This window comes from Podarcis filfolensis (assembly GCF_964270895.1).
Source record: "Podarcis filfolensis genome assembly, chromosome: 14".
NCBI lineage: Eukaryota > Metazoa > Chordata > Lepidosauria > Squamata > Lacertidae > Podarcis > Podarcis filfolensis.
In genome coordinates, this window is record NC_139616.1 from 28,431,011 (window position 1) to 28,547,088 (window position 116,078).

Here is a 116,078-nt window from a genome sequence, read left to right on the forward strand (position 1 = left end):
GATCCCAGGAACTAGGAGAGGCCGCCTGCTCCAGACAGCTGGATCCGGTCTGTGCAGGCCACCGCCTGGCTCAGGCTGTCCGTCAGAAAGGGGCCAGCCTGATGGACCAGCCCAGGAGGAGGAATGTCCACAGCCAGCCCATCCCACCTGGTCGCCAGAGCACATGGCAAGGCTGCCCTCAAGAGAGGATGCTGTGCCAGGCAAGCAAGGACTAAGCCTCACAATCGTTGGCTCTCCTAAGCCAGGCTCCTCCCCATTTCCCAGCCTGTTTTCGCAAGTTGCAGAAAACGGCACCCAAACGCCACATGCACAAAACTGACACCTGCCGCAAGGTGGGCTAGGGGGAGGAGAGGGTGCAGTCCAAGCCTCACGTTGCTCTCCTGCCTGCTCCACTCATGCTGTGCCCTGAGCCTGGAGAAGAACACCGCTCACCCCCTACACTGCCAGGTTTTTATTTTTTTGTTACAGAGCCAGAAAGAGGGCCCTTGAAACAGGCAAGCCCCATCAGCTCACCTGCTTGCATAACCCACCTGACCAGGCCAGAGTTAACCCCAGACTTGGAGGGGAAGGAACATTTTAGGTGCAAGCTTCACTAGGCTGCACCAATTACAAGCAGATGCAAGTTTTGAATTTGACAAGAGCTCTGGTGGCTAAAGAATTATGTGTGAAATGCAAAAGCCTGTCTGGCTCCTAGAAAAGTCGAGTAAAGAAACTGTGTTGCTTTCTCTTCTTGCTGGTTCTTGTGAGTTCAGAGGTTTTGCTGGTTGGAAGGTCACTTAGTCCTCATTAAGGATTTCCATTAGATCAGGCAAAAAGCTCCCATTTGGTGAAGTATCTGCTTTTTGCAGTGATCAGCCAGATGCCCCAACCAGAAGTCCCAAAGCTAGAGATGAAGGCAAAAGCCTTCTCTCAATCTGCTGCCTCTCATGGGGAAGGGAGTATCAAGCCATTGTAACTGGTAGCTTTCGGCCATAGACAAGGATGGCTACCGAGTTGGGTGGCTTCACACGGGAATGAAACAAATTCATGGACTTGAGTGCTATCGGAACACCTGCTAGTCGTGATGCCTACATATTGCTTTGTGGGTCGCAAGAATCATTGCCTCTGAATACCAGTGGCTGGAAAGCCCAGGTAGAGAGAGTGTCATGGGTCAGGAGTCAGCTTCACCTGTTGAACAGCAGCCTGAAGGGGGTGAAGGCAAAGTGACTCCACCTGCACCTGATCAGCCTTCAGGGTCACAGAGCAGAAGGCACCAATGAGAACCAGCTGGCTCTGGGCTTCTTAAACAGAGCTCTCAGCAGCAGTCAGGTTCAGAAACAATGCCTATGGTTCCTGGCCCTACCTTGCTACTTCCTGCTCTCCATCTTGACCCTTGGGCTCTGTGATCGTCTGGATTCCCTGACCTTTGAACTGTCTGACTTCATATGTGTATTCTGCTCTCTGGCAAGTGTTCCTCATAGACTCCTAGCCCTTGCTTGCTCGGCAACGAGACTTCGATGGGGCTACGACATAGAGTCCCTGTTGTGCTCAGGTCCAGCTTGGCGGCTTCTTCCCTTTGGGGCATCTGGCAGAAACAGGACTACGACAGGCCCTCTTTTTTATCTGATCTAGCTGAAGCCAGACTCTCCTGATGTTCTCAGCCATCCTGGCTGCCCTATGTTCAGTTGAGGTAAGAACAAATTAGGGCTTTTTAGAACCGGTGACTGGATTTTCCCAGGAAGGAACAAGAGCATCGCATCCAAATTCCAAGAAAGGAGCCTGGGCCTCTCACAAGGCAGGCAGCGTTAATCTCATTACAGCAACCCACAGAACTGGTTCCCTGGCCTAGCAGGCGCACCACAGACAGGTCCCTTCAGGAGGAGCCTCTACCTGCTGCATGAGGACACCCTTGAACAAGAGGTGCTTGATGCCTGGCAGGTATCGTGCCCCATCATGCCAGAGCCGGCACAGATTAGCAGGCCTGTCCCTTCTGCAGCACAAGACAGGAGCAGTGCCCCAGCCATGCCTGGGTATTAAGAAATGCGATTATGGAGCAGGCACTGCTTGAAGGGATTAGAGGGGGCAGTCTGATGCCAGTTGCTCCCTTGCCCAATTTTAATCCAGCCCCATTTATGGTCTGCCACACCTCTCGGCCTTACCCCTAGCCAGCCCAGCACACCTTTGGCTGGCTGCCAGCAATGGCATAGCATGGGGGAGCCACAGGGGCAGTTGCCCCCGGAGCAAAATTGTTAGGGGCACAAAATTTCAACACCCAGTGCTGCTCAATACAGCTGCACACTTCCATTGCTGGGATCCACTGAAAACAGCTTCTCCTTGCGAACCAGGAAGTGACCTCTCCAGATAATGGAACAACTCATCTTATTTCTACGGCTGTGATCTCATGGGTGATGCGGAAGCCGTTAGACACTTGAATGTGCATGCGTACTCCGTCCGTTTCCCTCCAACCCCACCACGCGGTCCCGGGTACTGGCAACTCATGCTACGTCACTGATTGTCAGATTTGCTGCAGTATTTGGATTCCACCTGAGGAAATGTTTGTTGGAACTCCCCATTCCTTCAACTCATTTCTGCCTGTTCTGGAGCTTCCAGGTACAGACATCCCCCCACATACACACACTTGTGCATGACCACGTAAACACATGGCACCAGGAAATAATTAAATGGTTGAATTCATACCCAGAAATGGAGGGAGAGAGCTGGCTCATGAGAAGCACCTCCCCAGAGCCCAAAAAGGGCTTCCGTGAGGGTGGAGATGAGGCTGGAGGCGCAACGGGGCTGTTTAGGCTGCTCAACTTCCCCTGCAGCAGCAGCTTTTCCATGCAGCCTCCAGCCAGTCCCCGAGTTTCAATTCCAGTCATGGATATTTTTGGTACTGTGGTTTTTTAAATCTGGATTGGAGAGGGAGCGGTGGATAGGGCATTTAAAGGGTGTTTAGAGACTGTTCCCCACTTACGTGATTTTTTGGGGTGGCAGAACGTAACCCCTGTGTAAGTTGGGAGTGGTCTGAAGTTGAAACCAGAACAGCAGCTGGGTACTGGTTGAGGAGCCTTGCCCCTTCACCCTCCCACCCACTTGGTCTGATTCCAGCAACCATTCTCCCAGATCTGATCAGCATGGTGATGGGTTCCTCCACCCCAAATACAGGTGACAGCACTGTTTGCATATGTTCAAGGTCTCCCCAATCTCCGAAGAAGCCTCCTTGGGGAACAGCTGCCTCTTTTAAGAAATTTATTGAGCGACTTACAGATAAACCCTCTCCCTCGCAAGTGCCCACATCTCTTCTGTGCTTCGACAGCATTCCTCCACCTGGGAAGGAGTCCGTCCGTCCTGCTGCAAGGAGTTCTGAGTCTCCACGCACCTCGGATGTTTCCGCATCCAAGTGCCAGTCTAGAATTCTGAACTTTGTGCTAGGAGCAATCAAGGAGTTTAGTAGTCCAGGCCCCTCATGGCTGCGATGCTGGTGGCCAAGCGACGGGGAAAGCTTTTGGCTGTCTGCTTGTAGTCCTCAGGCTTGGTCTTCAGGAGAGCCACCATGTTCTGCAGAGCCTTGGAAGGCTGGAGGCCCAAAGCATCCATCACGTTGGCCAGGTAATCTGCAAGGCCAAATGCCAGTCAGAGGGAAAAGAAAGAGGCCGGGCAGCCCCCTCCCCAACCCTGACAGCCAGGCGTGAGATCTGTCAGGACCAGACATCAGCCTGATTCAAAGCCCTGATTTGTCCAAAGCAGCTGACAGCTGCACCCAGAGAAAGGGATGAGTCCCAACAAGGTGGCGCCCAAATCCTTGTCCTGGTGGAGATTCCCAGGGGATCTTCACTGACATGCAGTGTTGTATAGTGGTTAGAGTGTTGGGCTAGGAACTGGAAGGCCAGGGTTCAAATCCCTGCTCAGCCATGAAACTGACTGGGTGACTTTGGGCCAATCAGTGTCTCTCAGCCTGACCTAAGATAACCATGTATCCCACCTTGGAAGAATGGGATGGGATGTAAATAATGAAATGGAGGTTGCGAGGACAACCTCTTGGATCCTAGCCAGAGCGAAAGCACCAGCTCCCTTCTGCGAAGAGAGGCAACCGCCCTTACCGATATCCGTGGCCAGCTGCTTGGTGGAGTGTGGGGTGAGCTCGGGGATCTGGAGAATGACCTCACAGTACGTCTGCATCGTGGCTCTGGCGAGGGAGCCCAGCCAGTAGTCGGCCATGTTGTCCAACTCGGGGAGGTCATCACCTGGGGGCGACAGGGTGGGGGGAGAGAGAGAGAAGCATGTCAATTGGAAGTCACCAGAACTGAGTTCCGGCACCTCTCAAGTGGGCGTCATTGCCATTCTAAGAGAATAAGGGAGGTGTTCATGGTGAGTGAAGTGTTCTATGGCCTGAAGGAGAGTGGCAGCCCTAGTCTCTAAGGAGAACACCAGCTGTCCCCAGCACCAGTTCCTGCGCCCCTGCACTATCCTGCCTAGGAAGATTTGCAGCAGGGCCACCTCGGACTAGGGCTCCCCAGCTGGTCCTGTGAGGTGAAGGAGTCATAGCCCATGGGAAGAGCACCCATGCTTTGCACAAAGAAAGTCCCAGGTCCCAACCCCAATGGCATCTCCAAGTGGGGCTGAGAATGTCCCCTCTCCGAAGGAAACCCTGGATAACTGCTGCTCATGCAGATGACCTGATCTAGAAAGACCAACAGCATGATGGTTCCTCAGTTCCAGCATTTGCTCAGCTGAAGGCAATGTAAGGAAGAGGAAGAGGAGGAGAGACACCCACTCCTGGCCTGCTGGGGCACCACCGAGCAGGCTGCCAGCTTTCAATCCACACACCCCATACCACAAGCAACCTGCAGGTTTTTAACTTTTGCCCAACCCTTCTTTCCTCTCTCGCTCTTTCCAAAGGGCTAGCAGAGTGCGGCTCTGGAGAAGACCTCCAGCGGGAGGGAGGGAAATCACTAAGAACAAGTTACAGAGAGAGTCCATAAAGGCAATGCTTGGCATCCAGAAGGACCTGGACAGGATTTTGGAATCCAAACAGCAGCCTAAATTATACCTAGAAGTCTAGTGCCAGGGCAGACTGCCTTACACTGAATCAGAAAACTGGCCCATCTAGCTCAGTATTGTTGACACTGATTGGCAGCAATGGCTCGCCGGGGTATCAGGCAAGGGACATTCCCTGGACCTGGGCAGTTTTGCATGCAAATCTGATGTTCTGCCACTGTGTTACTACAGCCTTCCCCAAAAGGGAAGATCCTGGGGCACCAGCAGCCCATTTGGCTTCAGGGAACATCTCAGGGACGGCTTCCAACCCTTCACACCTTTAAGCCAGACCACAGTTCTCCCACAGATCTGGTCCACGGCGACTGCATGCCCTGAGACACACAGACAGCTGCCTTTGTACAAGGGGCTGAGCGCCAAGAGGGAATTAGAACATGGTGACCTGGGCCATGGCCAACACTCCCCCCTTTCCAGCCCATGGGTAACAAAGGCAAGATTAGTCATGCTCTGCTAATGTTTCCCCGGCAGAGACTCCTGGGCTGAGCCGTGCGGTGGGTGCCCCACTCCCTTCTCATCATCCCAGCACCCAATGCTCAAGAAGAAGTGAGGGGTGAAGAGGGGACCCTCGAGGCAAGGATATCTCCCAAAGGAAGGCAAATCCTGATCCTGACCAGGGTGGGGGAGTGATGTAGGATGGCCCAGCTCCAGGCACAGCTGTCCAGCTCCATACTAGAATAAGCCTGGAGAAGAGGAGAACTGAGAGGTGATGGGACAGCCACCTTCAAATATCCAAAGGGAATATCTGCAGGGAAGATGGAGCCAGCTTGTTTTCTGCTACGGCTTCAAATGGCAAAGAAGGATATTCCTACTAAAAATTAGGAAGAACTTGTAACAAAGGAATGGATGACCTCAGAAAGTGGCAGGATCTCCTTTGTTGGAGGTTTTTTAACAGAGGTTGGGTGGCCACCTGTCAGGGATTCTTGAGCTGCAATTCCTGTCTTGCAGGGGGCTGACCTGGATGGCCTTTGGGTTCCCTTCCAAAAATGCAGTTCTATGAATTTATCCCTGCCTGGCCTGCCTCGGGAGCAACACAGTCGACAACAGGATTCGTGGAGAGGTAATCCTGGACCATTCAAGCAAAGGAAAGAGCAGCACAGGCAGCTGTGGGAAATCCTGAGAGCTGCTCCCTTTCAAAACTTCGCCTTTCCCCACCTTGCTCTGGAGGAAAGGGCAGCTTCCCAGCATGCAATGCCAGCTCCAGAGCTGAGTCTTCCTGGGTCACAAACGGTTCCAGGTGGAGAGGCAGAGACATGATGTACTGGCCAATCTAGGAAGAAACAGAGGGTGCTCCATCGTCACACATTCATTTATTTAAGAAGTTTACATACCACTCTTTGTCAAAAAGGCTGGTTTACAACATAACAGCATAACAAACAACACAGGGTACATACATACCATAATATCCGTAAAGTACACACACAAATTAGAAACACCTGCAAAATGCAAGTCTAAGAACTGAAGACAAATTATCTGCGCATTTCAGGTACAATTATAAAGCACAATACATATTTAACAACAGATGTAGTTGGGTTTTTTTTAAGTATTTCTGAATCAGGCCAGAGGGGGCATCCAGTTCAGCCTCCTGCTCCCACAGTGGTCAACCAGACACCCCAACAGGAAGAAGCCTACAAGCAGGGCTCAAATGAAACAGCAGCACTCTGCATGCCTGCAATTCCCAGCAATGGGTTACATAGAGGCATCTTGCCTCTGATGCTAAATGTAGTAAGAACGGAAGATGAGCTGCTGGATCAGGCCAATGGCCCATCTAGTCTAGCCTCCTGGGCCAAACAGATGCTTGTGGAAAACCCACAGGCAGGATTCAAGCACAAGAGCACTCTCTCTGCTTCTGTGGTTTCCAGGAAATGGTTTTCAGAAACACTGCTGCCTCTGGCTGTGGAGACAGAACACAGCCATTGTGTCTAGCAGCCATCAATAGCCTTCTCCTCCTTCATGAATTTGTCTAATCCTCTTTTAAAGTTGGTGGCCATCACTGCCGCATGTGGGAGGGAGTTCCATAGTTCAACTATGTGCTGTGTGAAAAAGGACTTTCTTTTGTCTGTCCTGAATCTTCCAACATTCACTAGAAATCCATAGATCTCTAGTGTTAGGAGAAAAGCTTTTCTCTATGCCATACATGATTTTATAAACTTCCACCCTGTTGCCTCTTACATGCCTTTTCTCCAAACTAAATGCCCCAGGCACTGCAATCTTTCTTTATGGGGGAATGGCCCCATCATCCCCTTGATCATTTTGGTTGTGCTTTCCCTGAGCCTTCTCCAATTCTACAGTATTCTTTCTGAGGTGACACAACCAGCATCAGGGCAGGTCTTGTGTTTTCCTGCCTGTCTGTCTGTCTCCCATGCACACATGCACGCACACACAAATGATCTTACGTTGCTGATGTATTCCAGGGGTGTGAGGCTGAAGTTGGGCAGCTCATCTGTCAGCATCTCCCCAGTGCCACTGGTGCTCCAGCTCTGGCAGGCAACAAAGCAGAGAAAAAGGCAGCTGAAGCCACGCAGGCACCAAGAACAGCACCGGCATGATGGCTGGAGGGGGAGCCCATTGAGCAGGGAGGTTCTCCCCGAGATGCAGCAACATTCTTGGAAAGATTGCCCCCCCCTCCTCATCGCAGGAATCCCCACCCACCCTAAACCTAGAGGCACCCATTGGAGTTTCCCTCGCAAGGTGCCGCTCACCTCCATCTTGGAAACCAACAAGAGCTGCTGCTTGATGCGAAGAAAGACGGAGTCGAAGGCCAGCTGGTGGGCCTGCTGGTTGAGGCGCATGAGGGCCGAGCGCGAGGCTGACAGCAGGTTGTGGCTGGTCCCTTTCTCCTAGGGTGGGGAGTCAGGGAGTCAAGGCCGGAGGACACAGGACACACTCAGCCCTACCAACGCCACCCAATTTTTTCTGTGAGTCTTGTGCACCCTGAGGACTGGGGACCACTGGTCCATCTAGCTCAGTAACGTCAACACAGCAGCTCTCTGGGGTTTCAGGAAAGTCAACCCCCCCCAAAAAAAACCCAACCTGGAGATGCCAGTGACCAGGGTCCTTCTACAAGGAAGGCAGGTCCTTTAGCCACTGAGCTACAGTGGTCCATCCTTGAGCCAACACTGAGCATCTGCTTTGCCTACGGAGCCTGAGCTCTGGAGCCCATAGTACAATGAAGCATCTTCAGGAGGATTCTTGGTTCTCAGGCTTGCGGGGAGGGGTGGAGGGGGCTTGTTTGGGCAAAGGACAAGATGGTGCCCTCCCTCAAGGCACTTACAGAAGCCAACTGGATTGACAGTTAAATTGGACTCCAATATGAGAGAAAGGATAGTGCCTTCCACTGCACCTGAGGGCGGCTGGCTAGCATGGGTGGTACTGGGAAGGTGGCATGGCGCCTGGATGCTCACACCTCCGCATCTGCTGCTTAAGGCGGCTGCCTCACTCTGTCCCATCACAGGGCCGGCCCTGACCCCTCCCCTCCTTCCTGACACCATGGAGAGCTGCTGGGAGCCAAGCAGGAGATGCTTGGCCAGGTGTGACTTGCTCAAAAGGCCCCACACTGTGTGGCTTGAGGCAGCCTCTTTTGCAGCTGCACTGAGAAGGGCCCTTTTGGGGGCCACCTGATGCTCCCTCCCTCACCACCACCCGTCATCAGTTCATGCAACCATCCTGGCTTCTCTCCATGTCCCGCGGGAAGAGTGCCCTGCCCTTTCCAAAGAAACAACTGAACAGCAAAAGAGAGGTCAACTGGGGCCAGCCAGGGCACGGCAGTCCCAGAAAGCAGAGCCGGCACACGGGGCTCTCGACACCCAGCAGGCACGTGGCGGGGAGAGTGACCTCAGCAGGGGCGTGCCCTGAGCGGCAAGAGATCCCAAACCCCTGTGAGAAAATAAGCAAGGGGGCAGGAGCGCCGCAAAGAGGCCCCCGGAAAAGCAAACAGGCTGCTGCAGGGAAGGAGCTGTAACCAGAGCTGCTTGCGTCCCCTCCCCTGGGACAAGTTGGGAATAGGCAGAGACCAAGGGCAGCCTGGGAAAACACCGGCAGGAAAGGAAGCCTCAAGGGTTCAGGGCTGCAGGCGCACCATGTATTTAAAGCACATCCTCCCCTTCCAAAAACAGAACCCTTGGGAGCTGTAGCTTGCTCCTTACATAAGAAGAGCCCTGCTAGGTCAGGTCAATGACCCAGCTAGCCCAGCCTCCTGTTCTCATAGCGGCCAGCCAGATGCCTGTGGGAAGTAGCACCCAAACACAAGAGCACACACACACTCCTCCTGTGATCTTCAGCAACTGGGATTCAGAAGCATTGCTGCCTCCAACTGTGGAGGCAGGGCACAGCCATCCTGGATAGTAGCCATCGATAGCCCTCTCCTCCATTAATGTGTCCAGTCCTCTTTTAAGGCCGCCTGGGTCACTGCCATCACTTCCTCCTGTGGCAGCGAGTTCCACAGTTTAACTCACAGAAGTACGGTTCCCAAAATAAGTGCCCTGAAAAGCTACAGTTCCCAGGAATTTTTTTTTGGGGGGGTGGAAATGTGCTTCAAATGCACTTTCAATGTATGGTGTGCGCGCACCCCCTGGTTCCAGACGGCACATTCTCTCTCTCTTTCTCTCTGCATCTCCCCATCCACCCAAGTGGGGGGGACAGCTCCGAGCCAGGAGGAGCCCAGTCTGCCCCCTAAGTACAGAGCTCTGCCAGTAGCCAGCCAGAAGCCCCACCTTGAGCGTGTAGAGGGTCTCCAGCAGGGCAGCATACTCAGCAGGGCTCTCTTGCTGCAGGTAGTTGTGCTCCTGCCAGGGGTTCTTGAGGGGGCTCTGCTTCTCTGTGCTGGGGTCTTGGAGGCCGCTCAGGCTGCAGGGGCTGTAGGAGTCCGAGAGGTACTTCCCCGCGGCAGATAGGATCCTGCAAACGGCAGGAGGGAAATGGAGCTGAAGCCCTCCATGGGGAAAGATCCTTCCGCCTCCCCAAGCCAAACACCACCACCCCCAACAGGTCAAGGCCCACCCAGACCTCCAGATCTTACATCCTGCACAGAATCTGTTGCACAACAGACAACCGACAGCTGTCACAAGGCGACTGGCACCCCCGCTCCCCCTGAAGCCCACCCAAACTTTGCACAGAAGACATCACCTGTTTGCCAGCTGTTGCTCAAAGTCTCCACACTGGCGCAAGAGCTCCCCACAGGTGGCGATGATCCTGGGGGAGAGAAAAGCACCTGTGACATCACAGCATTCGTAAGCCGCCACCAGGCCCAATGGCAGGAGAGAGCAGACATCGTCAAAGCATCTGGTTGACCACTGTGAGAACAGGATGCTGGGCCAGGCGATTCCCATCATGCAAACATCAGAAGACCCTGCATGGCCCATCTGTATCCTGTTCTCAAAGTGGCCGAAAGAGTGGACACACTGTTTTCTTCTCAAGCTGTATCTGAGAGCAGAGAACCCAGCCATTGTGGCCGGCAGCAGCTGTTTATATCTGTACCTCTCACTAACCTTTTAAAAGCCCCCAAGAATCAGTGGATGGATTTTTTATTAAGTTCTGCCCAGTTATGGGGCTTGGAACGACTTTCCCTTTCCTCAGCAACATCTGCCTTGGCTCACAACCTTGAGCAACCTGTAGCCATCAGCTCCACAAATGCAGCAGTGTAGCTAGCCGCTTTGGTGCCCAGTGCAGCGTGCGCGTCCTGCAGCCGGGGACGAGGCGTGCTGCGTGGAGCCTTTTTGCTGCCTCCCCAGGGGGCCGAGGGAGAGGCAGTGGGCAGACACAAGCCCCATGCTGCCGTTTCACTGCAGCATGGGGTGCAGGGCACACTGCAGGCCCTGAGGTAAGTGCTGGCCCCTGCGGTGTGGCGCCCAGTGTCAGCAGCATTTCGTTACGTTGTTGACTAAACTAAAAAGTTTCGTGAGCCCAATTTATTATTTTTATTATTTTTTAACCTCATTTTTTGTCATTTTGCCTCCCCATCAGTGATGACACCCAGGGCTGCCCACACACCCCTCCTCCACCACTGCACAAATGCCTTCTGCAATGCACCTGGCTCTCTCCATGTGGCGTGTGCTGGGGTGGTCTGAACCATTCAGGTTATTGGGGGGGGCTGGGGTTAGTGGGTTGGTACTGCAGAGGAGGGGGGGCTCAGCGTTATGTTTAAATCTGCTCCCAGCTTGCGTGAAACCACGGCTACAGGTACACCATACATTTAAAATATGTTCTCCCCCTGCCCTGCAAGAATCCTGGGAACTGTAGTTTATCCATACCAGAGCTACAATTCCCAGCACCCTTCCTGAACTGCTACCCCACTCTCACCGGATTGCGTTCTGGAAAGCGGTCCAGTCTTCTTGGAAGAGCGAATCAGAAGGGATGTCCTCCAACTGGCACTTCTTCCTGATTGACTGGAGGGCATTGCTGAAGTCAGAGGTGTATCTGCAGAAAGACCCAGAAGTTCATGATGCACTGAATACCATGCCAGTTTATGATCTTTGATGGCAGGGTCACATTACTGGTACGTTTCTAATTCTTCATGTGTTTTTAATACTTGCATATACGTTGCTTTGAGAAGACAACTAAGAAATCGACATCATCACCACACAGGGTGAGAGCTGAGCACCAACCCTCCAGGCAGGGCAGCCATCACAAGAGAGGGAAAGCAGAGTGGTCAGGGCAGCAAGAAGCTACATCCCCCAACCCAAATAACCAGGCTTGCATCTTCTCTGTGCTAAAACTCTCCCATCCCTCCAAAAAGCAAAACTCTGTGGCTTTCATATATTGCCCAGTGTGAGCAGAATAACACAGACACATTGGATTGCATCCAGCTAAGTTCTGCCCTGGGTGGAGCTCAGATAGTCACGTCTATCAAGTTCAATGGGTCTACTCTTAAGCATGAGCAGTGCTGGAATACAACCCACTGTTTAGGAGGCATCTGTTATTCTCCTTGTCACAGGAAGCAGCCAGGAACTATGTTGGGAGGGGATTTGAACAATCAAACCCCCAGCAACCCTGTGGTTTTGGGGAATCTGAATCCTTTGCTCACAACCACATTTGGGGATGCATGGGTGGACTGGCACTCACTTCCAGAGAATGACAAAATCCAGCTGCCTTTGCCAATGGCAGGGAAAGCTTCAAACGTCCATCAAAGGGAGGGAGGGAGGGAGGGAGGGAGGAAATAACAGCTGACTTGCTAGCCAGCTCCCTGGGACTCACTTGCTGAAAAGGGCTCGCAGGGCCTTGAGGAGGCCTCCCACCCCCAATCCGTCCGTCAGCTTGAGGCAATTGTCCACAGCCTCCAAGGCCAACCTGAAGAGCTTGTTCACGGAGTGGCTGAGCTCCTGCACGCAGTCGATGACCTCCCCGTGCTCCTGCACAACCACAGGACATAAGTCATACCAAGAGACAGAGAGGGGGGCACACCCCCCTCAAGAAGGAACACCATCCCACCTGATACTAAAGAGACAGGAAATCAAAGCAAACGTTTCCAGTCAGACCCAGAAGCCTCCATCATTCCTCAACGCATCCAGCAAAAATGAAAAAGCCCTCAGCATTTAAAAAGAGCTGGAGGGGGAAAGGTTCATCTCTGCCATCACTCACCTGGCAGGATAGGTAGGACTGGACCTAAGTAGCTTGGCAGGTGTTTTCACAAGATAAACACCCTCCAAAGGCAGCAGAGCACCTCAGCGGTGCAAATACCCCCAAGGAAAAGTTCAGGGAGCAAAAACAGCCTGAGGCTTCAGCCGTCAGTGCAAGGGGTGACTCAGAAGCCCTGGCCTACAGGAATGGTGGGTGAGCTTCTTCAAAAGCCTTCCTGGACTGGAGTAATGAGGAGGCTCAGAGGCCCTCCTGCTTCAGAACCTAAGAAGAACCTGCAGGATCAGATCTATGGCTCATTTGGTCCAGCATCCTGTTCTCAGAATGGCCAACCAGATGCCTATGGAAACCAGAAAGCAGAACTTGAGTACAAGAGCCCTCTCTCCTTCTGTGGCTTCCAGCAATTGGTATTCAGAAGCACTGCCACTTCCAACTGCGGTGGCAGAGCACAGCCATCGTGGCTAGGAGCCATCAATAGTCTTCTCGTCCTCTGTGAATTTCTAATCCTCTTTCAGAGCCATCCAAGTTGGTGGCTCTTGTAGGAAAGAGTCCATAGTTTAACTATGCACTGCGTGAAGAAGGACACTTTTTCCATCCCGAATCTTCCAATGTTCACTTTGTACATCGCAGGGTGGGCTTTAGATGGCACTTCCCTTATGAGGGGGGCATTTGTGCATTCAGCTGGTCAAACCACCCTTCCCCTCCTGACATCGTGGGCTGCAACTCCCACCCATCAGTTTCAATGACTCTTGGCACTGCACTTTTTGTTGTTGCTAGAAAAGTGGGATACACACACCCACCCTTCACAGACAAGAGGGTCAGCCAATGTGGTGCCCTCCACAAGGTGCTGGACCGCCAGCCATCATCCCTGCCCCCTGGCCATGCTGGTTGCTGGGGCTGGGAGCTCAATGCTCCTGGAGGGTCCCTCAGGGTCAGCAGGCAGGCAGGCAGGGCTCCCTTACCAAGGGGACAGCGCTCAACTGGATGAGGAGGTTCTCTTCCTCCAGGGTTCCATACTGCAACTGGAAGAGCTTGTAGGGACCATAGACAGCTTCCACCAGCTCTGTCACCTTCACCAAGTTGCATTCCCCTAAAAGCTCAAGGAAAGAGCATCACAGCACTTGTCCCCAATGCTTTTCCTCCCACCACAAAAGTCCCAGGACAGGTCCTAAAAAACCCCACCCTTTAATCCACTATAGGCATTTTCACGCACTCCCTGCCCCCTCCCCCCGTTAGACCCCAGAAGAGGCCCCCTCCCTCCATCCCCCAGCTCTTTCTGGGTCCTACACTGGCTCCCACTGCATGTCTTGCTGAGGCTCCCCACTCTTCCCCGCAGTTTTCATCAACTCCTTTGTGCTGGGGAGGGGTGGGTTAGGGTGCTTTGGCACCTTCCTGGCACAGCCCAGTGTACCCCAATTTTTCCCTCTCCTGAAAAGGCCTACGCAAGCAGATCAGACAGAAGGACACTGTCCTGGCACAGAAGGAAACTGCATTGTTCATGGCACACATTTTATTTTATGATGGCGATGTCAGCTGCCTTGTGAGGCCCTAAAATGCTGCAAACAAACTGAACACCCAGCTTGGGAAGGGTCCCCTGGGGTGAGAGGGAAATAAAAGGCATCCACATGCTCTTGGCGCTGTGTTTTCAGCCTTCCTTGACTAGAAGTCTTCAGTGAGTTCCTCACAGACACCAAGACAGGCTGCTGCTGCCAGCCAGAGCTGGGATGATGCAGATGCAGCATCTAAGTCTGAGAGGGAGAAAGGCCTGGCCTGCCCACTGCCGGCATTTGCCTCCTGGAAGATTGCCCAGGACAGAGTACCTTGGGCTGAAGGAGGTTCCCCGCCCCAGACCCAAGAGCAAGTGGACCCAGGCTGGCAGCTCAGAGGAGGTTCAAAGGCTGCCTTCCCCACCACCACCACCATGCAGCTGGGTGGGAACAAAGCAGCCGCCTGTTCCAGGAGGGTGCTGGGATGCTACGAGAGTTTGTCGAAAGCAACAAGTGCGAAGATGTATTTACTCAAGGTAGTATCAGAACTGTTCGGCTTCAGCAAACACTTTAAGAACTGTGTCAACACCGCTCAAGTTAGTTAAACAAAGTTTGGTACAAATGTTATGTAACCGATAAATGGCATCAATGCAATGCTAACAAATTGCATTCCGGTAAGAATATATATAAATATATCCCGTGCACAGAAAGGAAAAAAAGGAAGGGGGGACGAGAACAAAGATGTTATAAGAAAGAAAGAAAAACTTTCCACTTCCTCACTCTGTATCACTTTACTTCTTTATAATTTGAATTCTTTCTTTAATATTAAAAAACTTAAACAACAAAATAAAAATGGAGAGGAAAAAAGCAATGTACTTAGAGGACTTGCACAGGGATGGATTGGGACAACACGCAAGCAGGCATGGCTCAAGAGGGCACTTACTCAAGACGGGCGACATGGCGACCTCCAGGCCGCGAGCGAAGTAGACCGTGGCATCGTACAGCCCCAGGAGGCGGCTCAGCCTGCTCTCAGGGCCAGCGCGCTCCATGGCAGTGCTGAGGCAGACGGGGATGGAGGGGACCAGGGCGCTGAGCACCTGGATCAGCAAGACAACCACGACTTGGTGGGGGTTCTTGAAAACCTGCAGGAGGAAGGGGAGGCGGGGGATGAGACCGGAGGCTGCAGTCGGTGGACCTGTCTGTAAATGAACACTGGAAGCTTCCTTAAGACAGTCAGACCAGTGGTCCATTGAGCTCAGTGTTGTCTGCACAGACTGGCAGCAGCAGCAGGGGCCTCTTTTTCACAGCTCTACCAGGAGATGCCATTGGGGGTTGAACCTGGCACCTGAACCTGCAAAGAAGGGGCCTTGAACAACACCCCCTCTGGATGGCATCCTGCAGGCTGACCCATGTGGGTGAAAACTTGCCTGTTTCAAAAAGCTAGAAAAGGAAACCCACCCTGGAGGGTCCGTCAACTACAAAGACATGCCGAACCAGAGCTGGTCTCAAAGGCTGGCAGACTCACCAGGCGCTGTTAAAAAGATGGGAGGGTGCTGATGGCAGCTGTGACACACATGCAGTTCCCCAACCAAGAGCCTCTCTCTGGACAATCATTTTATAGATTCCTGCACTCCATGTGGAGCACACAAGCACAACAGGCTTGACAACACTTTCCACAGCCAAAAGGATGAAATATTATCCTACATATTTGCACATCTGGCCAGTTCAGAAGTGACTTGGCATCCATAGCAGCATCTTCTCGCTCGCTCTCTCTCACTCACAAACACACACACACACACACACTAGTTTTTCTTTCTCCCTCCCAGAGCTACAATTCCCAGAGTTCCCTGGGAAGAGGGGTCGACCATTAACCACACTGGGAACTGTAGCTCCGGGAGGGGGAAAGGGGCCTCCTAACAACTCTTGGATACCTTACCAAACTACAGCTCCCAGAGTTCTTTGGGGAAGCTGTTTCACATTGTGCTTCAGATGTATGGTGCTGACACAGCCCATGATTATCACAACCCGGAGAGGGGTGGGGTGGGTTGAGAACTCCCTCTGGGCTCCTTGCTATAAAGAGGCCTCCAACATACAAGAGATATACATCAGCTTTCTCCTTCATGGGTGATAGGTCAGCTCCAGTGGCCTAATCTGATGAAGTTGGCAGCAGCCTTCTGAAACTCCAGCCACAATAAACTAGCTGAGCCTCCAAGATACCGCAAGGACCTTTGGTATTATGCTACAGGTGCTGCTGCTGCTGCAAATGGTTCCCTTCAGGGACTGCACCTGCCTTGTTGCTACAGGCACAAGCCTCCCACAGTACGGGCATTTATTCTCCCCAGAGATAAGAATAGCCCGGTGGCTGGATCAGACCAATGGCCCATATCTAGTCCTGCATTTATTCATTCAGCCATTTATGTATTTATTTCGTAAAATGTATATGCCGGGTGATTGTTAAAAAAATAATAATAATCTCAAAGTGGTTTACGAAAAGGATAAAACGATTAAATTGTCAATTAAGATAAAAAGGGAAAATAACAGTAGATTAAAAGCAGATGAACTTTCTAAAACACCCAAGTAGACTCGTCTAAACAAGAATGTTTCTAGCAGGCACCAAAAATATTGCAGTGAAAGCTCCTGCCTGATGTCACTAGGCAAGGCGTTCCAAAGTTGTAGGTGCAGCCATACTAAAAGATTGAGTCCTTACAAATGAGGAACAGGTATGATGTGGCATCTGTAACAGGGCCAGTTCCACCAATCAAAGTGGGACAGAGCTCATGGTTTGTTCAACAAACTATGGTTTAAACAAAGCATCACATGCAAACCAATGTGTGCAACCTGTGAGAAATATGGAGGTACGGGGGCTCCAGAGGAACAATCTGAAGCATGACGAGGTCACTGCAGTCTCCTATTGTCCCTAATTTATACTCTGCTTCTCAGCCAGCTTAAGCTTCCAGGGAAGCTGACAGCTACAATTAAGTGCTAGCCGCACTTAAATACAAATGAGAGCCAGTGTGGTGCAGTGGTTAGAGTGTCGGACAGGGACCTAGGAGACCAGGGTTCAAATCCCACCACTTGGCCATGAAGCTCACTGGGCAAACTTGGGCCAGTCACTGCCTCTCAGCCTAACCTACCTCACAGGGTTGTTGTGAGGATAAAATGGGGTGAGGGAGATCTGTGTACACCACTTTGAGCTCCTTGGGAGAAAAAGAAGAGATATAAATACCATAAATAAATTAGTGCCCCCTCTCCTGCCCCCACTCAATTTTAGACATATGCAGAACTGCCCACACTGTGTAATTCATCTGGTCCTGTTTGTCATAGAGAAGGATGAGGAGCTGTGGCGAAACGCCAGTCAGAATCCCCTACTGAGCAACCTTCCTCAGAGACTCCTTTTAGCATTGCAAGGCTCCGCAGCCACAAGCGTCAGAAACCTGCTTTTTAAAAATATATATCTGAGCAAACATACATACAGAGGATGCCACCAGGATGCCAGCATCCACTTCACACGCCAAAATCCCAGACCTGCCCAATGCAATTACAGAAACACAGGAAAAACACCAGCGGAATCTTTTTGTAGAACCGGGCTCGAAACCGATGGCTGCAACAGCCCATTTGCATTCAAGGCCTCCTTCGTTATCAAGATGAAAATGCTCAAAAATTTGCAAGGGAACTCTCCTTCGAACTAAAATCCAGCCAAGCTACACGAGCTGGTTGGGAAAACCCTGGAGGGGATATGCCAGGCCATAAACGAAGTGCGCATTTTGCAACTGCACAGCTGAGCAACTCGGCTACATTTCAAAGAGATGGAGGAGATAGAGCAGCTTCAGAAGCAGCTGCACTCCAAGACCAGACCTACCCCCAATCCCTACCACCCTGGTTTGTGGCCAACTCTTCCACCTCCCTGCCTGGTCCAGCCCCTCCTCAGCCAGCCAGCCCCATGGCCATACCTGCGTGGCCCACTGCAGCTGAGAGTGCCACGTCCCCAGCAGACCATCGTAGAGCTCCGTCAGCTGCCGGTCCAAGGGGAGGGGAGACTGGCACAGATCCTGCCACACGGCCACCAGCTGCACCTGAGGGTGAGGATACATGTCAGGGTCGCATTTGCACAAGAGATTGCTTCTATGGCGCCTCTGCTTGGTGATGTGTAATAAGTGGCACCATATGGATTCAATAATTGGGTTTTGTTCTTCCAGAATGACATGGAGAACAAGAGAGCAGCTTTTTATGATTCTATAACCTGCACCCCAAGAGCAGCGGACTGACTTGCCTTTGAGCAAAACAGATGTTATGGTTAAGAGTGTCAGGACTGGGAGACCAGGGTTTGAATCCCCACCCAGCCGTGAAGCTCACTGAGTGATCTTGATTTGGTCACTGCTTCTCAGCCTGACCTACCTCACAGGGTTGGTGTGGGGATTAAATGGGGAGGAGGAGAAGTATGTATGCCCCCTTGAGATCCTTGGATGAAAGGCTAGATGGAAATGTAATAAACACAAAGTAAACGAAGCTCATCCTTCCATCTGATGAGCTGTGGGCAGCAGGATGCCAGACATGGATCAGAGTTCAAGCCCCGGCTCAATTTACAGGGTGGCCTTGGGTCTAAGCTGCTTAACAGGGCTGTTGTGTGGACCAAATGAGACAGGGCCACACACCAGCCTGAGGATGCTTAAGCGGAAATCTGATAAAACAGCAACTGCTGCAGGGACCACCATTCAAATAAAGAAGCTTGAGGCTAGCATTACACACATGGCCCCCCAAAAAAACTTGGAGACCAGGGAGCATTCCTGGAGCCAGCTGCCACTCTGGGCAAATCACACATACCCAAGCACAAAACGATGTCAGAAGAGGCCCTGGCTCCCTTGTCCATTTAATTAAAACTGGTATGTTACTGGGAACCAGGGATAAAACCAACACTACTGGCTGTGTCCCAGGGAAGGGCAGCCCAGAAAGAGGATTATTTGCTAGGGTCAGCCCTGCCACCCAGAATGTAGCCCTTCCCACTGCCAAGAGCGTTGCATAACTCTCACCCAGTGGGCAGTTCGAAAGCACGTCAAAGTGCAAGTAGATAAATAGGTGCCGCTCCGGCAGGAAGGTAAACGATGTTTCTGTGTGCTGCTCTGGTTCACCAGAAGTGGCTTAGTCATGCTGGCCACATGACCCGGAAGCTGTACGCCGGCTCCCTCGGCCAATAAAGCGAGATGAGCGCCGCAACCCCAGAGTCGGCCATGACTGGACCTAATGGTCAGGGGACCCTTTACCTTTACCTAACTTCAGGGTGTCTACTCTGAGCAGATCTTAGCTGGATACAACCCTCAGCAACCAAAATGCCATAAGTGGACCTGGGCGCTGAGGGTACAGGAGAAGCATCACCTGCCACCACCGTCACCACCCCATTTTGTGATCTGCCATCTCCCCAAGGCTGGCCAAGCAACAGGGCAGGCGGTGCTCAGGTCTACAAGAGCAAAGGAAGGGCCAATCTTCCTCATTCCACCCAGAGGAAGGCAGTAGGGGTTCGATCCACAGCAACTTGTGTGTTTCAGTGGGAGGAAGGGAGTACCTTGTGGCACTTGTAGTAGTAAGCCAGCAGCTGCGGCATCCGGTCGATTTCAGTGAAGACTTTGACGAAAAGGCGGGCCTGATCTAATAAAAGGCAAAAGAGCTTCGGTCAGACAGTTTTGGGTGGCAGGTAGGGAGAGAGAGAGGTCAGCCTCTTGCCCAGGCAGAGCTCAGATCAAGCGGGAAGCACAGAATCCTTTGCCTAATCCTCTTTTAAAGTCCAAGTTGTTGGCAGCAGCAGCAACTCTTTTCATTTCCTAAAGTCCCCCCAAAACTTGCAGGTGCAATTTAGAGCAGATCCTCGCTTCACAAATGCTGTCCGTAGACAACCCAGCCCCACTCTCCTCCACTCCCCTCCCCTCCCTCCCGCACATGTGTGGGTTTGTATATTGGGGGTGAGCAAGTGGACAGGTAACCTCTGGGCCAAACATAAAAGCAGGAAATGCTGTGCTGGATCAGGAGGGAAAGACGCTCAACCTCACACAGGGCCAGGCAAAAGCCTCATGTTCAGTACAAGGGTGCCCCCTCCTGGTGGCTCCCTAAAAGAGCTTCAAGTGATCCAGTTGTGATTGGAGAGTTTGCCAAGGATCCGCAATCGATTACTACAGTTCTTTAATTTATAGTCTGGCCCCATCTAGGATACTCAAGGAAAATTAGCTGTTTAAAACAAGAACTTGAGTCTAAAGGATTTTTCCCAGGAAAAAAATAATTTAAAGGATCAAACCTAAACAACCGTCACAACCCACTAACAAGCCACCTGCTACACAATTCCTGGGACAGCATGACATGTGGAATAGCAGCACAGGGTGGTCCATCTTTTCATAACAAGTGGGCTCCAAGAGTACTTTGACACAGAACCTCTGGGGCCCTACACTGCCTTGTCGCATGGGATGGGGGAACGAGGTCAAAATCTGACACCTCCCACCCATCCCTCCCATTGCCTTCCCAAAGCCAGCTAAGCAAGGTGCCAGATTTTCAGAAGGAGGTGCAAGGCTCTGGCAGGGTCCTGAAACCCTTCCACCTCCTTCCCAAAGCTGGGGAAAGCACTAACTAGGCTTTGGGAAGAAGGCCAAGTTGGACCACCCTGGTAGTATCAGACTAGGACCTGGGAGACTACGGTTCGAATCCCCACTCAGCCATGAATTTCACTGGGTGATCTTGGGCTGATCATTGCCTCTCAGCCTATCCTACTTCACAGGGTTGTTGTAGGGATTACATGAGGACAGGGAGAACCATGTATGCCACCTTGAGCTCCTTGGAGGAGGAAAGGGGGTATATAAATGAATAATAGGACCAAAGGCCAGACTCACCAACAGACTGAGCATTGAAGGCAGCCACGATCTGGGGGCTGGCCAGGGCCTCCAGCCGGTTTTTGAGTGCTTCCAGATGCACACACTTTTCCGAATAGTCCGGTGTGTCCACCAGGACTGCCAGGCTGCTTTGCATGCTGGTCAGCTTGGCTGAAATCACAGACACGTCCTGGACGCAGAAAAGAACACCACCACTTGGTCATCGGAATTGCCCAGTGAGCACGTTTTGCACATCCCACCCACACCCGCAAGGCACACTTCTGTTCCCCTTTCATATGAAGTGCAGGACAACCTCAACAGCTCATTTTGCTCAGGGCAGTGGGGAGGTGGAATCCGAAAAATAGATGGTGTCCATTTAAAAAGAAATAACCTTGCACAGTTCCAGCTTGAGAAGAAGCCAAAGAGGATAACCAACCAGCAGCAGAAACAGATTTGGAGCAGAGTTCCAAACTCAACAAACCATGAGATTCTTCTGCCATGTCAGCATCTTACACAAGTCAGTAGCAGAGAAGCAGAAAAAGTGCACAGGCTGCAGAGACAACCCAGACAAACGCCCAGCAGTCTCCTTCAATAGCTTAAAAAAAAAAAAACTGTTCCCAAGGCAGCAACTCAAAGATCTCTCTTGCTCTCTAGCTGATCACTGCCTGGTTGAAGGCTATCAACCCCAATGGCTCTTATTTGCCTCTAGTCTGAGGCCACAATACCAGATGCTGGAAGCCACAGGAGGGGATTAAATCCTGTGCTTAAATCCTGCTTGCTGGTTTCGCACAGGCATCTGGCTGGCCACTGTAAGAAAAGGATGCTGGACTAGATGGGCCATTGGCCTGATCCAGCCAGACCTGGGGCTGATGGGAACTGTAGTCCAAAACATCTGTACTTCAAGAGGTTGGCAAAGGCTGACATCTAGAGGTGAGATGCACTTTGCAGCCATGTGAGAATATACACATACCTGTGTTTTAAACGTCTCCTCGATGTCAGCACTGAGGGTGCTCCACTTGTCTGCCTCCTGGAGAGAGTCAGCGGCCAGCTGCATCCTGGATTTCACATGATCCAGTTTGACCAAAACCTGGAAAAGAGGCAGAAAGAGCCACAAAAGATGGCAGCGAAACCTGCCTTGTGTTGCATCTTAATTTTGCAAGTGACGGTTGGTTTTTGTGTTTTTCATTTTAATGATAAAGACACTCCCTGTGAGTTACACATTTCTCTTGGGCTGTTTCTAAATAACTAATGAATGTTGAAAACATATCCAACTAGAAACAGAGAAATTTGGCTGCATAACAAAGCACAACTCCGGGATTTGGGAGGTGGGGTGTTCCATCTACCATTAAAGAATGTAAGGAGAGCCCCACCGGGAAAGACAAGGGGGTGGGAAGCAACTTATATAGGTTAGCATCCTGTTCCCCAGACTGAGACAACCGGACATCCTTAAGAAGCTCTCAAGCGGGACACTAGAGGCAAAGAGTCTCCCAATGGCTGCCACTGAACCCAAGGCAGCTGGAGGGCTTTTAAAAGGGGTTAGCAAATTCACTGAGGAGCAAAAGGCTATCAATGGCTACTAGCCACAATGGCTTTGATTTTACTTCCACTGTTGGAGACATAAAATGCTTCTGAATGTCAGCTGCTGCAAACAGCACACAGGGAGAATGCTGTTGCATTTATGTCATGCTTGTGAGTTGCTTCCCTTTGGGACATCTGATTGGCCACTGCAAGGACAGAATGCTGGACTAGATGGGCCCCCTTCAGAGAGGCTCCTCTGCTCTTCTTATCTTTTCAGTGCTTTGCAATACTGTACTGTACGTACCAACATGGCAGCCAGAACAAGCAACTGCCGTGAGCAGAGCAGAGGTGCAAGTTTGGGAGTTGAACTGGCCTGCCCTGTGGCTTCAGGCGAGGGTGGGGAAATATCTGTGGCCCTCCTGATGTTCTTGGACTCCAGCTCCCACCAGCCCCAGCCAGCTTAGCTAATGGTCAGGGCTGATGATGGGAGTCGAAGAGCAACAATAGCCAGAGGGCTGCCGGTTCCCCACGCCGGGCTGACCCCTTCCACGCTTGTGCCTCTTGCAGCCAGCCTGCAGCTACTCCAGGAAAAGGACAGCCCGCCTGGCCAGAGGATCAAGTACCTGCATCGACTGGGCTGTATCCTGCTCCAGCTTCTTAATATCTTCCCTCACCAGGACCATTTGCTCCTTCAGGAAGGTTGCCTCCTGCTTCAAGGCCTCCATCTCCCGAAGAACTCTGGGCATGCTCTGGAGAGCCTGATGGCTTGTCTCTGCAGAAAGGGAAAGGCAACTGTCAATGATTCAGTGGCTTGGTGTAAAAAAGAAGAAGAGATTCCTTACTGAGAGTCCAGAAAAAAGAGGAATTATATCCCCAGAGGATGGGGTATGGGGGAGGGAAGAGGAATCACCAAGCGGGGAAAGCAGGGGTGGGGACAGTGCAATTCAACACAGCACTGAAGGCTAGAAATACAAGGATATGAACAGCAACTTTAAATTCTGAAGCATTCTGACTTCTTAGATCCCCCGTTTCTGAGCATCCAGAACAACCTTGCAGGCTCACTTCTGACCTGTTCATCGGCTTTCTGGAGTAACGTCTCTCTTCCAGCTAAACTGGCACTCCACACTTCTCTCACCCACTGCTGTTATAGTCAGCATCTTCAGCACAACCACTTTGTGTCTTTCCATGACATCACAGAAGCACATTGTGTCTTTCCATGACATCACAGAAGCTCAACCAGTGGCTGGGAAGGCTTCTGCACTCTCACCAAGTCACCTAAAGAAGCACACAATGTCACATTGCAGACCAGCCTTCCCTAACCTACAGTTCTCAAGCTGTTTTGCACTGTAACTCCCATTAGTTAGCACAGCTGTGTGATGCTGGGGGGCTGATAGGTGAACAGCTGTGATGGACTGGGCCGATGAGAACTTTAGCCTCCAAAAGCTAGAAGGCACCAGGATGGGTTGGCTGGCTCATTATTTGCGAGTCACAACATCTGCTTCTACTGTGGCTGCTATGCAGGATGTCACAGGAAAAACTTCTCAGAGACTCAGCTCATTCTACTCTCCAACAAAAAGACTTTGCATTTTTAAACTTTAAAGTCAACCAAGCTGCTTTCCTCTTCTGCGGTGTGAGTGGCCTCAGTGTGAAGCTTCAAAGAATCCCTCAGCTTTTTTCTCTCCTGTTTTCATCAGTTTTCCACCTCATCTAAAAACACACAGCAAACTGAAAAATTGCTACCTTTGAGTATTGCAATAGGGGTCAATGGTCACAAAACCAGGCTCCAGTAAATCCACTTGCCAAGTTAATTATGGAATCAGGGAAATAGAAATAAAAGAGCATGTAAAAGGATAAAAAAGGAAGATGGAACGCCTCTCTCCTTTCTTTGATAAGCTTTCTACTTCTGACCAGCAATTTAAATGGTAAAACATCTTTGCAAGATGGTTTGTTATTTCAAATTAAAGCTAAAGGCTGCATTTCAGAAAATCCTTTGTGGAAGAAATGCTCAACGTGTTTTGCAAGTTGAACTCATGCACATTTAATCAAAAGCAAGCTCTGAGTTCAGTGGAGCTTACTTATAGGATTTCAGGCTAAGCAGCAGAGTGTGGTTGGGAACAATTGTAAGCTAGGTGGGGGTCTATAGTTAGAATACAGCAGATCTTTCTCCCATCTACCCCTCCCCCCATTTTAAATAGGGACATTTAAGCCATTATTGTATTCCCACAGAAGTGTTAAAACTCTAACATGAATTTTGGGTTTTCTCACAAGAGCAAAGTTGTATCTGTTTGTAATAGTTTGATTAGATCATGTATTGTAGAGGACATAAATCACCCAAGAGGAGTTTACATGCCAAAAATTTGGTCCTTTCATTGACGAAAACCCTAATGTAGATTTCCAAATCCCAAAGACAGAGATATCTAGTGATCCAAGTTGGGGGAAAAACACATTTGAGAAACAGACTCCAGCCTATGAAAGCTTGTGTCACCCAAAAAATTACTCTTTATTAAGGTGCCACAGAACTGCCAAAGAAACTAGCCATTTTCCCTACATTCTTTTGCAATAAAATTTCTTAAAATAAGCATCTCACTGGCCAGCTTCCACACTTTGTTGCTGCACCAGAAACAGCAATGTAAAAGTGTTTTATTATTTTAACTAACTTGTTTAAACAACTGCACTGGAATGGGACAGTCTTTACATTTTGAAAAGGTGAAAAACTTGTCAACAGCTATAGAACAAATTTCAGATTAAAGGTTTCCTTTTAAGTCAACCTATGTAAAGTCTGTTGCATAATTTAATCAGTCGATATCCATGCTGAAAAATTCATACAATATTACTGTGCTGTCAAGGTGAGAATGGACTTCACAACTGGCTTGCAGAAACTAATGTTTAGCTACTAAGTTCCTGCCCTGGAACCCCAAGTTGCACCTCCTTAAGTTGCCATTACCTTCCACGGCATTGTTGACCTCTTGGATAAAGAGCTGCAATTTCATCACCACCGTGTTTGCGTGGGCATCCAGCTTCCCCGGGGCCTCCTGTTGGACTGCACGGAAGACCCCGTTCACCCAGGCCTTCACCTCAAAATCATCAGCCAGGAACTTGGAGAAATCCATGCTGTCTTCCACGCTCTCCCCTTGTGTGGGAGCGAATCAGCAATGCCTGGAAGGATACAAGATGGACAGATGTGAACAAGGACAGGGTTGCAGCAGCTCAGTGGCAGAGCACCTGCCTGACATGCAGAAGTTCCCAGTTTCAATCCCCACTGGTGGCATCTCCAGGAACAACTGAGAAAAGTCTCCTGCCAGAGGAGATGCTGCCAGTCAGGGTAGACTAGGAGGTTGGCTGACTTTCACAGGTCACAGGTGTGAATAGGTAATCAATTCAGAGTTCTGGCAAGAGTAGCCTCTCTGTCAGCTAGCAGTCAGAGTGGATTGGAAGGACACAGGGAGACAGAGGGAGAGCTTGGTGCAGTGGTTAGAGTGTTGGACTATAACTAGTTGGGCTGTGAAGCTCACTGGATGACCTCAGGCTAACGGCCACTTCTCAGCCTAGCTTGGCCCACAGGGTTGTTGTGAGCAGAAAAGGGGGAATAAAAACATGTATGCTGCTGTCAAACTTCTTGGAGGAAGGGTCGGGATACAAATGAAATACAGAAGTATGCCATAGTGGTTAGAGACTTAGACTAGGACCTGGGAAAACAGGGTTTGCATCCCCCCTCGGCCACGAAGCTCACTGGGTGATCTTGCGCTAGTCACTGCCTCTGAGCCTAGCCTACCTCACAGGGTTGTTGTGGGGGCAGAGGTAGGCCACCTTGAGCTCCTTGGAGAAAAAGGTAGGATAGAAATGCAATGAAATAAAGATGTGAGATGAGGAGGAGAGGGCAAGACCATGCCACTGCCTTCCTTAAATACAGTATTACATTTATACAGACTATTCCCTAATCCAGGGGACGCGGGTGGCGCTGTGGGTTAAACCACAGAGCCTAGGACTTGCCGATCAGAAGGTTGCCAGTTCAAATCCCCGCGACGGGGTGAGCTCCCGTTGTTCGGTCCCAGCTCCTGCCAACCTAGCAGTTCGAAAGCACAAAGTGCAAGTAGATAAATAGGTAGTGCTCCAGCGGGAAGGTAAAGGGCGTTTTCGTGTGCTGCTCTGGTTCGCCAGAAGCGGCTTAGTCATGCTGGCCACAAGACCTGGAAGCTGTCTGCGGACAAACACCGGCTCCCTCAGCCAATAAAGCGAGATGAGTGCTGCAACCCCAGAGTCGGTCACGACTGGACCTAATGGTCAGGGGTCCCTTTACCTTTACCTTTATTCCCTAATCCACACTTATCTATACAGAGAGAAAGGGGTGGGTGTCAGTGAGAGCGAAGGGAGAAAAGACGTAACTTACTCCTAAAGGAGATAAAGAAAAGAGGGTGCTGCTGCTGCCCCACCCCGCGCCCCTATGTGCCCCTCACCCCGACTTCCTCATCAGGAAATAAGAGGCGTTCAGCAGAAATTTCCTTTCCCCCCCTCGCCCGCCCCAGTGCTCTGCCTCTAGGGCTTGGCCCTGAGGGATAGACTGCCCCTGTCTCACCTGCCCGCCCGGAGCCCACCTGCGCGCACGCGCACAGCCCCGTCTATCTCCGTCACTCTTCAGCCCAGTGGGCCGCCATCTTGACAACGGGCCTGGGTTGGCTGAAGCTCCGCCCCCTCCGGCTTCACGCCGGGCCCACCCTTCCATCCCGTGGATTGGCTCCGCTCCTGCTGTCGTGGCTCCGCTGAGAGAGACCCCGCCTACACGCTGCGCGCAGGCTTGTCTGGCGCCGGGGCGGAGACGCTTCGAGGGGCTTCTGCTGAGCCTTCCGTAAGGGGCAGGCAGGCAGAGAGCCAACAGGCGCAGTCTTTTCCTGTCTGAGTTTCTGCCCCTGATAGAAGGCTAGGCAGCACGTTGGCTGGCAAAATAATAACGGGCTGTATGCAGTGCTAGCCCTACTCTGAGTAGATCCATTGAAATGAATGATCATGACTAAGGTAGGTTCATTTATTTCAATGAGAGCCCTGAGCAAAAGATAGCTGGATATAACCCACTTAGAATAATGATTGATTTATGCCTCTTTTTACATTCATTTCATGTATTTTTGTTGTGAACCTCTTTGATATTTTAATGAAATAGTGGTCTATAAATTCTTTGTCGATTATGATGGCTTTTGATTTGATTTCATTCTGCAGGCAAAAAGCATTCCTCTCCTCCCTGGCGTTTGGCTCATTAGCAATCTATGGCCTTTTAAACAATATTACAATATTGTGTGGTTTTTATATTGTGAACCACCCTGTGATCCTCAGATGAAGGGCAGTATAGAAATTTAATTAATAATTCTGAGCCATTTCTCCATATTTATTTCTCAATGCTGAAATTGAATGTTTATACTTCTGCACTTCACTCAATCATAATTACAGTTACAGTTACGGTTTTTTGATTGATCAGTACGTTGACTTTTTGCAGTTGTATACTTAAAAATTAAGAAAACCATGTTAGAAGTAAGTCGGGCAACTCAAACAGAGGCAGCCACGCAAGACCCCCCTGAAGTCACCCTAGGAAGAGTCCTTGCCCACTACAACTGCTCTTGGGTTGAGAAGACACAGAGAAGACTGACACCTTTGGAAAACCAGGCCATGCACACTCCGTGTGCTTCCTCCTAAATGCAAAAGGAGTCACACAACCAGCAGCATCTCCCTGGGGAGCAAGGGTGCTGCTGTGTCACTACTAGCTCAAAGGAAGAGGCATGCAAACCAGTTTTCTCTAGACCTCTTGGCAAGAGGTGGCTACCCAGGGCAACATGTTTTGATTGGGTGTCATTACCACAGATCGAGCCCACAGGGCAGAATGCTTAAGCTGTTTTCAGCATTGTCTTTTAATTGTTATAAGCTGAACCTGGGACTTTAGGATGAAGGGTGGGTAATGAATTATACTAATGTTAGCCAGCAGCTCTTCTGGGCAAGGCACTCTGTGCTGGCAGCATGGGTGGTGCAGAGATAGAATCAGAATTGTAGAGCTGGAAGGATCTGGAAGGGTCATCCAGTCCAAACCTCTGCAATGCAAGAGTCACAACCAAAGTACCCTTGACAGGTGGCCATCCAGGCTCTGCTTTCAAACCTCCAATGAAAGAGAGTCCTCCACGCAGACGCAGAGGTTCCTTCTCCCCTCCCATCCTCTCAATAGCAAACTGGTCCACACAAGGCACTCTGCAATTTCAGGCAGGCCCCTCTTTAAAGCAGGAAGCTAAACTCTTTGGAAGACGCCACTCTTGGGAAAGTAAAACAAATCCAGCCTACAGCAAAGCGTTTGTCACACATGTGCATCACGTCATGTGTTCTGTTGGTCACATCTTGCTCCCTCTAGTCGTTCCCATGGCCCTCTTTCATCTCCGCTTTTCAGCTTCCTCCACAGCCCCAAATTCTTTATTTCCAACAACCCTCTTGCCAGAAATTAGCCAGTATATTCTGTTGAGGTATTTTTCCATGTTTACCTTTGACTCGTGTCTTAGAAACACAAAAACTTTATTATCAGTATTCTATGGACTATTGGGTTGCACACATTCCATGACATGACAGCAGCTCAGCCAACAGGTGGGAGGGTAGCTTTCATGTGGACAATCCTCAGAAGCGAAGTGATCCCTTCCAAGATTATTGGAGGAAAAGTGTCCAGTGCTGTTTACATAGTCCAAATGAATATAAAGATAGCTGCATTTTAAAAAATGTACTGATTGGTATACGCGAAGAGGAAGGTATCTTGCTCCAAAGCGTAATTGGCATTGAATGTCTGAGCCCTGGTGAGGCTCATCCCAGCGCCCTGAGGCCTTGAAGATGGTGCTCTGGGGGATCTGAAGTCACCAGGCAAGCAGTCACTAAATCCCACCCCATAACTCTGCATGGGGGAAATCAGATACCTCCCCAGTTTCTATGCAAGGTGTCCCATTTTGGACGAAGGACAATCTGTATCTCAGTCGGAGTGGAGCCTGGGGATAGGAAAAAAAAGATATAAAGAGGAAAGACAGACACATAGACACACTGCAATTTCTGGCAGGCCCCTCTTTAAAGAAGGAAGCCAAACTCTTGCCCATTCTCTCTATGGCGCAAACCTGCCAGGGCAAATTCAGCTGTAGTGGAGGTTGTTCCACTCCTATCTAAAGCTAAAGGGACCCCTGACCATTAGGTCCAGTTGTGGCCGACTCTGGGGTTGCGGCGCTCATCTCGCTTTATTGGCCAAGGGAGCTGGCGTACAGCTTCCGGGTCATGTGGCCAGCATGACTAAGCCACTTCTGGCGAACCAGAGCAGCACACGGAAACGCCGTTTACCTTCCCACCAGAGTGGTACCTATTTATCTACTTGCACTTTGATGTGCTTTCGAACTGCTAGGTTGGCAGGAGCAGGGACCGAGCAACGGGAGCTCACCCCGATGTGGGGATTCGAACCGCTGACCTTCTGATCGGCAAGTCCTAGGCTCTGTGCCTTAACCCACAGCGCCACCTGCGTCCACTCCTATCTAGAGCACGGTAAATCTGGGGAAGGGGATACTGCCAATAGACCTAAAATGGGCCTCTCTTTTTTTCCCCAACTTCCTTCCGGCAGGCTTCTAAATCTGTTTCTTACAAAAAGCAGATGCTATGATCCTATCTTGGATATGGGCTTTACACAATTCCCATTCGACGGTCTGAGGAGAAGCTGAACCCTCATCAGTTTCAAAATGTTCCTGAAGTTCGCCTCGTGCCAGGCCCCCGTCTTCTAACATTCTCATCCCTACATCTCAATCAGCAGGGCCAGTGGTCAGAGGTGATGGCGATGGTGGCAATAGGATTCCAACATCTGGAGGAGCACAGATGCTCCCCAGCCCTGCCCCACATTCTGAACAGGCAGCCAAAGAAGGGGGCCACTGGCTCCCGGCTGCTGCTGGGCAGTCTGCTGCCCAGACCACACACCCCAACCTGATCCAGCCACATACCTGGTGAGGGTTGGCCAGAAGCAGAACTTGAGAAATCACCGTTGGGGGAAGGAGTGGATTAAAGGCCGGCAGCTCGGAGCCTGTGGCTGGTTGCAGCTTGATGGCCATTGACTATCATTCAGCAGCAAGGAAGAGGAGAGAGAGAGAGGAAGAAGGATGAGGTCTCATCAGGCACAAGCTCAGCCCAAGTGGGGTCGCTGGGACAACTCCATGGCCCAGTGCCCCAGCAGCATATCAATCACAACATTTTATAAATTATCCCCTCTTTCAAGTTGAAACCCCCAAGGAAAATACACCCTCATACCGCAAAGCAGGAAGGCAAGGCAAAAGTGACAAAAACAGAGGTCAGGCCAAAGACCTGCTGGAAGAGAAACGTTTTCTGCTGGCCTGGTCTGTATGGGAACCTAAGATCCTTGTGACATCAGGTGGGGAAAGCCTCACCCTTCCCTGACAGCCACAAGAAATGGAACCTTTAGCATTGTCGGCCGAGTCCTGTGGGACCTTCTGCCACTGGAGATTCAGCAGGGGCCTTCTAACGCCTGCTGGAAACTTTTCTATTCTGCCATACCTGTGCAGGCAATTAAGAATAGCTCCTTCACAATGGTGTCTGCTTTTTAACTTTTGTTATGGCTTGTATTGTATTGCTTTATGTTTTTATTGCTATAACCTACTTTGTTAAATTATTTATGGCACTGCGGCATACACATATTTTTATAAGTAAATAAATGAAGGGCACTATGTAACTTCCTGAATAAAATAAAACAATCCACAGGGAGGAAAGAATCCTGCTGATCGGGAGCACAGCTCTCTTGCCTAGATTAAGAGCCAGTTTCTCTCACCTTGGGCACAGCAGCCTGGAAGACGATGTGCTGGACTGGGTGAGGGGCAGTGCTCAGCAGGGAGAGAACCAGCACCCTGGTGGCTGGTTGGCCGGGAACCGGGTCCATGGAGAAGTGGAGCATGGCTTTCAGGCCCTTCTCCTCATAGACCGTGACCGGAGGGATCATGCCTGTTGGGGGCAAGAAGACAGACAAACATGGGAAGCTGCCTTACACAGAGTGAGACCACTGGGGTCAACTAGCTCTGCACTGTCTACACACAATGCAATGACCCTCCAGGATTTCAGGCAGAGGTGTCTACCAGCCATACTTGGGAGATACTAGAAACTGAACTCGAGACCTACACCCAGAACAGATAGAATTATAGAGTTGGGAAAGACCATGAGGGTTATCTAGTCCAACCCCCTGCAATGCAGGAACCTTTTGCCCAGTGTGGGGCTTGAACCCGTGAACCTGAGATTAAGAGTCTTCTGCTCTACCAACTGAGCTATCCCAGCTAAGCTCTACCACTGTCCTTAGGCAATCTGGTGGCTAGGATGAGGATGCCAGGATCCAGAGGGAGGGGCAGGGAAAGTGGGGGGGGGGAGCATTTATTTATTTCATACAATTTATATACTGCTTGATTGCAGAAATCTTCATCCCAGTTTGCATAAAAAATAAGACAGCAAGGTAATTAGTAAAAACTATTACAGCATGGATCACTGCCTTGCCGTGGCGAAGGGGCGTGAATAACTCAGAGAAGCTATGAACTATGCTGAGCAGGGCACCCAAGATGGACAGGTCATAGTGGAGAGTTTTGACCAAACGTGATCCACCTGGAGCAGGAACCGGCAAGCCACTCCAGTATCCCTGCCAAGAAAACTCCATGGACAAAGACAACAGGCATATAAAAGTTATGGCGCTGGTAGATGAGCCCCTCAGGTCGGAAGGCGTCCAACATGCTACTGAGGAGGAGAAGGGGACAACAGAGGACGAGATGGTTGGATAGTGTTCTCGAAGCTACCAGCATGAGTTTGACCAAACTGCGGGAGGCAGTGGAAGACAGGAGTGCCTGGCGTGCTCTGTTCCATGGGGTCACGAAGAGTCAGACACGACTAAACAACAACAAATTACAGCATTCAAAAAAAATTAAAGCCATCCATAGAGCTAAAAACACACCAGCATCCCAAACATCAGGCTTGTCTAAAAATGTTTTTGGCAGGTGATGAAAAGAACAGAGAGGCAGGGAGTTCTCATGTGTAGGTGCTGCCACACTAGGAGACCAGTTTCCAAAAAATGTAGAATGGGCATTGTGTGGCACCTATAATGGGGCCAGTCCTGCAGATCAAAGCAATCGAGAGGATGTATAATATGGTCCCAGATTACTGGGGGCTTTGTATACTAATGGTGTAACACCTTGAGCCTGGCCAGGTAGCAAATAAGCAACCACTGCAGATATCTGAGCACAGCCGTGAAATCCTAACACGGCCTCACTCCCATCAGCAATTGTGCTGCAGCATTCTGCACTAACTGCAGCTTCTGAATCGGGCTCAAGGGAAGCCCCGCACAGAGTGCATTGCAGTAATCTACTCTGGAAGTAGCCAGTGCATGAACTACTTGCAGCCAAGCCTTCCCGGTCCAGGAATGGCCGTAGCTGCCATGCCAACTGCAGTTGGCAACAGGTAGCCACAGAGCCTCACAGAGGGGCAAAGCCGAACCCTATATGGGGCTCTGTCGCCCCACCAGAGTCCACATCCCACCACCAGATCGGGGGCAGCTGCTCAGCTCCTGCCCTGTGAACAGTGGCGTAGCGTGGGGGGTGCAGGGGGGACCGGCCGCACCGGGCGCAACATCTGGGGGGGACGCGCTCGCACTCGCAGCTCTCTGCCCCTACTAAAATCCATGGGTTAGGGGGTGCAAATTACTTGCCTTGCCCCGGGTGCTGACAACCCACGCTACACCACTGCCTGTGAAGAAAAGCCCCCATCCTGGCACTTACTCAGAGTAATGGAACTCAGCGGAATTGAAAGCTTAGCCAAGGAGCCGCTGGAGGATGCAGGGCAAGGCGGCAAAGGTGCTGGTGCCATTTCAGGTATTTGGCTGGAGACTGGAGGAGCCGCCGCCGTCGGGCTGATGGGGAGACCTGGGGAAAGAGAGGCAACATCACTATCCCAGCAGGGAACTAACCCTTTCCTTCCGCAGCTCCCCTCCCCACACCCTGGTTGCCTCTTGCTTAGATGCTAATGCTGCAGCAACATCCCCAAAGGCTCCTCCTCCAGCTTTGGTCATCCATGAAGACCCTGGTCCAGGATGTGCAGCAGGATCTGAAGCCAACGAGGGTGCAAGCAGCTCAGACCCACTCCTCTTCCACCAGCCCAGGAGAAGGAGGGTGGCTCTTGAGGCCCCTGGCCTGGTTTTCTCATAGCTGGCTCTCCCTGGGGGGCTCAGAAGACCCCACTGGAAGGAAACAGGGTAACTATAACAAGGACAGTTCTAACATTTATTTATTCTAGGGTTTGGAAACAGTTCCACAGCAGTGCACAAAAACAAGAGTCTAAAGCATAATGGAAATCATAAAGCGGTGTTGAAAACATGGAGCCAACAACAGCTTGTTATGTCCTGGTTTGGAAAACACATAAAGTTGCATTCAATCATATTCAGAACCAGTGTGGTGTAGTGGTTAGTGTTGCACTAGAAAGTGGGAGAGCCAGGGCTTTTTTCCCAGCCAGAACTGAGTTCCAGCACCTCTCAGGTGCAATTATACGAGAACCAGGGAGGTTCCAGCACCTCTTTTTCTAGAAAAATAGCACTGGGGAGAACTATGTACACCACCTTGGGCTAGTTGGAGGAAAGGTGGAATATAAATATAATACATCACATATTATTAATAATAATATTTTACCCACTCTGAGCCCAAGTTCGTCATGGCCAGGGTCTACCCTGCATAAAAGCTAAGTCCATTAATTTCAATGGGTCTACTCTAAGTAGGGCTAGCACTGAATACAACTCTTGCCCTCGTCAAACACTCTCCTCCTACAGGCCCTTCCCAACCACAGGAAGCCAGAAAGCAGGGCTTTCTACATCAGGGAAGATGCAGCCCCTGAGAACTCCAGTCCAAGACACCAACCTAACATCAGCTCCTCATCCAGTGAGTGGGTAGAAGAGGAGGAGAGGAGCCTCTCCAGGAAAGGCTCAGTCTTTGCGTTCTCTTGCAAGGGAGCCTGGCACCCAGGACCCAGCTCAGAGAGGTCGATGAGGGTGAGGCTGCTCGCAGCGTCTGGAAGGGGCTGAGGTCCAGCTGAAAAGAAAGCAAGATTTGTTTTTTAAACAAAGTAGATGACTATCCCAAGGAGGCTCAGCTGGTAGAGAATGCTGGGGAAAGGGAAGATCTTCCACCCACAATTTCAGATTGCTGCCAGCAGTTCTCCCGACAAAGGTGGGACTCCCTTCCTCCTCCCCCCCCCCAACTCTACCGGGCTTGCATTTCACTTGTAAGGCAGACAGCCAAGAACTTAACCAAGATCCACCACTCAAAGCAAAATGCTTCTGACACAAATCCGTTCTCTTGGGAGCAAGTTAGCATAACTTCAGCCTTGCTAAACAAGCAAGAAAACTAGCAAACTATGTCAGGCTTTTGAAACTGTAGGCTGGCTAGCTGCTCTGGTTTAGCAAAGCTTCTCAAAGTGCTCCCTGACTATTCTGACCTGCAGAGCAGAATGTTTTCGTTTACTGTTGTGCTTCAAAGCAGAGACTTAAAGAGCTGGCAGCTTTTTTAAAAAGGGGGCCATCCTGCAGTTTGTGGTTCGCAAAGCAGAGTAGTCACCTGATGCGGTTTTCTGCTCAACCTTCTAACCCTCCTTTTTTCCTTCCTTCTCGAAGCCACCTCTTCACCCCCCTCTTTAAATCCCTTCCCAACAACTCTGAAGAACAGAAAGGCACCTGTATGATAGTTCAGTCAGTAGGGCATGGGACTCTTAATCTCAGGGTAGTGGGTTTGAGTCCCACATTAGGCAAAAGGTTCCTGCATTGCAGATGGCTGGACAAATGTGGTCGCTTCCAACGCTACTATGATTCACCCTAGCCCATCTCAATCTGCCCCTTGGCTTCACTGCAAGCAGGGCCTCCCCAGTCCCTTTACAAGACAGAGACAGCCTTGCCAACCTTGACCTACCAGAGCTGGTCCCAGAATCCCCAGCGGTGCCCACAACGTCCTTGTAAAAGCACAGCGCCCGCGTGAGCCTGTCACTTGCCTGCAGAACCTCCCCTACAGAAGCAACAAGAGCGAGAATTTGCACCACGGGCTTCACTCAACAATTACAAGAAAACAATTGTTATTTGTAGGGTGGGGGCTGCTTTGTTCCATGTGTTCTGTATTATTAGCATCTAAAAAAATTAAGTTACCCCTGTTAAGAAATTAAAACCCTGGAATTCTAATTCTCGGGGCTAACAAAATACACACAAACCCCATCTAATAAAATTGATTTCACCCCAAAATGGAAAACCAGCGAGGTCCCAACTAAAGAAGAATGGCAACTTAAGTTGACAGAATATGCACAACTCACAGACTTAACAAATAGAATAAGAGAACAAGAAGAACATACATTTAAAGAAGATTGGAAAACGTTTGTTGAATATATGGGAAATAATGATGTACAGCTGAAAACGTTGGCAGCATTAAGATAAATTCAACAGTGTAAATAAGTTTTGACGGATGCAACAATGGAATACTGAATGGTATAGTTTTTGTAAAATACGCAGGGATTTATGATATTTAAAATGAACCATGGAAAGAGAAGAAGGGAAGTCACTGATATCTTAAGGATGTAATGAGTATCTTAAACTGTAAAACAGAAAACTTAATAAAAATTATATACAAATAAATAAATAAAAGTGATTTCAAATCCAGCAGTTTCCTAATTTGAGGGTAGAGAGAATAGGGGACAGCTGTTCCTTTCTCAGCCAGGACAAGACTGCATTTATTGGGCTTCTGTAACATCCCTCTCTCTACACACACACCCCTGCCCAGCCCCTCCACTTCCCTTCCCTTGTTTGTCTTTCCCCTTCTTACCCAGAGCCTCCTCGTCTTCCACCGTCTCACTGGCCACACGGAAGAGCAGCGGCTTCAGTCTCTCGCACTTGGCAAATGTGGCCTGTGGAAGGACACAGCCAGAGGGGAAGTGCCACTGGCTCAGCCTCACAGCCCAGCTGACCCAGCCCCACCCCAGCTGTGGCCCGAGGGGGGGAGGAAAGCGCACCAAGCATGCTCAGAGGAACTTTATTCATCGTGTTATTATAATATTCCACTATGTGTTTCAGGGCAGATTCCAGGCACCCAGAATTCAGTTAAGCCCAGTCCAGTTTTCTAGCGAGAGGGGCACGTATGCAACCGAAGAACATCAGAAAAAACCTTGCAGCCAGAGGTCCATCGAGCCCAACATCCTCTCCTCACCAAGGAGGCCAACAAAATGCCACAATGGGAAGCCCACAGACAGGACCTGGGTGCACCAACAGCAGTGCTTTTCCACCTTGTGTGATTCCCAGCAAGTGGTATTCATTGAGAATTGTGGGAAGGAATCTGAAAACAGAGGTCCTCTCTCCCCCCTGGTGACAAACGAGTCAACCAATGCATACTGCAGAGGCCCCACCATTGTCCTCAAGAGCCCCCTCCCCATAGCCAGGCAGAGGGAGGTCCTGGAGCATATGGGGCTGCCCTGGAGAAAGGCCTTACAGAGCATGCTAGCTGCTGTGCCTTCCATGTCTGGACTTCAGAGGTGTTCCCCAAGGGTCGGAAGTGGGGAAAGGGAGAGAGCAGGACTTACCTGCAGGAGCTCCAGGGTTGATATGGGGGTCCCAGCTCCCTTGCTTTCTTGCCAGCTTCTCAGCATCTCCTCCAATGCCTCTGCACTGCTGCGGGCTTCCTTCAGAGCGTTCAGTCGCCTGGAGACCTTGGCCGATTTCTCCTGCTCCTGCAATGGGCCAAACACACTCAGATTCTTTAGCTGTGTTGCAGAGGGTGGGGCCAGATGACCCCTGGGACTGTTTTTCCAACTCTACAATTCTGTGACTCTTTGATTCTAGGTCGCAAGGCATTTTCCCGAAGCAATTAGCAGCCTCAGCTTGTGCCTCTCATACCAAGGTTTAGCCACCAAGGTTTGAAGACAACGACCTGTGAATCTGTGTGCCTGCATTTCTTTATTTGTTGCCTTTATATCTTTTTCTCTCCAAGGAACTCAAGGATTCTCCCCCCTATTCATAAACGGTTCTCCTGCACTTCATTTAATCATCACAACAACCCTGTGAGGTAGGTGAGGCCGCAAGGAGTGAAGTTACGAGGAACCAGGCAGAGGGCCTTCTTGGTAGTGGCGCCCAACTTGTGGCATGCCTTCCCAACAGATGTCAAGGAATTAAGTAACTACACAACTTTAATAAGACATTTGAAGGTTTTTATATCTGTTGGAAGCCACCCACAGGCAACCCAGTCAGATGAATGGGGTAGTAATAATAATAAATAACAACAACTACAACAACAACAACAACAGTAGCAGTAATTGGCCCAAAGTCACATCCGGTGAGCTTCATGGCTGAGGGGGGATTTGAACCCTGGTCTCTTCCAGGTCATAGTCCAGCACTCTAACCATTACACCACACTGGCTTCTCCATGAGTATGGAGCCCTCTGGCACCAAATGCTGCCAGACAATGGGGGGAAATGGCGGAGAGAAGGCCTACCTCTCTGATCATCCCTTTGATCAGCCTGTTTGCTGCCTGAAGGTCCTCTGGGTTCTTGCTTTTCAGGAGCCTTGTTAAAAGCTGAGGAGAGGAGGGGAGAAGGTGAGGACTAGGCCAGAAGCATCACCGCACAGTCAAGGGCACACTTTGTCTCAAGCAAAGCTGTTCAGGAGCAAAAAAAAAAGGGGGGAGGGAGACTCCTACTTTTTTTAAAAAGGGCTGCTTTGAATATTTATCAACAAGGCTTTCAGGTGGTCTGGTTTTGCATGGAAAAAGCAGCATTTCTCAGAATAAAGTTTTATAACCAGAATATTTTTTAAAAAAAACAAGGGAAGGGCTGTGGGCTCAGGGGACAAAAGTCTGCTTTGCATGCAGAAAGTCCTTGATTCAATCCCCAACAGGCTTGTCAGGGGCCCCCGGGGTCACCCTGTTGGCACCCACTACCCAAGTCCATTATTAACGTGAGCAATAGTGGTGGTGCAGCGTCCAGCTTGACCACAAGGAGAAGCAGGTTACCTTGGATTTCTCATCATCAGCATCAAAAATGGAGCTAGCCGGCCGTGGAGAAGGTGGTGGCAGAATTTTGTCTTCTGGTAGTTTGGGGTCTTGTTTGACGATCCCTGAAATAAAGCTTTGCAGTGTTGGCACACCCACAGTTTAAGGATGCTTAGAGGCCATTTAAAGTGACAAATCACAACAGCATTTAAAGCTAGTTGCCCGAGCCTGGAATTCAGAGATTCAAAATGCAAGAAACTAAAAATTGAAAGCAAAGGAGCAAAAGCTGGCCTTAAACCACCTGCAATTTGTCATCTGCAAGGCTTCAGATTCCACCGCAAAAAAAAATTGGATGCAGCTGTTAAGAGTGTCGGACTAGAATTTGTTTTTTAAAAAGGATGATCATTACAGAGGAATCTGTGAAACAAGCAGTATGTTAAAGGGGATGAATTGGAATATATCTGAGAGTGGGAAACCAGTTTTTTGGGGGGGGAAAGGTATTTAAATTAAATATGGTTATGATGTTCTATAAATTTGAAAATGAATAAAAATTAATTGGCGAAAAAAGAGAGTGTGGGACTAAGAGCTGAGAGACCAGGGTTCAAATCTCCCCACTTGGCCATGAAGTTCAATAGGTGTGACCTTCAGCAGTCACCACTTCTCAGCCTTAGCCACCTCACATGGTTGTTGTGAGGAATAAGTGAGGAGAAAATGGAGGCCAACTTGAGCTTCTTGGAAGGAAAAGAGGAGATACAAGGGCAATACAGTGGTACCTCAGGTTACATACGCTTCAGGTTAAATACGCTTCAGGTTACAGACTCCGCTAACCCAGAAATAGTGCTTCAGGTTAAGAACTTTGCTTCAGGATAAGAACAGAAATCGGGCTCCGGCAGCGTGGCGGCAGCAGGAGGCCCCATTAGTTAAAGTGGTGCTTCAGGTTAAGAACAGTTTCAGGTTCAGAACGGACCTCCGGAACGAATTAAGTACGTAACCAGAGGTACCACTGTAAATAAATAGACCCACCACAGTAAGTAGTTTAGAAGAGATAAGAGAGGTAAAGCTGCACAACCCCTTTTTTGTGGTCCCAGGAAGAAAAATACCTTGTTCTGCTTTCTCACGGGAAAACCTCGTGAGGGAAAAGGGTGTTAGAAGCATTTTGGTCAGCAGGCTTGCGGTTTAAGGCCATGTGACTTTGAGATGGGAAGGAGGTGGGGGAGAACACAGACAGAAGAAAAAGCTAAATGGAGACCTTGTTTCTTCAGCATTTGATAAGCGTCGCGGATTTTCACTTCCTGAGGAAACCACACCATCCAACTGAACAGCAGCTCGACGATGCGGGATTTGACTCTGTCTGTCGACCACTCTCCGAGATACTGGGAAGCCCAAAGTAAAGATGGTTGGAACCAGAATAAGAAAGACCACCACCTTGGGGAGTCCCCCGCTCCTCCCAAAGCAAGACTGTGCCCGCAGCATCTTGTACTCCCACCCACGCAAAATAAATCCTTGTACATTTCAGATGTTTTATGCCTTCAAAGGATGCACCTGTACCCTTAACAGTGGGAACAGGGGATAACCAGTGCCCTGCAGGTGTTGCTGGAAGTACAGAATCGACCCCTCTTTTAAAAACAACCACACACAACCCCAACTTTATCTTGACCTTTAGGACTCTGAGGAGGCCCTTCTGAAGGGACCTCCCAGCCACCCCTTTTCTGACAAGGGCCCCCTCCCTTCCGGGCTTCTTTTTCTATATAATAATAATAATTTATTATTTATACCCTGCCCATCTGGCTGGGTTTCCCCAACCACTCTGGGCTGTTCCTAATAGAATATTAAAAACACAACGAAACATCAAACATTAAAAACTTCCCTAAACAGGACTGCCTTCAGATGTCTTCTAAAAGTCAGATAGTTGTTTATTTCCTTGACATCTGATGGGAGGGTATTTCACAGGACGGGCGCCACTACCGAGAAGGCCCTCTGCCTGGTTCCTTGTAACTTCACTTTTCACAGCGAGGGAACCGCCAGAAGGCCCTCGGAGCTGGACTTCAGTGTCTGGGCTGAACGATGGGGGTGGGGATGCTCCTTCAGGTATACTGGGCCAAGGCCGTTTAGGGCTTTAAAGGTCAGCACCAACACTTTGAATTTCTGAGCTTCACCTGCCTGGGCACTTACCTTGGGAGAAAGGACCTTTATGAGACCATTCAGAAATCGGAACTTCCCCATTTCATGATGGAAATTCTCTCCGCAGTTGTTCACACACATCTCCAAGACCTCGTAGGGGAAAAGAGGCAAACACAAACCTTGATCCTAAAACAGCGGGCAAATCCACAGGGAGCCCCCAAGACCCCATCACGCCAGCCTTGTCCTTAGGCAGTGGGGTCACCAAGCCATTCAAGGTGACAACACATGGTGCAGAAAACAGAGCCAGGTAACTTTCTCTAGGTAAAGGCAGCGGGAAAGGGGACCCGGGGTGCAGGGAGGGGGAGGTGCTACTTTCTCTAAGTCTTCATAACTCCAAATAGAAGTGCAAAGGGCAGCCATCACTGGCTGGGTGCTCTCCAGATGTTTTGGACTGCAATTCCTGTCAGCTGCAGCCAGCATCTGTGGTGGGATCTATAGTCCAAAACACCTACAGGTCAGTCACTAGGTTTGATGAAGGCTGGCAGAGAGACTCTGGGTTCGTTAAAATCCATATCTGCCCTTGCTCATCTCGATATGGGAATTTCAGGAAGGAGAAAAGTACTCTGCACATGCTCACAGACGCTGCATTTTTAATAACTTCACACTGGCCACAAGTGACCCCTGGCACTGATTCCAAGCCTAAACTAACAGGCTGTTCAGAATAAGCAGGGAAGGTGTTCCAAGCAGTGCCAGTTGTCAGGCATAACTCAGTGAACAAATGAGGTAGGAGAAGGTGGACTCAGTCAGGCTGAGACTGATTGGGATGGGTGGGTGGGGGGACGACGAAGGTTGTGTAATGCAGATGTGACAAGCTACAAGAGCAGGAAGCTCCCCCTCAAAAAAAGAGGAAAAAAAGAACCACCAAACTGCTGAATTCTCAACCCAGATGCTCATCAGTAGCTGCTCTGTCCACACAACAAATGGGGGAACAAGAAGCCTGGACTCCAAAGAGGAAATGCAAGGCCTTGCATGCATGATATCCCTGTGTCCAGCATACCGCAGGACTCACTGGGTTGCACAATGCTCACACTTATTTTTTGCATTTATATCCCACCTTTTTCTCCAAGGAGAGCAAGTACACAGTTCTCCCTCTTCTTATTTAATTCCCACAACAAGCCAGTTATGGGACTGAGAGGCAGCGACTGGCCCAAGGTCACCCTTCATGTCCAAGTGGGAATTTGAACCCAGGATTTCCAGGCCCTGGTACACTTACGGTTAGCGCATGCAGAGCCTCTGCCTCCTGCGGCGACTGGATCTTATGTTCCAACAACTTCAGAGCTGCAGCAATGCTGAGAGAGAGGTAAAAAAGAAAAACAGGCATGCCATAGTCCCTGAAATCATTCTTGAATACACCTTGACAACAACGAGAGGAGGCAGGTGGGTATTGCATGCAGAAGGTCCAGGAAGGGCTGGGGGGGGGGGAGAATACTCCCTGCCTGAAAAACTTGGAGAGCCACAGCTCCCAGTCAGCATGCACACAATCCTGAGCTAGCACAAGGCAGTTTCCTGTTTTCAAGAGAAAGAGGGCAGCTTGCTCAGTGATAGGCAAGAGAAGATCTATACTTCTGCACCCAAGACTAGCTCTCTGCTTTTGCCACACAAGATCCAGGGATATTTCATAGGCAGCTGACACCTGCCACTTCCAACTGCATGACATTTTAGGGTAATATCTGCTGAACCCTGTTATTTGGGTTTTTTTCTTAGTCTCTACAGGAAAGTAGCTGAGGAGGTAAACCACTCGTCGTTTCTTCTCTGAGAGTGTTGAATGTGGTTTGTAAGAGTGATCACTGCTGCTCGTGATGGCTAAACATGCTCCAGTCTGGCACCTTGCCAACAGGTTGTACAGGCTTTTTAAGCAATATAGAAGAAGCCAGCTGAACCTGTTTGACCAGAAACAACTGTAAAAGAAAGCAGATAGGTGCTTGAGCCACAAGAAGCAAAACTGCTCATCTCCGCCAAGGAGCTCAAGCTCACTCTTGGCATGACATAAAATGCCACGCAAGAAAAGGATGGAATGAGCAGAAACTGTGGCAGAAAGACAGCTGAGGTTCGTTCCAAGCCCATCCCCAGTCAAGGAACATTGCCAGACATTCAAGTTTCAATTGGCTGCTATGTTTTAGGAGATGCAAATGCTCTCAAGAATTCGTTTGCTTTCAGCAAACAGTGCCCAAGGCTCAAGGGATTCCTGGGCAAGGAAACACAAGCAACCCACACACAACGCAACAACTGCAAGCCAGAATCTGACCACACACCGCAAGAAGAGGACAGAGGCGCTCTCCCCTCTCCTGCACTGCCTGGGAATCTCCCACAATCTGCCCTGCTGTAGTGCCTCTGCACATGGGCAAAGGGTAGCAAACAGAACTTTGGGGTAACACAAGCTCTGAGGCAGGTGGCGCTGTGGGTTAAACCAAAGAGCCTAGGACTTGCTGACCAGAAGGTCGGCGGTTCAAATCCCCGAAACGGGGTGAGCTCCCGTTGCTCGGTCCCTGCTCCTGCCAACCTAGCAGTTCAAAAGCACATCAAAGTGCAAGTAGATAAATAGGTACCACTCCGGCAGGAAGGTAAATGGCGTTTCCGTGCACTGCTTTGGTTCGCCAGAAGCGGCTTAGTCATGCTGGCCACATGACCCGGAAGCTGTACGCCGGCTCCCTCAGCCAATAAATCGAGATGAGCACCGCAACCCCAGAGTCGGCCACGACTGGACCTAATGGTCAGGGGTCCCTTTACCTTTTAAACTCTGACCACCTCTCCATGCTCAAGACAAAACCTTTGCCAACTTCCAAATCCACCTCGAGCTGGAAGTGGCCCAGCAAAAGGTTCTCCTCACCCAGTGCAGCCTTACCTGTCAGCATCTGCGTTGACCTGGTCGCTAAACCTCTGGATACATTCCCAGTTTTCCTCGGGGTTACTGGGGTCTGTGGCTTTGTCTGCCATGGAAGACAAGGTTGGGAAGTGTCACAACAGTGCAGCACAGCTGGGCAAAACACCAATGTCTGATCGGCCCCAGGTGTTGCCTGCTTTCCAGCCCCAGCCCTGCTCTGTTGCCAGTGAAAGGACACAGAAAAGAGAAAGGGAGCAGAAAGTGAAATAGCTTTATGCTTGGGAGGCAGCCTAGTCCTCTCCCCCAGGTAACCATATCTAAGGGGGCTGCAGTGTATTTAGAAAATAAGCTAGGAAGGAGAGGAAGAAATAGTCACCAGACAGGGGCCTTTTCAGTGGTGGCTCCCCAGTTGTGCAAATGTCTTCCTTAGTGAGGTGTGCCTGTCTCCATTGCTAGCAACTTTCAAAAGGGACCTGAAAACATTCTTGTTTACCTGCACATCTGTTGGTGGCTGTTCCTGGAAACTCCAAGATCAGTGAATGGAAGGATGTTATTGATTGCAATTGCTTTTAGACTATTTTTAACTGTAACTGTTTTAGGGTATTCAAGTTGCAACTGCTCTTAGAATGTTTTCATCCATTTTTGCTTTCGTTTTCACATTGTGTATTTGTTTGCTAGCCTGGGCTCCTTGGGGAGGAAAGGCGAGGCATGAATTCAGTAAATATTAATAAAAATAGATACTGATGGGAGATTTGTGTTGAAAGTCTCAAGTGGGAGGATGAAAATAACAACCGTAAAGTAAATGGTACACAGAAAGGAAGGCCTTTGTTTAAAAGAAATTAGATACTTTGAAGAGGATGAGATAATATTGGATGGAGATTTTAAAAGCTTTAGATATGCCCACTGATAAAACAAAGAATAAACTGAGTTTTTGGTGTGTGTGTGTTTTTACATTTTGTAGTTTTGTTGGCAGCCAAGAAACAACAGGGAAGATCCAACCTTTTAGTTAGAAAAAAGAAACAAGAGCAGGTTTGCTATGAAAGAAAGAGACAAACTGGGGGCAGAGTGTATCTTAGAAATCTTTTTGTTTCTGAGAGTTTTGAAGACTGCAGATTTTTAAGGGAAGTTAGAAATTGTTGCAATATCCTCAAAAGAGAGAATGGTGCTTAATAATTCTGTTCAGTTGACAAAAACCAAGTTATTGAGCAGTTAAAGAAAAATGAAACCATTGCACTTATAAGAGAATATACAGCATTTAGGCTGCAATCCTATACCTACTCACCTGGAACTAACCCTATTGAACTTACTTCTGAGTAGACACATATAGGATTGCGCACTTAACAAATGAATGGTCAGGCTCTTTAATTAGGAAGGGAAATCCAGGTGTAAAGAGGATGAGGTGTAAAGAGGATGGAGAATGTTCTTTCCACCAGTTCTCTCCAGCAGAATTTTGAAATGCTATCTACTGTATTGGCAAATTGACTGATAAATATACAGTACAGGCGTTGATCAGATGCATTTTCATGCCTGGCAGGAAAACGTCAGATTGCATCAGATTACTGCTGGCTCAAATCAGAACAGAAAAATTTACAGGGTTTTTTCCCCTTGCGTCAGAGAAAGCTTTTTATAGAGTGAGAAAATAATCTTTTTTTCTGTAACGAAGGCATTTGATTTAGGGAAGCATTTATACAACAGACAGCCCTGAAGCCAGAATTAGCTGGGAATGTGTACTCTTGTTTTAATAATAATAATAATAATAATAATAATAATAATAATAATAATAATAATAATAATAAAACTAGGCAAAATACTTCTTCTTGGAGTTACTATTATTTGCAGAAACTAGTCAGAGGCAGCAATGCATGTGAATGCCAGTTGCTGGAAGCCACAGGAGCGAAAAGTGCCCTTGCGCCCAGGCCTGCTTGCTTTGCTAGCTTCCCGTGGGCATATTGTTGGTAACAGTGAGAACAGGATGCCAGCCCAGATGGGCTTTGGGCCAGATTCCAAAAAGGCTCTTCATATGTCTTTAACTTTGAGCAAGAGCAGTAAGAAATTGCCCATGAATAAAAGCAGTGAGGATAACGGGCCAATTAAAAAAAAAATCTTACATTATTTATTTATTTATGAATTTATAATCCACGCTTTCAGGGAGGGAAAACACACAGCAAGGTGGAGTACAACACATAAAGTTATAAAAAATCAACAAATGGCCATAAAAACATGGTTAAAATTTATCAGTGAATATCAATAGACACTGACTGATTAAAACAAAACTGTCTCAACAAAACAAAGTTTTAAAAAGAAGGGAGAATGATGTGGTATTTGAGTCTGACTAAGCCCACCTGAGTCAAGAGTGGGGATCGAATTAAAAAAAAAAGGCAAAATATCAGGTTATTAAGTCCAATAGGCAAGAAGTACCTCAAACATGACGAAACTAGAAAATCCCCAAATTATCTGCCCTCAAATTTTTAAAAAAGAGAGAGAGTCGGCAACATTGAATAAAAGGAGTATCAAAACAGCTTTGACGGGGGCAGAAATCGGAAGCCAAAACTGTTGCCTTTCAGGGTCCCCCAGCCTGGATTGAAAAAACACGCAGCCACTTTGACTCCGTCTTGCCGAAGCGGGCCAGTTTAAGCCGCCTGGTGCAAAACCGCTTCCGAGTTGCACCGTTTGACGCTTCAGGTGGTTTGGAAGAAAAGCTCCCAGGGGAGAGCGCTTTCCAGGACACCCCCCTCCAGGCTCATATGCCAGATTTGGGAGCGAAGGGCCGGCCCGGCCGGGTGGTGTGTCCTTCCTCCTCCCGCGTCTCAGGAGACAAGCTCCGCGGAACTCTACTAGGAGAAGCGCCCAGCCAGGCGCTGTAGCCTCTGAGCGCGTGCAGAGCGCCCTCCCTCTCCTCCCCACACTCACGCAGCAGCAGCTCCAGCGCGCCCGGAGGAGCCGCCCGCGCCATGGCCTGCCTCCCTCTTCCTCGGCCGGGCAGAAAATTGGCCCGGCACGCCCAGCCCCGGGTGGGACGACCCTCCGGCGCCCAGACCCCGCCTCGGCGCCCGCCCGGGGCGGGGAGAGGCAGCCGGAGCGCCGCCTGCGCGCCCGGTGCTGGGCAGGAACAGGCGGAGGCCAGGAGCAGCCCCGGGCCTGGCAGTGGAGCCCCGCCGGGGAAAAGCGCACCAGCAGCCGCCGCGAGGGGCCGGGAAGCCGCCCAGAGCAGCCTCTCTCCGGGGGCTCCGCGCCTTGGCCAGCTCGGCCAGGGGCAAAACATTGGCGGGGGGTGGGGGCAAGGGGAGCATAAGGGGAGCGAGGACAGGGGGCAGATAGATTGATTTATACATCGCTTTAAAAAAAGCAGTTTAAAGTGGTTTACAAAAAAAAACACAAAAACAACCCAACAAAATTATCAGTAAGAAAAATGAACAGCAATAATGTAAAACTTTCGAGAAGTTAAAATAATAGACTCAAAATGGATTAGTGTTCACTTCAGCTTGGAAAAGCACAATTAAAAACCAAAGCCTCCGGCCCACAAGAAAAGTAAGGACAATCCGTATTACAGCAATGTTCTTGTTAGGGTGGAAGTGGGAAAAAGTTTGCCCACTCCTTTGCAACATTTGGGCTGGCCTAACGGAGGTGAGGCTCTTCTAAGGATTTGGATTTTTTTTTGTTTTTGGAAATATTTGCTTATAGCTCAGTGGTTCCTAAGCTATTTTGGACCTCTTGGTCACATAAACTCGTCCTCAGTACCCTCTGCCCTATGAAAAGCATTAGTCGGAATAGTAGTTTTCACCACCCCAGGAAGATAATAATGCAATAAAATTCAAAATTAACAGTAGATTGCACATTTTATTAATAATTACCGTTAACTGCACATTTATGCAAAACCCAATTAAACTCTATGGTTTGAGTGGTTCCACAAAACTGACGAACTTGATCGAGCGATACCTGCTTTTCAAAGTCAGATAGTCACTGACACCTTCAGCACAAACACACACCCCACTAGGTATCCCCACTGCCCCCCTGAGGGTTGTACCATCCACTTTGGGAACCACTGCTCTATAGCCTGGGGTTGGGGGCCAGTTCGCACCACCCTCACAGCAAACACTGGTCAGTGATCAGAGTCCAACAACATTTGGAGGGGGCACCAGGATAGCCACCTTAATCTAGAGCGGGGTGGTCCAATGGGTGGTCTGAGGGGTGCATGCACCCTCCAAGCCCTTGCACTGCCTTCCCAAAGCCCAGCACTTCACTTAGCTGGGCCGCCCTAATCTAGAGAGAACTGGGATACCCCAGCCAGAAGAGAATAGTGGGCTGAAATAGAGAAGTATCAAAGACAATGGCCAAATCTATTAAAGATAAAAGGGGAGTGATTTAGCATACTGTTCCCCTCCCTCCCCCCCAACATGGCTGGCCTTAGGACCCTACCTGGGTCAGCTTATCTATTGTTTGTTTTGTGCCCTATTCTTCAGCCAAAAAGGCCTGACAGTCCCTACCCTCAGGTCTACAATCTTAAGAGAAATGGCAGGACAGGCAAGGGGAAAGGGACAGGGAGGGAGGAAGAAAATCAGAACTCAGGCAGTTGTTCCTGTAATGACCAGCTGGCCCAGCTCAGGGACAGGAGGTGCGTCATGGAGCTGGGCATTTAGCAATGGGCTTTGCTCCCCATCTCTCTTACACTGAGGCAGTCTGCTGGAATGGCTGCCTCCAGGAGACAGCGGAGGGGAGAGGAGGCCTGGTGGGAGCTGCCACAGCAGAGCTGATAGACTGAGCTCTGCTTCCCAGGCCCCCCACTGCTTGCTTACCTTCCAAGCCAGCCTGTAGCCACACTTGACTTGGAAGAGTCACCTTCCTTCACCACAAAGGGTCGCAGTCTGAGCCATTCAAGGTTGCTCATATAGGGATGTCTGCGGAGGGCACCACCCTTGTTCTGGAAAGACATCCCAAAATATGATATGATAGCCATGTTCAAATATATAAAAGGATGTCACATAGAGGAGGGAGAAAGGTTGTTTTCTGCTGCTCCAGAGAAGCGGACACGGAGCAATGGTTCCAAACTACAAGAAAGAAGATTCCACCTAAACATTAGGAAGAACTTCCTGACAGTAAGAGCTGTTCGACAGTGGAATTTGCTGCCAAGGAGTGTGGTGGAGTCTCCTTTGGAGGTCTTTAAGCAGAGGCTTGACAACCATATGTCAGGAGTGCTCTGATGGTGTTTCCTGCTTGGCAGGGGGTTGGACTCAATGGCCCTTGTGGTCTCTTCCAACTCTATGATTCTATGATTCTATGGTGCTCAGAGGGGCAAAGACCTTTGGAGGCCCTATGCCATGAAAAGATTTTGGTGCCCCCACATATATCTAATTCAAAATATAAACAATAATAAACTGTAAAATAAAATTTTACTTTTTGAAATGAAATGAAAACTACAGTAAGATGGAAAGTAATGTTTATTTTTGCATAGTTGTAGAAATGATGTTTGTGTTCAGCTGCACCATATGGTCCAAGGGGAAATTCCTATGGTGTCCTCCTTCCCTTGATGCCCTAAGCCCATGCTTATTTTTCTTAATGGTTAATCCAGCCCTGGGCAGAGAGACTAGGCTGAGCACAGGAGATGCTGTTACACCCAGCAGGACCACGCATCTCTGTGGATTTATGGCTGATGATGGTGCAAACGTCACATTAAAGATTCATATTGATTTTCAATTGTATTTTATTGCTCCTTTTCATAGAACCAGAGAATTGCAGAGTTGGGAAAGTCCCCAAGGGTCATCTAGTCCAACCTACTGCAATTAATTATCTCTGAGATTGTAATGCAATAAAAATACCCTTTGAATTCTATGGAACTGGACCTTCGGAGCCCAGTTTGGTTCAGGCTCCTGTGGCTTCCAAGGTTGAGGCTGCTCCCCAGCCCTGAAGGAATGCCCAGCTGCGAGGCCACGTGGAAAGCCGTCACAACGGCACTTTGACCTCCAGCCAGTGTTTTTGCTTTTTTTTATTAATGCCACGTCAGACTCAACTAGAACCGGAAATCCCCTTAGGGTCTCAGTGCCAATGCCAGGCTGCCAACCCCAGAGCACTTTTAAAAAGAGAGAGAGAAGTGGTCAAGTCTGTGGCTGTGGGATGCTCTGTAGTCCACAGGAAGGTATCTGAGTTTCGTGGAAGGCTTGACATGCAAGCTCTATTGAAAGTTCTGTTGGCTGTTTTGCTTCAACAGGTCAGCTGCAAAGGGCTCTCTGGATCCGTGCGCTGGCCTCTCTGGGCCCCAAGGAGACCATCATCTCGGCAACGCTGGGTCCTTCCTGAAATGGACAGGGAGGTTACTCCAGAAAGGGAGGGGGAACCTTGACAACTGGAAAGGAACACCTCCCTACTTGAAAACAAAAGCTCCTGAAGCTTTGTGGGAGCTAGAGTCTGAGAGGCCTCCATTACAGCACTCCCTCTTCCATATTCATACCACAATTCCATTGACGGAGTGCTCTACAACCTTTCTAGCAGCAGTACCACCTGAGTAAATGGTCTCTTTTTTTTTTTTTTTAATTAAATATTTATTGGTATTTTCAAAAAGCACACAACAAACAAAAACAAAAAGAAAGTAAACAAAATATTCGAAACTAAACAAAAAAAATAGAAAAAACACATACAGTTTCTGATACTTATTTTCCTCAACCTTGTTTCTCAGACCTCCTCACACCTCCCCTTCTTGTATTCCAATTTAAATTGTCAATTCAGCAAGTCCTTAACTTATTTCTTCACCTTAACTTAAACATTTATTCTAACATACTGTTATTTTACTTTACTTCTTTTTTCCATTTCCTCCATTTATTTTTAACAGCCTTATTCTCACTTAGTTTAAAAAAAAAAAGAAAAAAAAACCAATTTCACCTTATTAAAATTACACATCAATACTTATACCTCATTAATTTATTCTTGAACCTTTTTCCTAAGGTCGACCAAAATTTCCCTTCCACGGTTTACCCAATTTCCTTACCACTAACAAAATATAAAACAAACAAAGCAATGCAAATTATCCTTATGTACCCTTTGGATTCCCAACCTCCACCCACCCTTCTCCCGGTTCCAGTCCCCAACCAATATCCATCAGTCTTTATATTATTTATTTAGCCTGGAGATCTCAGGTCCGAGGCCCTTATGTCTCTCTCAGTTCCTTTCTGCCGGTCTCTTTGATAGACCTTGATGTTAAGCCCCAGGTCTCGGAGGGGCTCCGGCCCAACAGAATCGGTGTTGCTTCTAGCCAGTCCTCCATACTTAAAAGCAAAAGCAAAGCCTATGGGGTATTCCAACTCTTGTTTCGAATTTCTTTCTAATCCAAATGTCCCCACAGCTCCAGCTTCCACCTTCAACAAATTTATAATCCTCAGGTCTTCAGATCTCCTCAAAAGAGGATCTCTCCATTTTCCAAATTCCCAATCAAACCAGGCTTTCCGCATCCAGTTTTTATTGTCCTTTTTTATCATCATGTCAGGCCTCATATTGTAGCTCTCCTTTGACTCCTGCAAACCTCCATCTCCTCCTTCGTTTTCTTCAAAAAGAACATATTGCTCCATCGTGTCTACGCTTTCGGTTTCATTTATTTGTTCAGTTGAATAGGCTTCCTGTTTCAAATCCTTATCAGACTCCAAGCTGTTGTTTACTGTCCAGTGTAATAGCGCTACCTCTGTAGACAAAGCATCGTACTCATCTTGTAAGTTTCCCAAGAGAACCAGTGCTCTGTCCAATTCTGCTTGGAATTTAGACACTCCAGCCATTTTTGTAATGTAGTATCCTTGTTACCCCTCTAGGGGGATTTAATTCCTTGATCTTCCTTTCAGCTCAAAAACCAAAAGTCCAGTTATTTTGTATCAACCTTATTTTCAACAAGTTATCCCGAATAAACCAGCAAAAACAGCAGAAACAATGTTCTCTTTTTCCAGCTGACAACTAGCTGACTAGCAGCTCACTTGACAGCTGTCAAAATCTTCCATGCAACAGGCTTTCTCATCGGACGTTCCCGGGTCTAGGGGGGGGTGTAGTTTCAGCTCCCAAAATTCTTTTTATCCTCCAGAATATCCTCTTATAATGTCCAAACCGTGAGGTCAGGATCTTTAGTTAAAAAAAAACAAGAAACAGATTCTCTCGACCTTAGCTGCCCAGTCCTTTGCTTTAAGTTGTTTACAAAGAGGGGGGGGGTGGACTTCCTTTTTAGCCCCTTCCCGCTCGTTCCAAATCCAAAATAATAAATTTTTTAAAGTTCCAATCTCCGTATTACTCACGGGTTGATGTTTTAGGATCCAATCACTCTTAGAAGAAGTTGGCGCTCTCTGTCAATGGCTTGCGGCTTCACTCCGTAGACGAGGGAGTACTCTCAGCACCACGCCTTACCCTGCCTCCGTTCCGAAGCCTTTAAAAAGGCTCCGTCGCGGATTGGGGGGGCGCAAATGGTGCCCGCCGAGTCTCTGTGTTCACAGGCATCCGTGCCTGTGATTTTAAGGGTCCCCGCTTCGCCGCAGCGGCCAGACCCAGACGCTACGGAGCCGATTCCCTCCGGAGCTCGGAGGGAATCCGCCATTAAACAGTGGCACCAACCCGGAAGTCCCACCTGAGTAAATGGTCTCAGCCCAATATACCTGAAGGGACGTCTCCACCTCCATCGTTCAGCCCGGACACTGAGGTCCAGCTCTGAGGGCCCTCTGGCGGTTCCCTCACTGCAAGTAGTGAACTTACAGGGAACCAGGCATAGGGCCTTCTTGGTGGTGGCGCCCACCCTGTGGAACACCCTCGCACCAGATGTCAAGGAAATAAACAAGTATCTGACTTTTAGACGACATCTGAAGGCAGCTTCCTATGATTTCAGCACTGCCCAATAAATGGAATAACATTTAAAAAAACTGGCAACCTGTATTAGGTGTTTAGCTGGCATCTTCATGTTGCTATTCAGGTGCCAAGTAAAGACTTGCTGATCAAGGCATGCCTCGGGGTGTGGGGAGGGCTCACAGAATCACAGAGTTAGAAGGGACCCAGAGGATCGTCTAGTCCAATCCCCTGCAATGCAGGAATATGCAGCTGTCCCTGAATGGAGATCGAACCTGCAACTTTGGCGTTCTCAGCACCATGCTCTAACCAACTGAGCTATCCATCCTTATTCTTGGTTTTATTCTAGCTCTAGCTTGACCTGTGGGTTTTTGCTCATATTTTTTCATTATTAATTGTCAGGAATGGCCCATCCGTGTTAACTGGTTTCACGTGTTTTTATTGTTACAAGCCACTGGTTTGCTGAAAATGAGGTACAAATAATTTTAGGTCAGCCTTTGTCAATTTGGTGCCCTCTATGTTTTGGACTACAACTCCCATCGGCCCCAACATGATTTGGCTAGGGCTGATGGGAGTTGTAGTCCAAAATACCTCACGTCTATCAGGATGGCTCTTTTGATTACAGTGGTACCTCGGGTTACATACGCTTTAGGTTACATACGCTTTAGGTTACAGACTCCGCTAACCCAGAAATAGTGCTTCAGGTTAATAACTTTGCTTCAGGTTAAGAACAGAAATCGTGCTCCGGCAGTGCAGCAGCAGCAGGAGGCCCCATTAGCTAAAGTGGTGCTTCAGGTTAAGAACAGTTTCAGGTTAAGAACGGACCTCCGGAACGAATTAAGTACTTATCCCGAGGTACCACTGTATTTTAAAGAGATATAGCAACTACCACTGAGGTCCATTAGCAGAGCCAAGCCAGCTATTGGCTTTCAAAGCAGAGCAATTCAGATGATGAGATTTGGGAAGTGGGGACCTGGGAAATTTACCTTCTGGCCACTGAGGGCCAAGCGGAGAAGCCTCATCATGCCACTGTACTGGGTCCCACTTATCTGCTCTTGCAGCCGCCTCAGGTCTTTGCCCAGCTCCTCTGGGGTCAGAGCAGCCACCGGCTGTTCCAGCAACCTTTGGGAAGAGAAGAAGAAAAAAGGATATTTAAACTCGTTTTTCTAAACTGTGGCTCAGTTTTCACTTGGAAAAGCTACTGCCAAGTGATTTATCGTATCCATTTTGCAGGGCAGGTTGTTTCACTTGCAGAAGACCCTTCATGTGGCAAGAGTCATAGCATTGTAGAATTGGAAGGGACCACAAGGGTCATCTAGTCCAACCCCCTGCAATGGGGCTCAAAAGTGGGGGAATCTTTTGCCCAACGTGGGGCTCAAACCCACAACCCTGAGATTAAGAGTTTCATACTCTACCAGCTGAGATAATGTAAGGTTCTACTGTTTATTTACCATATGAGGGAGACCGGCTGAAAACAAGCACTTACTTCAGCATGGAAAGTACCTGCTGTCACTCAGGTGAGGAGGAAGGTGAAGGAGGCCAGACCTCTAGGTGGCTGCAACATCCCAGTGGGTAAAAAAACAACAACAGGCAAGGTCCAGGGCAACTCACCTGAGAACCAGCCTTCCTATTTTGTCTGCCTCTGCTGAAATGGCTTGCAGCTCCTCGTGAGGCACGGATGGCCGGATCCACAAGAAAGAATACTTGGGTGACACCAAGTCCTTGAGGCGGCTTATGTGACCCTGGGGAGGAAGGACCACTGAGGATCAGAGAGACAGGCAGATCAGTTCCCCTGGCTGGAGCCCCCACCCCAACACCACATCTCTCCCTGCCCCACGGCACCTTCTTACCTTCAAGTTGAAGAGTTTCCAGCTAGGAAACATATATAACATGAAGTTCACCTGGCACCTTCATTATACACCTTTAGGTGCCAGGCAAAAGTGTTCCTTTTTAACCAGGCCTTTGGTTGATCTGTTTGACATCCTATAGCCTTCTAAAATGTGGCTCTTTTCTGGGTGTGTGTTGTTGGGTTGTTGTTTTTATTCTGATTATACAGTGGTACCTCTAGTTACGAACTTAATTATTTCCGGAGGTCCGTTCTTAACCTGAAACTGTTCTTAACAAGAGGCACGCTTTTGCTAATGGAGCCTCTTGCTGCTGCTGCGCCGCCAGCACAAATTTTCCGTTCTCATCCTGGGGCAAAGTTCTCAACTCGAGGTAACTCTTCCAGGTTAGTGGAGTTTGTAACCTGAAGCATTTGTAACCTGAGGCATTTGTAACTTGAGGTACAACTGTATATGTTGTGATCTTTTCTGTGGACTGCCCTGAGATCTCCGGGTATAAGGCGGTATATAAACTCAATTAATAATAATAAATAATAGTAATAGTATTTCTTATGCAAATATTGAGGCACCCAGTCACTCAGTGCCACCAGTGTATGGAAATCATCTGGCTCATTTAAGCCTGTGTTATTTCATAATGATGAAACTCACAGGTGGAGGACACTGTTATTTTATATATCATTATTATTTGTAAAGGAAATCTATGTCTGAGTTAACACTTTGTTATCCCTTTGGAGACATGCTGTATCTTTTGTGCTTCCAGGGTTTGACGCTTTGTTTTTTTGTTTTTTTTAAATAAATTTTTATTAATTTTCCAACATATATTAAAACACAATACAACTGACAATACATAAACAAACAAACAAACAAACATATAAACACGTATAATTTCATAGCCTCTTTTCCTTAAACCTTGTTTCAACGACTTCCCCATACCTCCCTTTTCTGCATCCCTGTTTTAAACTTTTCCAGCAACCCCTAATTTCCAGGATGTGACGCTTTGTGGTGTTAAAATTTAAGACCTTTGTTTTCTTTCCTTTCGTTATGTTGGCAGTTTATTTAAAAACAAAAAAAAACCACAAGAAAGCAAAGAGGCAGGTGCACTTGTGCACAGACACACACACCCTCTTTGCCTGACTTACCATTCTAAGCAGCAGCACCTGCTCCACGTAGCCCTTCTCAAGGACCTCCCGGTCTACCACCTGGCTCCCGTAGGTCTCCTCCACAGAGGCCTGCACCTCTGCCACCAGCTCTTGCCGTTGCAGGTCATCTTCAATCCGACGGGTCAGGTGGATCCTGTGCACACACACACACACAACATAGCATCATACAACTGAAGAGTTGGAAAGGACCCTGAGGTGCATTTAATCCATTTCCCTGCAGTACTAGAATATGCAGCTAGAATATCCACATGGGTATCGAACCTGCAGCCTCAACAGTGTCAGCAGCATGCTTTAACCGGCTGAGCTATAAGGAGTGGGATGACCTTTTAGGGATACACTTCCTCAGTTTCTCAGCAATGCCTGTTTGCACCCTATGTGACATCTTGCTTTTTCTTCCCTGAATGCAGCCTGACTTCAAGGAGGAGGCAGAAGAGACCCCTGAGCTGTAGGGAGACTGGGCTCCAAGGAAGGGAACAGGGAAGGGGACCAAAAGGTGATGCTCAGCAGATGCAGACCTCCCCACAGGGGATAAACAGCCCGCAGATCAACAGCCAACCAGGAAATGCATGGAAGCTGGTGCTACCCCGCCCCTCTGGTTCCTCCACCTGTTGAACTCAGACAGCTTCTCAAGATCCAGCAGAGCCGAGTGCCTTTCGATCCTGCTCACGTTGAACTCCTCAATCAGCTCCTTCAACGTCCTGCCCATCCGGTTATCTGCAAATGAAACCAAGAGGTCCGATTAGATTTTGATTAGATTAATTAAAATCTCAAACAAGAATGGAAATGTGTAGAAGAATACATGACAAAAACATGCTCCAACAAGAATTTATTGATATGTATAGGGCGCTGTGGGTTAAACCACAGAGCCTAGGACTTGCCGATCAGAAGCTTGGCGGTTCGAATCCCAGCGATGGGGTGAGCTCCCGTTGCTCAGTCCCTGCTCCTGCCAACCTAGCAGTTCAAAAGCACGTCAAAGTGCAAGCAGATAAATAGGTACTGCTCTGGTGGGAAGGTAAACGGCGTTTCCGTGCGCTGCTATGGTTCGCCAGAAGCGGCTTTGTCATGCTGGCCACATGACCCGGAAGCTGTACGCCGGCTCCCTCGGCCAATAAAGCGAGATGAGCGCCGCAACCCCAGAGTCGGTCACGACTGGACCTAATGGTCAGGGGTCCCCTTTAATTTAATTAATTCATCAACATTGATGATAATTATTTCCACCTTTAGCACCAGCCTGCAGCTCCCTTGCCCAGGTAATCCAACTGTACCCCATTTTGGGACCCACTGGAATCGATGGCATACAACTCTAGGATTCCAGCGATGGGCTAAGCAGAAAATGTCCCAGGAGGCCTCAGGAAGCCCAGGGACTACCTACTAAGAAGGGACCAGCTCCAGGAGAGACTCCACTGAACACAGTCATTTGCCAAGACAAGGTGGAAAAGCGGGACACCCATAATTTTATAAGCAGGATTCAAATACAAGCAGAGAATTCACACCAGCTGAGCCAGCCTGCTGGGGTGTTGAGGGCTACGGCCTCATTACCTGCAAATCCAGAGCCACAATTTGTCATGATGTCCAGCAGGGCTTCGGGCAACCAGCCATCCTGCGCAAGCTGCTCCACAAAGATGTCCCCCTGCCTCTTGGAAAGCTTGCTGCCGTCTTTGTTCAGGAGCAGCGGGAGGTGGCCAAATTGAGGTGGGTCCCAGCCAAAGGCCCTGTAGAGGAGGAGGTGCTTGGAGGTGGAGATGAGCCACTCTGCTCCCCGAAGGACATGGCTGATCCCCATGACGTGGTCATCCACCACGTTGGCCAGGTGGTAGGTGGGGAAGCCATCGCTCTTCAGGATCACCGGATCCCCTTCGACACTGGCGACAACGTGCTTGCTCCAGCCGTGGATCAGGTCGCAGAAGGGTTCTGAGTTCTCCTCCAGGCGGAAGCGCATGACAGAGTCAGCGCCCTGAGACACCTTCTCGGCCACCTGCTTGGGGCTCAGGTGGCGGCACCTGTTGTCATATCTATAAGGAGAGGGGCAGGGTTAGGAATCACATCGGAAGCAGCAGCAGCAGCAGCAAAGGAAGGCTTCATCTGTAACCTAAGCTGCTGGTTCTCATTCAACTGAATCAACACAAAACTCTAAAGCTTTGAGAAACCCAGAATCCCAGCTGACCGGACCACCCTGCCTTTGATGGACGCAGGAAACATGTCTCCAGAACTTGTACTTTTACAGGGGTTGCACATTGGCACTTTGGAACTCCCTGCCTGTTGATTTTTTTATTATTCATTTGCAGTATTTATAGCCCACAGTATTTTCAATCCCGGAGTGGGGAACAAAGCAATGAAAATAAGGAAAAACAACGTATAAAAGTCACAAAAACAGGTACAATAAACGACTAAGGTAAACAAGGAAAATTACAGGAACGAAAAGCCTGTATTTCCAATTTAACCAAATACCTAGGTAAAAACAAGCAAATCATTCAAGCAGATTTATTTCAAACAGAGCCAGTGTGGTGTAGTGGTTAGTGTGTTGGACTAAGACCTGGGCGGCTGGGGTTCAAATCCCCACTCAGCCATGCAGCTCAATGGGGGGGGGGGGGAGCCTGGGCCAGTCACTGCCTCTCAGCCTGGCCTACCTCACTGTCTGTAAGGATAAAAAGAGGAAAGGGAAAATCATGTATGCCACCTTAAGCTCCTTGAAGGAAAGGTGGGATATAAACATAAGAAAAAGAAAAAAGAAGGCAAACAGATGGTCTTAGCGATAGTTCCCATCCCCTTTTCAATTATGGCTGCTGACTCTGTCCCTCTCTGTCTCTCCCACAAAGAGAACCTGTACTCTGTGGCTTTTGACTTAACACATTTTGCCCCCGCCCCCAAATCCTCCAAGTTCTCACTCTGAGCAGGATAAATTGTTGCCCACAAGCAGCCATAGCAAAAGATCTCCCAAGCCCTTCTCCACAGTAGCAACAGAGCAATGAACATATACTAAGGAAATTTGGGGAGGGGGCGTCAGACCACAGCTAGTGTTTCTCTCTCCTTTTAGATTCACAGAATTAGTCCAACTCCTTGCAATGCATTAGCCAAAGGTCCTTGCTCTATTGTTCCAGATACTGCTGGAGATTGAGAAACAGGCCCCTGAAGCCGATAAGCCTGATAAGGCAAATACTGGCCTTTCCCGGCCATCAAGGCCATCCCTGAGTGTAAGCATGCTGGATCAAGGCCAGAAGTCCACAGAGCCCCACACGGACAATTCCTTGGACTCACCCAGCCCTGCCTCCTGATTCCCCATCAGCCAAATGTCAGCCCCCATCCCACCCGCATTCAGGACTCTCCTTGGAAGAACGCAGAATTGTCAAAGGCAGAGAGACGTGTAGCAATCCTGCGGCGGAGCAGGACCCAGGTTGCGTCAGCAGCCATGCAGAGAGCACACCCAGGTCTAACCTCCACCTGATCCTTACCGCGGCGTCTGCCGGTTCCTCAGAGCCTCTTTCTTCAGCAGCTCCAGGCGCTGGGGGGTGCAAAAGCAGCGGTAGGCAGCCCCCTTCTCCAGAAGCAGCTCTGCAGCTTCCCTGTATAGGCTGAGTCGCTGGGATTGCTGATAGGGGGCTGCTGGGCCGCCCCGGCGAGGACTCTCCTCGGGTGGGATGCCTGCAAGGGGAGGCAGGGGACAGCTCTTCAGAAGCAACCAAAAGCAAAGGGATCCCAAATGTGGTCCATCCTGCCCTCCCGTGGACCACTTGGAAATTGCCGAGGATGGGCAAGAGCTGCAGCCGCCAGGCGCAAGGTGTGCCATCCACTCGCCTGCCATTTTGTCACCCCCCTCAGTCATGACACCCAGGGCGGACTGCACCCACCGCACCCCCCTTCCTACACCTCTGGGGGAACTTGAGTGCAAGTTTAGAAAAGTGCAGACAGAGATAGGCTTACAGTGACTCAGATCATTTAAATCCCAGAGAGGCTTGAAGTCCCCACATCCCATAATCACATGATGATTTTATCAGGTGAAGGGGGGTGACTCATTATCTGCTCCTCTGATTTTAAATAAATCCTCATTCCCAGGTCACTTAAATCCCAGGTAACTGGACTGTGCTGCAGCCCAGTGGTCAATACACACATTTTCCCCTTTTAAACAAGGCTTTTCTGATGGAAATGCATGTAGCAAGAGTTAGAGGAAGATAGCCAGTACAGTGGTACCTCGGGTTAAGTACTTAATTTGCTCCGGAGGTCTGTTCTTAACCTGAAACTGTTCTTAACCTGAAGCACCACTTTAGCTAATGGGGCCTCCTGCTGCCGCCACGCCGCTGGAGCACGATTTCTGTTCTTATCCTGAAGCACTATTTCTAGTTTAGCGGAGTCTGTAACCTGAAGCGTATGTAACCTGAAGCATATGTAACCTGAAGCGTATGTAACCTGAGGTACCACTGTAGTATAAAAGGGCAGGCAATCTTGTGGGCACCCCAGTGACAAAAGCATCAAGAAGTAGGCAGGTGAGTTAGGCACCTGTGAGAGTGCAGCCTTAGGGCAAGGAGGCCAGAGCAATCAACCCTCTCCCTTTTTGGATCTTGCAAATCCCAACTTTCCAAATAGAAAAACTATAACAAAGAAAATGCACATTATGCAGGTGGAAAAATCAAGTGTGGGAGGGAGCCATCCAATTACTGAACACAGAGTGTCAGATGTACAACTCTTTGCTTGCTGGACAGAAGTCACATGTGTCTAAAGTGTGGTGGATAACTCACCACCAGCAAATAAATTTGTTTCCTTGATGCCAAGGCAGCTGACTTGGAGATTGTGTTTTGCTTCGTTTTTTTGAAAGTAAGCAAGGAAACAAGGAGAGGGGAGTCTGAACCCCTTTCTATGAGGTTAAGCATCAGGGAGGGTAGATAACTTGCTGAGAGTGATGGGGCAGCTGTCCTGTTCTCCAAGGTGGTTTATGATGATGCTGGGAAAGAAAAGCGGGGGTGGCGAGAGGAGGGGGCTGGAATATTTTCTATTTCCCCACTCCCTGGATAAGACAGAAAAACCAAGAACAAAGAGACCTACATTGGCTCCCAGTACGTTTCCGAGCACCATCCAAAATGCTGGTGCTGACCTTTAAAACCCTAAACGGCCTTGGCCCTGTATACCTGAAGAAGCATCTCCACCCCCATCATCCAGCCTGGACACCGAGATCCAGCTCCGAGGGCCCTCACTGGGAGAAGTGAAGTTCCAAGGAGCCAGGCAGAGGGCCTTCTCGGTAGTGGCACCCACCCTGTGGAACGCCCTCCCATCAGATGTCAAGAAGATAACTAACTATACAACCTTGGGAAGACATCTGAAGGTAGCCGTGCATAGGGAAGTTTTAAAATGTTTATTGCAACCCAGTCAGATGGGCGGGGTATAAATAATAAAATTGTTATTATTATTCTTGAGGATCTGATCATCTTGCACTGCTTCCCTGAGGAAACCTGGCAAAGGATGCAACCTCACACACTGTTTGGTCCCTGTGATAGAGCCTGAACTGCATACATGTGTGGGGAAGCAGAATTACCTGCCCATTCCAGCATATCTTCTATGCCTTCAGCAGCCCCGGGCACCACCCGGCTTTGGTCTGTGTCCTCCAGTCTGAGGATGAAACTCCCTTGGTGTTTCTTGGCAAAAATGTAGTTATACAAAGCAGTCCGCAGGCCACCTAGGTGGAGGAACCCTGCACAGCACGTAGAAAAGGAAGAACAGGGTGCATGAGGCACAACTCTGGTGCTATAATCAGAGGCTGTTTTTGCTGTTCTAGCTGAAAAGAGAACCTCCACATCAAGAGTCATTCCACTTCCAAATACATGAGCAGAAGAGAAATGAATGGTTTGAAATGTGCAAGCAGTTGAAAACTATCTTCCTTCTCAAAATAATATTAGAATTCAGGCTGGCTGGTTCAGAACATGCAATGCATATCACAGCCCCAAGAGAAAGAGGCAACCATTTACTTAGTTAACTTTTAAAAGAGGAATAGGCAAAAGTAGGGAGAAAAGGTGTGCTGAGGGATGTTAACAATGACAGCTGAAATGAAACTCCGTGTTCAAGAGCAGTCTACCTCTGATTAACAAAGGAAGGCACCTTTATGAGCTTCCCAGAAACATGCACTTGGCCTTTTTTGGATGCAGCTGTGATGGAATAGAATTTCCACCTTCTGCAACCAGCACTGTTATGATGGCATTGCAAGGCAAACTATATTGAGATCACTAGGTTGGGGAAGGCTGAATAAGTTAAGTTTTTGGTCTGATCCATGCACCTGGGCAATTCTTGTGCTATCCCCACATATCCAACTTCACCTGGGTTCAGGGACCTTCAACCACAAGGGTAAGCAAACTTCAGGCTTCCATGATCTACTCTGATTTCTACTGAGACACCTTTGACAACCCCTTTGTTTTTGTTCATCCCACACCAAGGGCATAACAGCAGCATCTCAGCTCCAAGGACAGTAATAAAAACCAAGAGGCATTCAATTAGGCCTGCACAACTCATGATTCATGAAGCTGACTAGATCCCACCATTGGTAGTTACTTATATATAACTCAATGAGCAAGTGTGTAGCGGTCAGAGGCCTAGGATCTTGGGAGACCACATTTTTTTAATAACTAAGTTGTTTTTAATATAGTTTGAATGCTGTAACCCATCCTGGGACCTTAAGTGTGAAGGGAAGGTAAAAAAATTAATTGATACCTATTAATACTTGTTATATGGCTATGCATAATCATTTAGACATAGCGTGGTTCCCATTTATAGCCAACAATAGTGTATTACACAAACCTCCAATGACTCATGCATTGCTATGGAATGGGTTATTTGCCTTTCTTTCCCTGATGGGTTCTCTTAAACCTGTTTCAGACTATCCCTTTGTTGTGGCACAGTTACAGCTGCGGGGTTTGTTCTCTTTTTATTTCTCTGCACATCCTATTGACTGTTTACAGCTGTAGTTTCAGCAAACCAGCAAACACGTATTTTAAAAAATATGATAATAATATCCGATTTGGCGAATCGCTTTTGCAAACTGCCCGGGAAGGCAGCACGAAAGCACCCGAAAAACCCTAATCATGTCAGGCAGCGGCCCAAGGAAGTCCCCACGGCTTCGGCAGCAAGGCGAGGAGCTCCGCGTGGCTCCGGGGCAGCTCACCTGTGGGGCTGGGCGCGAACCTCACCCGCACGCCAGACCCCCGGATTGCGCCTCGCAAGGCATCCCCCACCGCTGCAGCGCCCAGTCCCATGACAGCGGCGGCGGTAGCGGCCTCCCACCTGTAGACTCAACAGGCAGCGGCAGAAGCGCACGTGGTCTAACATAAGACCCCGCCCTCCGCGCCCCATTGGCTACATCCTGTCGGTCATTCAGTTTCCGACAGGAACAAGGGGCGGAGCCAGACTTAAAGAAACAGCGTCCTCGCTGCGGCCGCAGAAATGGGGCAACGCCGAAGTGGGACCAAATACTATCAGTTTTACTTTTTATTTTTTTAATTATTTTAAATTTTTAATAGTATCTTTATTTTTCTATTCTATATTAAGGGGAGGAAGAGAGGGTGGATTTATTTTTTATATACACATTATTTTTGCGGGGTTTTTTGGCTAGTAGAACCTGGATCAAGCTGTTCCAATCAATTTATTCTTTATATACGTGTGTGTGTATTTATATTATTTATTTCATAAAATGTGTACACTGCTTGATTGTGAAAAAAAAAACCTCTTCAAGCTGTTTACAAAAATAAGAAACAATAAAGTATATGAAACAATAAAATTATCAATAAGACAAGTTAGCAACAATAATCTCGAACTTTAGTATATGCCGGCACAGCAAATTAGCTAGAAGGCTGACCATTGGTGTCGCCTTTAGCTCCATTTATTGGCTGCCTGGTCCTGTGTTCTCCTGCTCCACTGAGGCTCTTTTGAGGCGTGTTGAGAACTTGGCTTTTGATAGTGCTGTTTTTATTAGCTGTATTGTAATACACGTATTTTTAATATTGTTTTAATTCTGTCAGAGTTTAATTACTTTTCAATGGTTGTCTTATATATATATTTAGCTTTTTTTGTATTTTATCTGCGTTGTTTTTATTTGTGGAAGCCATCCTGAGTCGCCTTATGGGGTAAAAGCAGGATATAAATACTGTAACAAGAAGAGACAGGCGGCAGCAAGAAGGCGGTGGCCAAAACTGTGTCAAATATTTAATAAATAATAATTAAAGAATATTTATTTATTTTTACTTTTTTTAAAAGCGTCATTCCCTTTTCTATATTTCTTTAAAGCTTTTCCACCGCCTCTCCAGCTTGGGCGACTTACAAAACCAAACCACGTGGAACTTCAACGCTACGACAGAGCAGCCTCCGCCAACTTCGTGCCCTCCATCGGGCTTTTGAACTACAACTCCCATCAGCCCCTGCCGCCACAACAGCCATGTTGGCTGGTTGGCTGTAGAGAAGAAGGTGGCGGGAGCTGTAGTCCAAAACATCCGGACCGGCGAGCGAAGGTTTCGAGGCGGAAGGGGCGGGCTACGGAGGCCGACGGAGGCCAATCCGGACCGCCCGGCGCTTTTCCCGGCACCCCCCCGGGCGGGTTGTACACAATCATCATGGCTGCCGCCTCTGCCACCCCCGGTGCGCGCGCGAGAGAGAGCGGGGTCCGCTAGGGGCGGGGGCGCGCGGAGGGAAATAAGGGGCAAGGCCTGGGCTGTACACATTGGGGGTGGGCGACCCCCGGCCTTCCCTCTCCCCGTGCCAGGGCAACCCCAAACTCCCCCCTCAAGGCAGCGACTAGGCTGGGCTGGGCTGGAGGTTCACCCTCACCTGCCTCCCCTCTCTCGGCCTCGTGCCTTGAGCCACTTTTCCTAAAGCGCCACCCACCCAGGAAAGCTTCGGAGGGTCTTCCTCGGGGGAGGCGCCCTGGCACGAGGGAGGGGAGTTTCCCAGGCGGGTAGCCGAGGTCTGCCTGGCTTCAGCCCTGACACGGGCTGGGCCCGCCAAACTGGGGGCAGGTGCAGAGGCGGGGGGGGGTGTAGGGAGGAATACTGCAAGGCATAGGAGTGAGGAAAGTAGTTTTCTGCTCACCGAGCGGGTACAAGTGGAGGAGGCACTCCACTACTGGGATAAATGCTATTAAACAAAGAGAAAATAGTTCCTGTTAGGAGTGTTTTGAGCTGACTCTGTACCTGCCACTGACATAATTCAGCACCAACTGAAGTCTTAATCTGGAGTGGTGGGGGTTTTTGTTTTTATTTTGAGTGTTGTCCCAAAACAGCGCATAAGGGGTGTATGTATACAGATCCCAACTCTCTCAAGGGGGCTGTTCTCATTTGTTTCCTTTCTTTGCAGATTCGGATGACACCAGCATGGATGCAGAAGCTGAGAATCCGCCTCTAGACTGCAGGGATGGCAGTGATCCTCTTTCTGCTGAGAAACCTTTGGAGACTGAAGATCCTCAAAGTGATCCACCTGACCCACAGGCTTCTGTCAGCAATGGCGGCGATTCTGAGATTGGGAAAGAGCTGGTTGAGCTAAAAATTATCTGGAACAAAAATAAGTATGACTTGAAGTTCCCACTTGATAACACAGGGGCTGACCTGAAGCAGAAAATCCACTCACTCACAGGTGAGGCTGTCTGTGTTTTATGGAGAGGTAATTCTACCACGTGACCTTCCCATCATATCTGGAAGAAATTCCTGCGTTAAAAAGTCTTCCCTGTTGATTCCTTCTTTGCTAGGCCTTCCACCTGCAATGCAGAAGGTCATGTTCAAAGGACTTCTACCAGAGGATAAAACTTTACGGGAAATCAAAGTGATCAATGGAGCAAAAATAATGGTGGTTGGCTCAACTATCAATGATGTCTTGGCAGTAAACACACCGAAGGATGCTGCTCAGCAGGAAGTGAAATCAGAAGAGACCAAAAAGGAGCCCCTTTGCAGACAAAAGGTTGGTTACATCTGCCAGTCTAGGTAGCTTGTTTGGACTGAAGGTGTACATGGATCTCCCAGGTAAAATGGGGGTATACCCCTTTTGACCATTGACCTGTTAAAAGGAAGGATCTTGAGGTCCATGTGCTTCAGTGACAGGTTAACTTGAAGCTCCTTATCTTGATAATTTCTGCAGCAGCCTTCTGGTTAGAGCACTATTCCAATAACTGAGAGAGCAAGTTGCCTAAAAACTATCTGCAAGTCCAAGGTTGAAGAGCCATTTGAACTCTATTTAACTTTAGTGGAATGGACAGTGTAGTGACTGTAATTTAGCAATAAATAACATTTTGTAGCCAAATGATACTGCCCTTTAGGTAGTCCTGTTGAATTTGGCCTTTGTCAGCTTTGGCCGATAGCTAATTCTGCTATCAACTGGTCAGCTTTGAGGTGGGAATCTCTGTGAGACCTTCTCATGCTTTCCTTTGCAAAGTTACTAATGTGATAGCTTTCACCAAAGTTGTGGTGTAAACTCTTGAATTTTAGGGAAGTGTTTGAATTTATAACTACTGATAGACAGAATACATACTATGCATTTCTTGATTGCATTTGGATTGTGTGGCTAAGATAAGAGGTAACTAATTGCCTGTGTATCTTCTTGAAATTCTTAAAAATCTCAATATGTTAGCAAGTAGGTAGATGGGAAAATCTTCTAGGCTTTTGTCATGTTTATTTTTTATTTCCGCTTTGTTACAGCAACACAGGAAAGTGTTAGATAAAGGAAAACCTGAAGATGTGATGCCTTCTGTCAAGGGTGCCCAGGTGTGTGAGTAGGCTGTATCATTGTCGAGGTCCATAGGAGCCAGTGGCAGTTTCTGGGGCTCTTCCTTCTCTCCTACACTTGTGTCCTGTAGAGGAGGGTGGCTTTTTTAACTTTGTGCTGTAAAGCTGGCAGAAGCTTCCTGTTGTTCACAGAAGACCTCTGTTCTCGACTTCTTAGGAGCGCCTGCCAACTGTTCCTTTATCGGGCATGTACAACAAGTCGGGTGGAAAAGTGCGGCTCACCTTTAAACTCGAACAAGATCAGCTCTGGATTGGCACTAAAGGTAGGTGCTCAAAATTATATACCTTGGGGGGACCTGAAGACTTATCTCTGGGGGAGAACTGATGGCATGTTCAGTGTTTCACAGCTGACCCCTTGCAAGTTTTCTGAGCCTGTAGAGTCATCCTGTTCGGGTGATGGTTTAGGAGCAAGAGGTAGAAACATGCTACAGTTCATGTGAAGCTTGAGCGGAAAAGGCATTGGTGATGCAGATACCCTAGACTGCATTTCCTGTACATCTTTGGCCAATTAATACTTTGGCCTGCTTGAAGGGTTTGAGCTACCTAATATATGAGGGCTTTTGTGGCTCTTCAGTGTTTAATACTCTGCCTGTGCCCCTTGTGTCTGTTGTGCAGGAGTCTTTTTGTGGTAGGGAGTTGAGCTGCTTGTGTCCCAAGAACCACCCTGGAGGGAGGCTCTGAAAGTGCTGAAACATTGAGAGCGCTGGCATTCTGCACACACGAACGCCAGTGGCACTTTATTTATATACCACTGTTTCATAAATATCAGAACATTGCACAGGGGCTGGGCAGAGGGGGGGGGAACCATTAAAAGCAGAACTTGCAGTACAGAGGATCCTTAGATTTTGTTGATCTGGCTGGCTGGTTGAACTCTGGGCAGTTCCTGCTTGTTTGCAGCCCCAGGCTTTCTTTAGATGCAAAACTGGATTGAGCAGGCATGATGCGTGCAGTTGAAAGGGCTAAAGAGTCTGTGGGAAATTATGGGTATTTCTGAGTTTCATTTAACAAGGCTAGTTGAGGAGCAGCATACTTTTGCTACACTCTGGTTTCCATTGAAAGCTGGGGCTTACTAGTTTAGATGTTTTTGACCCTCACACAGAGCAGCAGGCACAGTGTAGCCCATACTAAGCTGTTGTATGTCCCATTTGGTTTCAATAGCAGCTAAGCTCATGCTTAATTCTCACCAGATGAAATTAATGGGCACAAAGTGCTTTTGGCCTCAGTCACAACTGTGGTTGTGTAATCTCTGTATTATGACTTCTTAATGGTTACTGATATGACTGAATAGTATTCTAATGCAGTAATGGCCAATTTCATTATATGGGGTTTGGTTTTTCCCAATCCAACTCCTTAGCAGTAGGAGCACTTCAACCATCACCTGTTCTTGCAGCAGCCCACCTGGGGAGGGTCAGGCACCTGGTAGTTCACATCTCTGCCTGACAAATGGCCCTACCATTGGGGAAAGAGAGAGACCATCAGAGTGCCTCAGCAGGGGGATCTTCTCCTTTTGCAAAAAGGCACATTTGTTGACTAGGACAGATGTGAAATGTGACACTCTGTTATGCTGGCCTTGGACCAGCTTCAAACAGGGAGGAAATATGCTGATAAGAGGTTGAAATGCATTCTCATTTTGTCGCTGTGTGGTGTTGCAGACGGACCATGCTTTTGTTTTGTTTCTTTAATACTATCTGATTTCTTGCCACAGGAATGGTTTAGGGGGTGAACTAGGGAAACAGCAAGAACTTTAAGGATTAAGCTGCATATGGGGTTTATAAATTTCTTTTGTCTTAGCAGTAGAAAGCCATTTATTTATTTATTTATTTATTTATTTATCTATATCTATCTATCTATCAGTGAGTTGAGTGATGCAAAGAGCATTTAGGGTAGAGGGAAGGTCTTCTTTGGAAGAGGAGAGGCTGTTGGGATCAGGTATTGGGGCTGGTGCAGTTTTGAGAAAGCCTTTCCTTTTTCATACATTCTGATGGGACGGAGAAGCTCTGGAAGGAAGAATGGAGGAATGGTGTGAAATGTCATCCTGCCCAAGTTGACATGTTTTATTTCAATGCAGAAAGAACAGAAAAGTTGCCCATGGGGTCTATCAAGAACGTGGTGAGTGAACCTATCGAAGGACATGAGGATTATCACATGATGGTAAGGAACGGTCCTCTGCAAATAATGCACCTGAACTTTTGCAGATGTTAAGCCCAGGGTTTCAGGAGAAGACTACATTCCTATGAGCAAAAGCAGTCAGCATTAGGGCTAATTCAGAGAGAAGCCTTTCTTCCTTCTGTACCCTTCATGCAGCACTCTCCATAGAGAGGATCAGATTCCCTGCTTTTTACCCTGCAAGAAGACTCAGCATTCAGTGAACTCCCGTGAATTGTCTGCCTCTCTTTTATTTTCTACGGAGGAAGTACTTCTCCCTTCACTTGGACAGAAACATACAGGGGCACAGGGCCTCTACTTACATAACAATCTCATTAACTCTTTGGTTTATTTGCCACTTGAAAGGAGAGTTTATGCATCTCCTTCTCTTTCCTCCTCTCACAAATAGAACTGAAGTTGGTGTTGAGTGAGGACCAAGGGGTGTGTTTGTGGCCCTCTGGATGTTTCTGAACTACAACTCCCATCAGCTAGCATGGCCAGCGGTCAAGAAGGATGATCATGATGGGAGTTGTAGTACAGTTTGGATGCAGCAGCTGACTGGTTTGCACAAGTGCAGGAGTAAATAATTGAAGCAGAACACTGGGGGGGGGGGAGGCGCGGTGTGTGAGCACAGAGCTCATTCCTGAAGCACCAAACCGTGATTTGGCTTTTATATTCAAAAGTCTGAGCCCAGTTGGCAACATGCATAATGTCTCTGCGTGTGAACAAAGTAGTATCCGGTTAAGATTCACCTTGCTAGAGGCAAGCCAATATTCTCTGCCTCAACTACTTTGTCTGTAATATGGAGATGCTGGTGTTAGTGATGGCCTACATTGCTTGGTTGTTGTAAGGGTTTGGGGATAATGTACATGAAATACTTTGAACACCCGAATATGTATAAACAGAAAGTGTCTGATACCAGTTGCTGAAAACCACAGGAGGAGAGAGTGCTTGTGCTCAAATCCTGCTTGTGTGTTTCCCAAAAGAGGCATCTGCTTCACTACTAGAAGAACAGAAAGCTGAACTAGATGGGCCATTGGCCTGATCCAGCAGGCTTTTCTTATATTCAATGTTTTGAGAGAGAACTGCTGCTCCTCAGGAAACTGCTGAATCTGGCTTGGTCCCAGTGTTGAATGAGGTGGCCATAGTTTGAGAGACCTTAATCCTGAGCCTCCTGTTCTTCTTTTCCCGCATCTTCCAGGCCTTCCAGCTGGGTCCTACTGAAGCCTCTTACTACTGGGTCTATTGGGTGCCTACTCAATACGTCGATGCCATCAAGGACACAGTGCTGGGGAAGTGGCAGTATTTTTGAAGGCACGCTCACCTCTGGCACTGGAGACTGACATGAACCTAAGGACACTGCTAGGAGAGGCCTGGACATGGGTCGTCCTGGAACTTCTTATCAATACGATCTCAAAGAGGCCTGGGAGGACGCCAGAGGTGGGGATCTCTCGCCATTAGTTTATTTTTAACTTAAAAAGTGCAGCAGCAGCCTTTGTTCGGCAGCCCAGCTTCAACCATATTTAAAAACAAAAAGCAAATATGATGGAAATCAATAAACCTTAATTCACAAACCACTGTGTGTAATACACTTTAACTGTGCCAGGTGTAGTAGCCCTTCTGGTTTTCTGTTTCTGCAAGGAGAAAAACGCTGACACACCGCTGAGGATTTTCTACATGATTTGGACAAGAGACAGATATTTTCGTAACTCTTCATTAACAAGCATTATGGTTTGTTTGAGGTATGCGCTTGTGACTGGGAGCTTGAGAAGTAGGTTTCTCTCTCTCCTTTTTAATACTAAAAGAAAACTTTTAAATGGTATGCAAACTTGGGGTTTCAGAAGCCATATCTTCCTTGTCCTTAAGTTTCCTGGTAGCTTTTCTGGTAGCAAAATGGGACAACTCTCACTCTTAACCCAAAGATGCTTGACTCCTTTTTCAGATGCTGGCAATGATTCTTTAGTGGAGTTTTTCATGCCTTTTACTGAGAGGAAGGAAGCTTAATAATGCAGGAGGCTTGCAGCCATGCTGGACTGTTGCTTACTCTGTTCTGTGTTCCACCATTCTCTCTTTCTCCCTTTCTGCTACCATTATTAGGGGGATCTAGACTGCCTTAAGAAGCATTTCTTGGCTATCCCTGTTGTTACCGAGAATTACTTTGCAGCTAGCTTGTGGGTTTGTTATCTCTTGTTTTACGTATAACATTTGCTCTGCATCCAGACCGCATCCAGTATCACCCCAGCATCAGTGGGGCCTCTGAATGTGTGTACAGTCACACAGCTGCCTCAATGTGCTCAGAAGGGAGGTCCCTCCCTGTGTTCAAAGAAGAGACATGGCTGGTCTGTGTGAACATATGTGCTCTCCTGCGCATTCTAGAGATGCTGGGTTTCCAGCTGTTATCTACAGCAAGAGAGCACATTCTTCACACCCTTTAATATGAGGTTAGTGGCATTGTCAAATGTTTTAGCAACTTTTCCATAAAAAGGTGGTTAAAATTGAACAAAGTGGTAGTCACTTGCTTTTTGTTCATTATATCAGAACTCTGGTCCACTGCGTGGCCTGTGGAAGACACGAATTTGCTTTAGAATACAGGTTTTTTTCTGTTTGGTGCTCTTTATACCATGTTTTCAGCTGAGCGAGTAGCTGGCCATCACCCTGTTCCTTGGCCCACTTGGGAGACCCTCAGGTGTCCTTGTACCCTATCTTCCAAGCAGGTGTTCCTTGAGTCTTTGCCTAGGTGAACTTGGAGTGTGGCTTAACATCATGATTTGCATTGATCCTGGTAGGAACTGAACCAGAATGAGCTGTCATTCCAGCCTAGCTCATTCAGGATAAGTTCCCTGGGGTCCATGTTTTTTAAGAACAACTCAGACAGATTGCATCCATAGACCTCCCTTGTTCAGTTGAGTTGGCCATCTTATTTTCTGCTGAGCTATTGTATAAATCTTTTTGTGCCTGGTGGGGGCACATTTCAAGAACCCTTGAAGTAATTTTGACTTCTGTGCCATCTAATTTTGTGGAAGTGACCAGTCTGGTTTTGATGATTGATTTCCCTGCTCCTAGACATCACTAGGTGTGAATAGAGATATATAAAACTTCAAATGTTAATGCCATGGTTGGGTCGGGGCATGTTTTCCTGGAGAAAAAACAGGCATTTGGAGAAATTGAAATTTATGCAATTCTTTCTTACCAAACCTAAACCCAAGGCTATTAGTACTAACTATCCTGAAGTATTGCAGCAGTCAATTGACTATAATCCTTCAAGTGCTACTTTCAAAGGCTTTTTATTCATCATCCTAGTAGTAGAAAAATATTGCATAACAGTTTTTTCAGTCTTTCCTCAAATGCCAAGCTTTTACAGCATTCTCCCCCCCCCCCCCGGGTATATGTGTCAGGGTACCCAATTATTTTACACATCTCTACTAGTAACTCATAACTCCTACTGGCAACTAGTAACCTTAAATACTTACAGAGTAAGGTTGGCTGCAATTTTAGCATTGGGAACGTAAGACGCTGTCATACCAGTTGCTAGGAATCGCAAGTGGTCAGAGGGCCGCTGCGCTCATGTTTCTGCTTGGAGGTTTGCACAGGAATTTGGTCAGCTGCTTTGAGAACAGGATTGCACTAGATGGGCAACCTTTGGCCAGACCCAATGGACTTGTCCTCCATTCACCAGATCAGACAGTTGGTCTATATAGTTCAGTATTTACACTGGCTGTGGCTGTCCAGGGTTTGAGGCAAGCGTCTTTCCAGCCTTAATTGGCGGTGCCATTGGGGACTGAACTTGGAACCTTCTGCATGCAAGGCAGACGTTGTACCACTTACAGCTCTTCTCCCTTCTGATTTCCTCATCCCAGGCTCCTTTGAAGGAAGGCTGTCTTTTAACTACCTGTCTATCATGGTATACTTCTCCTTAGTGCTGTAATTCAATTCAAGGGTTGTTTGCCTCTGGTTTTCTTTGATCCCTGTGGTGCCCATCGTGAGCATCCTTTGTTGTGCATGGAGGGTGAGCCTCAGTCTGAGCTTTAGCTGCAGCTGAAAACATCCCTGGCCCAGGTCTGTACCTCCTGGATTAGAAGACTACTTGATGTGAGCATTTCTAAACATTAGAGATCTGGTATCAATGTCACCTGTCTTCTGCAAACATGTATCCCTGTCTGTTCCATTTCTATGAAAGTGACCTTACGGGATGCATCCACACAAATAATTACAACTAGTATTGAGGTTGTCTGTGCTTTAGGGGACGAGTGGGAAGCTGTAAGAAGGTGTGTGCCTTACATCTGTATTGTTGGCAGCTGTTTAGGAGCAGGAGTTCCTTTCCCCCCACAAGGGGGACTATACCGAGTGATGCTCAGGTGGCGCAGGGGCAGAAGAGGTCACTCTCTTTTGGTCTTTCTCTTTTGGTCTGCTTTCTAGAGAGGTCCTGCTTTAGGAGAACAGGAGGGACATCAGAGCACTTTCTGGGTTTCAATGGCTATGTTCTCTTTCCAAAGTTGGTGGCAGTATGCCTGTAAATGTCAGTTTCTGGGAATTGTGAGTGAGGGAAGTGTTGTTGCTCTCAATTCCTGGTTGTGGGCTTCCCTTTGGGGTATATGATTGGCCTCCGTGAGAACATGAGGCTGGACTTGATGGGCCCCCTTGGTCCTGATCCAGCATCCTGGTTCCTCTTAATGTTTTTATATTGAAGGTAGTGGCTAATTGTGACAAGTGGAAGGGAGTCTGACATGTGCAATACCAAACTGTTTGGCTCTTCGCTCCAGCTCCTTCCCGCAAGTGCTTTAACCCACCTTCTCAAGGAGTATGGCTTCTCTCTAGAAGGCAGAGCAACAATACAAGTAAATGGCATAGGAGTCCTGACAGTGGGTTGCTTGCTTCCTTGTGTACAAGGGCAGCTGAAGGTTTCCAAAGGACTTGCGCCAGGCTGGTTTCTCTCCAAAATTAACATTAAAGTGGTTCAAATCTTTCCCAGGAACATGCAGTTTAAAAGTGACTATGTACTTGCAAATTTCCAAGTGCTTCCTATTTGTGCAGCTAAAGGCACAATTTGTAACGGGCCATAAGTGCAGATAACGTGGTTGACATGGTCTGTCCTTTTATAAGATGATGTGCTGATGCTTTCAGTTCCTTCCAGTCTTTATATGTGAAGGGCATGTCTGCATAATTGGGGATGTGGGGAAACATCTGCATGGAATAGGTAAATGATTTCTAGGTTCAAGCATCTGTTGTCTTTTTCTCTCTCTAGAAGCAAGCCACAAATTCTTAGTCTCCAGTCTTCCTCAAGGCTCAACCATTTTTCAAAAATTTATCTGCATCATGGGCTAATGCCTTCGGAGCCCAGGGGACTTACTCAGCCCAAGCCTAAAGATCCATCTGAACTTTTAACATCTGCATTTTGGCTTTGTTTGAGCCACGGCCTCATTGAACTTAGTCCCACAACCTGTGTTTAGTGCCAAGACGAAAGCCTTGGAAATTGAGAAGTAAAGAAAATATAAGCAATTACCTCTGAGTATAAGCAGAGTGCCTTTCTCTTAACCTGTCAGGCTCCTCTTCTCTCTCCTTCCACCTCCCCCAACACACCTGGGACGCTGTATCCAACATCAGCTGTAACTCAGAGCAAACCCATTGAAATCAAAAGACCACATGTCCATTACTTTCAACGGGCCTCCTCTGAGTACAGTTAACATTGGAGCCAACCCTTGGGGTTATCGGGCAAGATTCCCTAGTGAGAGGGCTAGAGCTTCAGCTTGGCTTGAGTTCTTATTCTGATCTTTAGGCATTTGGAATGCAGCTCCAGCCCCACTTGAGCCTTTATGAACGATTCCACCTTTGATCCTGGAGGCAGCTCTTGCTTCAGGTACTGACTACGAACAAGCAGCTTTTTCAAGCTTGCTGCGTATTCACAACATCCTGCTGTGTCTTTTTCAGTCCATGGGTGTATCTGTACCCCTCTGTGATTCCTTCCTTGCAGGGGGTTGAACTAGGTGTCCCTTGGGGTGCATTCCATCTCTAAAGTTCTATGATTCTATGACTATTCAATTGAACACATTTCGATAGCAGTGTGGCTGACCCTTGTAGGTGCTGGTAGTTGCAGTCCAAAACCACTGGAAAGCGCCAGCTTGTGGAAGAGTATCTAATCTGACAACTCGTTGCACCCCATGTGCTTAGGAGAGGGGGACTTGAGTTTCCTTCAGCATGCCAATATTAATTGGGTTTCTGTGCAAGAGAGGGGCAGCCACATTGATGCAGAAGGCTGAACTGGACGGCCTCAGTAGAACTGGCTTCCTAATGCTGCTGGTGTTTTTGTTTTCCCCCTTCATTGTCTGCCCTGTCCTGCTGTCTGAGATATCATTCTTTGCCTCTGCTTGCTTCCAAACTGCAATCCCTTTCTGTGAGGGAGTGTCTTTCTGTAGCTTGAAAGCATCGCTGCTTAAAAGCCTCCCTGGTGCCATGTTTACATGCAGGTTATATTCAGATCATTTAATGAGCCTGTTGGAAAACATTTGCTTGTGTGTGTACCTTCTTAAAGTGTCTCTGAGTGGAAAATGAGGTGTCTCTTCTTAGTGGAAGGAAATATCGAAGGACTTGACTTTAGATTACAGGTGCTGCTTTGGACTGCTTATTAGGGAAGGCTTCAGCAGACACAAAGAAGTGGGTGGGTATAAAAAATACCCCTGTGGGTATTTTTTAATGAAAAAACCACCTTGGGAGCATATCTCCGTTCACCACTCCCATGATCTCCATCCTTTTTGAGGCAGATTTTCAGTTCTTTTATAAAAAAAACTGCCAGGAGAAAAAAAACCCCATAGCCTCATGCTTTCCCCTGCTTTCCCCAACCACGTATACTCCAGATGTTTTGGACTACAGCATTAATCAGCCCTAGCCATCATGGGAGATGTTTAAAACATCTGGATGACCTCTGGTTGGGAAAGGAATTTATCTCAATCTCATGGAGCAGAAACATCCCATGTAATGCTGGTGATTAGGAAATTACTCTGCATTTGGTGCCTAGGAAACGGGGGTGGTGTTCCAGGGCTAATCTTGCTCTTGCTGAGTTGTTAATTTTCTTTCCATTTTCTTAACCAGGGCCAAAAATCTAGGTTCTGTTGTGCAATGCATTTCTCCCACCCAAGGTGCCATATTTGGAGAACTCTCCTCCTTCAGACTTGCAGCCATAGGGAACCTCAATATGCCCTTCTCCCAGCACGGACACATGCTAGCTGTTTGGTCTTACAGGACAGGCTTTCACCACTTGCCCTCCTCCCACCTTCCAACAGACAAGAATGACCTGCCCACATCATGCCCACCCCTTGTGGGCAGCTTCACAAGCAAATGGAGCGCCCAAGAAGGGCCCAAGCAGTGAAAGCAGCCAGCTAGAGTGTGGTTGGCATGCACATGTACACAGAGACCTGTTTAACACTGGTATGGATGCATTTCAGGGGCTGGGATCTTGGTGTTCAGTATCAGGAAATCTTCCATCTCCCCCAGTATCCCTTCCTGTGTGAAGAGTTGCCCTGTGCTGGGGTGAATTTCTCTTGCGCCATCATGTGCCTGCCCTCTGAATCTTAGCCAGTTCCTTGCATGGACAGAAGCTAGGCAGGCAGTGTGTCTATCCCAAATAGCCCAGCCTGATTCACCCTCATCCCAGGTCCTCTGCAGAGCAGCAGTTTATCATTTCCAGGGCCGGTTATGGGAACAGGAAGGCATGAATGAGGCTGGGTGAACATTAAGTCTTAGACGTGCACTGCTGAAATATTTTTAAGTGTAACTTTGTCCGGCAATTATTCTCCTTGTTCTATTCTGTAAGATCAATCAGTCTTGTCAATTAAACTTTGATAATGAACACTTTTGGTTGTGTTGAGTGGTTTTTCACATGGTACCTGTCCCACATAGTGCTATTGAATTGGGGGGGGGGGTTGGAGGTGTGGAGGATGGCATCTCAAGGTAGCGTTGGGAAAGACTCGCTACCTGAAACCTCAGAAAGCTGCTTCCAGTCAGTGTTGACAATACTGAGCTAGATGGACCATTGGTCTGACTCCATATAAGGCAGGCTTTGAGCGATGAAAGCCCACCCCCCACCCCTTCAGCAGTGAGGATATTTGGTAGAGAAATGCATCTTTGTCGGGGATCCTCACATATAATACTTATTGCAAGTATCTCTAAATTACTAAGTAGGTGAAATAATACTTAAGAACATAAGAACCTTCTGGAACAGGCTAGTGGCCCATCTGGCTCAGAATCCTATTCCCACAGTGGCCAACCAGATGCCCCAATGGGAAGCCAGCTAGCAGGACCAGAGCACAAGAACACTCCTGTGATTTCCAGCAACTGGTATTCCAGTAGATCCAAAGCAATAGCCACCATGGCTGGTAGCCATCGATAGCCCTCTCCTCCACAAATTTGTCCAATTTTATTTTGAAGACCTCCAAGTTGGTGGACATCATTCACTGCCTCCTGTGGGAGCAAGTTCCATAATTTTAACTCTGCACTGTGTGAAGGAGTACTTGGCATCCCTGTTGAGTGGATAAAAACTACTCTGTGTTGGGCACAAAAGTGGGAAGTTTAATATAATATATTGGAGCTGCTGGACTGGTCTTGGGCAGCTGTTCATGCAACTGAGGAGTGAAGGCCAAACAGACAGGTTCCTGGTTGGCCTTGTACAGGCCTTCCAATGTGTCTCCTCCTCCGCCTGTGCAGTTTTTTGTCCAGCACTTCCTGCTAGTGAGATCTGTGGGCAGATTGTGGTTTCAAGGCTGTATCTGAAAAGGTGTGTGAGAGCAACACTGCCAGCTCATAACCCAGCTCTCCTTACTTTCACTGGGAGGGGGATCTGGAGTTCAAAATGCCATTTGAGGAGGGGTTCTGGAGAAAGGGCTGTTCTTTTTTCCAAACTCAAAAAAGGAAGGGCTCTTTGCACATGCTCACTCTGCACTTTGTATATGCTCGGTTGTTGCCTTTGCTTCCTTCTGCTCTCTTCATTAGTGCCAGCAGCCTTCCTTACCACCCTGCCCAGCATGTCCCACTTCCTGGTTCTGGCTGGGTCTGAGCAATGGAAAGCCCTGACCCTCAGAAGTGGGAATCTTTATCTCTCATACACACATGCACATGTGTTTGCAAAAGCAGCCATCCTCATAAAGAATTGAAATCCTCTGTGTGCCTCTGGGCCCGTGCAGAGTGCCTATTCTACTGGCGGTGGGCGGGGGGAGGGGAGTGCTTGGGAAGGGGAAATCAGCGAGCCCCGTCCTCCTGGCTGTTGGTCCCAGCAGGGCAGGGCAGGGACCCGGATCTGGGGCGGAGGCGTGTGCCAGGTGGGGCAGCAGCGCCCGGGAAGGCGGTAGCGTGGCAGGTCCGGCTCCTCCCTGCGCGGAACCTGCCGGAATGGAGCCGGGGCGTTGGGCTTGCGGGGGTCTCGGCTGTAGTCGCGGCCCCTGCAACAAATGAGGAGGAGGATGCCCGGAACCCGCGGCAAGAGCAGTCATGCGCCACTCTCCGGAGCAACAGCCCCGACGGGGCACCCGCGGACCGCGTCTGCTCCTCCTCCGCCTCCTCGGCGCCCTGCTAGCCCAGGTAAGGCTGTGTGGGGCGTGGGATGTCGCCTCCTAAGATGTGATGCCCACCAGCCCCAGCCGAGCCCAGCTGCAGGAGTGGAGCGGATCCTAAGCCCAGGGCTGGTGGGAGACGCTGTCGGGATGCCCAAGGCTTCCCCCCTGTAGGGCGTTGGGACAGACCCCCCGCTCCCCGCCGTGGGCTGACTCTGCCAACTTGGAAGCCCGCGGAGCAATCCACCACCCACCCCCAAAAAAACACCATTCAGCGCTCTCCTGAGTCCCGGAGCCCTTGAAGACAAGAGGAGATGGCTTTCTTTCCTGCTCCCCTAAGTCTTCTTTTCCTGAAGCAGAGCATGATGCCGGCCCCGCCAAGGCGCTAGTCCTTCGCGAGGACAAAAAGAAAGGGGGGCGTGGAAATGGGGGCGCTTTCAGACAGCAGGGTGGGGGGCTGAGGAGAAGGCTGGCTTTCTCCTCCTGGTCCCGAGGAGGAGGAGGAGGAGAAGGAAGACTCTCACTCTCCCCTCCACCGCCGTGTTTGCTAAGCTGTTTGCCCAAAGGGTGCGCCCGGCTGGAGTTGGCGGGCGGGCGCAGCAGGTGAGCTGGCACAAGTCCGGCTGTTGCCCTCCAGGAATGCGCCCGAATGTGGCAGGTCCCCTGCTGCAGGGGTTTCTCTGGCAGACCCGGAAGCGGGGTCGGGGGGTGGGCGAATGTCACACACACAAACCACTTCGAGCCTTATTGTTCCTTTCCCCGAGAAAGCGTGGGAACTCGTTTCTTCAGGTATCTTGGGAGTAAGCCTTCTGGATCAGCCCATGGCGCATCTAGTCCAGCCTCTTGTTCTCACAGGGGCCAACCAAATGCCCCAATGGGAAACCCCTAAGCAGGAGCCCAGCACAAGGGGCCTCTCCCCTCCTGTGCTTTCCAGCAGCTGAAGCATTGCTGCCTCTGACCAAGGAGGCTGAGAATAGCCACTCTGGCTACTAGCCATTGATAGCCCTCCATGGATTTCTCCAATCCTCTTTAAAGCCATCTATGCCATTCTCTTTTAAAGCCCATCTGCGGGAGCAGGTTCCATGGCTTAACTGTGCTCCATGCCTCTCTGAGTGGCATAGGAGCGCTTCAGAAATATGGGGTGGATGTGATCACTGGGTGCCATCCGATGCTCCCCACAGGGTCCCCTTTCCTCCCCACTCCCCGTTTTGGCTGGCAAAACTAGGTCCTCTCTTTTACCTGGGAAGGCTCTGCTGCCAGGGTTGGAGGCTGCAGGCAGGACCACCAAGACACTCAAATCAAGTTTCGAGAAGACCATTGGTCCATCTAGTTCAGGACTGCCTACACTGACTGGCAGCAGCAGCAGCAGGTCTCGGGGGAAGACTTTCCTCAGCCCTTCCTGCAGATGTCATGAGAGAACTGAACCTGGGAGATTCTGCATGCCAAGCACATGTTCTGCTCCTGAGCAGAGGCCCTTTGCTTGAGCTGTCTCAGACTGAGTCGTAGAATCACAGAAGAGCTGGAAGGGACCCAAAGGGTCATCTGGTCCAGCCTACCACCATGCACTGAGTCAGCCACCTAGTTGGCTCTGCAGTGCTGTCTGGCGCCTGGTGAGATGGGGCTGCTGAGTTCTACTAGGGTAACCCTGATAGTAAGGAAGAGGAGGAAGCTGGCAGCACAGGACCAGCCTCTGGAGCGACTGTGCACAAGAAGGCAGGAAAAGGGCTTGCTGTGGCTCTGTGTTCCAAACTCACCCCGCTTCATCTCTTCCGGGCCTGCCCCCACCCCCCAGTGTCTTGCTGGCAGCACATCCACTGTTGCGGAAACGCTGCTCTTTGTGTCAACCCTTGACGGGAACCTCCACGCAGTGAGCAGAAAGACAGGAGATGTCAAGTGGACCCTGAAGGATGGTGAGTAGCAGCAGAAACCCATGGATGCTGGGTTGGGGTTTTGCACTGGCTAGGTGCCTTTCACCTTGCAGGACTGGGCTTAATAATAATAATAATAATAATAATAATAATAATAATAATCTGAGTAAGCACCCCTCCACTTTCTCCTTCCAGATCCACCTCTGCAGGTGCCGGATTACGTGGCAGAGTGAGTGTAGCCTCCTGCAGGAAAAGGGCTGGGCTGCTTTCCCCTTGGTAGGAACAGCTGTCTTCCCAATCCACAGCCTGACTCCCAGGGGCTTCAGCAAGCCAGCCAGATGGGTTCCCAGTTTTGTCTGGAGGTGACAGCCAAAAGCGTCCTCTTTCCATGCCCTAAGAGTAACCCAGATGTCGTTTGTTTGTACATCCCACCTGCCTGGCCCCTTTCCAAGATGCAGATGTTGTAGGACAAGAATAACGAACCCTTTTCAGCCCAAAAGCCATTTTCATTTTGGGGCAACCCTCTGGCAGATGCTCTTCTGTGGTGGGCAGAGCCATAGGCAAGAGTGGGCATGGCAAGAAATGCAGATTTCACCTCTGGGCACCAGGTTAGTTGCTACACACTCACACCATTCTGTCTTCCATCCAGGCAAGGGAAAGGCATTATCAGGGTTCAAGTCTGGTAAGGAAGAGTGGGAAGCAGGGCTGGTGGGGGTGTGGCCTTGGGATAGGAGGTGTGGCCTGGGGAGAGTGGGATGGAGAGGCTTGGGAGGCCACATGTGGCCCCTGTGCATGAGGTTCTCCACCTCTGGTGTCAGAGGCAGAAGAAAGAGACAGAGAGGTGGGGTAAAAGGTTTGGAAATGGTACTTAAACCATCAGGGAAAATAAGAGAGCAGTTACTGCTCCAGGGGTCCAGACAACAGCTGTGAGAATCAGCTCTGTGAAATCTGCACAAATGTTGGGATTTTTAAAATGAATGAATGAATGGAAAAGCATGAATTTTGAGCTTTTCCCGATGCCAAATTCTGCTCTGGGTACCAAGTTCAGACTGGGATGCTGGCAGAGGGCTCTGGGAGGCATTGCCTGCTGGCTGGTGGTATGTGAATCGGTGGAGGGGTGTGTGTGGATCCCCTGAGTTGTAATTCTGAGCTTAGCAAAGTAGCCACTTGCCCAGAGGAGCAGGGAGCACTTTTCCACAGAGGAAGAGGATCAGCAGCAACTGAGCAGCTGATGTCTTTCGCCTGTGTTCCTGGCTCAGGCCAGCATTTCTTCCAGACCCAAATGATGGCAGCTTGTATGTCCTGGGAGGCAAGAACAAGGAAGGCCTTATGGTGAGTGGCCTGGGAGCAGCGGAGGGAGGCTGCATGGCTCTAGGGGAGGCAGGCTGGCTCTCTAGCACAGGAGGACCTCCTCAAGCCAAGGGGAGGTGGCCCTGTGGCCCAACTGCTGCATTTTTACTCTTAGCCCATCTGTCTGTGCTACAGAAGCTGCCTTTCACCATCCCTGAGCTGGTCCAGTCTTCTCCTTGCCGAAGCTCCGATGGGATTCTCTACACAGGTATAAGCTGGTGGGATGTGTGGGGCAGCTGTGAGTCAGGGAATGATGATGATGATGATGATGATGATGATGATAACTACTAAAAATTCTATAAAATATATCTCTGTGGTGTACAGAGAACTAAAGCAACAACAGTCAACTTCCACAACAATTAGGATCCTAGGGAGTTTCTAGATGGCCGAGCAAGTATGTGAAGCAGAGGGTATTGTGGAGCCTGTTTGCATTTTGAATTAGAGTGCCTCTGAGCATGTGTGGAGTTCCTTTCCTTCACCAACGAAGGACTGTAGGAAGTCAGAAGAACAATCATCCTAGAGGTTTTATTTACAATGAAGTGGTGTACACAGTTTTATCAAATAAAATCCAGTGGGGGTGGGATTACCTGGGGGGTGGAGCTGAGAGACAAGGGGGTGGCAGGCAGGTGCACTTTTCACACTTTGAAAAGCTGGCATTACTGGATCAAACTCATCAGGTTTTCTTGAATTAATTAAACAAATCTCTTTTAACTGGATTTTGAATCAATGTGCCATTAATGGTTCCTGTTTTGAATTTTATTGTGTTATTATCTTCCTTGGTGGGTCATGCAAACCACTATTCTGAATAATGCTTTTTATACTGCAGCATAGGAGGCACTGCGGATGAGTTTAGGGAACCAAGGGGGCAGTAACCCAGAAAAATTCAGGAACCCCTGAATTAAACAAATACATTTCTTAAGTGAGAAGGAGATTTGATCCCCAGCACTTTTCAGTTTAGAAATAAGGCATGAGCTTGTGTGGGCCACTGTGCACATTCAGATATAATGAGGCGGATTATGCCGAAAGTGCCACCCACCCATTTATGGGGTGGCTGGTCCCTGCTCCTGCCAACCTAGCAGTTCGAAACCATGTCGAAGTGCAAGTAGATAAATAGGTACCGCTCTGGCGGGAAGGTAAACGGCATTTCCGTGCGCTGCTCTGGTTCGCCAGAAGCGGCTTAGTCATGCTGGCCACATGACCTGGAAGCTGTATGCCGGCTCCCTCGGCCAGTAAAGCGAGATGAGCGCCACAACCCCTGAGTCGTCCGCGACTGGTCGGGGTCCCTTTACCTTTACCTGCTATGGGTACCAAGCAAAAATCCCTCTCCCCACTGCAATTTCCCCAGGGAAAAAAGAGGACACGTGGTTTGTTGTGGATCCAGCATCTGGGAAGAAGCAGACCACACTGTCTACTGAGGCTTGGGATGGTCTGTGCCCCCAAACTCCACTGCTCTACATTGGACGCACTAGTAAGTCTGGGTTCCCTTTTTGGCTTATAAACGTAATAGTTTATTGCAGGAGGGAGCAGGAACTCCCTTCTTGGCTCCTGAGCAGAATCCCACAGGAAGCAGATATCCACACCATTTGCCCAACGCTGGTGTGGTCAAGAACATGCAAGCCTTGAATGTGCCTTGCTCCTGGAAGTGGGTGGGATGTGACAGGCTCTGTGACCACACCAGGTATTTTCCGCCTGCAGGGTACATCATCACCATGTATGACACCAAGTCCCGCCACCTGCGCTGGAACGCCACCTACCTCGAGTACTCTGTCCCGTTTCAGGACCAGAACAATGACTACGGTGGGTAACTGGAAAGGCAAAAGAGAAGGGCCTTGGCTGGGCAGGTGATGTGGGTCCATCCATGGGCGTAGCCAGGATTGTTAGGGGAGTAACCAAAGTTGTTGAGCTTCTTTTAGAATATCACCCCTTCCCCCCAAGTTTTTGAGCTTTTTGGGGGAAACCATGAGTAAATACAGTCATACCTTGGGTTACAGATGCTTCAGGTTGCATTTTTTTGGTTGCGGACCACCAAAACACGGAAGTACTGGAATGGGTTACTTCCGGGTTTCGGCAGTCGCACATGCGCAGAAGTGCTAAATCGTGTTTTGCGCATGCGCAGAAGTGCCGAATCGCAACCCGTGCATGCGCAGATGTGCCACTGCAGGTTGCGGACACTGCAGGTTGCAAACGTGCATCCCGTATGGATTACGTTCGCAACCCAAGCGTCCACTGTATACCCCAAAAAGAGGACATTGCAGACGGCAGGCTTTCATTGGAGGGAGGGAGGCTTCTGCTGGGGGAGGCAGAACCTCAGCTAATTGACTACTTTCTATGCTTTTCCAGATTTTTTGTGGATTTGGGGGTGCAGCTCCCCCCACCCATAGCTCCCCCCATGCTCCACCCCACCCTCAACTTTCTTTCGCAGCTGGGTTTGCAAAGAGAAGATTGGCATTGCTTCAAGTGCCCCACAAGTGACCCTCCTCAACCCCCTCTTTTTATCCTGCACCCCCGAGCATTTCCACCACCACAGCACCAATGGGACACAGCTCACACACCCTCCACCATCCTAAGAAAACCCATTAACCCCGTTTTTATTTGATTTTATTGTTTGGTAGATTTACAAAAAGAGAAAGACACACGAGTACATAAATTTTTTAAAGGGGTGAGATTAGATGCGGATGCACAAAGCATTTAATAAAAAAAAAAAATCAAGACTCCTTGCACTCTGCTCCCCCTTTCTTCCCACCCAGGGTGGGCCTGCCCTCTGCCTGCCCCTCTGAGCTGGGGCATCATGCTGGGCTGGGCATCAGGGACAGCAGCCTCTCCTCCTCCTCACCTGATCTCCAGCAGCCGCTACAAGCTGCCCAAGGGAAGAGGCTGGCAGCAGCAGCCATGGAGAGGCAGTGGGATGCTTCCTCATAGCTGCCACTGCCATCGTTCAGGGCAAGCTCTGGTTCATCCTCTTCCCGGAGCTCAGTGGCAGCGTTGCTGGGAGGAGGGAAATAGGGATATTCTTGGATCAAATCAGAAGCTGGGATTGCTTTCATAATTCCAGGACTGTCCCTGGAAAGTCAGGACACTTGGAGGGTTTGCAACATAGAGTCTTGTGGCACATTAAAGACAACCTTTTCTTCTTGCATCATAAATGTGCACGGACTGCAGACCATTTTACCAGATGCACCAGGAACTACCCCTCTGGAAAGCGAGATAACATTGTTCAGCCACTTACTGGTTTTCCTTAACCTTCACCCTCTGCCCAGAAATGGCCCACTTTGCCTCTAGCGGAGACGGCCTGCTGGTAACGGTTGGCAAGGAGAGTGGGCAGGTGCTGTGGATGCAGGACTACGGCTCCCCTGTGGTTGGTGTGTACACCTGGCGCCAGGACAGCTTGCGGCGGATGTCCTACCTCAACATTGCCGTGGAGAGTCTGCGCTACCTCGTCCTGCGCTCCCAAGACACTCATTTCTTCATCCACTGGAACTACCAGTCCACCAAGGACTTCACCGCCAAGACTCGGCTGCTGTGGGTATTTGGGGGGGGTGTCCTGTGGCAGTGAGTTCCGCAGGCTTAATTCACAGCAAGCAGGAGACTGCTCAGTTTGTGCTGGCAAGTTCTCTGCTAGAATGCTGAGCTTTGCCCTACGGTGTGACTGATGTGCACCCTCTCCACCCCACTCCCCAATTTTCTAGGCCAACGCTGTACGTGGGCAAGTACGCTGCAGGTTTCTACGCCTTGACGTCCTTGGTGCACGAGGGCACAGCTCTTGTTGTGAGTGCCCTCTTCACCCCTTGGGTGGCCCTGGGCAGGTGGAGGAGGAGGAGGAGGGTGCTCACAGAACTTTTTTTGTGTGTCCCTGCCTGCTACAGCCTCAGGGGCTGACACTGGCCCGCAGCAGTGGCCCCACTACAGAAGACGTGACGATCCAGAAGTCCGGCGAGTGCGAGATCACGCCCAGCACAAGCGTCAAGTACCCACAGGGCAGTATCACCATCCCTCATAGCCAGTGGCTGCTGATAGGTGAGTCCCCTTCCTCCCTAAGCAGGCAGGCAGGCAGGCAGGCAGGCACGCACACACACACACACACACACACACACACACACACACACACACCATTATGAAGCATTGGCCCCCTTTTTAAAATTTTGCTCTGCATACAAAAGAAATGGGGAAGGGATGATACCTCCCACTTTGGGAACCACTGCTATGGCTCCAGGATGCCCCCTCAAGCAGCAGCAACGTGACTCCATTGGGCAAGCATTGCAGATTGGCTTGCGGATCAGAAGGTTGGCGGTTCGAATCCGCACAACGGGGTGAGCTCCCATTGCTCTGTCCCAGCTCCTGCCAACCTAGCAGTTCAAAAGCACGCCAGTGCAAGTAGATAAATAGGTACCACTGCGGTGGGAAGGTAAACGGTGTTTCCGTGCGCTCTGGTTTCCGTCATGGTGTCCCATTGTGCCAGAAGCGGTTTAGTCGTTCTGGCCACATGACCCGGAAAGCTGTCTGCAGACAAACGCTGGCTCCCTTGGGCTGAAAGTGAGATGAGCGCCGTAACCCCATAGTCACCTTTGACCGGATTTAACCATCCAGGGGTCCTTTACCTTTTTACCTTTACCTGCAGAACCACAAATAAAGCAGAATGTTTTATTTCCCCGCAGGGCACCACGAATTGCCACCCGTGGTCCACACCACCATGCTGAGGGCTTTCCCCCAGACTCTGCGGAGGAGCCCAGAGGTCATCCTGTCCCACAGCTCCTCTCCCAGGACCCTCTTTGACGATGTGAGTGGAGCAAGGGTGGGGTGTGTGTGCTAAAGCTGCTTCTGTGATAGAGAATAGAGTGTGTGTGCTTGGACAGGGTGGGGGTCTGGATGGCGAGAGGGGACGTTCCCGAAGGCAGCCTTGCCAAGGGTGTCTGTGTGCCTAATGTCTAGGTACAGGGGTATGTTTTGTTTGTTATTATTTATGGCATTTGCCTGTTTTAGTTCCTGGCCTCACATAGTCAGAGGCCACATGATGAGGATAGCTGGCACAGCGCAGACCCCCGCTTGGAGATGGAGCAGACGGAGATTTACCCTGGGTTCAGCCGCTTGGAGCTGGCGACGGCTGGCGTGGCTGCTGTGTTCCTGGGCGGGGGGCTCTTCTTCCTCCTCCTCTGGGTGAGTGGGCTTTGGTCTTTTTCCCCTTTGGGGGCTGCTTTGGGAAGTACTGTTCAACCCCCCCCAGCAGTGAGTCCTGGCTCTCTAGTCCTGCCTAGGCCACCCACTTCTCTGCCCTGAGATCAGCCCTTGACTTCAAAGAAGAACGTGCTTCTTTGTTAAACTATGGAACTCACTTCTGCAGGAAGTGGCAATGGCCACCGACTTGGGTAGCTTTAAAGGAAATCCATAGTCCTGAGGGCTACCTCTCGGTGGCTACTAGGCATGAGGGCTATGCTGTACCTCCATGGTCAGAGGCACTAATGGCTCTGGATACCAGTTGCAGGAGGGGGAGAGAGTGCTCTTGTGCTTGAATCCTGTTTGTGGGTTTCCCACAGGCATCTTGGTGGCCCCTGTGAGAACAGGACACTGGTCTAGATGGGCCATTGGCCTGATCCAACAGAGCTCTTATTATGTTCTTATATTAACCTGCCACTTGCACCATGATGGGAAGGGAACCTGCTGTCTGCACAGCAATGAGGACTAGAAACTTTGGAGTGCTAAATCCTGCCTCGGAGGTCAAATCCCAATACCTGTGTAGCCTGTGGCAGGATCCAGGCAGCCCAGGATCCAGGCAGCCCTCCCACTCCCATACTGGGGAAGGGGAAGGGGCTAAAGACATGGGTGGTGTGTTTCATTCTTACCTCCCACCCAGCAAATGCAACAGCAACAGAACCAAGAGCGGCAGCAGCTGCTGCACCAGCAGCTGGAGGAGAAGTTGCAGCTCCTGCAGCAGGAGCAAGGGATGGGGCGGTCCCTTGCCAGTCACAGCTCTGGGGAGCATACTCCCACAGCCTCCAGGGATTCACCAGGAATAACCCCAGACCAGAGTTTGGGCCCTCCTTCTTCTTCTGAATGGACGGATGGGGAGACGAGCCAGAGTCTTCTTCTCAGAAGCAGCAGCCCAGGTGGGTGCTGTCAAAGTCCTGGTGCAGCCAAGGTTTTCATTTTGCTTTGCGGGGGGGGGGGGGTACTAAGCTCCCTCAGCCAGGTGGGATTCAGGCAACACCTGGCATTCTGAGCCTGGAGTGGCCTCCGCCTGCCCTTCTGAGCATCAGCCACTCTCCCTCTCTCCTCGCAGCAGGTGCTGACCTAGAAACCATCCAGGTGGGGAAGATCTCCTTCAATCCCAAAGATGTCCTGGGCCGTGGGGCAGGGGGCACCTTTGTCTTCAGGTAAGAGGTGCCTGGGTGAACCCGGAACAGAAGGATATACCTTCTCCTGGAAGGTCCGCAACTCGGTGGCAGAGAAGACATGCAGAAGGATCTTGGTTTAGTCCCCAACAGTTCCAGGTAGGCCTGGGAGAGACTCCTGTCTTGAAACCCTAGAGAGCTGCTGCCAGTCAGTGTTAACAATACTGGGTTATGTAGAGCAATGGTCTGACTCTTTATAAGCTTCCTATGTCCTGAGCCAGAGCGTTGGTCCATCTAACTCAGCATTGTCTACACGGACTGGCAGCAGCTCTCCAGGATTTCAGACAGGATTGTCTCCCAGCCCTACCTGGGGATTGAGGCCAGGGACTTTCTGCATGCAATGCAGGTGCTGGCCATTTCCCTACAGCTTCCTTTTGCTCTGTGACTGATCTCCAAGCAGAGAAAGGAGCAAGAACTCAGCAGTGCATCTCTGAAGGTGTTGCCTTCTGGGAGAGTCGGGAGATTTACTGAGAGAGAGATTTGGCAGGAGGGTGGTCCAACCTGAAAGCGCAGACCAATGTCCAAGAAGGCTTCCTCCCAAGACACCTGGAGCCCAGGGAGATATCCAGAGAGGGAGCTGTGCTTGCACCTGGGAGTTTCCAGCCCTGGGGTCCAGGTGCAACTGACTGGGTGCAGCTGAGCCAACATGGCTGGCTGAGCCATGGACTGCTTCTTTCCTCTCCCTCGCCAGGGGTCACTTTGATGGGCGCCAAGTGGCAGTGAAGCGCCTGCTTCCCGAGTGCATCCACCTGGCGGATCGGGAGGTGCAGCTGCTGCGCGAGTCAGACGAACACCCCAACGTGGTGCGCTACTTCTGCACAGAGATGGACAGGCAGTTCCACTACATTGCCATCGAGCTGTGCTCTGCCACGCTGCAGGAGGTGAGCTGCGGGGAGGAAGAGGGGTGTGGGGAGGCGAGGGCTATCAATGACTCCTAGCCAGGATGGCTACGCACTGCCTCCACAGTCGGAGGCAGCCGTGCTTCTCAATACCAATTGCTGGGCATATGCGGGGGTCCCTGGCTGTCCTTTGCATCTGGGCATCCTTGCCACACATGGCCTGGATGATGATGAAGATGGTGATGGTGATAACAACAACAACAATTTATTACTTATGCTCCACCCACCCATCTGGCCGGGCCTCCCCAGCAACTCTGGGTGGCTCCCAACAGAACATTAAAAACACAATAAGAAGAAGAAGAAGAGTTTGGATTTGATATCCCGCCTTTCACTCCCCTTCAGGAGTCTCAAAGCGGCTAACATTCTCCTTTCCCTTCCTCCCCCACAACAAACACTCTGTGAGGTGAGTGGGGCTGAGAGACTTCAAAGAAGTGTGACTGGCCCAAGGTCACCCAGCAGCTGCATGTGGAGGAGCCGAGACACGAACCCGGTTCCCCAGATTACGAGACTACTGCTCTTAACCACTACACCACACTGGCTTCAAAACATCAAACATTAAAAACTTCCCTAAACAGGGCTGCCTTCAGGTGTCTTCTAAAAGTCAGATAGTTGTTTATTTCCTTGACATCTGATGGGAGGGCGTTCCGCAGGGAGGGGGCCACTACCGAGAAGGCCCTCTGCCTGGTTCCCTGTGGCTTCACTTATCGCAGTGAGGGAACTGCTAGAAGGCCCTTGGAGCTGGACCTTAGTTTCTGGGCTGAACGATGGGGGTGGAGATGCTCCTTCAGGTATACTGAGCCAAGGCTGTTTAGGGCTTTAATGATCAGCTCGGAAACGTATTGCGAGCCAATGTAGGTCTTTCAGGACTGGTGTTATATGGTCTCGGCAGCTGCTCCCAGTCACCAGTCTAGCTGGATTCTGGATTAGTTGTAGTTTCTGGGTCACCCTCAAAGGTAGCCCCACTACAGAAACAGCAGGATGATGGGAACTTCATCTCCATTCATCCTCTGGAGTAATGAGAACTGAGGTGCTGCCACTGCCAGGGGCCAGTTGGATGGGCTCCTTCTGTTCTCTTTTTGTGATGGTATATTGGGGGACTTAACCACACACACACACACACACACACACACACACACACACACAGGTGGATATCTCAGTTGGTAAAGCATGAGATTCTTTATCTCAGGGCTGTGGGTTCGAGCTCTATGTAGAGCAAAAAGATTCCATATTAGAAACAGTATACTTTTTGACTTGTATCCCTACCAACAAAAATATTTGGGATGGGGCAGGGGAGCAGAGGTTAAAAGTGGTGTCCCTTTTAAAAGCCCAAGTCTGTATACTGAAAAGAAAACTTTGATGAAACCGTGAGTACAGTGGTACCTCGGGTTACATACGCTTCAGGTTACAGATTCCGCTAACCCAGAAATATTACCTTGGGTTAAGAACTTCAGGATGAGAACAGAAATCGTGCTCCGGTGGTGCAGCAGCAGCAGGAGGCCCCATTAGCTAAAGTGGTGCTTCAGGTTAAGAACAGTTTCAGGTTAAGAACGGACCTCCGGAGTGAATTAAGTACTTAACCCGAGGTACCACTGTACATGGCTTGCTTTGCTTTTTCAAGTTCTCTGGTGGCAATTTGAGTCCCTCCAAAATGTTATTTGTTTGGTTTGTAAGGAATGGGTTCGTCTCTGTGCTCTGAGTTGGGCAGTGCCTTTAAGGTTATCTTTCTGAGACTAAGTTTAATCATATATTTATGATTCGCACAGGGTCCACTGGGCAGGTGGTGGCAGAACCTCCCTCCTTGGTTCCCCAGCGAAGTCATTCTGCCCCATCTTTCTGTCCCCCTTTTAGTATGTGGAGAGCCCGACATTCAACCGGCAAAGTCTGGATCCCGTCTCGCTGCTGCATCAAACCATGTCTGGGTTGGCTCATTTGCACTCCCTCAGCATAGGTAAGGGCAAGCCCCCCTACCCGCACACCTGAAGACAGGTGGTGGTGTTCCTAGGTGACGCATCAAAGGGCACAGGAACCTAGAAAGTTGCCTGATCCACCTAGCTCAGTATTGTCTACACTGGCTGGCAGCAGCAGTAGCTCCCCAGGATTTCCGGCAGGAGTCTCTCCCAAACCTACTTGGGGATGCTTTGGGGGATTGAACCTGAGGCTGTATCCAGAGGGCCAGCTGCCTCCCCACTCCATTAGATCAACGCTCTGTGTGTCTTCTCAGTCCACCGCGACCTGAAGCCCTGCAACATCCTGATCTCAGCCCCAAACAGCCACGGGAAGATCCGCGCCATCATCTCTGACTTTGGCCTGTGCAAGAAGCTGCAGAGGGGGCGGCGCAGTTTCAGCCTCCACTCTGGCATTCCGGGCACCGAGGGGTGGATTGCACCCGAGTTGCTGAGAGAGGACCCAAAGGAGAACCCCGTGAGTAGCGTCCACCTGCCCAGGCTCCTGTGTTTACGATGCAGGCAGGGTGAAGCGGCTCCTGTGGGCCGTGAGGTTCTCTGCTGCGGAGGTTGGGGATGCCACAGGCCTGCTGGAGACCTGACCTGGCCTGGGATGGGTGGTGGTGGGGAAGCAAAGGGTCTGGCTTTGGGAGCAAAGAAAGAGGCAGTTTCCTGCAGGACTCCTTTTGTCTCCGGCAGACGAGTGCAGTGGACATCTTCTCGGCTGGCTGCATATTTTACTATGTCGTGTCCAGCGGGCAGCATCCCTTTGGAGACGGCTTTCACCGCCAGGCAAACATCCTCACCGGGGCCTACCAGCTGGCGCATCTCCAACAGGAGACACATGGTGAGGAGCATCACCCACTATCATATCTGGGGGGCGGGCAGGCAGGGGGGCAGTTCTGCTAACAGAAAGAAACATCCCTGACTCCTCCTCCTTTGTGCATGGAGAGGCTTCATTTGCAGCCAAGCTCACCTGGAGGACAGGTGAGAATGGATCTAGCTATCAGGGTGAAGCTACAGACCGTGATGTCCCTGATCCAAACCTTGCCTCTGCTCTGCAGACTCAGCAGCTGGCTTTAAGCAAGGCGCTCTCAATCTCAGCTCCACCCATCTGCAAAGCGTTGATAATGTCCGGTATACCTTGCATGGGTATTGTAAGCTTAACCAGGAATGTATGGGAAGGGCCCAGCTCACTTTCTGCCTGCCCCCTTCCACCCCAGACAACGTCATCGGCCGGGAATTGATAGAAGCCATGATGAGCAGCGATCCCCGTTTGCGTCCGTCAGCCACACAGGTCCTCCTGCATCCCTTCTTCTGGAGCCACGAGAAGCAGCTGCAGTTCTTTCAGGTGAGCACCCTAGAAGGTGGGTTGGGGGGTGCAAGCCAGGCAGAAATCCAACAGGTGCAGGACTCGTCATGCTTGCAAAGCTCGGGGGGCTTTTAGCAAACTCCTCTGCATCTAGGATGTCAGCGACCGCATTGAAAAGGAGCCAGCGGATGGGCCCGTTGTCCGTGCACTAGAGGCCAGAGGGCAAGTGGTGGTGAGAGACAACTGGCGGACGCATATCTCCATCCCCCTGCAGACAGGTACAGGCTCTGCTTCTAGGGTTCCTCTCCCCCTCCCCACCGGTTCTGACCCGCAGGGGACAGGAGAGAGCATCAAATTCCCCTGGAAAAGCAGCTGTGAAGGTGCTCACCTGTGCCATTTCCCTCCTGCAGACCTCAGGAAGTTCCGTACGTACAAAGGCAACTCGGTGCGTGATCTCCTGAGGGCCATGAGGAATAAGGTACCTTGTGTTTCCCCCATTACCCAGGTGTGTCCCTGCCCTAGAGCGGTGGTTGCTGGTGGGGCAGAAAGCAAGGAGGCCAACAGGAGGTGGAACCAGAAGCTGTGCAAAGGATATGCCTGCGCAAACATGCAGCCAGTCTACGGCCTCCTTTCCATGGTGGTTCTGTGTGATGCACCATGGGTGGCCCTTGACTTCCTTTCTCCCTACAGAAACACCATTACCACGAACTGCCCAGCAGCGTCCAGGAAACCCTGGGGGCCGTCCCACGTGGGTTTGTCCAGTACTTCACATCCCGCTTCCCCTGCCTCTTGCTGCACACGTACCAGGCCATGCGCATTTGTGCCACGGAGAGGCCGTTGCAAGCGTATTACCCCCCTCCGTCATGATGGGACCATGCAGGGACATGCAGGCGGCAAATGGCAGGAAACTGATCTCTTTGGAGGATGGAAGAACTGGCTGTGGGGCCCAGGCTGCCCTGTTACAGAGAGGTGATTTCCTCCATTGGTGAGCGGCGGCATCAGCGTACACCAGCATGCTCTCTGGACCATTTGCAGGAGGACCCAGTTCAGCAAAGCCACTCCAGGATTCCGCCATCACTGTGTTTTCAGCAAAGCAAGTTTCCTGCAGAGCAGAAAGCACCTTTCGGTAGAACAGTGTACAGAGGTGTTCCTTCTCAGTCAGACCACTGGGCCGTTTAGCTCATTATCATCTAGTGACAAGCAGTTGCTGTTTGGGGTTTCAGGCAAGTGTCCTTCTTAGCCCTGCCTGGAGATGCCACTGATAGAGCATTTTGCAGGGCTTCATGCAAGAGAGCACTGCTTTATCTTCAAGCAGAGACAGCATAGGTATCAAGGGGAAGTCCCTGTCTCTGCAGTCTGAAGCTCCCTCTAAGCTGCCACTGCAGCAAGGGGGCTTTCTGGAGCAGGTTTCATGCCAGGTTTCATGCCAGGTGCCCACCCTCTCCTACAAAGGCCCATTGGTAGGAGAGGGTGGGCATCTCCCCATCTGTCATGGATGCTTTAGCTGAGATTGCTGCATTGCAGGGGGCTGGACTCGATGACCCTTGGGTCCCTTTCCAACTCTAAGATTCTATGATTTCTCCCCGGTAAAATGCAAAAGGGCATTGCTGCCAGATAGGGTCATGTATCACCCTGGAAAAGCAGGGGAGGTACCTGAGAGGTAATGGCTGAGATTAAGCCCTGCAATAGTATTTCCTGGGTAGGTGAGAAAAAAATTGTTCCTGGTAGCTGTATTTCAATTGGGGTGGGCCTGGGGGGTTGGATCTGTGGCCTCCAGTTCTCCCTGTAGGAGATCCTTCAGCTCATGGGGGGTCCATTACCTAACAAAGGCTGGTGGTGTCAACATGGCTCTGTCAATCTGGGTACTTTCCTCTGACCTCTCACATCAACCACTTGTTAAATTGCTGAGCATACCTGTTCTTGCAACTTGGGTGGTGTTTTATCCTAGCAAGTGACAATTGCTGCAATTTGTAGGTACGCTGGTAGGATGTCTTGCTGGCTCATAATTTGCCTCTGAGTGTTTTTGTAATGCAATGTTTTTAAATAAAAGATTTTTTGTAAAAGAAACAACAGTATATATTTAAATGTAAAAGCAAAGGAGGCGAGTGTTGTGTGTCCCCACCCCCAAGACAGGGGCTTTCTCAGACATTTTGCTTACAGAATCACCTCAATGGATCGATGACCAGCATTTTGGGTTACTGCTATTAATTGGATTTCTTACCAACCCTTCGCCATAAGATACCAGGGCAGCTTAGAGCAAAATAAACAATCAGTGCCAAAATCATTTTTTAAATTTGCAATGGAAATAACAGGGCAGGTCCTATAAACATGCATCTCTGTCACTCAGGCGAAGCTGGTGGTGCTTCAGATGCTATTGGATTCCAATCCCGATTATCCCTGGCCTTTGGATGAGTCAAGACAGATAAAGTACTTTTTCATACAGTATCTAGTTAAACCAGAGGCTTTCAACCTTTTGGGCCCACGGCTCCCTTGACCAATTACATTCTTTCTACGGCACCCCTGTGGGGCTCAGGAGCCCAGTTATGTCACCCCCTGCCTGCAGTCAGCAGCCTCTCACCCTTTTTTTGAACAACCTCCCTTATGCACTGTTCCCCTCGCCTCCTCTCTTCTCCTTGGGAGTCCTCTGGGCAGCCCCAGCTGCTGCCCCTGGTCTACAAGGTGCCTCTTCACACTGCCCCGCAGGGGCCTGGAAAGCACCCCCTGGCCAGCCCCAGCGGCATCATTCGCCTGGGGAGCTTGTAGCCATGCGAGCCTTTGGGAGGCAGAAATGCAAGAGGGCATGGGGGGGGGAGATGAAAAAGGGACAGAGGCTGGAGTTGCCCACAGCACCCCTGAGAATCATTCAGATGTCAAGGAAATAAACAGCTATCTGACTTTTAGAAGACATCTGAAGGCAGTCCTGTTTAGGGAAGGTTTTAAGGACTGATGTTTTTCTTATGTTTTTAGATATGTTGTTAGACATGTTTAGAAGGCTCTTGATCAGGAATCCTGTTTCTAGGTTTCCTATTGGAGCATTCCCCCAGGATGCTGGAGGTCTTTGGCCTGAACCAGCAAGCTATTCTTATGTTTTTATTGGCTGCTGTGGCTGATGGGAGTCTGACAACAGATCTGAAGGGTGCCTGCCCCTGACCTAAGCAACTGTAACCAAAACAATGGCTTATTATTCTTTGTGTTCACACCTAACTCCATTCCCATTGTTTTTCAAGGAATAATATTGGATTATAAACAATTATGACCAAATTGTAAATTCTCCCTGGTATTCTGATAGCCCAACATTCTTCAAGCTCAAGGTGGCTTACAAAGCTCTCCCTCTCCCCATGTTACCTTCAGAACCACCTTGTTGGGTAGGTTAGGCTAAGAGACAGGTCTCAGGACACCCAGTGAGCTTCATGGCAGAGTGGAGATGTGAACCCAGGTCTCTCAGGTCCTAGTCCACCACACAGCACATCTTTATAGGCAACCCTACCCATGTCCACCCAGACCTATTGAATTAAATTCGGCTTACTCAGAAGTAAGTGGGGTTATTTATTTTGTGTATAAACCTATTTTAAAGCTGCCTATATATATATATATATATATATATATATATATATCGCGCATTAGGGCCATAAAATTATAAACAAGGGATAAATGTATTGACACTGAAATCAGTTTAGTATGTTAGTTTGCCTCCTGTCCTTTAACATTAACATTTCCAGCCCAGCTCACGACAGTAGAGAGATCGATAGCAATAAGTTCAAAACCTCAACCGCCAATACAACAACGGCTGAAAAGCCAAGAATGCGGAGAAGGCGACGCCATTCTAGGCGAAGACGCGAGCAAGTACTTGGCGGAGAGCCTCGACTCGCTCCGCGGGGCCCGGGCGAGGCTCTCCAAAAAGATCCTACGCCTGCAGCCCGGCCCGCTCCATTGCATCGCAGCGTCCGACGGGGGTCCCCAGCAAAGACCTACGACGGAACTTGGAAGCGCTCCCTTCCGCGTGTTTACTCGGGAGTAAAGCCCTCCAGCTATTAGACGGGTCGGACTCCCATGGATGCGCGCAGCAGCAGCAGCAGCTTTGCGCAAGCCGCGCTCGGCTGCTGCGCTGGCGCCGCTTTGCCCGCTGCTGTCGGGGCGGGGCTGGGACGGTGATGGCCTCCCGGTCCCGCTAGCTCCCTCCCTCCCTCCCTCGCGGGCTCCGGTTCCCGTCGTGCTCCGCGGCGTTGGAGGCGGGTTGGATTTTAAATCCTGCCGGCCAATGAGGAGCGCGCTCGGGGCTCCGTAACGCTCCGGCTCTAGGTTTGAAATTGGTGCAGCGACCGAGCAGAAGCCGTCGGCCGTGTCGCTGTGGCTGCTGCTGCTGCTCATCGCTGTCACGGGGCCTGGACGGAGCGCACAGCAGCGCCACCCTCACTCTCTGCCCCAACGGGAGCGCAGCGCAAGGAGCCTCCGGAGCAGCATCCGAGGAAGGCGTCGGGGATGAGCGCGGCGGTGCCCAGCAGAGGGTCCCGCCCGGGGGCGTCGGCGGCGCCTAGCGGTGGTGCCGGGGGGAGCCGGGCGTCTTCCGCGGCGTTGAAGGAGAGCAAGGCCATCCCGGAGGTGCTGCTGGACCCGCGGAGCCGCCGGCGGTACATGCTGGGGCGCTTCCTGGGCAAGGGCGGCTTCGCAAAATGCTACGAGATCACGGACGTGGAGAGCCAGGAGGTCTTCGCGGGCAAGATCGTGCCCAAGTCGCTGCTGCTGAAGGCGCCGCAGAAGGAGAAGATGTCCATGGAGATCGCCATCCACCGCAGCCTCCACCACCGCCACGTGGTCGGCTTCCACGGCTTCTTCGAGGACGCCAACTTCGTCTTTGTAGTTCTCGAGCTCTGCCGGCGGAGGGTGAGGACCCGGGAAGGGGGAGGGCGCGCAAAGGGCGGCGGCCGCGGCGGGCTCGGGGTTCGCTGTTCGACGGGGTTGCCGGAGGGGCGCTGCAGAGCCCCGGGCTGGGGGGGGTGGGCTTGAAGGGACCGACCCTCTGAGCTCCTGGCTAGGCAGGCCTGGGAACTGCCAGGCCGTAGCCATAGCTTCGGTTTGGCAAGGGGAGGGCGTGGATCCGGTTCCCCAGGCGACGGCCTCTCGGTGGGGTAGGGTGGGCGCCTTTGTTGGCCGCGTTCCCAAGCGACTGGATGTGTCGTTCCAAGTCGCTGATTTCGGCACTTAGGGGATAATGCAAGCCGTCTCTGAGCACCTGCAGAGTATCTTCCCCGTAATCGCTCACCACGACCAGCCCCCATCAAACAACCGCCAGTCCAGGTGGTCCTTCTCCTTAAGTCTTGACATATCTGCTTTGTAGGAAGATTCCCTCACTCCAGAAATGGAGGGTTCCATCAATAGCCTTTGCCTTTGACTTAAGTTCAGCTGCTGCTGTCATCTCCCTCCTAAGTTAAACTTATCTGGGGTTATTGGTTTGTTTTATCATGTATTTTGTGTCCTCATCTTGTATTTCTGTGTTGTGAACAGCCCTGCGACCTTTGGATGAAGGGTGGTATACAAATTAAATAAACTGAATAAAGGAAGGCTTGAACCCTCCATCACTCTCTCATCCCTGGCTATGGAATGAGATGACTGGTTCTGAAGAGCCTCACTGAGATCTGGGAAGTTGAGCAATACATGAAAGCACCAGAGTTTAGCTGTCAGCTTTTAGCTGGGAAAGATGGCCTTGGTGCCTTAGGGGTGATGAAACTGTTAAAGTTATGGTCCACATTTCAAAGGTCCCAGAAACTGCCTGTAGTCTACCTGTCACCTGTGAACCCCTTTTGCCCGTTGGCTGAGCTGTGGCGATCCTAAAATCATCGAATTGTAGAGTTGGAAGGGTTCCCGAGGGTCATCTAGTCCAACTCCCTGCAATGCAGGAATCTTAACAAAAAAGCTGGGGATGTTTGCAGACCTTGAATTAAAAGCGGGGAGGTTGGTATACCACACAGCTGTTGTGACAGGCACCAAAGGCTGGTGTGAATAGGGAATAGCAACATCACATAGGACCCACCCGGAGATGGCAGGAACCCCTGCTGTGAGGGGGAATATGGGGCAGGGCAAGGAGGTTTCAGGTGGGCCTGAGGTCAATAGAAGTAGACTGTGGGCAGAGAAGGTAATATTGGCATCCTTGCATTTGCCCGCCAGTCAGAACATCAGAAGAGACCTGCGGCTGGTGTGGTGTCATGTTTAGAGTGTCAGACAAGGACCTTGGAGAGCAGGGTTCAAATCCTCACTCAGCCATCAAGTGTGTGACCTTGGGCCAGTCGCTACATGTCAACACCTTGCTAAAATCAGTGCTTTGAAAAGCACAATCCACTCTGGTGCCCTGGCCAAACTTTCCAGGGGTGGCGAGAGAGTTGCTGTGAACTGCATCATATTCCATTCCAGCCCCACACTTATTTGCAGGGAGGGGGCTGTCTGTCACTCACTGGACGGAGCTTCCTTGGCATCTCCACATAGGGCTGGGAATGCTCCCTGCCTGAAACCTTGGAAAGCCATGGCCTTGTCTGACTCTGTATAGACAGTGCTGATCTAAATGGACCTGCAGTCTGATGGTCTTCTAAGGCAGCTTCCTGGAGAGGAACTCCTGCCCGCCTTGGTCAGTTCAGTGACTATCTCCTTAAGGTGCTTTTCTCTTTCCTCCTCCCTCTCCAAAGTCTCTTCTGGAGCTGCACAAGCGACGGAAAGCGCTGACGGAACCCGAAGCTCGCTACTACCTGCGGCAGATCATCCAGGGCTGCCAGTACCTGCACAGTAACCGGGTCATCCACCGCGATCTCAAGTTGGGCAACCTGTTCCTTAATGACGACATGGAGGTGAAGATAGGTAAGGGGTTTGTGCAGGGTGGGGGGCCTAGGAATTATATGGCCATGGGCTCATTGCCTGGGGAGGGAGGTTTCCTATCGTGCTGCATGTGGAGGGGAAAGAGAGCTTAAGCAGCCTGGACACGAAACAATTGGATGCCAGCTGGTGCACCAGAACACCTGTGTTTTTTGTTCATTTAGCTTGGAGGCGGTTCTTAGAATCTGATGGTGTAATCTAGGAATTTTAGTGGGCTTTATCTGGCTTCAAAATGTAGGGTTGACATATTTCAATACAAAAATGCCAAAAAATGTTATTTTTCAATAGACCCCTAACATCCAGGACAAAGTGCTGCCTTTTGGAAATCCCCCCCCAGATGTCAATTCCACCTTGACATCCCGGTAATGTCCGGATGTATGGCAGCCCTACTCCAAATGTGTATATTTGTCTTCTATTGCATTATTTCCCAGGCTGTATGAGTGCTTCTTGGGATGGGACAACTGTTCGGTTTCTCCCTGTTTGAACTGAATGACTCTTATTCTTACACATTTATTACCCACTCATCACCCAAAGGTCTCAGGGTGGGTTTCGACATTCAAAGCAATATTTTAAAAAGAATTAAACAGCTTACAACCATATTGTTAGGAGCCATCAGTATTGTGGAATGCTACTTTCCCCAAAGTGCTGCTTGGGTGCAGAGCAGCCAAACCTTCCAATGTGAAGTGTGCTTGTGTTAAAAATCCCCTGCCCTTTCTTGAGCCTTTACATCTCTGTCTGCCTCTGAAAAGGAAGCTACTTAATGCTTCCATCTGGGGCTCCTCTGGCGTAGCCTTGACCTAGGAAGCCTCTGTGTTCCTCCTGTTTGTCCAGGGGACTTTGGCTTGGCCACCAAGGTGGAGTACGATGGCGAGCGGAAGAAGACCCTGTGCGGGACGCCCAACTACATCGCCCCAGAGGTGCTGGGCAAGAAGGGACACAGCTTCGAAGTGGATGTCTGGTCCCTCGGCTGCATCATGTACGTTTTGCTGTGTAAGACTTGAGTGGATTTAATGGACACCAGGGGTTTTCCTCATCAATGCTGGTGGGAAATCAGTAGAGGGGAAGTTAGGGTAATGAAGTCAGGTGGGGTTAGAACTTCCAGTCTTTCTCTTCTCTCCACAAGTTGCATAAAAATGTGCTGTCCCGTCCCCCTAAAACACTTCCAGTTTCCTTTCCAGGGGTGCCTCTCACGGGGGAGGGACTTTTCAGGGATGTGCCTGGTTGTATCACTTGTTCTTGGTGGGGATGACTGCCCAGGACAAATACCTTTGGTGTCTTTGCCTAGGATGGGAATTCTCACCCCAAACATCCGGAGAACATCAGTTGGGGTGGGGGGGAGGCTGGTTTAGGCACAGCCTTTCTCTGATCCCCTCTGCACAAACTGGAAGGAAGCGGGGAGTCTCTTACGTTGTGCTTCCTCCATCCCCACCTTGGATGTGCTGGGAAGGGGCAAGAAGCAGGGTGGGTCACACTGTGCATTTTGAGGAACAAGAGTTTCAGTGGTGTAAACATGGCTTGTTCCACGAAAGAGGGAGAGAAAGGTGGCTAAATGTTTGGGTGGGCAGTGGGCTCCCTAGCGTTCCTCTCCACCCCCAACACCCACAGTTGATGGGTTTCCATATATGGTCTCTCCTTGCAGGTACACTCTCCTGGTTGGGAAACCCCCCTTCGAAACCTCCTGTCTGAAAGAAACGTACATCCGAATTAAGAACAACGAGTACACCATTCCATCGGTACAGCCTTCCCTGGATACGAGAGAGTCTGGAGTTGGGTGGGGTGGGGTCAGAAGTGGGCACCCCTTAACTCCTGAAACTGGAGTTGGCAGCAACTGGGAGGGAGATTTTCATTCAAATTTCTAAGCTGAGTCATTCTGAGGGCTCAAGGAGGGGTGAATTTGGGGAAAACAATCAAGTCTGCACAAAACACAGAACCGAAGCTGCCCCCAAAGCAGTTTAGGGTTATGTCTACACAGCAGAATTCCATTTAATGAACAGAACAACATCTCTAATGGACCAAAGTTTCCCCAACTCTGATTATAAGCTAAAGAGAAGAAGAACACAGCGGTGAATTACTTGGGCCTCTTTTCCCCCCCCCCCACTGCCGCCTCAACCTCCTACTTTTTACAACCCCCCCCCCATTTAGCCATGGTTGCTTGCTTCCTCTCCCCACTCTCCATTTACCTTATCACAAGATTTTTTTGGGGGGGTGCCGGTACTGAGTACCGTTGAATAGTACCGGAAAGAAAGCCCTGCCCATATGGAACCTAGAACCTGGCCCTTGTGCTCTGGGTGTGAGCAGAAGAAGTGCCTGCTGTATTAGGCCAAATAGGGCTGAATCTAGTCCAGCATTTTGTTCTCAAAGTGACCACCCAGATTATGGGAAATGTTCAAGCAGGATCTGATCCCAAGAGCCCTCTCCCCTGCTGTGGTTTCCAGCAACTGGCATTCAGAAGCATTGCTGCCTTCAACTGTGGTGGCAGAGTATAGCCATCCTGGCAAATAGTCATTAATAGCCTTCTCCAGGAATTTGCCCAATCCTCATTTCCTGCGGGAGTGAGATTCATAGTTTAGCCGCGTGCTGTGTAAAGCAGGACATTTTAGCAGCTCAGGCCCTGTTTAGAGCTCATGGCTGTGGGGTTGGTGCGCCTGCCTGTGTCTTGTGTTTGTTCCATTTCCCAACGCTACTCTTCCTCCTTTCCAGCACATCAACCCCATAGCTGCTACCCTCATCCAGAAAATGTTACGGTCCGACCCGGCTGCCCGCCCCACCATTGATGAGCTGCTGACCGATGAGTTCTTCACCACGGGCTACATCCCATCACGGCTGCCCACCACTTGCCTCACGATACCCCCTAGGTTTTCTCTGGCCCCCAGCGGGTTTGATGCCAGCTTGAGGAAGCCTCTCACAGTGGTCAACAAAGGTGAGGGCGTGAGCGGGGGAAGGCTTGGCTGCGCTTGCAGCCCAGGTAGTAACTTAATAAGGGGGCTGGGGGGGGGAGAGTGATACAACAACACTTAGAATGTTCCATAAGACTCACCAATAGACAAGGAAAGTGCCTGTACAGTTGTACCTTGGATCCCGAACGCCTTGGAACTCGGACGTTTCGGCTCCCGAACGCCGCAAACCTGGAAGTGATTGTTCCTGTTTGCGAACATTCTTTTGGAACCCGAACATTTGAGAGAGCTTCCACGGCTTCTGATTGGCTGCAGGAGCTTCCTGCAGCCAATCAGAAGCTGCAATTTGGTTTTTGAACGTTTTAGAAGTCGAGTGGACTTCCGCAACGGATTCCGTTTGACTTCCAAGGTACAACTGTATTTATTTATTTCATGAAATGTATACACTGCTTGCTTGTAAAAAAAAAAAAAAAACCCAACCTCAAAGCAGTGTACAAAAAATGGTATAACAGTAAGATTATCACTAAGAACAATTAGCAACAATAATTTAAGACTTAAGCTAAAATAATAACGGGCTGAAAACTGATTAAAGCTCGCACCAACTTTCTAAACATCTGGGCCAATGAGAATGGTTTTTAGCAGGCATCTTACAGCGAAGATGCCTGCTTGATCTCAGCAGGCAAGGAGCTTCATAATGCAAGTGCCACCACACTAAAAGATTGAATACTTACAACTGCAGAAGGGGCATAATGTGGCACCTGTAGCTGTGCCAGTTCTGCCGGTGAAACCCAGGCAAAATGGAGTGAGCCGAACTTTTGGGAAAGGTGTGTGGGTCTGGCTGAGGCTGCACAGGGTGTGATCTCCGACTGGGAAGCTGAGCTCCATGAGCCAAGAGTGGAACAAGGCAGCATGCATCTCTCTTTCCTACACAGGACCAGAGAGCCCTGCGCTGGAGAAGGTGCCCGAGAAGGAAGAAGAGGTGGCCCTGCGGGAGCCCAGGAGTCCTGTGGACAGCCACTTGGCTGATCTCCTGCAGCAGCTGACACTGGTCAATGGGTCCAATCCCGCAGAAAGAGCACCCATCAGACAAGGTGTGGTGTGTGTGTGTGTCTTTTATCTGAGCCAGCCTTACTTGCCTGCGGGCTTCACTCCCTCTTCTTTAACCTCCATTTGGTAACCACAATTCTCTTTTTCAGAGGAGGCTGAGGACCCAGCCTGCATCCCCATCTTCTGGGTCAGCAAATGGGTGGACTACTCGGATAAGTACGGCCTAGGTGGGTAGTCAACTGGGCACAGCAGCCGTCCGGGCGGAGAAAGTGCATTTTGGGAAACAGGGCCTTGAGGCAAAGTGAAGCAGTTGCCTCAGGCGGCAGATCCAACCTCCGAAGGATGTGCTGCCCACCCCTCTCCAGCCTCCTTTTACTCCCTCTCTACCTTCAGCTCAGGGAGGCGGTGGCAAAGGAAGAAGTGAGAGGGTATCTTATGTTTTGCCTCAAGTGGCAAAACATCCCAAGTTGGTCCTGTTGGGAACAGACCAAAAACTCACCTATCAATGAGGCAAGTCCATGTTCCAAGCTGCCACCCTTGCTCCTTCTTAATCATTTAAATTTTTATTTTCCTGAGAACAAGAATAATAGGAGGGGGGGAGATAAATGGAGGGCAGGGGGTGGAGCGAGACACAATTTCAGGAACCGGGGAAGTTCACAAGATAAAAGAAAGGGATGCTGGTTTCCTTTATGATGCTAATGTGGTTTTTGTGGCTATACACATTTTTATTTGCATGAATTTTGCATGACTCAGATTAAAATGTTGGGGAGAAATACCAAAAGTAACCAGGAGAATGCAAAAAGAAACCTTGACCTAAATCCAGGGGTGGAACATCTGTCCAGAAATTAAGCAAGATGTTGGCAGGTGGAGCTGTTGGTCAGCGTTTATTTTATTCATTCGTTTGGGTTCAAACCTTCCTCCCAAAGGAGCCCAGGGTGGCAGGAGCTTGCAATGAAATTGTCCAGATGTGATGTTATTGTCTGTGGTGCCTGTGATTAGTTGGTGCTTCCTGTATGAAAGAGGAAGCCTTGGAGCTCTGCTTCAGGATCAAAACTTCTGCCGAAGCATGACCAAGGGGCCTCTGAGATCTGGTGGCATTGATTGATTAACAGATAATAAGCGCCTGCTTTGCGGTTAGAGCCCCTGGCCACTCGGGTGGGAAAGAGACTTGGGTTCTCTGTGGGAGACAGCTGAGACCACGGAAAGGCACGATTCTCCTTGGTTTGGAATTAAGGCAGGTTTTGAGTGCTCCCCTCTGTTCTCCGCACCCCAGGCTACCAGCTGTGCGACAACAGCGTTGGGGTCCTCTTCAACGACTCGACCCGCCTGATTATGTACAACGACGGGGACAGCCTGCAGTACATTGAGCAAAACGGCTCTGAGTCGTACTTCAACGCACGTTCCTACCCAGAGGCTTTCAGCAAGAAGGTCAGTGACTTGAGCCTCGTGGCGGCAGCTAAATCTGACCATGTGCAAAGTGCCCCTACCCTTGCCACTGAGCAGCTGCCTTTCTGTATCTGAGATGAAGGTGCCAGGGACTTCCAGCCATCGCTCAGCCCCAGGGTATTTTTTTCCCTTGCGAAAGAAACCACCGTTTTCATTTTGGGAAGGGGCAGCATCGATGTGAGGTTGGGGGTCTGGTGGCAACAAGAGGGCTGTTGGCTCTTGCTGGCTGCAAGTAGGAGGCTACTTAAGAATTTAAGAGCAACCCTGCAGCTGGGCCAGTGACCCATCTAGTCCAGCATCCTGTGGCCACTGGGGGCCAACTAGATGCCCCTGTGGGAAACCAGCAAGCCGGATGGGAGCCCAGGAGTCCTCTTCCCCTGCTGAGGTTTCCAGCAACTGGTATTCAGAACATTGAATATCTGCAGCATAACCATCATAGCTTATAGCCATTAATAGCCCTCTCCTCCCTGAATTTGTCTAATCTTTTAGAGTCATCTAGGCTGTTGGCCATTACCGTCTCCTGTGGCAGTGAGTTCCATAGTTTAACTATGCGCTGTGTGAAGAAGGACTTTCTTTCATACTGTTCTGGTGCCTGTGTGGCTTAAGGGGGTGGGGTGCATTTAAATCCTGCTGGGCGGAGGATGCATTTATGAGATCTGGGCTTCTGTTGCCAATAACCTTTTATCAAGCCTTGCAGGGTCCTTTGCTGGAACATAGCATTTTGAGGCCTGCCTCTGCTCCGCTGCTGTTTTGCTGACATGGGCCCTTGTTTTTGTCTCCTGCAGATCACGCTGCTGAGCTACTTCCGCAACTACATGAGCGAGCACTTGCTGAAGGCGGGAGCCAACATCACCCCCCGAGAGGGAGACGAGCTGGCCCGCCTCCCCTACATGTGCTACTGGTTCCGCACTCGCAGCGCCATCATCCTGCACCTGAGCAATGGCACTGTGCAGATCAACTTCTTCCAGGTGACCTAACAGGAGCAGAAAAGCTCTCTCTCCCTGCCCTGCCAGCATTTGGGGGTGGGTTTTGAAGCTAGAAATTATCCCTCCCACCCCCACCCCCCAAAAGGGACAATCAATGGGTTCCTTAAGGAGGAAATATGGGCTAGAAGTTGAATTAATAATAATAATGGCTGGCTGGCTGGCTGTCCATGCTGTCAACTGGTTCAGCTTGGGGTGTCACAAGCATCTCTCCTTGAACAGGTTTAATGCTGCACCCCCCAATACTGTACCTAAAAGGACCCTGATGGATCTGGTCAATAGCCCATCTAGTCCAGCATCCTGTTCTCACAGTGGCCAACCAGGTGCCCCCTTGGAAACCTACAAGCATGACCCGAGCACAAGAGCCCTCTTCCCATCTGCGGTTTCCAGCAACTGGCATTCAGAAGCACTGCTGCCTCCAGCTGTGGAAGCAGAGCACAGCTACCGTGGCTAGTAGCCATTGATGGCATAAAGGTGGAAGTGAGAGCAGGCAAAGGCTGTGTGCGAGAGGCCTCTAAGGGCACAGAGAAGAAAGCCTTGGCTTCTTCACCTTTGTCTCTCTAAGGGGCAAGATTTGAGTCTCTTCCTACTCCAGTTCCTTTGGCTTCAGAACTCCTCTTGGGATCATGAACCCGACGTGTTTGTGGAATGCTGTTCTGGCATCATCTCTGACTGCTTACGGCAAAGTGCGGGGAATCCTTTCAGCCCAGGGGCCGCATTCCATTCTGGGCAGCTTTCTAGGGGCCATATGTCAGTGGTGGGTGGGGCCAGAGGCAAAAGGGGGCGGAGCAACCAACACAAACCTCACCCTTGTGCAGCAGGCTAGATTTTGACCCCCTCCCTCCTCCATCCAGGTGAGCATGAGGCATGAAAAGAGTTGAAGGGTGCATCCCATCCAGGCATATCTGAAGCTGGGCCAGTGATGAGGGTGGCCTGGGGAGAGTTCTGAGCACAAATGGAGGATTGCATTCAGGCCCTAGGCATGAAGTTACCTGCACTGGCTTAAATGGATCTAGAGCAGGGCTTCCCAAACTTGGGTCTCCAGCTGCTTTTGGACTGCAATTCCCATCCTTGACCACTGGTCCTGCTAGCTAGGGATGATGGGAGTTGTAGTCCAACAGCAGCTGGAGACCCAAGTATGGGAAACCTTGATCCAGATATTCCTTATATCGGGAATAGCCAGGTTTTCGTGGGCTCCGATTCCCACCCACCTCCCTCCTTGGCCAAGCTGATTCTAGGACCAACAGGAGTTGTGAAGGCCCAGAATAGTCATCATAGGCACCGCTGGTTTCCCTGCTTTGTCTTGTGTGTGGTTTTACAAACTGCTACCTCGTATTGCATTAATGCCACCATCCTAATACCCTGTGGCTGCCTCTCAGAGCTGAAGGAGCCCAGCTTGTGCTAATTTGCCTCTTGCATGTATCTTCTCCATCCTCTGCCCACAGGACCACACCAAGGTCATCCTGTGCCCCTTGATGGCAGCCGTCACCTACATCAATGAGAAGCGGGAGTTCCGCACCTACAAGCTGAGCCTGATTGAGGAGTTTGGCTGCTGCAAGGAACTGGCCAGCCGCCTCCGCTATGCCCGCACCATGGTGGAGAAGCTGATGAACTCCAAGCAGGGCGTTCCCTGCCCCAAACCTTCTACCTAGCACCTGGCTGCTGTGGTTGTGCAGCAGCGAAGGACTCTCTCGCTGTCTCTTCCAGTTCCAATACCGTTAAGGGCTGCAGCATTCCTGCCTTCCCCTCCCAGCTGGGGTCACCTCTGCCTGGCTGTGTCCTGGCACAGGGGTCAGGCCAGGGAGTGGCTTCTAGTTGGGCGGTGCTCCTTACAGGGGGGCTAAATGCCCCCCCAGCCCAGCCTAGAAGACTCTTTATTTTTTAAAAAAACAACAACCAAGGATTTGTTTTCTCCCGATTCTGCTGGAGAAAAAGCCCCCATTTCTCCCTCCTCTCAGCCCAGCCCAATGAGGCCTCTGGTGCAACTTAAGAGTTGGTGGTTTCGGTTACACCATGTGAGTTACTTGTACGTGGTCTGTCTGCTGAGTCTTCCTCTTGTGGGCACTCTTCCTCCTCTTCCTGCTGTAGTTAAACTGTCTGGCATTTTGTTCTTTGACTCTAAGCCACCAGACTTTTAAATATTGAAACTAAAGTCTACACCAACTAAACTTTTTGTACATTACTTAATAAAGAAGATTTTCTGAAAGCGTTCAGCGGGGTCCTCCACACTGCCTTCTCCACCCTTGTAACTCTGAAAGGGTTCTGTGGCAACTTTTGCACATCACCCTCTAATAGAGTTGCAGGTCCCAAGTCCTTTGCTCCCTTTACTCCCTAATGTTTATTTCCTGGGGCTGCAAGTCTCCTTCCACACAGAGAACAGGCTCCTAGGAGACATACTGAAATGGCCTCTGCTCTGCTGTAAGAAACTGTGGCCCCTTCGTGCCTTCTCTGCATGGACACATTGGTAGAAGTGGACCAGGTCCCAAAATGACAAACCCAGAGGATTGGGGCACTATCGAGCAACAATGGATAAGTTCCCTTTTAGCTTCAGAAGAGCCACTTCTAGAGAAGAGACTCATTGGCTGCCTCTTCCCTTTTGATCTAGCTAGGACTGCCTCCACAGTTGAGCTCTCCCTTTCAGGTGAAAAACGTCCACCAGCCCTTCACAGTTGTGGTGCTAGACCTCTGGTCTCCCACTCTGCAGCATAACCATTCTTAGTTTTGGAGGGATTTAGCAGGGGGAGGGTAGTGATTGTGCCTAAGCATCATCAGTGTTTCTTCTGCGAAATGGGTATCTTGCAGTGTGCACAGCAATTTTAACAGTAAAAAGAATTAAAACTTGCCAACCTTTAACATAGGATGCTGGACGCCATGCCTCAGGACGTTTCACAGAGCAAGTGTTGGATGCAACATGAGGAAGATGACCTTTAATATTAATTGTATGGGAGGAAAAGCAGAAGGGAGCCTTTGCTTTCCTGCTGCCCTCCAGCTTATCTGGAGTGAAACTCACATCTGCTTCAGGCAGCAAAGCTGTAAGATGTTGGCACCAAAGATGCACCTCTCTATCCTGGACCAGGTATGGGGAAACTGTGGTCTTCCAATTGTTGAACTACAGCTCCCAGCAGCCTCGTAAAGCATGCCCCCAAAGATCATGGGAGTTGCGGTTCAAAATCACCTGCAAGGCTAAAGGTGCACCACCTATCTAGTGAGAAGGCCAGGGCATCCTGAGCAAAGGGACTTCAGACAGCTGTGCTGTTGGTTAGCCTCCTACTGGATGCTTGAGGGGAGGCTGCAGCTGCCCAGTATTGGCAACTCATGTTGCTGCCTGAGGACACACACCCTGCCTTGAAGGTGACTGGGCTGGCAATTGAACCTCATCCACAGCATACATTTAAAGTGATGATATTGCAGAAAGCAAAGAATCCTGGGAGCTGTAATTTGTTAAGGGTAGTGGGGGTTGTTAGGAGACCCCTGCTCCTTGAGCTACAACTGACAATCCCTCTTCTCTGCAAACTGGGAATTGTGGGAGGGGGGGCTGCTAATGTTTCAAATTTAATATGCCATTCGGGCTGAATGTCCTAGAATAAAGGTCAGTCTCATGCCATACCTCCTAACGGCAATTTTCACAAACCTGCTGCCCTCCAAAGGGGTCCTTTCAGCTCAGTACTGTCTACACCAGGCAGTACTGTCTACAGTTCCCATCATCCCTGACCACTGGTCCTGTTATCTAGGGATGATGGGAGTTGTAGTCCCAAAACAGCTGGAGGGCCGAGTTTGGGGGTGCTTGGTCTACATTGACTCGCAGCATTGGCTTTCTGGGGTTTCAGACACTGAGGACTGAACCTGGGACCTTCTGATCTGTTCCTGAGCTGGCCTCTCTGTGGCCCCCCACCCCCAGCTCCCAACTCTAATAGCCCACCCACTTGTTTCACCACAGCACTATGAAACAAGGGAGTAACAGTTTATTCTCCAAAACAGGATGACATACTGTATTAAAAACAAGTCACATTCCTTCAAGTTCAGAACAGTCTTTAAATAAACAAGCACAGGTGCAAGCACTCTGTCCCGCCAACCCAAACTCCATTCTCCATCCTAATGGATCAGCCCCCAGCCAGGAATGCTGTTAAGGTACAGCAGTAAGTACTGTTTCCACCCTACACAAGTCAAGAACAGGCAAGTGGACAATGCCTTGGAAACAGCCAGTTGGAACTGAGTGCCAGGCACCCAGGTTTCCTGCAGAAGTCCGGCCTCCGGAGTCTCCTGTTGTGCTCTGTCCGAGGCCTGGCTTCTGGAAGAGAGCGGCAACCCCAACCGGTTGCCAAGAGCAGGCTCGGCAGAGTCCATGTCCTGGAACGGGCCACCTCGATGGCCAGGCAGTTTGGCACAAAGGGGTGTGTCCTTCCCTCGAGCCGAAACTCTTGCGCTCCGAGACCCAAGTGGCAAGTGGGGGCAAGTGCGCAGTCCGCCGCGGGGGCGCCAGGTGCAAAACAAGGGCACTTGCTTCTGTCGTCCCGCCGGGTTGGACGTGTGTGTGTGTCTTTTGGGACTCGATCCCCTAGCCTCAACCCACCGGGGAGAGGCGTCTCTGCATGGCTCGCTACTCCAGAGAGGCAAACGCGCTCCGTTTCTTCCTCCTGCTTCACTCGTGCTCGACGACATTCGCTTCCTCGGCCGCCCCGTCGGCTGCCTACGAGGAAAGGGGCGCCGCAGCGGCCGCTGGGCTTCCTCCGACGCTCCGGCTAGCAGATGGCGCAGTTGGGGCTCTTGCTCGGGCGTCGCCGCGTTGACGCCGTCGGCTCCTTGGCCAGCGGGTCGGGGATGGAGCGGCGCCGGAGGGCCGGACTGAGGCGCCCGCTGAGCACGTCGACTTGGCCCAGCAGCTCCTGGAAGAGCCCGACCACGTTGCAGCCCTGCTTGGCCGACGCCTCGACGTGGCGAGCGCCCCACTCGCGCTGCACTGTGGCGGCGGCCAGGCGGTCGCTGTTGCCGGTGGCCGGGCCCAAGTCGGACTTGTTGGCGACCACCACGAGGCGGACCGGGGCGCCGGGCTTGGCTTCCAGGATCTCATCGCGCAGCCGCTGCAGCTCCTCGAAGGAGCCCGGCTCGTGGGGCGAGTAGACGAGGGCGAAGACGTCGCCGTGTTGGATGCAGAGGCGGCGCATGGCCGGGAAGCTGTAGCTGCCGCTCGTGTCCAGCAGCTCCAGGCGGAGGCGCAGCGCCGGGCCCGGCGGCTCCAGGTCCAACTCCAGCACGTGCAGTTCCTCCACGGTGCGACGGTGGCGGGCCTCGAAGGCGTCGTGCAGGAAGCGGCGGATCAGCGCCGTCTTACCCACGCCCGCTGCGCCCAAGAACACCAAGCGCACCCGGGCCTCTGGCTTTAGCGACATCGTGGAGCTGTTTATCTCTGGTCGGCCGCTACGACGGGGCGGCCGCTTTATCTGCTGAGGCTGCAGCCCGCGGCCAATCGAACAGCCGGAGGAGGGACTCAGGAGGGCCGGGCTGCGGTGGGAGGGGCTGCCTGCTGGCCGCCCGCCAGCCCGGGCAATTGTTTGCCTCGCGGGCGCGCCCCGGAAGGCTCTGCGCTCAGGGAGCCGAGCACGCGCTAAGGGGCTTCTCAGCATTGGCAACAGGACTTCGCTGCGTGGTTTCCCCTTCCCCGCACAAAAGACTTCTAGGGTAAGCCTCTGTTCTGTTGTTTTGTTTTGTTTTGCAGATGGCAGCAGACTGGTGCAGTTTTTGACACAGCAAATCACTTCCAAGCACTTAGAGGTGATGGATGATTTAAACAAGATATAAATCCTGTTCGCAACAAATAATGGGTATTCTCTCAGCATTAGCCCCCTGTATCTGCAACAGGGGTGTGTCACTGGCCCACCGTACAAAGGTGTTGTGAAGCTTGCTTTCGTAGGCAAAGCACTTTGAACACACCAAAGAACTTATTACAGTACTAATAATACCCAAAGCTGCATACAGGCTGCACACACATGGTACATTTAAAGCACCCCCAACTCCTGTAACTTACCCCTTAGGTAAAGGTAAAGGGACCCCTGACCATGAGGTCCAGTCACAGACGACTCTGGGGTTGTGGCGCTCATCTCGCTTTATTGGCCGAGGGAGCCAGCGTACAGCTTCCAGATCATGTGGCCAGCATAACTAAGCTGCTTCTGGCGAACCAGAGCAGCACACGGAAATGCCATTTAACTTCCCACCAGAGTGGTACCTATTTATCTACTTGCACTTTGACGTGCTTTCAAACTGCTAGGTTGGCAGGAGCTGGGACCGAGTAATGGGAGCTCACCCTGTCGCAGGAATTCGAACTGCCGACCTTCTGATCAGCAAGCCCTAGGCTCTGTGGTTTAACCCACAGCGCCACCCCTTACAAAGCTACAATTCCCAGCACCCTTAACAACCTACAGTTCCTAGGATCTGGTGTGAGTGTGGTTTAATTTGGTGTGAGTTTCTGGTAGAGGAGGGACTTGACCCCCGGCGTGCGGTCCATGGGCATAGCCAGGATTTATGTTAGGGGGCAGGCTTCATGCTGGAGGGAGCAGAACCTCAGTTAAGTATTTTTATTTATTTATTTGATCTGGGCCCCTTGGCTATGCCCATAGTGCTCTCTGAGTGACCTTAAGCTTGGACACCACCAGCATCTCCCCTCCCCACCCTCAGTGCAAGGAGTGAGCCTTTGTCCAGTTTTGGCCAACACTTTCTCCTCCTATAGTGGAAAGGGAAACAGACAGACTTGGTCTTACACTGCAATGCTTTCGAAATGTATTTATTTATTAACTGCAGTGGCCAAGAAAGCCTGGGGCATGTGTGGCATCTCAGCCTCTCAAGGCAGAAAAATTAATTCCCTGGGAAGGGAGTTATCCGCAGATGGAAAACTTCCCTTCTGCCAACAACCTTGGCTTGGAGTGCCCAGAAGGAAAACATTTGTAGAGTCCTAGGATGAGACACTGGGTCAGGTTTACTGGGACAGGAACAGGGGGTGCTTAGAGATGCCAGTGCCAGGAGCTGCAAAGTCGTCTTAACTGAAAAGTGATGCTTTGTCAGGCTGTCCTCAGAGTCCTGCCAGAGCTACAGGGATGGTGCATTTTGTCCTGCCCTGCCATACTACCTCTAGCAAAGGAAGAGTGTGTTTCACATCCCCTCCCTTGCTTCCCATCCCCACAAAAAAACCTTTTAAAAGCTGCCCCACTCTGATGGTTTCTGGAACCATTCATCTGTGCCCCCTCCCAACAAAATGATGCAATTCAGTGGCCGGTGTTAGACTTAGATGGGAGGTTGTCTGCAGTCAGGTCCAACTCATTGTGCACCTCCAGGCAATAATGAAAAGAAGTGGGGACCTGCAGCCAGTGGTGCCTGGTGCCTACTAGGCAGAGCTGGTGGGGCAGCCAACAACAGGTTGTGTCAGAGACAGACAGAGCCAATTAATTCTACTCCCCCCCCACCACCACTGGCCCCATCCTTAAGGAGGAGGTAGTTGACAGCCAGGGCTTCCTCCTGGACTGGTCGTAAGAAGGCAGCACAGCTTGGAGGAGTCAAAGCTGAAGTTGTGGGGCCATGCCCCATTTGCCCCAATGGACCAGCCACCACTACCATCAGCAAAGTTGCAGTAAAAGCCCATTCTCTAAAAAGTGTGTTCCTATTCAGGCTTCCATCCAGCCTTGAACAGGAGCCTTGTAGTCCTGTTTGAGGGCTCCTGGGGGTGTGGGGAAAGGGTACCCCCCGGGGGAAAATAAAACTTTAAATGATTTGGATTAGATGGTGTGAGCCAACCCACCAAAGCCTTCATTGCTATACAGCAGCAGAGAGGTTGCTAGGAAAAGAAAAGGGTGCAAATTCTGCTTCCCTTCTTCCTGAAATCTCTTTGTTTAGTACAGAGAAGGAAGGTCCTTAACATTACAGTGTGCACCTGGTGCCACCCGCCCTCTAGGGTACAATGAACTCTTACTGCTCAAACAGGCCAGAACCCTGCTCAGCCATGACCACCTCCTTCACTGGAGCAGAGCAACCCTTCCTCAGGCTATTCCTGCTCTTGTTGTTCTGAAGAACAATGGTTGCTCTGATACGGCTGAATCACTTTCGCTGGGAAAGCTGTCATTCACTTGGGCTGACCCACCCTGTTTGGGTTTGGGATTAGAAAGCCAGAGCCTTTGAAGAGGCCCTGGGAAGTCAAACAGAGAGGGAGATGCCAAGCCCTTAGCATGGGCCAGCCTGATGGCCTCCAGCTGTTTTGGATGACAGCTCACAGCATCCTGGCCCTAGGATGCGGAAGGCTTGCATATACTCTGCAGGGTTGGGGTGGGGGCACAGGAAAAAGGAGCAGGCAGGGAAGTGGCTCTCATAATACTATAGAATTGTCAAGTTGGAAGAGATTCAAAGGGTTATCTAGTCCAAACCCCTGCAACGCTGGAATCACAGCCAATCTGCCAGCAGCTGATATCTGGAAAAGGAAACCTGGTGGTTGCAGGAGGTTGGAATGATTGGCAGGTGTCACATGACTGCCTTGGGGATTCAGATTTCCTAGTCTTCCCCACCTCCTCCTGCAATTCCACCTGCACCTATTGCGTCTGGGAGTTCTTCCTCGGGTTACCAAATTTTCTGAGGATGATGCACGTGATGGCAGAGGAGTTGGCTGGGGAGAAGGAACTGACCCACTTCCCCACCATTTAACTGTGCAATAAACAGGTGTTTTGTTTCTGGAAATGACATGACCCTGACCTACATGATGTGTATCCCTCTGTTGCTATGCTTGTTTATTTTTATGATGTCTTTACAGCTGCTTTTTAATTGTTTTTATTGCCTTTTATAGTATTTTATTGCCTTTTATAGTATTTTGATTCTTTTTGGAATATAGGCCAGCAACAAGTCTTTTATATAGAACGTCACTCCAGAAGAAGGAGGGAAGCTTTGAGCTACAAATGCAACGTCATTGGACCCCAAGCAAATGACCCTTTTCATACCCAGCATGGACACATCAGAAAACCTTTTTGAGGATTTGGCTGCAGAGGATGTTGTGGAGCTGTGCAGAGCCAGGACACTCAATAATATTTTAAACTATTTGTTATGTATTATTGCTAGTTGGTTGTGATTTCCCACCTCAAAGTGGTTGGGAGGGTGGAGGTACAGGAGAGGAGGCTGTGTCTTAGCTATTCCAGAGGTTCCATAACTGGGGTCTGTGGCCCACTGGTGGCCCCCCCGTAGGATTGCAGAATTGTAGAGCTGGGAATGACATCAAGGGTCATCGAGTCCAACCCCCTGCAAAAACAGGAATCCAGCCTCTGTTTAAAACCCAGAGTGTCCTCCTCCTTCATTGAGGTATCCCACGGGAACGTTGCAGAACAGAATACCTGTACTTTGGCCAGCGATACCTGTGCTTGGTTTATTTGTTTCCTGCTGACAGATAATGCATTGTTTTGGTTTACAAAAGGATGTTTCTTTCACTGAGCCCTCGGGAGACGAAGTGCGTTGTCCACACACAAATTTATTTGCCAAGCGGGAGGTGGCTTGATATTTTCCTGTCTGGCCTTGTGTATACATCTCATGCTGAGGGAGAGCTCCTTGCCTGGGCTTCGGTCCACAACCTCTCCCCTACTTCTGAAGGGAGCAAAGGTTCTGTAACACCCACCCCACCCACCACCCCCAGATGTGGTCCACGCCTGGCAGCTGTGTGGCTCTGTCCCCTTTGCTGCGAATGCCAAAGCCTGGCTTGATAGCTGGGACCAACCAGAGGCGCCACTGTCACTTGGGTGGCAAAGTCTCTTGTCCTGGTAGAAATCACAAACACGGGGCAGGGTTTTCTTATACTGTACCAGCATTAAGAAGGTAAGATGAGCATCTGCTGGATCATGGCCCATCTGGTCCAGCATCCTGTTCTCACAGGGGTCAAGCAGGTGCCCCAGAGGAAAAACCACAAGTAGGATTTGAGCCCAAGAACACTGTCCATTCCTATGACCCATGGAGGGACAGCATAGCCATTGTGTCTAGTCGCCATTGATTGCCCTCTTCACGAATTTGTATTGCTCCCCTTTAAAGCCATGTGGCCATCACTGCCTCCTATGGGAGCATGTATAATTGCATTTCACTTTTAATTTGTATCCAGCCTTTCTCTATTACTGGACACAAGGCGGTTTACAAGCTGAAGAAACAACAAAATAGACAGCAAAGATCACACACCTAATAACAAAATGATCCAATACAAAAAGTCACAGTAATTTTAAAATAAACAACTTATATCGAATAAAGCAATATTCAGCAATCCATGGTTCTGTGGTTTAACTCTGCACTGTGTGAAGAAGGACTTTCTTTCATCTTTCCTGAATCTTCCAACATTCAGCTTCCTTGGGTTTCCCTACTGAGATCTAAATGTTATGAGAGAAGGAGAAAAGTAGATTTTCTTTAGCCACTTCCTCCAAACCAGGCATAATTTTATAAACTTCGATCATGTCACTTTTTAACCCCCCTTTTCTCTAACCTAAAAAGTCCCCTGGGCGGCAACCTTTCTTCATAGGGGAGTTGCTCCACCCTCTCAATCATTTTGCTTGCCTTTTATTGAACCGTTTCCATCTCCACAATAATGAGATGACCAGAAGCGTTCACATTTGCCAACCAGCCCCCTCCATATGTTTTGGACAAACTCTCACCTGCTCCAGCATCCTATGGTCTTGGATACAAACCCCAAACACCTGGGGAACCCTAGCCTGCAGTAGGCTGCAATAGACCACAAGCCATGTTGATTTATCCTAATGGTAGGAGACTTTTGTTTGCTGCTGAGAGCTACATCCCCTCAGGGAACTGTTGGGGGTCATGTAGTGGCAATGGGCAGCCATGGGCAGGGCCAGAGCTACTGTGGGCAGGGAACCCCACTTTTCTCTCTCTATACCACCCCTTTTCACCCTGTTACTTCCTCCCCACCTTGTCACCTGTATGAAATTAGGCTGAGAAGTACTGTTTACAACAAGTGATTTGGATGCAAATTTGACTAATGTTGGGTCAGTCTTTTCAGGTCATCTCAGACCAGCATCTCTCCCTTGCCTCTTCACATCCTTGGGGTGCAGCTAGAACTGGACCTCAGGGCCAGAGTCCAGGGCCCCCAAATGATGACCCAGAGAATAGGAGACGAGCAGCAAACAGGTCCCATGTCAGCATCAGAGCTCTTTTTGCCTTCTTACTTTAAAAAATATTTTTAGCTGGGGGCTGGCTAGGCCTGCAGATAGTTACAGATGCTTGTTTTGTTATTTCCACAAGCTGTTTGTGCACCTGATCCCTGCCTTCTTCTCTGAGGAGGCCACGAGACATGGGCAGGACCCTTCCTCTCTGCCCCAGTGCTGTGTCGGGCCCTGGTGAGAAGCCCTCTCTTCAAAGCAAGCCAGGTGCGTTATTGCTGTTGACAGCGGCCGCC

General features: G+C 49.8%; 7 protein-coding genes across 15 annotated transcripts; 3 read left to right on the forward strand and 4 right to left on the reverse strand.

The window, feature by feature from the left end:
- Positions 1 to 3,214: 3,214 nt before the first annotated feature.
- Positions 3,215 to 27,207, reverse strand: COG7 (component of oligomeric golgi complex 7). Of its 2 annotated transcripts, none has more exons than XM_083584616.1 (18): positions 27,027 to 27,207; positions 25,398 to 25,609; positions 23,077 to 23,225; positions 21,906 to 22,022; positions 20,957 to 21,125; positions 19,648 to 19,730; positions 18,041 to 18,163; positions 15,034 to 15,232; positions 13,566 to 13,693; positions 12,223 to 12,377; positions 11,329 to 11,445; positions 10,156 to 10,221; positions 9,744 to 9,927; positions 7,734 to 7,871; positions 7,428 to 7,511; positions 6,187 to 6,301; positions 4,080 to 4,223; positions 3,215 to 3,593 (listed from the first exon to the last, which is right to left on the reverse strand). In XM_083584616.1, the coding sequence occupies exons 2-18, from the start codon at positions 25,561 to 25,563 to the stop codon at positions 3,427 to 3,429; spliced, it is 2,304 nt and encodes a 767-aa protein (XP_083440742.1). In that variant the 5' UTR covers positions 25,564 to 25,609; positions 27,027 to 27,207; the 3' UTR covers positions 3,215 to 3,426. The 2 variants fall into 2 exon arrangements, with proteins under 2 accessions (XP_083440742.1, XP_083440743.1); XM_083584617.1 differs by having other exon boundaries at positions 25,398 to 26,380; positions 26,757 to 27,120.
- A 1,766-nt stretch (positions 27,208 to 28,973) lies between these two features.
- Positions 28,974 to 46,495, reverse strand: GGA2 (golgi associated, gamma adaptin ear containing, ARF binding protein 2). The gene is made up of 15 exons (XM_083584563.1): positions 46,385 to 46,495; positions 43,496 to 43,580; positions 41,867 to 41,942; positions 40,645 to 40,743; positions 39,722 to 39,845; positions 38,494 to 38,597; positions 37,978 to 38,058; positions 37,070 to 37,216; positions 36,319 to 36,400; positions 35,389 to 35,514; positions 34,378 to 34,548; positions 33,250 to 33,393; positions 31,272 to 31,441; positions 30,433 to 30,543; positions 28,974 to 29,448 (listed from the first exon to the last, which is right to left on the reverse strand). Exons 1-15 carry the CDS (start codon positions 46,425 to 46,427, stop codon positions 29,338 to 29,340), a joined length of 1,674 nt encoding a protein of 557 aa, XP_083440689.1. The 5' UTR covers positions 46,428 to 46,495; the 3' UTR covers positions 28,974 to 29,337.
- A 2,396-nt stretch (positions 46,496 to 48,891) lies between these two features.
- Positions 48,892 to 62,609, reverse strand: EARS2 (glutamyl-tRNA synthetase 2, mitochondrial). The gene is made up of 9 exons (XM_083584624.1): positions 62,413 to 62,609; positions 60,796 to 60,951; positions 58,724 to 58,913; positions 56,814 to 57,286; positions 55,880 to 55,988; positions 55,254 to 55,407; positions 53,882 to 54,012; positions 53,257 to 53,392; positions 48,892 to 49,761 (listed from the first exon to the last, which is right to left on the reverse strand). Exons 1-9 carry the CDS (start codon positions 62,501 to 62,503, stop codon positions 49,678 to 49,680), a joined length of 1,524 nt encoding a protein of 507 aa, XP_083440750.1. The 5' UTR covers positions 62,504 to 62,609; the 3' UTR covers positions 48,892 to 49,677.
- Positions 62,610 to 63,562: 953 nt separating this feature from the next.
- Positions 63,563 to 75,997, forward strand: UBFD1 (ubiquitin family domain containing 1). 2 transcript variants are annotated; one of them, XR_014541852.1, is made up of 8 exons: positions 63,705 to 63,878; positions 64,593 to 64,868; positions 64,981 to 65,189; positions 65,924 to 65,989; positions 66,168 to 66,273; positions 68,079 to 68,161; positions 69,357 to 74,213; positions 74,402 to 75,997. XR_014541852.1 is itself a non-coding variant. In XM_083587198.1 (7 exons), the coding sequence occupies exons 1-7, from the start codon at positions 63,854 to 63,856 to the stop codon at positions 69,465 to 69,467; spliced, it is 876 nt and encodes a 291-aa protein (XP_083443324.1). In that variant the 5' UTR covers positions 63,563 to 63,853; the 3' UTR covers positions 69,468 to 75,997. The 2 variants fall into 2 exon arrangements, 1 of the variants encoding a protein (XP_083443324.1); XM_083587198.1 differs by having other exon boundaries at positions 63,563 to 63,878; positions 69,357 to 75,997.
- A 1,453-nt stretch (positions 75,998 to 77,450) lies between these two features.
- ERN2 (endoplasmic reticulum to nucleus signaling 2) lies at positions 77,451 to 93,513 on the forward strand. Of its 7 annotated transcripts, none has more exons than XR_014541357.1 (23): positions 77,453 to 77,719; positions 79,484 to 79,601; positions 79,755 to 79,788; positions 80,819 to 80,891; positions 81,045 to 81,117; positions 82,255 to 82,377; positions 82,605 to 82,706; positions 84,167 to 84,428; positions 84,596 to 84,674; positions 84,773 to 84,923; positions 85,562 to 85,683; positions 85,887 to 86,060; positions 86,755 to 87,007; positions 87,184 to 87,274; positions 87,984 to 88,173; positions 90,040 to 90,139; positions 90,413 to 90,612; positions 90,834 to 90,981; positions 91,358 to 91,485; positions 91,601 to 91,724; positions 91,857 to 91,924; positions 92,137 to 92,876; positions 92,916 to 93,513. XR_014541357.1 is itself a non-coding variant. In XM_083584612.1 (22 exons), the coding sequence occupies exons 1-22, from the start codon at positions 77,630 to 77,632 to the stop codon at positions 92,311 to 92,313; spliced, it is 2,880 nt and encodes a 959-aa protein (XP_083440738.1). In that variant the 5' UTR covers positions 77,453 to 77,629; the 3' UTR covers positions 92,314 to 93,513. The 7 variants fall into 7 exon arrangements, 5 of the variants coding, with proteins under 5 accessions (XP_083440741.1, XP_083440738.1, XP_083440739.1 ...); XR_014541358.1 differs by having other exon boundaries at positions 77,454 to 77,719; positions 87,181 to 87,274; XM_083584612.1 differs by having other exon boundaries at positions 92,137 to 93,513.
- A 1,753-nt stretch (positions 93,514 to 95,266) lies between these two features.
- Positions 95,267 to 106,882, forward strand: PLK1 (polo like kinase 1). The gene is made up of 10 exons (XM_083585481.1): positions 95,267 to 96,327; positions 98,121 to 98,289; positions 99,136 to 99,280; positions 99,944 to 100,037; positions 101,005 to 101,224; positions 102,131 to 102,289; positions 102,395 to 102,472; positions 103,519 to 103,673; positions 104,477 to 104,659; positions 106,120 to 106,882. Exons 1-10 carry the CDS (start codon positions 95,926 to 95,928, stop codon positions 106,324 to 106,326), a joined length of 1,812 nt encoding a protein of 603 aa, XP_083441607.1. The 5' UTR covers positions 95,267 to 95,925; the 3' UTR covers positions 106,327 to 106,882.
- A 1,739-nt stretch (positions 106,883 to 108,621) lies between these two features.
- On the reverse strand, positions 108,622 to 110,350 carry LOC310748753 (ras-related protein Rap-2c-like). Its single transcript, XM_083584605.1, has one exon. It carries the CDS (start codon positions 110,293 to 110,295, stop codon positions 109,414 to 109,416), a length of 882 nt encoding a protein of 293 aa, XP_083440731.1. The 5' UTR covers positions 110,296 to 110,350; the 3' UTR covers positions 108,622 to 109,413.
- Between the last annotated feature and the right edge of the window lie 5,728 nt (positions 110,351 to 116,078).

Excerpts from the sequence above, each read along its gene's own strand:
- COG7 (XM_083584616.1), bottom strand. The coding sequence starts at position 25,563 with ATGGATTTCTCCAAGTTCCTGGCTGATGATTTTGAGGTGAAGGCCTGG. Across the intron at positions 22,023-23,076 it reads ATACAGCCCAGTCGATGCAG|GTTTTGGTCAAACTGGATCA; the intron begins GTACTTGATCCT and ends CCTCTTTTCCAG. Across the intron at positions 10,222-11,328 it reads GCTTTCCAGAACGCAATCCG|GATCATCGCCACCTGTGGGG; the intron begins GTGAGAGTGGGG and ends TCTCTCCCCCAG.
- GGA2 (XM_083584563.1), bottom strand. The coding sequence starts at position 46,427 with ATGGCGCGGGCGGCTCCTCCGGGCGCGCTGGAGCTGCTGCTGC. Across the intron at positions 43,581-46,384 it reads CGCGCTGGAGCTGCTGCTGC|ACAAAGCCACAGACCCCAGT; the intron begins GTGAGTGTGGGG and ends CTTCCATGGCAG. Across the intron at positions 34,549-35,388 it reads GGCAAGGCTGTCTCTGTCTT|CTGGACCTCAGCCCCTTCCA; the intron begins GTAAAGGGACTG and ends CTTTCTTTTCAG.
- EARS2 (XM_083584624.1), bottom strand. The coding sequence starts at position 62,503 with ATGGGACTGGGCGCTGCAGCGGTGGGGGATGCCTTGCGAGGCGCAATC. Across the intron at positions 55,989-56,813 it reads TTGTGGCTCTGGATTTGCAG|ATAACCGGATGGGCAGGACG; the intron begins GTAATGAGGCCG and ends TTTCATTTGCAG. Across the intron at positions 55,408-55,879 it reads AAGCTGTCTGAGTTCAACAG|GATCCACCTGACCCGTCGGA; the intron begins GTGGAGGAACCA and ends GTGTGTGCACAG.
- UBFD1 (XM_083587198.1), top strand. The coding sequence starts at position 63,854 with ATGGCTGCCGCCTCTGCCACCCCCG. Across the intron at positions 63,879-64,592 it reads TGCCGCCTCTGCCACCCCCG|ATTCGGATGACACCAGCATG; the intron begins GTGCGCGCGCGA and ends CTTTCTTTGCAG. Across the intron at positions 64,869-64,980 it reads GAAAATCCACTCACTCACAG|GCCTTCCACCTGCAATGCAG; the intron begins GTGAGGCTGTCT and ends CTTCTTTGCTAG.
- ERN2 (XM_083584611.1), top strand. The coding sequence starts at position 77,630 with ATGCGCCACTCTCCGGAGCAACAGCCCCGACGGGGCACCCGCGGACCG. Across the intron at positions 77,720-79,483 it reads TCGGCGCCCTGCTAGCCCAG|TGTCTTGCTGGCAGCACATC; the intron begins GTAAGGCTGTGT and ends CCCACCCCCCAG. Across the intron at positions 84,675-84,772 it reads ACGAGGGCACAGCTCTTGTT|CCTCAGGGGCTGACACTGGC; the intron begins GTGAGTGCCCTC and ends TGCCTGCTACAG.
- PLK1 (XM_083585481.1), top strand. The coding sequence starts at position 95,926 with ATGAGCGCGGCGGTGCCCAGCAGAGGGTCCCGCCCGGGGGCGTCGGCG. Across the intron at positions 96,328-98,120 it reads TCGAGCTCTGCCGGCGGAGG|TCTCTTCTGGAGCTGCACAA; the intron begins GTGAGGACCCGG and ends CCCTCTCCAAAG. Across the intron at positions 100,038-101,004 it reads ACGAGTACACCATTCCATCG|CACATCAACCCCATAGCTGC; the intron begins GTACAGCCTTCC and ends CCTCCTTTCCAG.
- LOC310748753 (XM_083584605.1), bottom strand. The coding sequence starts at position 110,295 with ATGCTGAGAAGCCCCTTAGCGCGTGCTCGGCTCCCTGAGCGCAGAGCC.